Raw genomic sequence first — 142,017 nt, 5'->3', positions numbered from 1 at the left:
GCCCAGTCAAAACCCGGCAATTGCAGCTTCCCCTCAACAAACGGAAGTTCGCCACATGGATTGACGAAGGCAGTGAGCTCGACAAACAGGGATATCCCATATATCCTAACGGGGAAACGATGTTTGTGAAGAATGCCGAGGATCAAATCACTAACTTTAAAAAGGGGATCACGACGATTGCGTGGACTCACACGATGCGGACTGAACACAACAACAAGTGGACTACTAGACGTTATTACTGCCTTGGGATTTTAATTTGCTCTGAGAAAGGCTGCCACCTGGCGGGATCGCCTCCCACCGGCCACAAGGCAATAGAGAAATATCTCGCAAAGTACGTCATCTCAAACTTATCATCATATGACAAATAACTAAATTGATCCCTTTGTTTATTGGGTAGGTTTCCCAATTGCACAGTCTCTGGATGTCCTGGCCTTGTGAATCACTTGGCGTGTTATGCCCGCTGTCGCGTTGACGAGGACACGGTCGAAAAATGGTGTTTGTTGCGACACCAAGGACAACACACCCACCGATGGCCTGACCCCAAAAAGGCTGATCCTCTTGCAAAGGAAAAGCTGGAAGAGGCTGTGTTGAATGATCCGAAACTGGGACCACTTGGTATGAAGGTATGTAATAATATCCTCTTATGTTCACAGAAGAACATGAAGCACATACTCACTCTTGCTGTTTGCTCTCTGAAAGGTTGGACGTGCCCGACTTGGAACCCAACCGATTGCTTCAATAACAGATATCCATTCATCTTTTGGACATACCGACCGCCTTGGCTATTTGCGCCTTGAAATTCTCGCCAAACACGGGTTGATGGACGATAAGAATGACAAGGAAGGGGGTGACAGGTGGTATACACAGATCAAACATTGGTCCAGGTCAGTATTGATGATTTTATTTCGTACTCCCAGTCTTTCATATTTTCATATTATTTCGTATTCCAATCCCTTCATCCTTTTGACGTGGCTAACTTGCCTTCTTTTCCTGTTTTCCTCCAACAGGAAAGGAATGAAAATTGTGTCGGTTGCAATGGACGACGATGACCATTTTACCTTCCAAACGAAGTGGATGGCCAACATGCTAGTACTCAAACAAGAAGACGGGGAGGCCTACTCTGGCGGCCTCCTCTCCGATGTCACATACAAATTCTTCCTTAACGGTTAACTATTAACCACGTCGATGTACAACGAGAAGCTCCAGCGCTGGATACCGATCCTACTGTCGTGGCTCGGAGGACTGTCTACCTTACACTACAAAACCCATTTCGCCACTCTCTTCAAACAAATCCAGAAGACTGACTTGTCAGACAGGGAAAAGAGACGCCTGGTTGAACAGGTTGTTGATTTTTCTGCAGCTCAGAAAAACGGATTCATAGATGCATACATGGAGGTATTCAAGGTACATGATCGTAAAATCGCCTTTTCTAAGTTGCACGGCTGCGAACAGCATTATCAACAGGCGGTCACTCGCATATCGAAAAATCACAAAATAGTGAAGGTTAATATGGTGGTCAGTTCTCAATCTTTGGACTTTGATTAACTGTCACATTGTTTTGATTTAATTCATCTAATCAATATACATGTTACATGTTCCTTTGACACGCAGGGTACTTGGAAGACACTGTGCCGAGAGCTTCTTCTCCCGGATGAACCTGGACGTCCAAATCTTGAACAAAGATTCAAAGATTTGCGAAGATTATTTCCTTTGGCGAAAAAATGGATCGACTGGTGGTATGCGGCGGATGTCCAAGCCATGCTCTTCCAGGCGCGGAAGAGGATTCCTGAAGATGACCCGCCATTACCTGAAGAAGAATCAGATGACGAAGATCAAGCTCAACCACGCCGGCGCGCTGATTTACCGAAGACGACCAATGCCCAAGAATCCTTACACCGGGTCTACTACATGCTCTGGTAGGTATTTATCAAAGCTTTTTCCATTTAATCGTAAGGAGTCTAACATTGAATCATTTCGTCAAATGATGATGTTAGTGATGGCAAGTGTGGGATCATCGCCGGGATGATTCAACTATTTGCATTTGTTTCGAGTCTAGAGCGCGACTACGAGGCCAGATGCAAAGGTATCTCGGTGACTTACGGTTCCAGCAATCAAAATTGGCAAGACATCGTTACGTCTTTAGGCATGGCCAAACCCACCAAACGCCGATACGTTGCAAACGACGGCCGTGCACCGGACACCACCAAAGAACTACTTGACGGTGCTGATCCTAAATCCGGCAAACCCTCCAAGAAGAAAGGTCCAGGACGTCCTCGAGGTTCTTTGAACATCAATCGAAGTGCTTTGACAACCTACAAGTCTTATACGTCAGGCACCACCATCGGCACCCTCAATCGATGCTGGCAGACTGCCACGCTGGAATCCCTCTACGCTCTGTGGGGTCCACTTTGGAGTGACCACACGCACGTCAATGGGACATCTTTGCCCACAATCATCATTCGACATTTCACCGGACGTTGCGATGGCGAGTTGAATGAAGGCAAACACCTCGGGAGTTTATTGAAACGCGGTCAGAACATTATTCACAAGGCCATCCAAGCTCTCAAACCCGAGTCATACACGTCCGACAAGTTTTGTTCTGCTGATGGTTTCATGGACATGATAGTAGACCACCCGCACACAAGGCCTCTTTTTGCTATCAACGTGACTAAGACATTAATATGTCATCGCAACGACAAACACAACCGAGCTACAACCAGATCTTTAGGCGGTTTCTGGCTTTTCCCATCGATGTTCAGGGAGTCTGGTGTTGCTTATGGACAACTGGACATTTTGCTACAAGATTTATTCTCTGAAGGTGTCCTAACCGAACCCGGGCTTGTATGCCGTGGATGTCATCCAATCAAGGAAAAAGGCCACGAGGAAGAGGACCCGACGTTGTATGATCAACGTATGAAGATTGAGGATACATCCTTACCGTTGCATCTATATTTTCTCATGGACAACGTCATGGCCTTAGATTCCAAGGAACGAGGACGTTACATGGGAGACACCAACTGGCCAGCGCGTCTAGAATTAGGTGAAGCCAAATATCAGATGGTCACCCGTGGTTTCTGGGGTGGGAACCATTATTGGTGCCAAGTGGTGAGATCAGTAGAAGGTGTCTTGGGCGTATGGCATTATGACGAGCTCAAGAATGGAGGGTTTTCCCAGCTCATATCCCGCGACGTAGACAGCCTTTCTGGTTGTATTGCTAACACCAGCTGGACGTGTTACACGCGGGTCCCTTTCGAAGCGGAAACTGTCAAGATCAAACATGCCCTTCTGGACATGATGAAGAAGTTTCCAGACCGACACCTCTCAATACCTTTCACAATGCCTACCAGCACGATGCCTTTCGGAGGAGGCCTTCCTTCTCTTGAAGAAACTGACGACGCCGTTTTGACCACAACCTTGCCAGAAGAGGCTTCTTTGCCAGTTCGCATTGACGCTGATGCAGATGAAGATTTCTTAAATGACAACGACGACGTTCTCTACGACAGGCTCAACCGTGAAGAACCTCAGAACGGAAATGACAAGCTTCTCTACGGTAATATCGTACCTCTGGATGATGTGGATGTCATAGGAACCGAAGAGGCCGACATTGAGGTTGATGAGCTATCTCATCAACCTTCTGAGGAAATCAAGACGCCTTTGGACCCTCTCAAATTGAAGATCAAGTTGGCCATACCAAAGTTGAATCCGTCAATTGAAGAGGAGGCCCTTTCACCACCAGTAGCCTCCACAGATGTCCAACCACGTAAGTTGCCTTCCTTCACTACACTCTCTTTGTTCTTTGCAGTACTGTAGGACACTGTGACACCTCTTCAGCGGCTAAACGAAAGGCGACAGCGGATAAGCGCAAGGCTACAGCTGATAAGCGCAAAGCTGCAGCTGCAAAGGGGCGCCAGGCTGCAGCGGAGAACCGCGAGCGGCTTAAGAAGTTGAGGGAGTAGTTTTCTTTGAAACAAACAAACAAACAAATGCCTTAAATGGTTAGCCTGTGGTGCTTATTGTTCTTTCTCAGTTCCATTTATTTCCTGTCTCCCTGTGTGTCGACTATAAACCCAAAACATGGGGTCTTGTGCGTTTATCTTGCATGTTTTTTTTCTCAAGTCTGCGTAACATATTCTGTGCAAAAATCAATTCACGCGTGCCAAAATTGGATTTTTGCACATGGCCTGCTTACACAGGCATTCCCGGTGTAAAGATTAGACGTGCAAAAATGTACTTTGCATGTGTAGACTTGAAATTTACACCGAGATTTTTTACACCGCCGTAACATGTGTAAAGATTTCAATGTAAAATTCAACCTCACGACCGGCCACATGATTTTTACACTGAATATTTTACACCGTCATTTTTAACACCGGAATAAAAATTTCGAAAGAGGTGTAAAAATCTAAGAACCCCCGCCTTTTTTGGAATTTTACACTGACTTGCTTTTACACATGATGATTCGGTGTAAAGGAGGCGGTGTAAAATTCCCCCTCCCCATAAACTATGTGAATACATCCTATTCTCTTCCTTTTCCTTTTCAAGCTTTGATGTAAAAAAAATCGGAAATAGAACTTTGTTTCTTATTTGCAAAGTTGATGTAAGAGATGACATATTTTTGATAGATACGCATAGCAGCATCAAACTGTGGTCCAGATTTGTGATTGGTTCCTTCCATGTAGGCAGTCAAAAGAGACATTGCCTTCATTGCCTCAGCGCTTGTTGGCACAGCCTCGGGTTCAACTCGCAGTTGAGGTTCTTCATCAATTGCTTGGAATTGAGCAAAGATTTCTTTGGGAGTTTTGAGGCCGGCAAATTGAGGAGTTTCACCCTCTGGTATCAAGAGCTCAGCAATTGACATACGATTTGATTGACCAATCATACCAGCATCTTCAAGCTCTTGGATGTCATCTTCAAGGTTCACATTTGGAGGTTGAAGGAGTCCTTGGTCATTTCGGATTGGTGTGAAAATCCTGAATTGTATATGACTCAAAATCAGTATTTATAGGATATGTGAAAACAATGTGTTGAACATGGGCACTAGCTTACGAGTCATGATCATCTTTGAACTTAACAATTCCCAAATGGTGCCAACAGTTCTTGATTGTTTCCTTGGAAACTGAGTGCCATGCATACTTACAGATTTGCATTGCCATGAGGACATTGATCTTGAAGACCTTTGATGGCACAATGTTCTCTGAGTGTAATCGTAGTGATTGATTGAGGTATCGTTTCCGGTAGTGACATTTTAGCGCGTAGATGATTCCCGCATCACAAGGCTGAACATGTGCTGTAAGGTTTGCCTTGAAGAACTCAAGTCAAATATTTTTGAGAAAACCATCTGGAACTTTGTGGCCGCTAAAATTGTCAACCCAGAGTATGATTTTGCGCATGAGGGATCGGTTAAAATCACCGATCCAAGCCAAGAAAACCTTTGAGTTCTTCCAGGCTGTTTCATTATTGTAATACTCAATTCCAAGCTTCTTGGGTGTCTTTCCTTTGGAGACTTGGGGACACGCGGATTTACCAATGAAGCCAAGATGTTGTTTGTCGGATCCCGTTGCATTACAAGTCACAATGACTGTGAGACAATATGCCACACTCTTTACTCCATGACCTCCTTCAGTGGCAAGTCCTTTATCAGGAGGTAATCTGCCATAAGATATTGAAACACAAATATATTAACAGAGGTTTCCAAAAGAAAAACTCAATGAGAAAGAGTAAGCTTACGCATAGAAGAGTCCAGTCTCATCCATGTTGTAAATGTTTTCTGGATCATATTCAGAATTGATCTCCTGAACTCGCTTTGTTTCATCTGCAACAACTTGTGGGTCAGCCAAAGCGGCTTCACCGTGTTTCTTGACCGAGCGAATTCCATAACGATGCTTGAAACTATCCAACCATCCACCTTGAAGCTTGAGCCATTCTGTACTTGGTAATCCTTCCAAGCGTGCAAAATGCTTCCACTTGTTTTGAATCTCGTCACCACTAAAAACTAGGCCACTTTTTTCAGCACTTTCTATCCAAGCAATAACAAGTGAGTCGATTTTGGGGTGAGCTACTGTTTGCACTTGTATCATATCTGGTGCACATGTTGTTAATTCAGCTTGGATAGATACTTCGTCTTTGACCCACTTGCTGACAAGAGGCTGTGTGATCGTCAAGTGTGGAATTTTTGCTGTAAAGTGTTTGGCGGTTTTTGTCTGACTCTCTCCATTGGCGCGGTACCAGGCAAGAATTTCAGCTTTCTCATGAATTGTGGCATCACATTGTTGGCTGGCTTGAGGTTTATGCCTAGCATTTGTGATTGATTTTTGTGAGGATTTCTTGCTTGAAGTAGAGTGTTTGGAATCTTGCATCGCTTTTTTTTGCGTTGTTTTTTCCTCTTGTGCTCTTCATTTTCAATTAGCTCTTGTTGATAAGATTGAATTACTTTTGTCAGATTGTCAAACTGAGATTGAGTGAGTTTCAGAGGCAAGGATTTGGTGAGAAAAATCAACTTGTCAATAATGAGCTGCTTGTCAATGAAGTTGGCACCCTGGTCGATGAAATCTTCTTCTTCAGGTGAAACTTTCTCTCCAGCTTCTTGACGTCTACAAATCTCTTTTACCTTGTCTTGAGACGTTCTACGGAGATGTGCCACACCCTTTTCTAGCAAATCAAGCTCATGTTCCTCATAGACTAAATCAGGCGGAAAATCAGATGGAACCATACTGGAAGCCGCCAGAAAAATGATGTTCCCAATCCGAGTGGCATGAATTGGAGAGGAATCATTAAATTTGATTGGTGAAACTCTTAATGATGGTGAATCCGAGTCTTCTTCTGTTTGGGGCTTGCGTTTTTTGGGCGGCATTGTGTGGTCAATGTTTGTTCAACATTTAATTCAAGTGTATTCACGTGGAATTGATTTTTTTCAAGGGCTTGGGACAAGTTTTACTAGGGAGATACAACCTCTTCAACTACATACATACTAAATTTGGCATAATGCATGGCTTATGACCTACTGGTGGCCAAAAAAAAAGTATGCATTAACTGGTTCAATACCGCAACCGCTCTGCACAAAAGAGCGTGTGCGGAGCGTGTGCGGAGCGGTTTTGGCCTCCGCTACGGTCCCTAGTCTGCAGAGCGCAGACTGCGCAGCGCAACCAGTTCCAGAAATGCCCTGAGCGCAGCACACCGCTACGCACAGGGCCCGGACCCGGGTAGCTCCGCTCATGAGCGGAGCCCTCTACCCAGGCCGAGGGTAGAGGGTTACCACCCAGAGTTACCTGGGTTTCTTCGGAAGCCTTCTTGATCATACCTCACCCCTCACCTTGATACTCCCAATGGATGGTGCCAAAGGCGCTTGGACGCCCTTTTGAACTAATCGGTCGACCTCGTGGACAACTTTTGATCGATGGCTGGCTTGTGGTTTGTATCACAGGGGTGGTTTCAATTTATTTATCAGGTAAGTTTCCCTTCCTTGATTGTTCGCTGAAACCTCATTCATTTTCTTTGAATCATATACTAACAACTCCAATCATCATTTACCATGCCTCCTTCAAAATCGACTTCTCTTGCTTCAACTCCTAGTAGCCTTCAGGTACCAGGTAGATCGTTGATTCGAACTCTTCGACCACCAAGCCCGGCTCGATCCCAGCCGGGTTTTGTGATCCCTCCGAAAGACTCACGTACTTCTATAGCTGTAACACCAACTGCTGAAGATGGAACTAGTTCTCTCTCCCAACGAGCTGCTTCACCACGACCCCCGGATCCGACTAACAAACAAAACGGAGTCGCTCCAAAGGCCCAGACCACTTCAAAAGGAAAGGTAGGTCAAAACTTTTGATCACATTCAATCAATACGAGTTGCAGAGCTGACACTTAATGGTTGATTTGATTATCTAGACTCGTTCGTCAATCAGCAAACGTGCCCAATCACCTTCAGGCAGCCCATTGAAAGGTACCTCCCCTTCAATCAAGAGAAACAAAACGAATGTGAGTATCTATCTCTTTCTTCACACCCACTCTTTCTTTTTTCTGCTTATCTGTCATGTTCTAATTGTGATCATCGTTTCATGTAGGACTTTGAGGTTCCTAAGGATTGTGACTTGTCTCAAGAGTCGGATGTTGAGATCATTGGGTCGAACAACCAGATCGGCTATAATCAGGCAAGATCCCTCAATGTGAAGGATCTTCTCAAGTACTTCTACCCGCCAAATGTATTTGTCCATTTCCTTTTATGTAATTGATTTTTTAAAGTAAAACTGACACTTTCTTTTGTAGGGTCTCTCGTACAAGTGTCGCTGGTGTCTTGGTACATATAGTAGGGGGAAAAATTCCTATTACGGCTTATGGGGTCACCGCGACGGCAAGCCGAATCGACCAGTTTGCACAATGCGTCACAAGGCAATCAAGTCTGGAGTTGTCCTTCCTCCTTCGTATATGGAAACGATCGAAGCTGAGGCCAAGGAAGAGTCAAACACTTTGACGTCTTACTTCAAAGGACCTACCTCCACACCCGACCTGATGAACATGATACTCGTACTGTGGGTTGTACGTCACGCTCTTCCATGGGCACGTTTTGAGGATCAAGCCCTTCGCGCGGCCTTTTATACGGTCAATCGCGGTGCTGTGGTCCGATCAAGAACCTGGGCGGCTCAGCAAGCGGTTCTGCTGCATTCTTCATTGCACGAAAAGGCAATCAACAAGGTCAAGGTAAGTCTGTCTCTTCTAAATACTTCTCTGCTTTCTGTGTGATCGTATACTTACATAAATCATATACTTCTATGAATTTCACATTCATGATCTTAGAACAATCGAGGCAAGTTCTGTTTAGTACATGACGTATGGACGACTAAAGGCAACCGATTTGCCTTCATCGGGGCAACTGCCAATTATATTGACAAGGATTGGAACTACCAAAGCACCCATCTTACTCTTAAGATGGTTGCTTGGAGACATTTCGGGGCCCTTCTAGCCAGACCAATCGGACGGTTTTTGATTCGTCATGGACTGTACAAGAAGATAAGTGTTTCATTTATTTACTTTCATTCAAACTATTTCTTCTCTTTTCCAATTTCAGCTTGACTAATTTTTTCTATTGAATCTGTCTTACATGCTATGTCAGACCACTGACAGTGGCAGTAACAATGGCCCGATGGCCTCCGAAATGCAGTCTATGTTCTCAAAAGCAGAAGATCTGATTTTTTGGCAAGCCTCGGCACATCACGTGCGATGCTATGCCCATAAGCTCAACCTCACGGTTGGGCATGGGCTCAAAGCAATTGGGCAAAAGGTTAGTATTGCGAAGCCGTGCGTCCCACATAATCATCCTCTCCCTATCCCAACACTCAAGGTCAATGACGGCGACAATGAGGTTGAGATTGACGAGGTCGAATCGGATGACGAGGATGAAGCTGGTCTTCCTGACAAGCCAGATGGTGTAGATGAAGTTGAAACTAATCAAGAGCTGGAAATACCTGGGTTAGCTTGTGAGGAGGATGACATTGTGGTGGTTGCCCTTTCAAAAGTAAGTACCTTCAGTATTCTATTTATATATCATGTCAGACTCTGCTCCTAAACTTTACGCTTGGACTGTTTGCAGGTCAACACGGTGAGTGGCCAGATATCCAGCAGTGCAGCCAGGCGCTGCGACTTCAAGTCTCGTGCAAGTCGGATGGGCTACAAAGGGCGCATGCTCAAGCGACCTTGCAAGACGCGCTGGAACAGTCACTACGAGAGCCAAAAGGTGGCTTGCGAGGCTCAGGAGGTAGGTATCATCTCGTATGTCTTCAATCATTATTATCAAGTGTATCTAATTAATAATTTTCATCACAGATCATCAACTCCATGCTTTCTGCTGATTGCAAGGCCCAGTTTTTCAAGGGGGTCACCATCTCCCCAGCTGAATGGCACGCGGTTGAATTAGTCAACAAGCTTTTAAAGGTGAATTCTTTCCTTTCTCTATCTCAGTCTCCTGATTATGATGCTGATAGATACTTATATCTCTTAGATCTTTGTCGATGCAATGGCCCGAGTAGAAGGTAACGGCCCAACTGGGTGTATCGTCCTGGCCGAATATAAACGGGTCATCAAAGAGCTGACAACCCTTCGAAACGATGCAAATGACTTTCCCAGCCTAGTGGTTGCCATTGATGAGATGGCCAAGTGGCTTGGAAAGTATCAGGAAGAGTCACTAAACTGTGACTCTATCATTCTTGCTACCGTCCTTAATCCCCGATTCCGCGGCAAGTTTTTCAGCATCCACTATCCTGAATACGATTCCTCGGCAAATCTTGCTATTGAAACAGCTTTCAATACGGTCTTGCTGGATTATCAAAATCAACCACGATCACCATCACCTGAACTGTCCAAAGACCCTACTGAGGAACCCGACACATTTGATATATTTGCAGTGTCGAACGCCAAAACTGACAGAGTTTTCAACTCTGAACTTGAGGACTATCTGCAAGGGAAGTACCCAATCAAGCGGGACCAAACCCCTCTTGATTGGTGGAGGGTTAGTGTATCTTTTTATTTTCCATGTATACAGTACATAGGCATGTTTTCTAACACCTTATTCTCTATCACAGGAACACGAATCACAATTTCCGATCCTTGCTCAACTTGCTTGTGACTACTTGTCTGTGTCAGCCACATCGTGTGCATGTGAGCGTACGTTTTCCGCCGCGGCCGACTTTTGTACCCCATTACGTGGAGCGATGCACCCTAAGACCATGGAACGTCTGGTGGGTTCCCAAGCCTGGTTGAAGGAAGGGATAGTTCCAGGCGGCGATTTTGAAGAAGCGATGAAAGCATACCAAGCTTTTGTTGATAGCACAGTAAAAAAACATAGCATGGTACAAAAAAGAGATAGCTCAGCAAAAACGAAGTAGTGTTTTTATTTTTTCAAAAGTCAAACTTTGTTCTTTTTTTTTCTATATCAATTGAAACACGTAGGTTTTCTATATTGATTGAAACACGTAGATATACATATATATGTCCATCCAGGCTTTTGAATTTTTTATCAAATTTATCTTTTTCTTCAAATAAGGCAAGGTGCACTGCTCTATAGCAATGTGCGTAGTGGTGAAACCACTACGCACACCCAAGTGAGAAAAAAAACAAAATGTGCAATTTTGTTCGTAGTGAGATAGAGTGCAGCGCTCCGCTCCGCTCCCAAAATGGGTCGAAAACCTGAGCGGAGCGTAGCGATTGCGGTATTGACTGGTTACACGGTGAAGGCATAATTTGGCCCTGACCTTGCTCGTCCAGATGAAAATGTATGCAATTTGGCGGGTTATGCCAATATACGGGTATCCCATAAGAGGGGTTCGACTGTAACAAAGAATCTGTACAAAAACAAAAAAAAAGAACAAGAAAAAGAAGCCAAAAAAACACTTGTTGCAACGGTGTTCCTGAATTTACAAAGCCATAAAACATAAATTTAGAGTGTTTGTCATTTTGTGATCAGGCTTTTTAAGGATTGAGAAACCCTAAAAACGCTGATCACAACTCGGCAACCACGTTGTTTGTGTTTCTCTTCTTGAACCACCCTAATACTAAATATAATACCTATATAAGTATATGTTGATGTTGTAGGTCAGCTTTTCTATCTCACTAAGACTAGAGACTATAAGTCTTCTCACGACGTGTACCACTTTATCAGGTAATTAATCATCTTTGGAAACAGAACCTTCTTAATCTTTTCCTTAGATCAGTTGAGCAAACCACTCATCTTTACTTATTATCTTTATCTGCTATACCTTATAATAGGTCAGCTTTTCTATCTCACTAAGACTAGAGACTATAAGTCTTCTCACACCGTGTACCACTTTATCAGACCATATAATAGCAATAGGCGTGTTTGAATCATCTCAAACATTTTCAGTTTTCTTTCATTCTTTCTTCAATAAAGATCATTCCTAATCTTTTACTAACATCTCAACTATCATCTTAGAATCAAATTGTTCAGTTTAATTTATCCTAATAAATTCTTACGTGTTCTCTTCACGATCCCATTTGAGCTCGCAGGTAGATAAATGATTCTTCCTATCTTTTCTCTGATCTTTATTAATCTTTCTCTATGTTTGTTTATCTTGTGATTTGTTAGGTTAGTGTCTTGATATTGTTGTATATTAGCTGTTCCTCTATAGTCTAACACCGATACCTGTGCCCTCAGGTAAGTTGTCGGAAAAGAATCAAATCAAATTGTTCAGTTTCATTTATCCTAATAAATCCTTATGCGTGCTCTTCACCATCCCATTTGAGCTCGCAGGTTAGTGTCTTGATATTTTCGTAGATGAGCTGTTCCGCTATAGTCTAACACCAATACCTGTGCCCTCAGGTTAATGCCTTGATATCATCGTAGATTAGCTGTTCTGCTATAGTCTAAAACCGATACTTGTGCCCTCAGGTTATCTTTCTTTACTATACGCGTGATTTCAGCATTCTAGTCAGAGTATGATTCTTAGGAATCTCAAGACTTCTTTCCATCTAGAAACTTTAGTACCAAGTGAGTAGAGAACTCAAGGAAAGAATTTGGTGATCATGGTCTTAATCACTTGACCCAAGGTCAAACCTCCTTGACTTCCCTGCAAAGAGGATCAACTGTACATCCAAGCCAGTTGTAGAACATGCATAGTAATAACCTCATTGAATCAATGTTGAAGTATGAGGGCTGTAAATTGCTTCAGAATTATAGTAATTTGAAGCTAGACTAGATTGTTTTTAAATATTCAAGTTGATTGTCAATTGATCAGAAAAAACTACAATAGGCCAAACCAAATCTACTTACGCATATCATCACTAAAAATTCACAACAACAACCATCTTGAAGAAAAGTGGACCAAGGCTAATCCACATTGGTTTTGATTCCAATATTTATTTGGGACCTTTCCTATTTTTGAAATCAGAATTCAACTTGATCTATGAATCAAGTTGACCTCATTGGTTTTCTTCAAGTTTAGTAGAGTGGTCTTGGGCACAGAAAGTTTCAAATAATCAAATCAAAAAAAATATGTGTGTCTCAAGAACAACAATAAACAATGAGTATTCAAGCAGATGCTGATGAAACTAAAACCCAAACCCATCAGATGTCCTTTATAATGTGTCAGATTAACCACATTTTGATTTGGAAAACCCAATCACTATCTAATAATTGTCTTCATCTATGACATGATCTTACACCTTCAAAGATTCAAATTATTTGTTTAGTTCAATTGAATAATCAGATAGCAGACCTACCAGAACTCATCACTTCAAAAAAGAGTTGGCTGCAACCTATCTTCAAAACTCTTAGCATATATTGATCCTGAATAGACATGCCAGTTTGTTTTATATGTTGCAGGTGTATTTTTTTCTGTCTTTTGTTTCTTAATATTCAAGCCCAAAAACATTATATCAAAGAAATATAACTAAACATCTTGCAGTTATTCCAGATGAAGCCTTGGACATAACTTGATTGAGGATATTTGTCATATGTTTCAACAAACACTTTGGTCTTTTGATGATTCATCCTGTTTTGAAGTATGATGAAACAAGAATACCTTGCTTTATGGTTCCACTTCTATAGTCAAACCTGTGCCAATGCATGAATTGGGGAGACAGTTTTTTCTATGCATTTTGATCAACTATTCATTTTGAGGGGTTTTGTGATAATGCATAAATCTATGTGTTATGACCATAATGTATACAATTATGCATTATGTACAATGAACTCACTTGAAAAAATTATAGTCATGGTGCCCAAAGTTATGCATTATGAACAGGTAATGGCCACGCTTGATTGAGTTGAGGAATGATAGAATGGACATAAATTACAACTGCAATGATAGAATGGGTGTAAATTACAACTGCAATGATAGAATGGGTGTAACATACAACTGCTCCAATCATGATTTTGGCTTTCAGATCCCCTGAAGCCCAGGGCCAGCCCATGGCACTATACATCACAGCCACCAACATCTGTATTTGTATTATTCAATTATGCAATAATTGGAATTTTAGTCCATACCAGGCCTTATGTAATTTGGTGTATTATGCATCTGTGTGGGTCTGCATTTGCGTGGGTTTGACTGTATCAAATTTGACTTCAGACTCAATGTCAATTTCAATCAAGTTTATGCCAAATGACATGACTTATGAATATTCAGTCCTTAGCCATAAATCAGAGTAAGCAAACAACTAATTGACTGATCTGTAATCTCAGGTAAATCAAATCTGAATCAAGAGCCATATGCAGATTCTTGACCCACAGACATGCAATTTGACCACAGAGAAAGTTTGAATTTGCACCAGCTATCTTCTTCCCTTCACAATAACTGATATCAATATAGTGGATACTTGAAGGTGTTGTGATTCTGGATACACTATCAGAAGAAGTCCAACAGACAAGGTGTACACAATCCTTCTCAAAAGGCTAATGGCACCTCTCCTTCCCATGTAAATAATCAAACCTACTAAACGGTTGGACCTGTCCAATATTTGATCAAGCCTAGGGGTCTCCCCGGCTCCCCAAATCTGTGAAGTCCCTGGCTCCTGCCCCCAATTAATTTTGAACCATATTTTCCGCAGGGAATTGCAGGAGCAGGATTTGGTAGCCAAGCCAATCCCCCCCACTCCCTTCAATTTGGGTGCACATGAGAAAGTCAGGGGGGACAGGTGGGAGGTAGCACAGAGTTGAGCTGATGCTGAGCAGTTCAATTTTACAGTTTTTATTTCATGTTGGAAATTAGCTTTACAATCTTTGAAAATGAGATGGGCAAGAAACTTTTCTGACAACAAGAACCCCAAAGTCAATTCAATCCTGACATGTCTTGACACTTTCAGGAAATGTATGTACAAACTTTGATCTTTGTTGCTCGTGTGTTGATCTTCCTACAGAAGCTGGTCAAAGACAGAGATGCTGCATAGATGATCTTCAATTGAAAGTCAATCTTAAGGGTATTGCTACATTGTGTGGCACTGGTAGAAGTGAGTCATACAGGATAAAATTCCAGATATACATAGCGGTAGTAAATGACCATGCCAAGATAAACAAACAACAGCTGCAAGATAAACCATAAAATTGTGGTTTATTGATTAGTATAATTGTTGGAAGTACCAACATACACACCAAGTTATGAGTGAAGTATCAACATATGGGGCCAATGATTTACACATGCATCAATATGATGATTGATACATTGTGTGGTAGAAGTGAGTCATACAGGATAAAATTCCAGATATAGCAGTAGTCAATGACCATGCCAAGATAAATAAACAACAGCTGCAGGATAAACCATAAAATTGTGCTTTATTGATTAGTATAATGGTTGGAATTACTAACACACACACCAAGTTATGAGTGAAGTATCAAGATATGGGGCCAACAAATTACACATGCAGCAATATGATGCTATTACAGTGTGGCGGCTGGCCGCCTAATATCTAGTGTTGAATAAAAGAAAATGAAATAAATGAGTAACACAGTATTTCAAATGAATATACAACCACTTTCAAGGCACACTACAAGTATTGAAATCAAGATAATTCTAACAGAAGATCACAGCTTGGAATGAGTTGAAGGGGGTATTTCTGAAGTTGATATCATTTTTACATTTTTATCTGTGATCTAAATGGTCACCAAATTTGAACAAAATTTTAATTTTCCTTTCCTTCAGTCACTTACACTCTAACACTAACTTCAACCAGAAAAGCAATCCTGACACATCTCATTTAACTAGTTGATCAACACATTATCCATAAGTTATAACCATAGGTCCTTAAAAATTTTCAATATTTGTATACCTCCTATTCAGCCACCTTTGCAAGGAAGATCCCTCAATCCTACAAGAATTTGACACCCAATGTACTCATGTTCTTTGATCTAAATAGCTCAATAGCTCAGTGTTATTAGCAAGATGGGTGAAGATTGCAACCAAATCCCTTCAGAGGTTTGGCAAGTGAATAGGCACATCTACTACCTCCCACAAAACCTGATCTGGAATATGACCGGGGACTCTGATCACAACTCTTGTTCCTCAAAGTTCATAAATCAGGAATGGAAGTGACCAAATGCCATAAGCAAAATATGTGTCAAGCAGAGTGGTGTTCCACTAAGATCTTGCCCTTTGACTTAGTCTTCAGTGTATCCATCTTGACTGCCATGTTAACAAGGACATCTTTAATTGACAAAAACCAAACCAGTGGAAGAAATGTAGGTGTCAGATTCTCTGTTGGACATCTCTACAAAAGATAAATGCATTCCTTTCCTCAGGTCAGGTATATATCAAAGGATGTCAAGTAACATGAACCAAAGGTGGCTGAATTGTAAGGGTACTCATAGATAAGTTGACAAGTGGTTTCTCTGGTTTTTCTCAATATCACTGGATCAACTTTTGCAAAGATGTGAGAAGGCCGATAATTATGGTGGCGTATAGAATGAGCGAAATATGAGAAGATTTGGACGGCCCCAGAGCCCTGAGAGCTGCCAATGCACTGCACTGTAAATCAACCTTTTTGCCTTTTGAAATCCTTTGTAGTTGCCACGCGTGCCTAGGTTTGATCCAAGAAAATGGAGATATGAATCATGATCGAGACGTAGAACATTGGCATGAAGATTGGCCCCAAAATGACTCACCATACAGTACTGAAACCAGCCCCCACGAGATTGATGGGTATTATGGTTTGCCAGAGACCAATCCCTCGAATCTTGACTCTTGGACAGATGGGTTCGGGCGTATTTGGATCTAGTATACGAGAAGCTATATGAGGGTTCAGGCAAGCTGGCCGACCAATCCCAATCAAATCAGTATGACCCGCATCAATTGCCGCGGCCATTCCAATGCGTGTCCGAAAACCTCCTGTCAAGAGAATCAAAGGTGTGCTCTTTGGACAAATCTCTTGGACGCGCGCTCGTGCCCGGGCAGCAAAGTTGGCAAAAAAAGCCTCTCGGGGTCGAATCTTCAAACCAAGTCCTTCTCTATGCCCATCATCATTTTTGGGTCTGGCCCCCTCGTCTGATGGCATTTCCCCATCGCTAAAGACTGTGATCCAAGACGAACCAATGTTGTGACCATCGATACAAAACTTGAATCAGATGTACCAGCTACCTAAAAGATACGTACCTACATTTTCGTACGTTCCCCCGGATATCTCGATCAGGTCAACACCTCCATGCTGAACGATCCACTCAACATTTTGCTACCAAGAAAAGGAAGTTGGTCTTAGGTAGGGTTAAATCAGGCCGTAGGTAATCTAGATTATTCTTACAAGAGCATCAGCTTCAGTTAACCCCCCAGTCTATGAGATATAAAGCGACATCATTTTCAGATCAGGTTGAGCACTTAGTATAATATCCTCAAGTCCTCGCTGAAAAGGCGTACCACAAAGTCGGCCGAGTTGAGCTTAACAGAAAGACAAAATGAAGCAGGAAGAGAAGCTCGAATGGCATCGATGATCTCAAAGAGAAGTCTCAGGCGGTTAAAGGAGCTGTTGCCGTATTCATCGCTGCGCTTGTTGGTCTACCATGAAAAAGTATGGGAGATTCAGGTCAAATTTGATGGAGCTTCATCATTCAAAGATGAAGTACACAAACCCTCGGGCTTAAAAATTGAGCTAAGAGATAGCCATGGCTACGTGGAGAGTCCTTCAGAATCTTCTGATATTTGTCTTCGTCAAAATTGTCCAGGTCCGCTCACCTACAATGCAGCTGCACACTGTCACAATGATGTGAGATTTAGTATGATTCGAGATACATTTTGTTGACATCCCCAAACCCTTCCACAAAAAAACAACATTGACAAACCCCAGAAACCCACTGCGATGTGCCAATAAAGCCCCGTCCGCGAACTGTTGCACCACCCTTTTGATATCATTTTTATCCATCATCCGTGAAGTGTTGAACAGTAAAATAGAAAGAGCTCTTGCAAGTAAAGAGTCTCCCATCGATATTCTCATCGAAGTAGGGGAGATCGAGGGCTCCCAAACGTACCGACCACACCCTCGAGACGACTGAAGTCCTGCATGACAAAGTTGGACGAGTGTAGGCGTGCGACATGATTTGGCCCAGGTGGTCCAGCTTTCAGGAACTCTATCCAAATCCGAAGGTAGCATAACTATGTCATGGGGCGAGCCTATGTAATGCTCTGCTACTTGAATGTTTTCTGAGCGTAGGGCATGGTGGATTGATGTCAGCATTTTCAAGATTTGATCAACAAGTATGAATTCGCAAGTGGGACGCACCGGTGATTATCAATCCAAACCCCCCATCAGACCATTCTGAATACAAGTTGAAGTGATTCTCGCTTGGTTTCCTGCTTTTAGCAAGGCATGGCTCCATTGCTGCCTGAATAAATGGTACGATAGAAAGTCAACTGATTGCTCAAAAGAATATACTGATGATGGGCCTCTTACCTTGACTAACCGGTTGGGCAAAACAAGCCCACATGGTAATTCAAGCCTGGCTGACAAACAATCGACCTCATCCATCCCTAGGGCAGGTGGACAGATATGATGAGGATGAAGGGAATTGACATTCAAGCCACACGAGGTGATGGTTTTATGAAATCTGAAACTTTGCTCGGGCATCGGGACCCGGGTATCAAAATGTTTCACTCCGACGGGGATCTGATACTCGCGAGTTCATTTCACCCGACTCCGAGCCTCGTTCTTATTTTGCAAAGAAATGTGACTGTCCACTCCGCTCCACTCTGCGCCCTATCTCGATATTCGACCAGAAGCAAGTTCACCGTCTTACTCATCGCACCGCCATACTTGAGACAACTGACGCGGAACTTCCGGCAAGCTGTGTGGATTTGACGGCCGGTGCTGCAACTTGACCTTGCCCGTCTAGCAAACCAAACCGTGATATCATATATCTCAATTGACCTATTAAAGATTGGCAAGCTTAAATTATGACCCAGATTCTATGGTGGAACTTGCAATTTTCTCGTGTGAAAAATTCTTGTGAGAGACGATACTCAAAATATGGATCGCAAAGACAAGTCACCTGATTCCTTGATTCCTATGCATCCTGGCCTGGCGTTTGTCTCCATTGTGTGTGCAAGTGACAGAGCCTTCCAAAGGAGGGCTTCTTGACTCTTTCACTTGAGGGAAAAAAATGGCTTGATACCGGGAGATCGTTATCACACATCAATGCTCTATGAAATTTCAATCTTCAGGCTGTTGTCAAGTCTTATTATCCCATACAACCATTATGTTTCCACCAATGTAATGAAGTATCTCCAACTCCAATCTCAAGGATCGTTGCTTGTGATGACCTCATTTTTTGACGGTTCATGATACTATGATCTTACTCTGTTGCGAAGTTCAGGTTGGCCCTCATGGTACCCGAGGTATATCACATTCGTGATCGAAGGACTTGTTGGTCGATACCCTCATACTCAAATGAGTGATAGCAGACCCCACTTCGCCCTGCTTTGGTGCTTCACAATATTGTTTTTTACCTCACGCTCGTCGGTAATTGGTTCAATGATTTCTCTCTGTACGGTCTGTCATCATATCCATGGACGAATTGTTGATGAATTTCCAAAATAAATCTGATCACCATCGCAATCGGCCTCGAGCAGGTTCCGCAAATTTAAGACAGGTAGGGCATTTTAGTTGGAGTGCACCACTTCTGATATCATAAAGCAATTTGAGCTGATAAACCCAGTTCACTCACTTTTCAAATAGTAGCGTATTGAACGGTCGATATTCTTCACCCAGTTCCACACAGACAGAAGGAACGGAATGATGCGAGCAACTTATCTCTCTTCGAAATTTTACATGGGCTCTCTATTTCCACCGCATCAGTCAACTCAGCTGGTTCACATACCTAAAAAAGGCCATTTTCTCAAATGGTCTTGTCAAAAAACTTCACACCAAGCTATATCTTTCCTCATCTTTCAAAAGATTACCACTTATTGCTCTCACAACCGGACGACCAACTTACTCATTTACCTCTTAATCAAAGCTAACAAAAGCTTTGCACAGACCCAACGAACCGATCTTCCAGATAATGGTCTACGATTCTTTCCTCCTGATGCTGTGAAGACGGTAGCCGGCACTGAACCACTGAAGCCAAGTATAGTAGATGAAACTGATTCTCAACGCATCGTATCCATAGCCATCGGATTATCAATCCTCTTCTCCTTATTTGTTATCAGTCTTGTGATCTTGATCTGTATGTCAAAGAGGAGAAAGAGGAAAGATAAAGAGATCTTACGGCGCGCTACATGGCAAATCACACCACAGGAGGATTTCTCAGAGAAGCTTCCAGTGGTCACAGTAGATAACGCTAAGGCTGTTGAAGAGGCTCCGGTGTCCAATACCAGTTTTGCAAGACTGAGAGATAGCACTTTCACGGGCCAACAACGATTGATCCGTCAAAAGGATGCACCTATAAGTACATCAGATCCAGATTCTAATGCCGATTTCTATTTTGCAAGCTCAAGACCAGTGACTGAAGAGAGTGACAAACCATTGAGGTCGGAGGCATCAGAACCGATATATGCAAGGAGAGCTCGCTCCTCATGGTTTACACAGCCTCCTCTCTCGAAAATACCGGCTCTTCCTCGTTCCCCTTCAGCACCACCACCTGCGAAATTGCCACCAGATTCATCTCATCTAAATCCAAATCTTCCACCTCTGATTTACGTACCTGAAGCATTACCTCCCTCACACGAAAATCCTGCAGCTGCGAATTTGGACCTAGATCCATCTCATTTGAATCCTGCGCCATCCACACTGCATCCATCTCTAGTTCACGCACCTGGGGCAATGCCTTCCCTAAACTTACATCCTCCAGCGGCAAAACTAGCCCCAGCTTCGTCTCATTTGAATCCAACAGCCCCAACACTTCTTCCACCTTTAGTTCATGTAACTCAATCAATACCTGCCCCGAACTCAAATCCTCCAGCTACGAAATTGGCGCAGAATCCATCTCATTTGGCGGCGCGACCTTCAAGTCTTCATCCCCCTTTACTTGAATTTCCTGAAGCCTTATCACCCTTCAATTTCGATGTTGGATCAAGGAATTCTAGAATACCACCCCATTAAACTTTAATATGATAGCCTCGATGAGAGACGTATCAAAAAAGAAACGGATGGATTGGCCATTTGACAAAGAGATGATGAGGATGATGATTTGTGGACCCATTTCAAGAATGAAAACCACCTATTTTTGAATTGTGAATGTTTCCTTTGTACTTATTTCATACTATTACATCTTTAATCATCAGATTCAGAATCACCTTTGACCTAAAACCAAGAGCGTCTTCATCACACCTAAAAATCATGTAGATGATCTTTGTTCTTTTTCTTAATTCAATATGTCGAAAGTGTTATGATAGTTAATAAGAATTATTTCATGACCATTTTCAGAGTGACCTTTAGTGAGTTAAAGAATCTTGGATCATCTCTTATTCTTCACCAATTCTTGGAACCTCGGTATAAGCAGGTTTGCTTTTTTTGGTTTTAGTCACTCGTCATTTATTGTGGTCGGTTCTCTTCAATCATACTTGCAAGACGGATCTACTAGAAAACTGTTAAGAATTTCTTCATTTGAGATCCAAGCTCGAATAGAAGCTTCGGTGTGGATATGATATACCACAGCTTCAAGAATTGAGTCATTGCAAAGAGATACAGAGCAGAACTCATATCAATGATTCAGATTGGGTAAGAAGTAGAACAATGTAAACTTATGAGACTTGAGATATGACGCGTCACAAGCCTAAGAAAGTGTGCCTTGAGAGATCCCTCGATCTTTTGATTGAGACAAAGCCCAGAAAACTTCACTTGATCACTGAGAGTTGAATAGTTGAATGATTGCGAAGGGATCACACCGTATACGAAGATGACAGTGGATGCTATGAACCTCAGGCTGGGTTACATCATTATATCTTCAAGATATCATTGTACCATCTAATCTATGCAAAGCAAAAAATATATCACTGAAAGAGTCACCTATGGAATTACATCATACAATATTCAGACCAAAAACACCTTCACAGAAATTCTTATCAAAGAACAGAAACTAGAACAGAGAACATTTTTTATTAAAGCAAAAGATCAAATTGATTAGAAGTATAAGAAAAGAGTCCTTCATCATTTAAAGAACCTAATAAGATAAGTATGGAAAAAAAATCAAGACACCACGATAAATGAAAACTGAGTTTCGAGACAAACGATGAAATATGTCTTTTTTTTCTTCTTCTGAAAGTGGTTGGTGATTGTCTACTCTAATAAGTTTACAGTCTTTGATGATAAGATTCGAAAAAGACAAATTCAAGATCTAAACATAGAGAAACCTAATTATTTAGATGTATATAGATCATCATTTTCATCACATATGATTCATGCAAAAGGTCTTTCACACACATCTTTCCTACCTTTTTTAAAACCTACCCAAAAATAAAACAGATACCCATAACAAAAGCAAAAGCAAAGAAATAGAATAAATTTAGCAAGAATAAAACAAGAGATAAAGTAAACGAAAAAGAGTTAGATCAATAAGTTTAAAAAGATGATTTGAATGAAATTATTAAATATATCAAAATTAACCATAGAATTGGATTATATGATTAGATTATATTGATTTAGATGATCAAACCAAGCTGACGATTCTAAAGATGTGTATAATGACCCGCAACTTTCTTACGACAATCTTCACAACCTTTCTTAGGACCTAAGATATAATTAATAGGATTCTTAGGTCTCTGAGGTCTTTCAGCAGGTTGAAGAATCAAATCTGATGGAAACGGTTGAAGTCTAGAAGGACTTTGAGGAGGACTGATAGACATCTGAGAAGGGTCTTGAGAGATCGGTTTAGGTTGAGAGAGCAGTGCAAGGTGTTGTTGATATGCCATTGGATGAGGTCGATGTAATGGTTGGGGTCTTGGATGAGGCATCGTTGTGGCAGTGATGGGTAAAGTAAAGGTCGTGGGGATTGGAGTTTCACTTGGGGTTGAGACTCTTCTGAGGGTGTGAACTGATCGTGGTGACCATCCTATCGGATTTGAATCATTCATATTAAACGTATCAGTCGAATGCGCATCATCTTCACATTCCATCTGTTCAAGCAGTCAATACAAACAAAATTATTTTATTCATCAGCTTCAAGTTTCACAAGTTTGAGTCAAGGATTTTGGTTTTTCATAACCAACCTGAACATCCTGATGAGTTTGATTAAATATTGATGAAGGTTCAAAAGTCAATCGAGGGCTAGTATTTGAAGGTGTGCCAGTCCAAGATCGAGTTTGAATCTCATCTGATACATCCAAAAGTGTAGGAGTAGGAGGTTGAGATACGAAATTCGAATCCGAACGTTGTTTCTGTCCACGCAAACCAAAACCAAAACCAAATGATTAGAATTCTATTCAAACAAACTGAGAAAAAGATACTAACGATGTATCTTTGATCTTCAATAGGACTTGAACTTCTTTGACGTTTTTGATTCTGATGAGTTGTATAAGTTGGTAGATGAGATGAATGAAATGAAGTATGTGAAGTGATTAAGATAGGTTGGTTTTCCATTATCTTTTTTTTGGTTGAACTGAGTCTTGCTATCTGAGTACTTTATATCAATCAATTGACCAACTATGTAAAAGAAATGGTTTGAAGTTGAAGTTGAAGTGGTTCAGTTGTTGCTGGTCAAAGTGGTCGGTATACTCAGTGAAGTTCAGTTTGAAACACAGTCATCATTTATACTCTCAACACTTGTCATAAACCATAATCTCACCAATCTTCAACTTGTAATATATATGTACTTAGTATGGTTTCACTCACCTGAACTTCTCATTTCTTTGTCTAGATCATCAATGGGCTCTTATTTAACAGTCAAAACAATTTCTTACTTCACACTTCAAAGGAACTGAACATCATTTCAAACATCCTAAAAGCCACTGAGCGCAAATCAATCAAAGGTCATATCCACGTGAAACCTCGCGTTGCAATCCTATGCCACTGTCAACATATCATACGCTTCCATGGGAGCCGTGCCAGTTGATTTATATAAAGGTATCAACCTACCCTGAGTCCACGGGTCTGGAATTCGGGCTGGGACAGACCACAGAGCAATCTGATTCTGATTGAGGCAGCAGGAAAATGCAATTTATTTGAAGGTTTGATGTTCTGCTTGGAGGGAAACTTGGCTTTGGGCAAATATACGGTACGAATAGGCAGCTACTTCAGGTCAGAAGAAGGACACAATCAAATGCAAGTTGTATCCATGATCAGAATTTTCCACAAATGGAAGAGACGAGGAAAATGTTTGTATGGGTTTCATAAGGCCTTTTGACAGAACTGTGACATACTCTGCGTGAGCTCTCACCTTTATAGGTCCACGGTGTATTCATGGGTTTCACAGGTTTTTACCAAGACGACAGTAGTGATTTCTGAGTGACAGATCCAGATTGTGTAATTTAGCATGTAGCCTCGAGGGGTCTGTCTGTTTCAGCTGCTCAATTGGCTATTTACCTTCAGCTCGACTCATTCATCCAACTTATCTATCAACAACTGCACTTGAATCTCAAATCATCAACTATCTTCAAGTGTTTATCGAACCTATCATCATCTTGGTCACCGATTCTTATTTTATTATTATATCAAGTCGAAAGCCTACACCTCTAAAATGCTTGGTAGTCCACGCAAACGGACCTTCGATACCGTTAGGGATTCACACCAACGTAATCGAACACAAGATAATCCATGGTTTCGTGATCCAGATCATGATGATGAAAGAAAAGAGCATAAATCTCGTAAAAAAGACTTGAGTCCTCCTCGTTCTAAAGATCGAATTAGAGATAAAGATCGTGATCGTCGTTCGAATAGAAGTTCAGGACTTTCGAATGATATATCAACACGTAGAGAAAGAACTCGAGAAGGTCTTGTAGCAGATTTACCAAGACCTACTCACCTTGATGATGCAGTAGAAGACGGCGAGTAAGTTTTTACCAATCTTTAACATCCAATTTCAAACCGATTCCTAATTCTCTTTTCCAATTGAACTTTTTCGATAACAGAATTGCAGAAGGTCTCGATTATTCAGATAGACCTCCTAGCCCACCACCACCAGCTGTTTCCAAGGCAAGATCTGACCGTGGCTCTGATCGGGATCGTCGGTCAGATGCCGGTAGATCTACGGAAAAAGATAGGTCACGAGAAAAGGAACGAGATAGGGAACGAGAGCGGGAGCGACGACGTGATGATCATTCTCCACGAGATTGGGACCGTAGTCGTGAACGGCGACGTGATCGTCACGATCATGACAGACCACCGTATCATCCTAGGCAGTCCTCAGGCTCAGACCGACGGTCAGAACGAAGACCAGATCGACCTTCTTCACCTCCTCGTCGTCGATTTTTTGATGACGAACCTTATCGGCGGGGTTCGCATGGATCCAGAACTAGTCACGAAGAGCGACATCGACAGGATCGTAGTCGATCTGAAACTCACCACGAACGTAAAGAGAGTGAAACCACGAAATCCATCGATTCCAATTCGATGAAGATCGAATCGATGTTCGAAGAAGATGAACCGATTTTAGAAGAGGTTAAACTCACCGAAGAAGAGATTCTCGAACAAGCACGTCGTAAAAGAGCTGAGATCTTAGCTAAACATCAACTTTCACAAGTCGTTAACTCCTCCCATCTTTCTACTACTATCAATCATACAGATTCAAGTCTTCCACTTACATCCTTCTCTACCGATCCCAGTGCGCTTGGATCAACTTGCTCAACTGCTTCATCTAAACCACCTCACAATCACCTCACATCCGAAACCTCTTCACTCAGAGTTAGCACTCTCAACAGCCCGGCAAACAGACTTCGACTCGGAACTGATACTCCACAACAAGCTCCCCCTGGCTCGGATCATGCTTCTGGTCTGTTATCTTCTCAAATCTCTTGGTCATATATCGCTGGTAGAAATTGACACTTTGTTCTTTCCCCTAGACTCGATACCCGGCTCGCCTGAACCAGTGGTCGAGACCAATACCTTTGATCTCACTCAAGATCCGAACTCGAAGAATGAAGCATTGCTCGAGGACGAAGAAACCAAGATTCAGAAACATCCTCTAGATCAACCTACAGCCACCGGATTAGGTCACCAAAGCATTTCTGCAGCTGATTACAATCCAGATGATGATCGTAGGTTGGACGATGAACGTCAACAAGGACGTCATGACGGTGGTATCAATAACAAAGTGAGCTTGACTTCCAAACCGAAGGATGTCAACAAGGAATTGCCTACTCCGATGGTGGTTGAGTCGAAGGCAGATGATCATGAAAGCGATGAAGAGGAAGACGACGATGATGGAGACGAAGACGATATGTTTGCAATCGAACCTTCAAAGAAGACCAAGAAGAAGAAAAATGGTACCAATGGACACCATCCGACTAATGGCAATGTGCCTTTCTTGCCGGTAAGCATTTGTTGCCCACTCACGATGATGTTGGCTATTGACTTGCGTGTTTGGTTTACACAGGTGATCAACCGGGCAGGGGCAGATGCAGACGGTCTAGTAGTTGACAACTTTGATGACGCAGATGGTTACTATCGAGTGATCTTGGGTGAACTTTTGGACAACGGACGATATCATGTACACGCTAACCTTGGCAAAGGGATGTTTGCATCAGTGGTACGAGCCAAAGATATGCATCATAATCCTACTAAAGATGGTTCCACTGGATTAGGTCGGGATGTAGCAATCAAAGTAGTGAGGAGTCAGGAGAGCATGTGAGTAGCCTTGATTTGATCGTTCCAAAGAGAGTGATGTTGACTGATTGATGAATTTTTATGCATTTGACATATCAGGTACAAAGCTGGTCAGAAAGAAGCCAGTATTCTTAAAAAACTACAGGAGACTGACCCGAATGGCAAGTACCATGTGATTAGACTCGAACGAACCTTTGAACATCGAGGTCATCTTTGTTTAGTATTTGAGGCTATGAGGTAAACTTGAGCATTTTCATCAAAGCGTTCGAACCAAAAAAAAAATGAAACTGACCCAACGGATTTCTTTCTCCTTCAAAGTATGAATCTGAGGGAAGTAGTTAAACGTTTTGGAAAAGACGTTGGTATCAATTTAAGAGCTGTACGAGCATATGCTCATCAAATGTTTCTGGCTTTGTCATTGATGAAGAAATGTAATATTATGCATGCCGATTTGGTAAGTCTTTGAATCGATTTCTTATTTTTACTGAAGGAGTTATTTCTTGATGATTGATCACTTTGTTTGGTTTTCATGAATATATTAATTGGTAATGTAGAAACCGGATAACATTTTGGTTTGTGTTTTTTATGCCTTTTTTTGAATGTTATGTTATGTTTTTGAGGGGGTTATTGAGCATTTGGTTGGGTTTGAATCGTTAGGTTAGCGAAAGCAAATCCGTGTTAAAGGTATGTGATTTGGGATCGGCATCGGACGTTTCTGAGAATGAGATCACCCCATACTTGGTGTCAAGATTCTATCGTGCTCCTGAAATCAGTTAAGTTTCATCCCAATCTAAGAAAGTCTTTCGAATGATGATGACTGATTTGAATGAACTTCTTCATTTAGTTCTTGGTCTTCCATATGATTGTTCGATTGATGTTTGGTCGATTGGATGTACGTTGTATGAATTATATACAGGCAAGATTTTGTTTCCAGGACGAAGCAATAATCATTTGTTATTGTTGATCATGGAATTAAAAGGAAGGTTTAATAGTAAATCGTTAAAGAAAGCTAAGTTTTATGATGTTCATTTTGATGAAGAGAATGGAAACTTTTTAAGTGTTGAAAAGAATAAATTAACAGGTGCAGTGAGTGTTTTGAGTTCTTTTTCCTTTTGTTTTAAAAGCATCAAGGTTTTTACTGATAAGATGGTTTTGGTTTTCAGGATGTGATCAAGAGTATTAACGTACCAAGCAAACCAAGTCAAACTTTACAATCTAGATTAATGCCAAATCATGTGACTAAGAAAATGCAAGATTCAGATGTACGGTTGTTAGGTGCTTTTGTAGATTTATTAGAAAAAATTTTGAACCTTGAACCTAGTAAACGGATTAGCCCTAAAGAAGCTTTGAATCAGTTGAGTAGTCATCTGTTTTTTTTCTGTTTTGTCTAGATTCTGGTGACTGATCTTTGGGGTGGTGTTCTTTAGTCCTTTTATTCGTGGTGTTTGATATCAATGCAAACAAAATTGGTTCTACTCATGGATGAAAAAGTTTTATTTTTTTTGGTTAATTGTTCATTTTCTTAAAGATATTGTAATCTCTAAATTTCAAAAGTTAATTTAAAAAATCAATCTATATAGTTTACCTACCTATATTGTAAAAAGAAAAAATCAAAATACGTTTGATATACCTACAATCAACGTTTGATTTACTTTATTGAAACTGGATGATTTTGTTTCTCTGCCTGACTTACTTACTGATATGTAATAGGTTGTATTTATTTTGCTCTCACCTTAGTCTATTTTTTTTTGTGAATATCAATACATATATGTGATATGTGTTGTGTTAGGAGACTCATCAACCGAAGTGTTCTATGAAGTCTTAGGTTGCTTTGGAGAGTTGTTAAGTTTGGAAATCGGTTGGAAATTTAATTTTACATGTTTCAAAAAATTAAATTAAAAAAAACTTGACCAAAATACAAACTCTATCAAATCGAAACCTGATTTCTATAACACCACAATCGATTGTAGGTTTTGGTTCAGGAATTTATCGAAGAATCAAACAAACGATATGAAGAATTCGAATCGAATTGAAAGACGAGGTGGGTTAGCTGCTGGTGATCCAAACAATCCAGCCATGTAAGTCATCTTCAAATCATCCAAGAAACCATTCGATTTACAAGTTCTATAAAAACTAAGATTTCTTTTGGTATTATAGACCCAAAGGTACAAGTTATGATGCATTTCCACCTCAATCAACTTATGCAGGTCCTACCATCTCAGGATCCGAAACAAAGTAAAGTTCCAATCAAATCGAATCCAAAAGAAATCGTTTCGATCGATCACTAATTCCATTCCATGATGATCATCAGTTTTGTTCTTGTAGTAGTTTTTTCGGGCGTTTTGGTTTTGTCTGCTATTGGGATTGGGTATTGGATTTTAAGACGTAGAAAGATTTTGAAAAGGGAAAGGTATGGATTCAAAGTTGAACATGATGGTCAAGAAGGGATTGGTAGAAAAGGATGGAAAAGAGTTTTGGATGGTGATCATGAACATGAACATGAACAGGTTGGGATGATGTATGGATCTGATGCTTTTGAAATGGATCAAGACTTTAAAGGTTGTAAGTTATAACCAAACCGATTTTATTCAAGACCACAAAAGCTTCTTTACTAAAGAAGAAGATCTTCATAAATTGACTCTTGTTTTCTTACTGATTTTTTTTGTTTTTCGTTTTTGTTTTTTTTGGTTTAGCTAATGTTTCACTACAATTAGATACGAATAGATCACCACCACCTAAAGAAAGATATGTAGATCATCATAACACACCGGTTCGAACGAAATCTAATTTACTTAATCCTTCACCTACTTATCATCATGACTTTAAACATAGATCAACTAGTCCTGGAAAAGAAGAGAAAGAATCATGAGAACAGATTTTCTATGAAATTTGGAATTTGGTTTATGGTCTTTCGGTTTGGATTGTGATTGGTTTGGATTGAGGGTTGGGTTTGGTTTATCGATTGGGGGGTTTAAAGAAATTGATTTTTTCATAGATATTTTTGGTTACTTATTTACATCTCATCGATCATAAAGCAACAACTGTAGAGAAACAAATTAAGAAAGATCAATATATACACTGATTGTTTGATATTTTAAAAAAAAAATCCATGTTCTTTTTCATTTTTCACTTTGAAGTTTTCCTTTTTCATTCTTATAAATAAACAAATGTATAATTCATTAATAAATCTTATCATTTTAGTTGTTTCTCATTTTTTTTCCTTTTTTTCCTTCTCCTTCTTGTTCTTGTTCTCATTTTGTACAATTATGTATGTATCTATCTCAATGATGTATATCTTAAATGGATACAATCTGATAGTTTTTTTCCATGTCTCAAGAATTAGTTATATCTTTTTTGAATTACAATTGAATTCCTTATCAGGATCCAAGTCATGGAATTTTTGCAACTTTAAGTAAAAGATGTTTAAAGCCACATATATAAACTTGTATGTTTTGTTTTTGCAAGTTTTCATTTGGATTTGAACCATTAATAATTCTCATTTACCGCCTGACCCTTCACGCGAGCCCAAGCTGGGGAGACTTATAAGCAGGGTTAACCCCTGGATTAGGGGATAGATGGGTTGTGTGCCCCAAAAAACTTGAAGTGGTTATGTCTTGATTGATGATAAGATATGAGATGTACTACACCTATTGCTACACCGTGTAGCAATACAAATCATATGCTTTGTCAACAGAACATATAGAAAGCTGTATGAAACACAAAGGGGACCAGGTTGTATGATATCATATCATTCATATATAATTCCGATATCTTTGATTTGTTTATATCTTGAGCTCTGTATGGAGTCAAGCGTATATGTGTGCTCATCTGTGAAAGTTCTTCAAGTAATTCATTCTTACCTGCGTATTCACTGCAGAAAGTAGAGATGACTATCCATCCTTTAGTTTCGCGCGATAGAATTCTTTCTGAAACAACATTTTTGGTTTGGATCCATATCCCATTGAGTGAAGATCACGTAATATTTATATATGGTTGATAAGATTTGAAAGAAGTCACTATGATACGTTGCTCATATATATATCAAAGATGATTAAACTTTTATGATTCGATGAAAGGGTTTTTTCGATTTTTTTACTTCTTGATTCACTGATAATAAATGTATTACTATGATCTTGGGTGGAACTGTCTTTAAATCTATACTCACTCCCACTTATCCATCTTTTCTTCCATTCAAAATAGAAGTCATCAAAATAAAAATTCTTTTTTAACTGTTATCATTGATCTCTTGTCTGATTTTGCAATCTATTAGAATGTTTAAATCTATCTCGATCAGATCTTTTCTCTTGAGTTGTGTTTTGGGTGCGAGTTTATCTTCAACATTAGCTTCACCCCCAAAAGACGACAACGTTCTAAATCTCAACGTATCAGCAACTTCAAAGGTAAACATAGTCATAGCTTCTATACAAGCTAGATCATAAATCTAATTCTTGATGTCTTCTAAGAAAACGTTTACTTACACGGTTTCCTATTTTTTATTTTCATAGGATTCTATCATAAACACTACAGAAATACCTACCCTTGATAATCCCAATGGATTGAACTTCAATAAGTCTGATCAAAATGTATCAGAATCAGATAATTCGACATTCAATAAATCTATACCTTGTGTGAAATTACCTGAAACAATGAACTCTACTACTACCTCTATAGTAAGTCATTTATCTTACTCTTATTTTTTTTCAATTGAGATTAAACCTTTTCTTTTACTCAATCAGCCTATTTCGTTATCAATTCCTGGAGTTTTATCTGAAGATGGAAAATGTACTTGTCCTGGTCTTCTTCCTAGTAAGCAACATACAAAAAATACTGTAAATCAATCAAAGTTCCATTTCAATTGATGTTTGATGATTCTATTTGATGTGATCTGGTCTCAGTGGCGGTAGGACCTCATGCGACAAACGGTTCTAAGGGTCAGTATCATTTAACTTCTCATCCAACTTCTGAAAGCTTTGAATAAGAATTATTCATGTGAATATTGTAAATTCTTTAGGAATTGGATCTAGTTCTTCGAGTCCTACAGTGAAGGCTGAGATTCAGAACACTACATCTTTATCTACTGTAAGTAATAGTGTCTCAAGTTTGCTTTTGTCTGAAGTTTATTCAAGTTAACTGACTTGGAGATTTCTTAGAACGAAACAAGTTCTACGAGTTTCCTCAAGTTACCTATAAATCTTTGTTTATTATCTGTTTTTGCTGTAGCAGGAATTCACACTCTTACCAGTTGATTAGATTTACAATTTCACAGATGTGCACACTTTTTTTTGCCTCTTGTATGATTTTTACTTGATCTATAAATTATTTCAGATTGTCACTTTTCCTTTTTTCGTGTCCCTTATACTAGTCTTTTATGATCATTTTCTTCTTCATCTGGAGAGTTTTGCTTCTTATCTTCTGATCCATATTTTTTTATAGTACTAGTACATAAACAGGCAATTTACTTCACATCTATAAAGAAACTTTAGAGGAGAGCTATCAATCACTAAAAAGTCTTTGATGAACTGGTTTAGCTCTCAACTTCTTCATATTACCTTTTGCATAACATACCTTCATCTATTGAAGGTGAACCTAATGTGATTGGTTCTTGATGGAAGATCTTTTCATTATTGAGAATTTAATTGCATTTTATCTTGCAACTAAGATAGGAAAGTCAATTACACATTATATGCTACTTATCTATAAATTCTTAAGTGAATGACACCATCAATCAGGTTTGTTACTCTTACAATATCGGGTAAGTTTCATGATGAATGGTAGCTATCCAAGAATGGTCAAAAGATATGGGTTTGTCTGGCAGTGGAATCATAGACACTTTCATAGAGCTTAACATAGCTCTGATGCTTATTTCAAAGGTGATAGGAGACAGAAACAAACTATTGTGACAAGGATACAAGCCAAAGACACTTGAAGATTGATATAAAACTTGAAAGAATGCTATTTGGAGAAAGAACTCATACACAAAAACGTGAGATACATATACAGTTCTGTTAACCAATAGTGTCTGATTTTCATACACTATTTGATTTGGTTGGCCAGACAAAGTCGTATTCTTGGCTTCAATACCGTCCGTGAAGGTTGAGCAGGGAGTTTTGGAAGTGTAGAAGGTTTTGAAGAGGTTGTCCGAGAACGAGGAGCACGAGCTGGTTGAGCTTTTGTCCTTTCTTGGTGCTCTTCTGATCTACTGTGTCGGTGGCGGTCACAGTACGCTCTCTCTTATGAACCCTACTAGTATCGAGCTCCCTAAAAGTGTCTGAAATTTCTGAGGCGTGACGTGCAATTCCACGATACGACCTCTCCATTTTCCGGGCACACTCAGTCAACGTCATTTTCTGTCTTGGCTGCCTTACCATTGAGGCAGAGGATAGTTTGCTAGTTTCCTTTGGATCCGACAACGTATTCGATGAAGGAATTTGTTTAGGAAGCAAGACTGGGTCAATATGCCGGCCAGGAAGATTGAACTTTGATTCTGTAGTGGGGTTCTTGACTGCCTTGGAGAGCGAAAGAAGTACTTCGATGTAGTAAGACATCGGCATGGGTGTGTCTTGGACTGAAGGCGAATTTGAGTGCGCATCTCGTTGGGGGATGTCGGAGAAGGGTGTCGTGTTTGAGGTCAGTTTGTTGTAATTTAAGGGAGTCTGAATTTGTAAGATTTCAAGAGTGGAAAGCTTAACTGGTACTTTCAAAGGGTTGAAGATGAAATGAAGTTTGGATGAGAGAGTAAGAATGGGTCAATATTTCTGCCGCGATGACCAAACATGACATTTGCCGTAGGTTGCAAGACCGTTTTGGAGAGCGAAAGAAGTATTTCGACATAGTGCAACATTGGCTTGAGTGGCTCTTGAAGTGCAGAGGAACTTATGAACCGAGTTGAGTGACAAGCTTGGCTCAAGTTGAGTGGTCATGTTGGGAGCATGATTTGGATGAAGTTCGTATAGATTATGAAACTTTTTGAATGATGATCAGGCAACATGTTGATAGCGGTTGAGCTGTGTATATAGAGTGGCCGTTGCTGGGACTGACTTCAACCAAGCAGATGGGTCATTGTGGCATACGAGCTTTTCACAAAGGAAATTCAAAGCTGAGTCTCAGTTCTACCACCTCGTATCCTCTTCCTAAGCCACAAGATCACCCATGAACACCAGTGGCCCGTTTTAATGACTCGCGGATCTCGACTGATGACGATTTAGACGCGTCTATGCATGATGCTCGGCTTTTAAACCACACGGATATCAGAGCCCGTGAGGCATTTCTTGGTGTCGGTGCGAGAAAAGCAGAAGGTACATAGGCCTGGTTGAGATGATATCAGTACATATAAGCATCCTAGAGCTGAAGAAAGCTCGAGCCTTTAGTGCAACAGTATGGTAATGGATCACCGACAGTGAGGGTGATCTGAACTCTCATAACAAGGATACAAGCTGAAAAGAGCCATAAGATAAAAACGACACAATCAAACCTCAATATCAAGAAACTGTGAAAATACTATTCAAGGAACCCATACAATCGATAAGAGAACTAATAGAGCTGATGATGAAAAAGAAACAAGCTTGATAGAAAAGATATGCTTTACACTGATGAGAAGCTTAGGACACGATATTGAAAATGCAGACGAACAAGATTAGCAGAAAGGAAAAAGAAATGCTCAAGATTCAAACATTAAGAAAATAATAAGATTTTTAAGAAGACACCGTATATAGCTGAACAACTATGATCTCGAGCCGAAGAAAAATGTAAGTCAAAGCTTTAGGCATTGGTTTTGGAGTTCTGGAGTCGCGTGTTTTGATCATCGGAAACCTGTGATGAATGGATAGAGATGTGAGATGTTTGCTTAAATGATCGCGAACAATGAAAGGTTACGAGCTTCTGACTTACCGATGTAGCAATTTGCATCTTTGGCCGACCACACTGAAACTATGAGGATTTCTTCATTACCAAATCAATTTGCCTTTCCTCACTTGCCCCAAACAAACGCCCATAGACGAGGTTCTCTTTCGAGTCCTGCTGATTCTAAAACGTCATCAAATCAAGGTAAGTTAATTAAATCAAAAGCTTTAATTTGTAAAGTCCTGCTAGTCACTCACGTCCGGTATGAAACCACAATACTTGATCTGGTTAGCCAGACAAAGTCTTAATTTTCGCTTCATCGGTGGGCAGGGAGGATCGGGAATAAGCGAAGAAGCCTTTGTGACTTTATCATTAGATTTTGCCTTTGGCTTCCGAGATCGAGTGGGACGGGTTGATTTGCCTTTTGAGTTCGTTCTTGAGCTCTTCTGATCTGTTGTATCAGGTGCTGTCATCGAACGTTGTCTCTTGTGTACAATGTTCGGGGTTACTTCATGTAGCGCATCCGAAATCACAGCAGCGTGAAGGGCGATCGCACGAGATGACCTCTCCATCTTACTCGCGAGTTCGTTCAAAGAGATTTTAGGTTTCGAGGTCCTCACCACGTGGGAAGGTAGTCTTCTCAAGGGTTTCTGCTGTTGTTGAGCTTCAGATCGATTGCTCTTTGTGCCATGCAGATTGGGAACCATGTAGGATGTGATACTCGTGTTCGAAAGCAAGGTAGGGTCGATATGCTCGCGCAGGGGAGTCCGCGTGACGTTTGGTGCAGGGTGAACGACCCCTCGTGAGAGCGACAGAAGCACTTCAGCGTAATACGATATTGGCTCTGGCTCGTTTGGAACTACAGCAGGACTTGAGCGGCCATATTGTTCTTTGAAGTCGGCGAATAGTGACATGTGCAGAGGTGAAGGCATGATGATTGGATATAGAGTTGAGGTTGAGCTTTGGTGGGTTCAGTTATAGAAGTGATCCAGTGATCCTGATGGGCGAACAATCGGAAAACTGGTATTGTGAAAAGGTAAAGGATGATGGTGGATTGAAAGTAAGATTTATTTTGAAGTGATGGATGTGGGGAGAGAGACAAGGAGGATGTACCAATGAACCAGTCAGCTCTATATAGGGCCATCGTCGCCATAAACTTGCTGTGCCTTGAAATTCTCCTAACATCTTGTTGATTGACCTATCCACTCTGTGACGGCAAGGCACAAGAAATGGCCGGCGTCAGAGTAGATACCATGTTCATCGGCAAAAGACCTCATCCATGATAAGAGAAATGGCAAGCAACTTTTGATGAGTGACCAAACTACTCTTTGGTAAAGCCCTTGATTCTGTGTAAATTATTTTCTTCATGGCGGTTAAATTATTTTGAACTTTGGATTGGTTGACAGTCGACTCTGGATTTAAATATTTTCACTCACTCTGCTGGTGGTATTTTGTAACCTTCTTGTCACATGAGAAGATAAATGATTGACCAAGGGTTTTAGCCATATTTTCATGGACACAGGTAGTATCAAAATTTTCAAGTCTTTCTTTGATACTTAGCTCTTTCAGAGGAGATGTGCGACTTTGTCCAATCTGTGCAGGTTGATGTTTGTGAGACTAGTGCCCCAGGAAACAGAGACCCTCGGTGTACTCATTTCCCTAAAGTCAGGCGACAGGCTAGACCAAAACACAATCCACACCTTCTGAGTTGAAAATCGCCAAGGCTCAGGGAAATCTAGAAAACAAAGTGAAAGCGTGAAAGGTAAAATCGCTATCTCTCGGTCAGTCCATTTTACATGGGTTAGTGTGATCGATGCTAGCATATCCTAAATGAGCAACCAAACTCAAGATTGTTAAACATTTTGTCAACTTTAAGCTGTACGGGACGGGCGCCGCCGCCGGCCGTCTGGTTTTGCATGGATGAGAAAAATTCCGCATCTCACAATTCCAGGCCTGTGTGAGCTGGGTGGGATGGGTGATAAGAATACATAGAGACTCATAGAGCAATGATAGTTGAGTTGTGTGCAGATTTGTTTTGTATTCGGATGCTTGGGGTAGCGCGGTCGTGGGAATGAAAACTTTTGATAAAGATTGTCACTGTGAACATGGGAAGATGATGTTGCTTCGACATGTGACTCATGAGGCATGACAAAGAAGTTTTTGCAAGTGACCAGACATGCCCTCGTTCTCCTGTCAATGGGAGCAACACGCTTCATGACATTATACAAATATCGATTTTTTCCAAACACAAGATAGACAAAATATGCAGGGATGCAGGTATGAGTAGACTCCGACTCACCCGCTCGGGTCCCCCCGGCGGATACTCCCTCATTGTACTCAAACTGTAAGTTACAGTGCGAGTACAATACTCGAAAGGTATCTGAGGTTGTGAGCGGCGTGATCCCGGAACTCAGAATGGCCCGTAGTTCAAGTACGACGCAGAGTGAGTCTACTCACTCAGAGTAGACTCACGTCCCATTACATAATGAGTATACTCAATACTCATTGAGTATGCTCTCTGAAGTTAGACCTTTGAGGACGCGGCACGGAGGATCAGGGAGACAAACCCCGATTGGGGTATGTCGGTATTTCACTTAAAAAGAGCCTTTGACTTCACTTGCACAACTTCAGAGTGGGGATATTGAATTTGTTAAACACCGGATCAGCACACATTCGGATTTGTTAAACAATGTTTAAGCACACAATTGTAAATGATGTAATGATCAGAACGAGCTCGTTATGCGTTTGGTAAAGCAACACTCTCCACTGGAACGTTACAGTTAGTGAGCCAGTGTCTCACTAAGACAAGGTGGCAAATGACATCGGGCTCCAGGCGGCCTCGGGAAGGAACTGCAATGTTCCCCGAGATCGAGAACACGCGCTCCACCGAGGCGCCTGATGCCGCGATGGTGAGGTGTTGAAGCGCAATCTGAGCCAAGACCGGAAGGGCACCCGGTTTCGACATGCGCTGGAAACCATAAGATAGTCAGTTAATGTATAAGCCAAAGTGAAAACAAAGAGGAGGAAACCAATGAACTTACGGTCCAGTATTTGCCAATACTCTCTTTAGGAAGGACCGGTTCTTCTCCGCGTAAGTATCGAGTAACCTCATCTGACTCGGGTTGGTTGAGGTCTGGTGGGTAGATACTGGAGGTTCCCAAGAGAGAGTAAATATCTTGGAGGTGTTTGCTTCCGGTTGGTGTCCTTTCAGCTTCAGGCGGGGGCGAGTCACGTCCGCTTTCAGTCGGGCTAGGCTTCCACAGATCATACTCGTCTCGCAGACACCGTTTAGCAACAACCTCAACATCGACGTGGTTGCGAAAATCCGTGTCACGACGGCTTGGGTCTAGAAGAGTGGCTACCAAAGTCTGGTGGTTGGACACCTCGCGGTTAAGATACTTCACTAACTTATCTTCTGCACGTTTGCAAGCACGACCCCATGCGCCTGGTACCTTTTGGTGAGTCTGCAAAACCTTTTGAACCGCCCATAGGACCGGCAGGACGTGTTGCTTGGTGGCATTGTTCGATTGAAAAATCTGGGTAGCCGTTTCAAACATATCAAGGATGGGCATCATGTGCTGGATGGCCGCCCAATCAGATTCCGTGATGGCGAGGTTGGCACGCTTTGGGTCAGAAGTGTAAAGTTCCAGTGATTTGCGGAGCTGCAGGGTTCGTTTCACCTATTTCAGAGATATCAACGTCAAATTGGATACACAATCACCAATGAGCTAATAAAAAGACTTACCACGTAATAAAAATAATTCCAACGAGTTGGAGGGCAGCTGAGCGGAAGGAGGAGCGGATCATGTACACTGTTCCGGATCTTGATGAACGACTCAAGCTCTTGAGGGCTTTTGCGGATGTGCATGTCCAACGCACGTATTCGGCTCACGACAGTCGAGTTCTTCTTACAATTGGAGACGGCGGTGGTTGGCGATCCTTGACGAAGAGCATTTGCTGGGTTAATGATATTTGCATCGTCGATATTGTCTTGAGTTAGGCCAAGGGCTTCAAGTGAATCATTGGGCTCAGCATCTCGTTTGGTACTAGGGTTGGGTGGAGCGTCATTGTCGGCGTTGGGTAGCTCATCGGGTTCGAAAAAGGTTGGAGGGTCGGCTAGACCAGAGGTTTTAAACGCTTCGAGGTCGGAGTCGGCCAACTCACCCATGCCATCAAGAAAGTCCTTCGCGACTAGATTGATGACATGACACATACACCCGTGGAAACGCGATTCAAATGGCCAGTGGATACCTATGGTAGCGTAGCGATCCGAAAGGAGTTTGACCATAGCGCGGTTTGATGACGCGTTGTCACCAGTCACAGAGAAGTGATTTTGGACTGCGCCAACGTGATCAAGGGCCTTCCAGTAGACTTTAGCGAGGTTTTCACCGATGTGTTTACCTTTGAGAGCCTACAAGTCCAACATTGACCAAAAAGCTTTTGGTCAGCTACAAAACCCATGAAACATACGAGAACAAACACAATCGAGATAGTGAAATGTCAAAAAACATCACCTTGAAGGCCAGTAGGCGTCGGCAAAACTTGCCATCGCCATTGAAAAAAAACCGTTTATCGCCATATACGTGTGTGAGAAGTCTGCACTCGTCCAGCAGTCAGTCGCGGTTGAAATTGATCCAGGCACACGAGAAATCTCGTCGATAAGATTCTGCTCCATGTCGAGAAATAGAGCCTCGGAGTCGGCCTTGACTGCCATTCGACCAGGCCAATAAAACGACGGACAGATAGCACGCAACGCTTTCTGCATGAGATCACCTTCAAAGATAGAAAAGGGAAGATTCTTGCTAATGATGGCGCCAACGAGTAGGTTGCGAAGGTCTTTTTTGCGAGCTGCGGCGGCAATAGGATCCTCTTCCGGTGCTATGCTACCAGGGGCGTGGTTAAACCAGGCCAAGGCCAGACCAACACACCGTCTGCTATGTTTGTGCAGGTTGGAGTTTGGACGCCCGGTGATGGAAAGGACAACCCTGGCGAAAATAAAAATAGTTAACAAAAGTGATCCAAATGGAATGAGATAACATACAAGAGCCTTACCCGCAGTGAAGGCAAGGGTAGCATCGGGTGTCTTCGCCTTTGGTTAGGTCGCTCAAGGGACTCGGTTCCTGTTAGCTCACGCAAAAAGAAGTCATGTGTGTCAACTTAGATGAAGATTTGGGTCATCAGACATACTGCACTTACATCGAAGTACAGGTATACATCCGAGCGATGTCTATTGCATCTCGTCATTGAGTCTTCACCATCAACGGAATTGGCATCAGGTACGATGAATGACCTGGAATTGGCATCAGGTACGATGGGCAATCTGGGTTGAGATAGCCCAGGGGAATCGGGTGGATTAGTAGGGACACGACCGTTCGAAGGGACACGAGCACCGGGAACCCCACGGAGAGACGAAGTCGAGGGTAAGCGAATCAACGAGGAGACCCGAGGGGTCAAGCCCGCAGGGGCCACAGTACCACGCCAAGCGTAGGGTGATACCGATGGGGGAGATTTCTGAATCTGGAGATGGAGAGGCATGATGGTGTCGAGTAACTTGGTAGGCCTGGAATCAAAACACGAAGTAAGAGAAGGACAAACAAGGTCAGCGACTTGAGCCAGAAGGAGAAAGTGGACGGTAATAGGGAAAACAGTAACAATGATAACAAACTGGGAACAAAGGAACGAAGGTAGACAGGAATCGATGGGGCGATAGGTTTCAGGATTCAGGATGTCAAGGAGGGAGAGTGAGGAATGGAAGGAAAGGTGGGCCAAGATATAGGTAAGATTTTTGGCGCACCTTATGTTGAATTTCCAATCGAGAGAACTTGCTAACGTCTCCATCTCTAAATTGACCCATGCCACACCGGGTAGCCATAATTCCAGGCGCCCACCAGAAGATTCTTGACTCATTTGATAGATCAATTGAAGACGTAGTATATAGATAAATTGATAGGATCACGAAGCAGCCACAAGAACAAAAGGGGTTGAACGATCCGGATACAATGGCCCAATGATGGTAGGACTGAGTGTGACGAGAGAATCTGAAAGGTGGACAAGGTCCTATATTAAATATGATCTTGTTTGTGGCGGGATCCTAAGCACTATAATGAGTCAATATCCTAGGGCGTGGTGAACTTGAACGATGATATCCTAGATCGAAAGTGGGATTGTTATTGCGAATCGAGATAATGTGGATGGGTTGTTTGGATGAGTCCTCCCTGAGTGGAGGACTCATCCAAACAACTTGCGGGGCGAGAGGCAAGTTTTGGGTATGGGGCAGGGAGAGAGGGCTTGCTTGAGTATGCGTAATCAATTTACGCATCCAAGTGGGTAACCCGATGTGGAGTAGAACTCATACTGGCCACATCGGGAGTACCTGTACTGCGGTACCGGGCAAATACCCGTGCAGAGTGGGTATGAGTAGAGTACACTCAGACTCATACCTGCATCCCTGAAAATATGATTGACACTGGTGGCCAAAGGCACGACGTCATCTGTGAGTTCCATCGGGACGGATGACGCGGTGTATGAGCCAGAGGACAGGGCCATAGGAAAGCCCCGGACCCGTCAAAGAGAGAAGTGATACAAACTGTGAAAATTTTCAACTTCACAGTTCTGTACACTTCAGACCTCTCATACACCTCAGCTTCGAATACGCAATTTTGGTATCAGACTTAAAAAGAAATATCAACATTTCATTTTCAAAAAAAGAACAATATTCAAGAATTATAATGTCTGAGCAACAGGAAACAACAAGCGTATTCAACAAGGATGTGGACACAATTCTATCTCAACATGAAAAAGACAAAGATGATCAAGGAGTAGGAGGATCGAATAGAGGTAGAGGAAAAGGGAAGTCCAATCGAGGTAGAGGTAGAGGCGGAAGACGAGGAAGAGGAGGCGCCACGACAACTCGCCAAACAAGAAGTGTCGTAAAAGGAAAAATTAGAGAACCGGTAGAAGTATCTGCAGGAGAAGAACAAGAGGAAGAAGGAAGTGAATTGACGGAAAGTAGTGATGATAGAGAAAAAGAGGTTGAAGGAGAAGCGGAGGAGGTAAAGGAGAAGACTTACGAAGAAGATGACGTAGATGAGGATACCATCTCATTAGGTGAGCCCAACAATCAACTTACACACCCCCATCCTATCCACCTTTTGCAATCAATCTTTATCCCCCCAACATTCCTACACGCGTTATAGGAAGAAGGACTGTAACCACACGGGTGGAACAGCTCACAGAGTGAAGCTTGATGAAAGAGAATCTGAGACCACACGGGTGGAACAGATCACAGAAAAGAAGATGCCTAGTGTCGTGTGATATATGTCGTGTTATATGTACCCAAAAATGGTCTAGTGTTGTGTGATGTGTGTTTTACGCCCGAACAAATATCAAAGCCGTGATGATAGCAGAACATATCCTGATTGAAATCCAGAAAGGGAATGATCAAGTAGTCGGTTAAAGCTTGGGAAAGGCGGAAGTGTTTTATAATGTTGTGTTCTGTAAAGCCATAGAAAGCGTGATGTCCAAGGAAGATGAAAGCATCCGATAAAGCCTAGTACTGACAAGTATGTTGTGTGTGTGTCTTGGGTGTGTTAAACTATTTGCAGAAGACGAAGCAGCGTTTGTGAAAGAAAACACTCATATCGAAAGAGAACATGAACGTTATATCGAAGAGTTGACTAGACAGTACAGAAAAGGAAATACGGGACGCCATGAGATCCTAGAGCGGTCGTATTTGAGATGGTGTGAAAGATTCGGATCAGAACCTAGATCAATCAAGATGTTAGCCGTATCGAGTGATGAGGAAGATGAAGAAGAAGCGTGTGCCGGGAAAAGGAAAGCTAAAGATAAATCTTCAGACAAACCTGCTAAAGTCGGGAAGAAAATGGAGACCGGAAGAATTTTAACTCACAAATTAATTGATTTAGCACCTTATTGGGATAGTAAAATGAAGGCCTGTTTTGGTTATGTTCCTCTCACAATCTTTGTACCTGCCTGGCTTTTGGAAGACAAGAATCATATGTCGAACCGCAGGAAGCAGAGCTCATCCTGCTCGGACGTGGTAGCGTACGTTGGGTTAAAGGTGCCGAGTGAATGGCGACAGAGTTTCCTAATGTGGTCAACATCATTCAATTTATACGTGCAATATTGGAGATTGAAGTATGGAAGAGAAGATATTGCTAGTCGGCTAGAAGAGCATTATAAGATAGTGCTATCTATAAAAGCAAAATGTCATGAAGCCTTCGCACCGGCACTTAGATACGATATCACTCACCGAACAAATGTGTTCAGTCATACGCTCGAGAATGGTGAATTGTCGGATGTCGGAGTTAGAAATGAAGAATTGGTTGAGCAAGCTATCGCTGATTCGAAAGCAAATGAGGATCACAAATATTTCGATAATCCGTATATCATAGGAGGAACAATGGAGAATGTAAATCCTGCAACATGTCAGGGTGGCTATAATATCTCTTTACAAGGAAGGTCTAGCTCTTACCTGGTAGAGGTCCTGACAAGAGTATTCCGCTGGGTACGTGGGATACTGTAAACGTTATTACCTAAGTAATACGGACAGAGTATAACAATTGTTAGTTAATTCTGACTATATTAATAATAGTCTATCTTTTCAGGAATCCGGGCCCACTGTTGGTACAGTAGAGGTAGGTCAAGCCTTGGACCCGGTTTTAAATCTCTATAGCAGAAAGCTAAGAGTGCCTGTTACGGTAAGGTAAACAGGGATCTTGGACAACTTCGCGTTGCAAGAACAATGGTAGAGACCAAGTAGTTTTAACTTACTCGTGATCAAGTAAGATAGAGTATTCCGTTGTTATGATCGAAATCAGGAGGGTAGATTAACTGAATGCCGGTATCTAATCCTGGATAGAAACTTGCGAAAATATGGAAGATAGATAGAGAAAATCAAGATAAATCAGGATCCGGATTTCGAGATAACAGGGGAACGAGAAATAGTTACAGTACGTTTATTTCTACGAGCTTTAATTTCTGAAGGGATGCTAGTTGCTAGTTTGATCAAGAAGTGGAATTTATACTAAGAGATTGGGATCTTTGTATATCTGGACTTCTTTAATAAAAGGAACACTAACTGTCGCTTTTGAAATTATAGTGGGTAAAAATTCGATGATCTCCTCTGTTGGCAGTGAAAGGCTCAGGTACTTATACCTATTGGTAGTCTTGGCTCGAAGTATCGTACTAGTCATTCGGGCGGTGTTACCAACACCGAGAGGTTAGTTCTCTCTTGAGTTGTTATCGATAATTTTCTATTATCTGACAGACTATTTGTTCTGAGCTCGTCAGGGGCTTTCCTAACTAGAATTACTACTTCTTAGCTTATGAATGATCGTATAGAGACAGCAGTTATTCCGGCCGGATCTTGTCAGTTGTTTTATCTAATCATCTTGATTCTATCGATTATTACATATTGCCAAGTTTTCTCTTATTACTACGTAACGGTCTTCTATTCGTCTTATGAGGTTATTACCTTTGTTCTCATGCTATTTGGTTTGTCTTTGTTTTCTTCTCTAGCTAGTTATTAACTCGTGATAGGATTGGTTCTTCTCTTTATCTGTCAATTGTTCTGTCTGGAGTTCCTGATGCTTATTTTCTTCATGTGTGGACCTTTGAAACTAGGTCTCTAAGTTGTATATTTCGTATATTACAATATAGAATTTTTGATACTAAATTCTAAAGGTGTTTTCTAAATTTTTATAGTGTTTTTATGTATTTTATTATTATGGTAATAATGGAATGATATATATTTTATTTTGAAGTGCTCTTGGTACTTTCTTGAGTTCTCGAGTGCTGACACAACAGGTTGAATTCAATTCGGTTGGGATGCAGTGTCAAATGCAAACGAGCAGATTACAGCCGTAACGGGCGGTAGAATGTTGTCTCACCTAGCTCCTAGCGGAAGAAGTCAGTCTCACGCTCAAAACGGCCAGTTCTTCAATGAAAGCAACCATACTCACAGACAATCCCACCACAATTACACGGAAATGAGTGGAGGTAATGGTGGTAGCCAAAGAGGCCGAGGCAGAGGAAGTCGTGGTAGAGGAGCGCCTAGAGGATATGGAGGAAGAGGCGGAAACGCAAGACCTAGTCCAAATCAAGGCCCGAGTACGGTGGTGAATGGAGTGATAGTGCCGAAGTTTGGACAAGGGGCATTCGAAGCCTTGAAGGCGGCGAAACAAGCTGCGGCAAGTGGTAGTAGTTTGGTAACACAACAGTGAGTATAACTCGTGTTATGATATTAAGTTTCCTCCATATGTTTGTTAGTAGTTTCAGAAGGATTGTTACATTGGTCAAGAAATATAGAGATGAATGCGTGTCCAAACTTAGAGACCACCATGCAATGTGAGAAAAATGCTGAGATAATGTTCCCCTCCCTGTTTGTCGGTACGTGCCTTAGATCCATCACTGTGAGAAATGGTTGCCAACCAGAACACAGACGTGGCCTGTGTGGTCAGGAGACGGGTGTGCAAAAAGACCAGATTGAGCAGAAACAGCTGTCAGAAATGAGAAGCAAAACGTAAGTTAAAAGAGTGACAGAAGGAAAGGTTGAAGTTCGAAACTGACGCATAAAAATGGGACCACAGAACAAACGAGTCACACGTAGAGGCAGACACGGATCGAGACTTACAAACGCATGAGAGAAACCAAGACAAGAGAAGATGCGCGCCTGCGAGTAAAGAACCGCACCAAAGAATCAACACCAAATGGCCATCAAGAGCTAGGAGTGAAATGAATATAAAAGTATGGAAGGAACTGGCGAAGAAATGTGGCGTAGAAGAAGAGGTTAAAGACGTGATAAGAGGCTTAGTAGAGGGTTTCACTCAAGGAATCCCAGAACATTACCTAGGGAATAAGCGTTGGTGGACACCAGACAATCATAGTTCAGCATCAGCAGTTAAAGATAAAATTATGAGAAACTTACAAAAAGAAAAAACAGCTGGAAGGGTATTTGGCCCATTCACGCACGAGGAAGTTTACGCAAAATGGGGATTCTTCAGGACGAATCCTATGGGAAGCGTTATCAACAACAATGGGTCACTGCGTATGATTAACGACTTATCTTACCCAGTCAAAGATGAAGAAGTACCCTCTGTAAATTCCATGGTAGACAAGCACGACTTCGATACAACGTGGGATGATTTCCATGCGGTTGCTAAGTACTTCAGAGAACATTTTGAAGAAATCATATTAATGGCAATCTACGACTGGGAAAAAGCTTATAGACAAGCTTGTACGAAGGAAGAGGAATGGAGATACCTGATGATAAAGGACTTCTATAATCGCATTTGGATGGACATCACAGTTCCATTTGGCGGGGTGGCAGGTTGCGGGACCTTTGGAAGAGTGGCAGATGCCTGGAAATTGATCATCCAAAAGCTACTGGGGATCGACAGGATCTTCAGGTGGGTCGACGACAACCTGATAGTAAAGAAAGAAGGCAGTCAGTTGGAAATCAAGGACGTGGTCAACGTAAGCACACAAATGGGTGTCAAGACTAACTATGAAAAACTCAGAGGATTCGCGGAAGAACAAAAATATCTTGGATTCATATTTAACAGACGAGATAAGACTGTGAGATTACCAGACGAAAAGCTAACGGAAAGATTGGAGGCAATAAGGAAAATGTTGGATGAGGCAGGGCCTTGGAGCCTGAAAGAAGCAGACTCAATAATCGGGAAGATAGGCCACTTGATATATATCTTACCCCACATGAAGCCGTACATGAGAGGCCTATACGCGTGGTTGAACCCCTGGCAGAAGACAAATGCTAGAAGATACCTGTCGAGGGCGGCAAGAAAGGACTTGGAAAGCTGGAAGGACGCCTTGACAACCTTCGAACCCCGGAGGATCGTGCCGGCGATCGAACCTGAGAGAGTAGGTTGGGTCGGTGATGCAAGCGGTCATGGATTAGGGGTCATAACCGATTTCGGTTGGGTGCATTTTAAGTTGAGAGACGGATGGGAGACAAGAGGTCTTGAAGGAGACAAAACACATCGCGACATCGCTTGGGCCGAAACGGCAGCGATAAGGATCGGAATTCTGGTGCTGGAGGTATCGATAGAGGTACGCGGAAGGAATTTTTGGGTAAAGACAGACAACACAACCACAGAATCTGTAATCAATAAAAGGAGGTCAAAAAGCGAATCAGTGAATGAAGAGTGGAAGAGAATTCAGGACTTACTTCTAAAACTTCAGTGTGACATAACGGAAGAACGTGTAGAATCGGGAAACAACGACGCCGACGATCTATCTAGAGGTTTAGGTGAAAACGACCAAGTTACGAATCGGATCAGAATAGAATTACCAGAAGACTTGAAGTTGTTACTAGAGGAAGAATGATCTCACCGAAAACGGAACATAAAATTAGGTGGTTTCTTCAAGACGCAAGAGGTGAATCAAGATGGAGATTAAACAGTGTACAGACTCACATGCTATCCGGAGGTTGGGCTGAATCGACGTTAATAAATTATAATAGTGGAGTAGCGAAATTAATTAAATTTGCAGAAGAGAAAAGTTACAAAAGGAAACAATTGTTACCTTTGTCAATTAATAAATTATATGAATTTGTGGTTTGGGCTGGAAAGAAACTAGAAGAAGACGGAAAGACAGAAAGGAAAAACGAAAAGTCAGCAGCGGTAGAGGTAGAGACCCTAAAGAAGTATCTCACGGGCATCAAGTGTTGGCATTTGTTTCACAACGAGGAGTACCCCACTCACAGCTCGTTGAAATTGTCAGTTCTGTTAAAATCTTCGAAGATGGCAGAGGCGCTAATCAGGGAGTCGGAAAAGGAATTGAAGAAACCAGTCTTATTAAAGCACCTGGTACAACTTTTGAGGAAACTATCAAACGGGAATAGAAGGGATCAGACGGCGTTAGCGATAGCATTGGTGGCTTTCTGGGGAATGGCAAGGATGGGAGAGTTAGTATCTGACGATAAGAAAAGACGATTGATAAAATTCAAAGACCTACAAGTGTTATCAGGTGGTGACAGATTGACGATAGCCCTATTCAACGCTAAGACCGCGAAGCCTGGACAAGTGCAATACATTAAATTGAAAGCCCAACAATCATACCTAGATGCAAACTCAGCGTTAAAACAAATGATCGCCGACAATCAAACGGGTCCAAATGACCCCCTCTTCTCGTACCTAAAAGAAAACGGGCAGAGAAGTGTAATTTCAAAGGCGAAGCTGATGGGAATATATAAGAGAGTGTGGAAGTCGGAGGAGAAAGAAGATCACTTGACTGGCCACTCGTTTAGAGTGGGAGGCGCAACTTTCAGATGGAATGAGAAAAGACCGCTGGAAGAGATAACGTCAATAGGTAGATGGCAGTCGAAGGCGTACCAGTTAAATCTCAGAAAGTATACCCCGGAAGAGAAGAAACAAATGAGAGAGTTGTGGAACTTACTGAAGTTTCAAGAACAACAAATGCCAGATAAAGTGAGTGAAGATGTCGTTTAGATGGAAAGAATTAGTGTACTGATGAGCGTTAACCGGACAGATTGAAGCCACAAGTGAATAGGTCGATCAAGTGAAGCTTACGAGTGAGTGGGATTAAGGTTTGGAATGTAGAGAGGAGGTAGAAGGGGAGGAGGCACGCTGTATAAAAATAGAGTTTAAGCTTGACAGATGCGATTGGCAGATGAATGAATTAAGGAAGATGCTGGAACACACAAGAGCGTCTGGACTGCTGCCGTAGTCAGGTTTTCGACGGGCTCAGGACGCCAACCGTCCAGAGAATAGGTGGTAGAAAACCTTTCTCGGACAGGCAGTCCCCGGCCTACGGCCCCCCCCCACACCAGGTCTGAACCTGAAAAGGTACAGACCTACATAAAGATTGCTTAGAAAAGAAAGGAATGGAACATGAGATCAGAAGCGAGATTACCTAATTACAATAAGACACAATGAGAGTTTCACAACTTAAATAATAGAAGTAATAAAAGTTGAGAAACTGACCAATAACAATGAGAGCTGAACAAGGCACCGTTCAAAGATGGAATATTAGATACAATGTTTCAAAGCTGGAGGGAGATGAGAGGCAAATAGTTATGAGGAGGCAAACATGATGTATGGTTTCGAGTGGTTCATGGCAAGAGAGAATACCAAAGCTTCAAGAAAGACCTTGTGGGGTATGAGAGGAAACTTGTGCAATTGACAAGGCAGGTATTAATTCTATTTGTAATAGGAGCAATACGCTTCATCTCATTATATGACCATTGATTTTCGTTTCAACCCGAAATAAACATAACATTAATACTAAATATAATACCTATAAGTGTATAGATTCGCGTTTCCATCATATATAAATCTATTGGTGTATACCCTAAATTCTTCATCATATCGTAGAATACCATCATTCTGAGGAAAGAATGGATTGTTTTCATAGCTTTCAAATTCTACCTCTTCTTCGGACTTGATCTCAGCTTCATCTTCGTTGTCAATCAAATGTAGAGAGTTGGGCCAATGGAAATGGAAGCAAATATCAGTAAAGTGTACCACTTGAATCGAGTGAAAAAGGATTCAATGCATGAAGTGGAATAGAAGCATACCTTCTTCTGAACTCCTTCCTTCTCTTGCTGTGAGTTTGCTCAATGCCTCAGCTACAGCTTTGGCTTTGGCTTTGGCTTCAGCTTCAGCCTCGGCTTCTCGCTTTAGTCTGGTCTCTGGCGTGCTGATAACCAAGACCTCTTCGGAACCGGAAGGGATTGGTTGATCATCGACTTGATGGACGTGGACGATCTTGGGCAGAGTGGATGATTTGGGGTGCTATGATGTGAAGAGGCGGTCAAAAAGAAAAAAGAGAAGAGTCTCAGAGAAAAGAAGATTGACAAAGAAAAGCGAACGGAGTTGAAATACTCACCGAGTCTCTCTTCCTTAATGCATCTGGGAGAAGCTTCTTGAGTTTAGCTTTGAGGCCAAGAGGACGTTCGGGAAGAGCTAATGGAAATGGAAGCGAATATCAGTAAAGTGTACCACTTGAATCAAGTGAAAAAGGATTCAATGCATGAAGTGGAATAGAAGCATACCTTCTTCTGAACTCCTTCCTTCTCTTTCTGTGAGTTTGCTCAATGCCTCAGCTACAGCTTTGGCTTTGGCTTCAGCTTCAGCCTCGGCTTCTTGCTTTAGTCTGGTCTCTGGCGTGCTGAGAAGAGCTAGTCTTTCGCCCGTTTCTTGGAAGTGACGCTCTAGACCCGAGGCATAGCTCTTGAGAGAGAAAAGGAACGAGAGTAAGAGAAATGAAAATGGAATGGGAAGATCGATCGAATAAAAGAAAGAGTTGAGTGAAAGGAAAAAAAGAACATACAATGTAATCGTCCTCAACATCTGGCATCACAAAGTTTGACATTCTAATCTTCTGAAGGTTATTGAGGTTTTGAACCGATTTGAAGGTGATGTGATGTGATGTGGTAAGTTGTTAAAAAGTATTCAAGGAGGAATTTCACTTCGTACGGTTTATATCCTGACTCTAACCCGAACAATTACATACTTATGGGTTTATCGGTTTATGCCACTCATACCCAACAGAAATCAAGCAGAAATGGAGTAAAATTAAGCTTATTTTTTCTCATTACAAGCATCACGTTAACGTAGAGAACCGCGCGCGCTTTTTCGTGGCATTATTAATGATTCCAATAATGTAAGACGCGATATGTATACGCGTTCGCGCTGAATTCGTTCAAGGAGTCATTTTTTGCTATAGTTATAATTCCCCATTTTATGCTACCATGACTTCAGACTCTATTGGTTCTTAGATCTTGTGATCGTATAGATCAAAAAGCAATTTTTTCACTTCTTGTCCTGATTACTCGTGCATTTAGAATCATTATGTGTTCATTTATTTGTATCTTTCACATCAACTGAAATTAGAAAAAAAGAACTTGATACGCATGCCGGGTCTTTGATCACCAAGAGTACCATAACAAAGGGTAATATACAAGTTCTAATTCTACATCATTCCAAAGCACAGAGATCTGGTACATGAACTTCATTTCGCCCCTCACCCCTTTCAACATTTGATTACAGGGAATTCATCAAGGAGGAATTCAGCAAGCGATCTCTCCCACGATACAATTAGATGTCACCTGATTTGGACTGTGTCCTTGGTCAAGGTCTAATAAGATTTTGGACCAAAGCTTTAGTGAGCATTCTTCTGTCTGTCCAGCTGTCACATGGATCACTCTGAGGTGAAGGACGGTGCTTTGAACAAACATCGGCTTTGGACACAAGCCTTCAAAATTTTCATCACTCGAATTTGAACTGATAATTGTCAATGATCTGAAGATACTTTCAGAAGAATCATCAAGATTCACGATTCAATCGATTTAGGCTTTTTCTTCTCAGGCCATGTTCATAGATGTGAACTCTTCCAGATGATTTTGTAGAGGTTTACTGATAGGATGATTTTCAGTTTCGCTCGCATCTTGTGCGGATACTCAGATAGCAGAATCATCTCAAAGTCACAGCTAGCTAAGAAACAATCGGAGCTATCCTTCTGTTATCTGAGGCACCTATTGTCATTATAGAGAAAAAGGTCACAGTCTAGTCAAGCGCAATCCTAGGATCCGATCACCTGTGGTTGTTTTCATGCTTAGGTAAACAGCTGATTGGATGTAGTTTCTTCTGAATATAAACAAGAAATTGAGAGTATATAAATTGCTTGTGAGTGCAATCTTCATATAGACAAGTGGTCTGGTTTCGCGTTTCTCAAGATACCTCACAACCCGTTCTCAATCTTTGGGATTCTTTTAGAGAACGATGTCAGGCATCTTGTCGTTTCCAAAGTTAATCTGAACATTTGATAGTCTGCTCTGCATACATAGACGCCCTATTGAGTGGATGAATGCACCAGACCTTTGGTAATCGCAGTAAACAATCTCATAAGGTAATGTATAAACTCATGTTCATCATACAAAGCATCTGTTGTCCGGAAACACATCTTGTCAAAATCATTTCCATCACACAATCGATGTCTCACAATCCTCATAGGCTTGTTCTAATCTCAGCAGACGACTCGAAGGATTGGGTCTCAAGGCGAGCAATGTGTCTGTGAACTTCAGGTTGCAAGTTTGTCCATCACCTATCTTAGTTTACAGTCAGTGAGCTTGGGGACCAAAGGTTTTAAAAACACTGAAGTTCATGTAGACTGTTCTGATTGGATTTCGGCAAAAGACATCATTCAAATGATTTTACAATTTTAAGAAAGGCTCAAGAACGAGACTTTTAGAGACAGTTTGTTCAGCTATCATGTATGGTACAGGGTGATTGTGATCTGGAAAATAATTGCATTACTCCACGCGATCCTAATTCAAACTTGTTGGAGACGCTAGACTTTGAGTCAACGAGATCTAAGCCACATCAAAGTTTGTTTACATTCCATAGCACCATTCATAACATTTGATCTCAAAATCAAGAAGAGATATTTTTCAAACTAGCATCTCTATAAGATGATTGATCAGGTCAGTTACACTTAAAGGACGCTTGTCATCTTCAGCGTGGAGAAGTTGGGTCTTGCGAGACCATAGATGTGATGTGTAGTTTCATCTCAACCAAGTCGACTTTGTTACTTTGCTCGATGATGTAAAAAATGGAATCCATTATATTGAAGATCACTAGAGCCGGCAGACTTTGAGAGTCAGGATCTAAAGCTTCATCACACCTCATTTATATCCCAGAGCATCATTCATAGTATTTGATGTAATGAAGAAGTGTTTTGTCAAGATATCATCTTCATCAGATTCTTGATTCGACAATTTACACTCAATGAACGCTGATCATCTTCGCAATGGAGAATTTGGCCACGTGGGGCTTGATAGGCCATTTGTAGGTATGTAGTGTGATGTGTAACTTCATATCAACCAGATCAAGTTGATTGATTTGGTCGAATACGTGAAGAATTGCAATCCTATTATAACACGAGATATTCATTCCAGCGTATGGTGGTGCGGCTATCATCCCCATTCAATGTGTAGGGCGAAAGTGCGAACGCGTATCTCAGCGTGACGATGTTACTGACCGACTCGGGTCACGATCAGCCGTCCGAATGTATTCCAAAAATCAAAAGTTGTGAGATCGATGGCTTCGATAGCCCATCAGTGTTTGCTAGTGAAACATCAAGTGGTAGATGTAAGCAAGCCCGTTTTGTTTTGTCAAGTGTTGGAAAGCTTGGGATTTGCTTCGATTGAATAGGAGTCATTTCTCGCTCTCTTGGTTTTGTGCGACACAAGACGGTGGTAGATATGGCTGCGTGTCAAGGTTTTGTTGAGAATTGGTTTTCAGATGCGATGAGATATGTTAAGACGATGAGAATGAGAAACGATGATAGCCGTGACAATGGACTTGATAGATGAGAACCTTCAGGACCTCAACCGACACTGGTTGAAATCTATTTCAAGCCTTCCTAGCTAATATTTGAGTGTGTATGCTGAGACGGATAGTTTTTGCCATCTCTAATCCAATATGTACTCACTCCTTGACCTCATCGGTTTCTTGGCTAAAGTCGCTACTGAGAAACTCGTTGTCCGCATTTGCTCGCTACAAGCAACTTCCACATCTGTACACAACCTCAAAGTCATTAACCTGCTTCTCAGTTAGCAAGAAGTCAATCATGGCTTCCTCATAATCAATGCTCCATCTTGCCTTTGCCTTGGATGGATTCTTCATTGTTGTTGGAGGCATGGCAGAGAAGAACCAAAAAGACAAGTTCCAAGGATTTTCAATGCAATTTATTTTCTTGCTATGTATTCACAAGCTTGTGGTTTCAGGTCTATGAGACCAGCCAGGTCAACCTGCAAGATTTGACCAAAACAAAAAAACTGGAAGGTTGACAAATTTGGCTGGCCAAACTCAAGACCTTGGATAAGGTCAACCATAGCATCTGTATCAAAAAACTAGGTCAAAGGTAAACAAAGGCACTCTTGCCCACAAAAACCATGCACAGTCACAAGATTAACAAAACAGGAGCAACAACAAAAATCAGAGTCTATGGGCACAATCAAGCATGGCAAACCATTGAACAACTCCAAATTTTACATCCAAAAACTATGTACACTCACAACAGCATCAATCCATAGATAAAAACAAATATAACAAGACAAATTGGGTCAATCAAGCATGGCATCTCTTGGACCAAACCCATTTGTTGCACACAAATATCATCAACATGGACAAAATCACAAATGAGACAAATTGGATGGAATCAAGCATTTCAGACCTTGGTCCAAACCCATTTGTTGAACACCAAAACTATGTACAGACGCAAGAACAACATTTCATGGAAAACAACAATGAGAAAAATTGGAGGGGTTGAAGCATGTCAAACTTTGGGCCAAACACATCTGTTGATGGCATCTTCACACCAAAGGCACGACATGTGGAGAGTTTCCATTGGCATGGAACAAGGGTGACAGATGGGTAGAGTCTTCACATGTCACGAATGCGTGACAGGGAACACAACCCGCGGGGAGAAGTGGCGCATTCTAGGTTGAAGATTTTCAACCTCTTGACACTTCTCCTCAGCATCCGCGGATTGGCACTCTACGCTCTCTAGCTGTTGAATTTTTTTCTCTCTCTCTCTATTGCACGCTCATAATTTCTCTTTTTGATCAAAAATCATATATCAAAGCTCAACAATTCAATTACACATCGAAAGAAACACAAGTGGATAATAGAAGAAATTATTTTGCTGGAAATGGATAGTAATCAATTACAAGACCAGATAGACAAGAAGTTGAGAATGAATCGAGATGAAGAGAACAAAGCGAGCGGTGCTGGAGAAGGTGGTCCGCCTCCACAAGGAACAAATGAAACCCCCAACAAAGGAACTGGAGATGCGGAAGCCAGAGGTACAAATAATCAATTGGAAGATCCTGCCCAAGAATTGGCGACTCAACCTCCAACAAAGACACAACCAAAGGGCAAGGCAAAGGCAAAGGTGGTAGGCCCAATTCGAATCAAACCACTTACACACCAACAAGAACAGATCAAGCTGGAAGAAGAGAAAGAAGCGGTAGCCCAGTCTAGGTTACTCGAGGAGAAAATCACAAATGAACGAGCGGAGAAGCGGATAGAAGAGTTAGAGAGACTGTTGAGGGATAGAGAAGCAGACGAGTCAGGAGATGAAGAGGTCAGTGAAGTAGGAAATGGAGAAGAAGGAGATGAAGGAGAAAGAATAAAAGGAGTATGGGGAGCTTTGGAAGGAGACGGGAGTGGTACTCAACGGCATCAGCGGAATGATAGAGTGTTGGGAGGAGTAGTACTGGAAGAGCATCCTACACCGTGTCTGTGTAGGCTTTGCTAGTCAACAAGCACACACCAACTTCCTTTGTGCCTCAAAGGGAAGTCGTGCGCGCTTGTCAACGAGCAAGAACTACCCGGACACGGTGCTAGAGCCATTAAAGGTAAGCGATTAGATCCCTCCCCCCTCTATCACCAATTACCCACCATCTTCTCTTCTAAGGAAATGCTTCCACATGTGGAAATGCCTCTTGGAAGGAGATGAACGTAAAGAAAGGGATGGGATTAATAAAATTCTCCAATAGGAATGCCTCGTAAGAGAAGAACTAAAGACAAAGAACTGACTTACTGGTGTTTGTCCTGGTAGTAGAACCAGTCCTATTGACAGCTACAGAGAGAATGGCCAAATGGATGGATGATGAGATCAAGCTAGCGTTCCAGAACCATGATTGGAAGTTGTACAATGAGCTGGTGGAAGCTAGAAGAGAGTGGAAGGCGTTTCTAGGGAAGAAAGATCAAGGTGATGAGACCCCAAATCTAAGAAGAGGGTGGTAGATTCAGGTAAACCCCTATCCCATGTGTTAACCCCCCTCTTGAAGTACTGGGAGTCGGAGATGAGCAATTTGAATTGGTACATTCCTTTGTCAATCTTCAATCCGGTCTGGCTGTGTCAAGATATGAGCATGATGTCAACCAAATCGTCTAGAGCCAAGACAAAAGACACTGATTTGAACTCTTACAACGGATCACCACACCCAAACAAGTGGTGAACAACGGTCGCTCAGTGGCATTGACCAAAGAACCTCTTCATTTACGGTACACAAATATCGTTCTGGAAATTTCCAGAAGGTTTTTTCCAGAACGCCAGAACCCTTCGGGAAGCCTTCTGGCATTCTGGAAAAAACACAAATTCAACATAAACTCTCTGCTGCAGCCTGCTGCAGCTTCCCCACATACCCCGCCTAACAAACATGGATCAAGTGATCGACGACCATACTCCCACCTCCAGCCAACCAAGCAGCCCTCAAGAAAACCAAGTCATCACACCGTTCACCTTCCAAATTCACCCATCTTCTCTTCAGGCCTACCCATCAAATTTCAATTTGAACTCCGGATCACCAAACTTCTATACACAACCTATTCCTGCTACTGTAATTTCACCCTCTGCCTTTGGATCCTCCTTCAATTCGATGGCTTCTCTCTCTCAACCTATCAAACAACCAGTCTCATCAATTCAAAAGAATTCAAGAACTGCCAAGGCCAAAAAAGGTAAGGCCATGTCAACATCCACTCGCAAAGCCACCACCAGCAAAGTCCCGAAGTCCGATTCAAAAAGAAAATCCAAGAAACAAGATGCAGAAGAACCCAACAATAGTGTATCCACTCGAAAAGCACCAGTGTATTGGGAAGAGGAGAAAAATGAGAAGGGGGAAACTGCGATGAGTATTCTGTTGAACTGGATCACAACTTATGGTAATTGGACTCGGTACAAGGATAAGACTCTTGTGAAAAGTCATACGGTGGAGGAGATCATCGATTATTTAGCTCAGCATGGTTTTTATGGCCGAAGTGTCAAGAACGTGGAAGGAAAGGTGAGTCTCAAGACCGTAAAGCTTTTGAATCTCAACTGACACACATGATTTATCTTACAGGTTTCGGAACTCAAAAAAAAATTCATTTCGGGTCAGATGTGGCTAAATAGCACTGGTCAGGGTGTAAAGAATGGAATTGAAGCAGAGAAAGCAAAGAATGGCTGGACTGATGACCATCCAGAGTATTTGAACCATAAGAAGTGTTTGATACAGGGTGAGTGAATCCATCCTCAAGCACCCTTCTGAATCTCCGACTGATCATGTTTTGAATCAGATTATATTATCAAACACCACTGTAAATATTATTATGAGCTTGAGGATACAATGGGGACTCGAGACAAGGGTACTCGCCTTGATGGTGCAAGCAGTGCGGTACCAAACTCTGCTGACAATTCTTTAAAATGTTTGGGACTGTCATCAAGGCTGATCGAGGCCTCACAAGTCACTGAGAGTCCCGACCCAAACACTCGAATCGAAGATGATCACTCACAAGCTTCCAATGATGAGTACTATCGTCAGCTCACCGAGGAACAAAATCTGGAAGACAATTTCAACCAAGAAATTCAACGTGCTCTGAACGACAATTTTCAAAATGATGGTGAGTTTGTCTCTTGTAATTCATACAGTATAAACTAATGTTCATCTGATTTCATCTCTAAGAGAACCAAGTCAACCGAATCAAACACAGAATTTGTATCACGGTAGCTCGATCCAACCATCACAATCACACCGAACTCACAAACCGGGGGCTGAAACTCGAGTCAGTCAATTATTGAGTCAGCCAGACACCGAGTCAAATTCTTCAATCACTCGTCTTGAAGATGTCCTCATCAAGAGTGAACTCGAAAGCAATACAATGAAGGACGTTATGAAGGATTTGGCCAGTGCTTTGATGCCAAAAAAGGATTCAAAAACCTTATTAACTGAAGAACAGCAGTTAGAACAAGCACAGGTCGATGCAAAGCTCAAGATTTGTCAACTTGAAGCGGCTCGATTAGATGTTCAAAAAACGAAGCGGGCTATGGAACTCAAATTGGCAATGGCAAAAGGACAATTCATCAATCAATTTATGAAAGATAACAATGTTGCTTATGAACAAGCAAAAATAATTGCTGATGATTTATACAAGACTGTTGAAAAGACGTAAGGATATTTTCAATGTTCTATGCGATAGACTTCTTGACTGATTCTTTTGATTTATACTTAGGTCTGAAAACTGATCTAATCACTTACTCAAGTTTATAAAAAAACGGTATCGGTTTGCTCAGATTTGAGACAATTTTATTCGGTTTCAAAAGGTTCTTGTTTTTGAAGTTCAAATGTTTGTCAAGATGTACTTGTTGAAAAGTTTCAAATTGCTTTCAGAAGCTATGTAGACAAGATACCCAGTCGGTTTTCCTGGGTCTCTTCTCTACTCTTACCTAAATCGTTGTTTCACAAATACAAGTCTGTTAACAAAACAAGTCTTATAAAGAAAAATTATTTTCCTTCAGTTTCTTCCCTACTCTTACTTATATCGTTGTTTCACCAAATAAAATTAAGAAAAAAGTTATTTTCTATCTTTTACCTTTGTTGATTTGAAATTTATTGCTTGTTTTTGGTCATTGTTTGTGGTTTTGAATAACCAAAACCTTTTTGAAGTAGTATCATCAGTTTCTTATCAAAAAGGTGACCATAAATAAGGTCAAATTGAAAAATTTAAATTTGAGTGGCATTTTTTTTACAACAGAGTCGATTTGTGAAACTAAAACAAATTCAATCAAAGGTTTGAAAGCCAATAAACCAGTGAGAACGACTCAAAGTTGTGAATTTTAGTTCAACAGATAAGAACAATTCAAAGTTTTGAAATGTAGTGAAACAGATAGACAATTAATTAACCCCTTGGAGTCGCTATAAACTCAGCAAAAAGACCATCTCGCCTTGTAGTATCCTGCCTGAAATGATTAACATCAGTTGTTTGTCCAGAAGGTTGGTTTTGAGGAGGCCTTGCATTTCCTACTGAGTGAATCAGGCCTTCTTCAATTGATCCAAACTCGTCATGCCATTCTTCCCCACCAGCCTTTGAGAAATTATGTAGAATTATGCACGCACGGATCCACGCATTCGCCCTTTTCGCACTTGACACCCCACGTAAGATTATCCTGATTTCTTTTAAAGACTGGAATCTGCCTTTAAGCATACCAATACTTTGTTCGATAATGACCCTCCACTTAGATAATTCTTGATTGAATGCTTCTTGATTATCCCTCAAGCGGCGACCAACAGAGCATTTGAAAGGTGTGATTACATGGGGAGATAAGGTATAACCTGAATCTGCCAAGAGAAACTCTTCCTCGTTCATGAAATTGGCAGGATTCGTGAAGAGCTGGGTAGAAGTCAGTTAAACTCCATCTCATCCATTAAGCTTACCACAAACAAACTTACTAAAGAGGAGCGATAAACCCTTTGATCATGAGCCGAGCCACACCAACCAAGTTCATAGAATCGGATTGACTTGTGTACATCACACACTAACATCACATTGAAAGCGTAAAAGTTTTTCCGTGTCCAATAGTCCTCAGGATTCCTCACCGGCGCAAAAGCAAGTGGCATGAGAGTTCCATCCATAAATCCCACCGTATCTTTGAAAACAGTATCCTTCATTTTGGATTTCAGTTCTTGTCGTTCATTTTCTTTGGGCAAGAACACCCAGTCCTTTTCAATTTGAAGGATCACATAAATACATCGATTCGTCCAATTTTGGACACTACCTTCTAAACTAATTAATCGGATCAGTAAATAGAATCAATGTTTACCAAACAAGACAGTTCACTAACCTGAAATGTGAAACATATATGCCAAATGTGAAAGATCACCTCCGTTTCCCGAAGATCCCAGGTTCGCTAGAGCAACCAAAAGCTGCCATGGTACAGGGACTTGCTTGTGATGTGATTGGTTGTGAAATACACCACTCGATTGAATCAAATCGACTAATTTCCAAAATCGTTCCTCGCTCATTCGAGCCTACCAGTGAGAGTACAATATCCCTCATTAGCAGACACCAAGAGAAAACATCAGAAAGCAGACTTACTATACATATAAATGTATCACCGCCTTCCCAAAACCTTTGCGGAAACGCTGCGTTTCTTAAAACTTTGCGTTCGCGCGATCTCCGATCCTGAACATAGCGGGTTGAATTTAAAATTTTTAGAGCCTCTTCAAGCCGATCGAGTCCGTTTTGATTGATTTGACGTAGACGACGACCGAGTAGCACAAGCTTAACAGACTGTGCACTGGCCAAGTGGTATTCCAGCGCGGCCAGCAAAAACAGGTACAGTGGCTTCCTAGCCTCAAATCGATCATCGGCATCATGCTCATCATCTAAAACGGCCTCGGATTGTAAGTTTTGCTGAACGATGATTGCTTGAAGACACCAAAGGATGAAAAGGCTTTCAGAATTCCTCTTTTTCTGGAAAGCTAAAGTTAAAAGGTCTGTTTGTGACTGATTCTTCTTGTGAATTGCCAAGTGAATAGACCGTTTCAGAAGTCGACGTCGGCTTTTTCGAACCATTGCAGGAGGAAAGGCAGAGTTAAATTGAAATGCAAGACCGAGAAGTGCTGAGAGTTGAGAAAAGTGATGTGGGAGGGTGTTTGATGTGCGTGGTATGAGGTGTGTGCTAGCGGATGTGTGGTTGGGTTCAGTACTCAGGTGTTGGGCATTCTGGAGTTTGGGGCATTCAAAGTTCCAGAACGCCAGAACGCCAGAACACACCAAAAAAAAAACCTTCTGGCGTTCTGGAAAAAGTGTTCTGGAAATTTCCAGAACGATATTTGTGTACCACAATTGATCACCTTCTCCACTATGAACAAGAAGATGTTGCGGAAGCAATGACGAAACACTTTGAGAATGTGCTAGAGATCCAGAAGGAAAATGAAGATAGTTGGATGGTGGCATTCAGATATGATTTGGAGATGAGGCAGGTGTATATGACATTTAAAGTTGGACCTGAAGGGAAGATGGCAGACATCGGAGTGAGAGATGTTAGGGTCCTGAAAAGGGCTGAATGTGAAACGACTCAAAGGAACAATGACACGTACTTAGATAACCTGTATGCTTTTGGGGCGGTGAAGGCAATGATTGACCCGATTGACCAAGAGAATTAGGAGGGTAGGAAAGGGATGTGGTGTGATGCGTCAAGAGGCAAAGCAAAAGAGACAAAGTTGGAGAAGATAGAAGTGACCAAGTCAACCCAGTTGGTTAGATCAACCCTTTGGGCCCAAGCTAGGCACAATTCTCACCTACCAGCTCACCTACCAGCTGCACCCTCAATGTTCCCCTCATCAACACTCCCCTCGACATTCCCAGCAAACTTCCACACGACCGCACACTCAGCACCATCTGGATCGATCCCAACTGGACCAGCGGCTGATAGAGGTGGAAGTTTGTATAAGGGTAAGAATTTCATTAAGAACTTAAACAAGAGGAAGGCAGAAGGGTTTGGAGGAGGAGCAAATGGAAATGCAGGAAGTAGTGGGTGGAATAGTGGTAGGTGGACAGGAGCTAAGCAAGGGAGAGACAATGGATACAGGGATAGGAATCCAAGGAAGTGAGTAGATTTGTTTCATGAGGAGCAAGGGAAGGTCTGCGTACCAGAAAAGTCCCAAGAAAAGGTCATGAGAATCAAAGACAAGACAGAGGAAGAGAATGAAATGAAATGGAAACTAATTTGTGCCTGCTTGTTGTTCCCTTATCTCTGTTCCAACCCCCCTGATCCACTTCCTTCTAGCCCCCCAGCCCCAGCACCTAGGAAGGTCGCAAGAGTCATGAGAGCCAACCAAGAACTTCTTGATGAGCCAGACTTGTGTTGGCCGGACAAGGTGATCTGTGAGCTGAATATCCCAGAATGGCAGGCTCTGATGACCCAGTTTGAATTGATGGATGAGTGGGGAGACGTCTTAGAAAGTCTAAAAACGGGCTTCCATCAAGGAATACCCCATCACATGATTGGAGATAGACTGTGGTTTACACCAAGAAATCAAGAATCAGCAAACTTGGTCGGAGAGAAGATAGAGAGGAATATTAAGAAGGAAAAAGCAGAGAAGAAACTCTTTGGCCTGTTCACTCACAAACAAGTCCACAAAAGATATGGTTTATTTCGCTCAAATCCAATGGGCAGTGTAGTGAATAGTCACAGTACCTTTAGCAAACTCCTTCGTTGATAAACACAAATTTGAAACCACATGGGATGATTTCAATGAATTAGCGAACTTCCTGAAGAATAATAAAATTAAATGGGAGTTAGCAATATTTGATTGGGAAAAGGCTTATAGGCAAATTCTGACTCACCCATCCCAATGGAGGTTTCTATTGATCCCGGACTTCGAAGGGATGCTATGGGTAGATACAAGAGTGGGTTTTGGTGGAGTAGCTGGTTGTGGAACGTTTGGAAGAAAATTATGGTAAAAGCAATAAAGATACCAAAGATTTTTTGCTGGGTGGATGATAACCTGATTCTGCGAGAAGAAGGAAGTGGAATTAGGATGGAGTCAGTATTGAATCTTAGCAAGAAGATAGGAGTGAAAACAAACAATACAAAATTTTCAGATTTTGCGGAAGAACAGAGATACTTAGGTTTTATTTGGAATGGGCACGATAAAACCGTACAACTCCCAGAGGAGAAGCTTCAAGAACGAATTGACTCTGTTAAAGAACTCTTGGGTGGAGCGAAGTGGAAGAAAGGGAAGGTGGATAAATTCGTTGGTAGACTTGGCCACAGAACTTACATCCTCCCAGATATGAAATGTTACATGAAGGAGTTGTACGCATGGAAGGAGCCATGGCAAAACCCAAGTGCAGAAAGCGGAATCTCTCAAGCGGTGAGAGACAATCTAGAGGAGCGGCTGGCAGTCCTGACAATGTTTGAACACATGAGGATAATTCCTTTGGCCAAGGCCGTTGATATTGATTGGGTCGGAGACGCGTTGACATCATATGGAGTAGGCGTGAAAATTGGAGGTAACTGGGGTCGTTTTAGGCTCCTAGGTGGTTGGAATGAACTAGACAAACGAGGGGTGAAGCAAAACATCACTTGGATCAAGACAGTAGCGGTTCGGTTAGGGATCCTGATGCTAGCAAAGGGAAATGTTTCAGAGTGTGGACAGATAATACCACAACCAAAGCGGTGATGCACAATTCTAGGTCTAAGGACAGAGCAGTAAATGAAGAATGGAAACATATCCAGAAGTTACTTACCTTTGACCAATTAGCAATCAAACAACAGAGGGTCGGAACAAACAAGAACAAGGCCGACGTTCTATCTAGAGGATTCACAGCCAGCTTTGAATGGCACAACAAGGCAGTGGTAGATATGCCAATCGATCTACCACCGTACTTGAGGCAGGAGTAGGAGGGGACAATAGGAGAGAAGGAGGAGGAGGAGTCAATCAGTTTAAGAAAATCGAGAATCTTATTCAGGATGAGAACGGAGTAGAGAACTTACACATGAGCAGAGTACAACAGCTAATGGTAGTAGGTGGTAGTTGGTCTAAAGAGGTCTAAAGAGACCCTGATCCAATATAACTCGGCAATATCAAAACCACTTAGTTACACTAGAAGTAAGGGTCTGGAAAGGCACCAAATCTTACCTCTGACTGTAGAGAATGTGGAAGGTTTCATAGAGTGGGTGGCACCTAAACCAGAAGGAGTACAGTTGACAAACAAACCTTTCCCGGAGGCAAATCAGAAGGTGGTGAACTTACTTTTGAAGGCAGCCAAGATGATTGACGCAAAGACACCTCCGAAACCCCAGAAGAAAGCAGTCGAGATAAAACACCTGGCAAGCTTATTGAGGGGTATGAAGAGAGGCAATGAGGCAATGGACTTGTGCGTGACAGTGGCATTGGTGGCCTTCTGGGGAATGGCCAGGTTGGGAGAAATAGTACCGCTGAATCTGGAGAAGACAATCAAGTTGAAAGACATAGAGATGTCAAAAGACATGCAAGAGTTAACAATTGGTCTGAGAGGCGCTAAGACAGCAAAACCGGAGGAGATACAATACTTACAATTGAGGAGATTTAAGTCTTTACTAGACCCAGTAGGTGCAGTGGAAAGGTTGCTGGAGAAACACATCAAGAACGGCGCGGATGAAGATACATATCTGTTTTGGTATTATGATAAAGATGGAGTAGCAATAGCAATTGGTAAAAGTTGCTTGATGGGGTATCTAAGGAAGAGTTGGCAAACCGACGGCTTGATGGGGATAGCTGGACACTCGTTTAGAGTGGGCAGGGCCTCCTTTCTATGGAACCAAGGAGTATCTTTAGAGAAGATCATTGAGAAGGGAAGATGGAAGTCACGAGCTTACAAAAGATATCTGAGAAAGTTCAATGAGAGGGAGAATGAAGATGCAAAGTGGTGGCTGTTGAAAATGGGATCAGAATGAAATTGAATCCAATGGGAAAAACAATGCGCACAAACCTTCAGAGAGGTTATTAAACCTTATCAGAGTTTGAATGGGAGGAATGTTCCCGGTGAGAATTTGAGGTAGATCCCTGTACAGTGATGAGATCATATACTTGCAAGATTCTGAATTGGGAAATAGGGATTGCCAATTAGGCTAGGAGGCATGCATCTTGCCCAGAGTGAGTCTAGGCGAGCCCTACGGGGCGTAGGAGGGGGCATGCAGGCCTTGGGGCACAGGAGAGAATGGGTCCGAGCAAGCTTGGGAGCTCTCCAGCACTCCCAAGGTTGGGTAGGCTGGGACCGGACTCTCCGGTGGTCACAGGTCTGTCGGGCTTGTGGGAAGGCCGAACCCGGGGTTTCACAAGTCCAGGCTAATCCTGAGACAACCCCGGTCAAGGCCTCCCCCCATGAGCCCCCCCCACCCTAGCATGTACCTATTTAAATTGTAGGATGTGTTAGCAAGGTCTGTGATTGAAAGGATAATGCTTGCGAATAGAAATACAAGTAAATAAATAGACGTTAGATTTCCACACAAATGAAAGAGAGATGGAACACCAATACTATGTACAGTCACAACACAGTCAAAACATGAATAACAACCAAAGTTGTAGCAAATTGGTGAGATCAACTTATAAGATAAGTAATATGGTACTCTATCTCACTCATGAATACTTACTTCCTCACTATTCATACCATCCTTCTCATCATCTGCTGGTAAAAACAAGCTTGGGAAACCTTTGAACATCCTAGTTTTGCGGAATTTCTTGCATCTTCACAAACCCAAATGATATAATATCCTCCATCAACACGGGGTTGGAACCATGAGTTTCTTTGAAGAAGTACGGATTTGTTTGGCAAAGAAAATGCTTTGTTGAAGTTGATTCAATCTTGTGATTATAAGATTGGTAAATGATTGTTTGACCCAATCAAAGTTGCATGTCTCTCAAAATCCATTGAAACTGGATTATGATCTGTGTTGGAATTGGATGCAATCAAACACTTAAATAAAGGTATCTACATACTAGTGGTATGTTGAGTGAAGAAATCCTGTCTGATGCTTGATGTTTGGACCCAGGCCCCTGAAATTCAAATAGTTAAAGTAAGCAGTAGAACATTCCCTAACACTAAATCTGGAATCCCCCCCCAAAAGCACTGAAACTTGTAAAATAGTTTCAGCCTTTTGGCAAGAGGATACCAGATATAGTTAGAGCTTGAATCTGACTCCTGTTCTAAGGTGTAATCACAAGGATGACTTGGGGATTTCACTTTTGGCTGAACAAGCCCCATCTATTTATACTTTTTCACTTCCCCTATGACTTTCTGTGGTATCCTCTACCTTTTTTCATTGTTCCCCTTTTGCGTGTTTGGATTGTGCTTTTATTTGTGCAGTCTTGATACTGGAGTTTTGAGCTGCTGAGTCAGCACTCTTCAACTCTATTACCATGCTGGCCAATTGGAATTCAACCAGGCCTCGTGATATCCAGGCCACCAAGGAGTCAGACAGCTCAGCATCTACTTGCTGAGCAACTGGAATTGCTCCCCTCTCCCCCAAAAAAACATACCGCGCCTCAAGGCAACCCAAGTGCTCTCTGAGGTGCCCTTGGGTCAGAACAGGGCTTGGCCCTGTCTCAAGGCTGACCTGGATCACACAGGTCCGGGTCGCAGCCTTGCACCACGGGCATCTATTAGGTTCAATCATATGTGAAACTTGATTTTGTGACAGAGTTCACAATAGGTCTCAAATTTGGATTGAAAACTATTAAAATCAAAGGTCCCCTCCTTGCCTTTAATAGGTTTCAATCCAGAGATTGAGACTTATTGTGGACTTGGACACCATAAATTTACCACAGTCAACACTAGATTGTCCTTTAGGACAGGTTTTTATATACTATGAGTGGTGTGGGGGTGGCCTCTGAAGAAATGAAACAGTCCAAAGCAATACACCATTGCCTTACACTTCTCAGGGGCAAGACCATCTAGGAGACTCAGGATTTGCTGCACTGGGCTGGTGATGAGCAGGCCTCAATAAATTATTGGAGCATAGAAGTGCCTTTGAGATTCAAGAGAGATGTAGAAAGAAGTTGCCATGAGAAGGTTGTGGGGTGAGAGTATGGTATGACTAGCAGTGGCACAGAGGAGAAGATTTTCCCTAGGCTCTGCCACAATCTGATTGCCACACCTCTGCAAGGGACCTTTCACTCTACTACACTCATGTGCATATATAAAAACTATTCTATAAACACCCAACTCCTATCTACTCTTCTTACCAAATTCATTTTGACATAGTTTCTACAAAAAAATCAATTCTTTTCTCATTTTCTTGTTTTCCAGAACATTTCTGTTTCATCTTCTGAAGATTCTGATCCCTTTTAGGTGGTGGGTGGATTCAAAAAGGGAGAGAAGAGACAATGTCTGAAAGAATTGGAGTGGCAGAAAGATCTCCTATCACAAGTGTGAGATATCTTGGGAGTAGGTAAAAGCTTGGTGTGTTGGAAAAAGGGAAAAGGATTCAAATGTAAGATTTATTTTCTTGTTTTACCCAGTCTATGCACCAGGAAAAAAGGTTATCCTCAGTAGAAGGATAACTTCCCCAAAACATCCCTGTTTGGTATCACCAATGTGTCTTGGAATACAGTGGTACTGTCATGCCTTTGGGTACCGCTTCACATCCAAGATGAGTCTGTGTATCTATCAATTCTCTAAATCTATATGTATGCTATAATGTCTCTTGGTATTTCAAACAGGATGTAAAAAACTCACCATGTTGCAGTTAATCTAAAAGAAAGGAAAAATTTGAGGATCAAAAGGACAACCAATTTACAAAGCTGTACACACAAAGAGTTTTCACAAAAAAAGTCAAACAAAATGGAGTTAGACAAAAAATATGTTGGGTTTGGGTGAAAGGATAGGCTTCACCAGTGGCAATGCACACTAGTTCAAACAGGCTTGGAGTGAAGGTCTTCTGTTTGTTGGGTTGGTAGTTAGACCAGGTGGAGCTTATTGTCATGTTTTGCTACGTAAAGACCTTGGAAGCTCCATTTGGTGGTACTAGCAATAAAACACAAAAATATGGCAAGGGTTTTCTGGCTATCATGTGGTGGAGAGGGAGGTAAGGAATTCAATGGCTTGGTTTTGGTGGTGGTTGAGGCTACAATGTAAGTCTGATAATTGGTATACTTGTTGGGTTGACAAGCAAGTGGACCTTTCAATCTACAAGGCAATTGCAAATATTGAGTGAGCAAATGATAAAGTAAATGAGGACCAAGAGTGTATGTGTTTTAAATGATGTTCAAGCCCTTTTTGAGCACTTCTTGGCTATACTCAAGTACAATACAGAGCAGTAACTTGTCCAAATTGTAGGTTCAGGCTGATTGCAGCACTTGAGCTTTGAAGAGGCCGATTGGAGTTGGTCTACAGTCAAACCTGCACAAACACATAATTTGGGTGGAAGACTTTTGCTATGCATTTTGATGGGTTATGCATTTCTGTTGTCAAATTTGGCAGTAAAAAGCATCAAGATTCTGGATTTTTCCTATGCATTATCACGGGTTAAACTTATGCACCTGCACAGGGATGCATTTGCGCGGGTTTGACTGTATTTTTTTTGGTGTGTTGAGGTGGAGAAGTAGTGTTCTGCATGTGCCGCACCCCACCTGTGGTCCTATTTGATGGTAGTTTGTCAGATCAGGAATGTCTTGTGCTTCTTGTTGGTCTTCTCTGTCACTATGGTCATCCTGTTGGATATCTTCTGTGTGATCTGTGTGTTTGCATACTTGCTTGTCAGGTCATGGAATCTGATCAAGATTTGCCCTGGGCTTGTTGTCCTTGAGGGCAAAAGTGTTCTAAAGCCTTTGTTGACTCAAATGTGAAACATTCTAGCTGGTGATTTTTTTTCTGCAGTCTAGCCCAGCATGCACATGACACCGCGGGAATTAACTCGTTTGAAACCCGAATGAGTGAAATTTCGGTGTCCGGGTTCAAAATTTCCCCGAATCAAGAAACTCGTTCACAACTCGTTTGAAACCCGAATGAGTGAAATTTTGGTGTCCGGGTTTGAAATTTCCCCGAATCAAGAAACTCGTTCACAACTCGTTTGCAATAGGTTTGCCAATTTCCCTTGGGCTGTACTCTGTACTCTGCTGGCCCCGTGTATGTACAGTCACATGATACAACAACAAACCCTTTCACCATTCCTCACCTTCACCTTCATTTGTCAAGCCTTGATCAACCATGAAAAAAGAAAGGAGTTGGGTGGGGACATGATGAGGGGTGAGATACTTGAACGGTTGGAATTGGAGGTTTTGAAAGTGCTGTGTATGTGTATGTAGTACTGTCGTTCCCAAAATGCTTGCCACATCGACCATTTTTCAATCGAGCTGGCGGTCCGTGCGCGCTGTCAGAAACAGACAAGAGAAGTGATCACGCAAGAGGAAAAGAACCTCCCTGTCACAAGATTCCATAGCCTTGAAAGAGAGAGGGAACCCTCTTTTTGGAAACCCCGACATGAGAATTTTTCCTCTTTTCCTTGCCCTCTTCCTCTTCCCATTCATCATCCACATCATCACATCATCAATTTCAAGAATCTCGTCAAATACGGTCTCGAACCACGTATAGCTTTTGATCTCATGTACTACGCCAGAGATTATTACATACAATGATTTAGAAAAAGAAAATTGCGAACAAGCTTTTCAGGACCGCCATCAAAGCAGCACTTCCCGGTTCCAACAACCTCCATATCTCATTCGATTCAGTCAACTCCAAACCACTGAACAGATTCGATTCCCTGTGCTCAAAACTCCCAAGAACCGTGGTTTTTTTCACTTACACTTAAAATCATTAATAATGGTATCAAATCTCAAGTCCTTGTGATACAATTTTTGATTTTTGATTATCGTTTTAAAGAGTTTTTAACTTCGCAATAAACACTTGAATGGAAATGAATTTGTTTGCTCAATTGTTGGTTATGGGCTCTTTGACTTCACCTTTGATCTTGTGTCGAGTAGAAAGTTTTGCTGAAAATCGTGTTGAAAAATGATCGATCGATCATTTATCTTACAAAAGAACTTGTAATTTATCTTGTAATTCAAAGATTCCATCAATTTTGGATTGTCATTGAAATACAAATGTGGATGGTCTTCTTTTTCAAAATGTTTATCGATCGATTTTGAATTTGCCTTGTTATTCAAAAGTTCAATCGATTTTGGATTGTCATTGAAATTAAAATGTGATTTGTCCTCTTTTTATAAATTTTAATCGATCGTCAAAACGAGAAAGTGATAGATATGTTTCTCCAAGTTTGTCAATCAATTGGCGAGTTCTTAACATCAAACTTGGTCCAATGTTATCAAAGCTTTGAAACATTTGATAATAGACCTAAAGTCAAAGGTTTTCTCATCTTTATGAAGATGATCGGAAGCTTATATATATCAGTTCTCAAGCCAGACGAGAAGAAGGACGTATGTTGATTTTATGATATCAAAAATTCAAAGAGCTTGTTATTCTTTAAGAGATGAAATTTTACAAAGTTTCTTCTTCAAATGAAAATTGTTGGTCGTTTGTTATCACCAAAAAGAAACAAGGTAAGGAAGACATGCGGTTGATTGTTATCAAAAACATGAATCAAGGTTATCCAACGATTTTACAAAAAGAAAGAAGCATTTCCTTGTGCGGAACCCTCATCCCGAGTAGAGAGAACAGTTTTGTAGAAATCTGATCGGTTAAAATTGAAATCAAGACTAATTATCAAACCTCGAGTTGAGTTGATCCCAGTAGTGAGAAGTCGTGTATCCACTGTTTGCTATAGCTATACCTGGTTCGAGACCGTATTTGATGAGATTCTTGAAATTGATGATGTGATGATGTGATGATGTGGATGATGAATGGGAAGAGGAAGAGGGCGAGGAAAAGAGGAAAAATTCTCATGTCGGGGTTTCCAAAAAGAGGGTTCCCTCTCTCTCTTTCAAGGCTATGGAATCTTGTGACAGGGAGGTTCTTTTCCTCTTGCGTGATCACTTCTCTTGTCTGTTTCTGACAGCGCGCACGGACCGCCAGCTCGATTGAAAAATGGTCGATGTGGCAAGCATTTTGGGAACGACAGTAGTGTACTCGAGGGAAATCGGCGAACGTAATGTTAACGAGTTGTGAACGAGTTTCTTGATTCGAGGAAATTTCGAACCCGGACACCGAAATTCCGCTCATTCGGGTTTCAAACGAGTCAATTCCCGCGGTGTGATGTGTGCTTGTCCTGGAATAGGGCTTGATGTGTTGGAGAGGCCTGGTTCCAGCATGCTAGTAGGAGATGGTGTTGAATTGATTGTTGAGGACATGAATCTGTAATGAGATTGGCCATGTCCATACTTGTATGAGATGGTAAGATCTGGCTGGCTTGCCTTTCATACAATTCTGCTGACTTCAAGCTTGATGAGCTGTTCTCTAATGCTGCTACAACTTTTTCCGCCATGCCTCCATAGCCTTCCATTGTGCACATCTCCAGAAACCTTGCATAAATTGACCAACCATTCAAAAACAGATGTGTAGCATGTAGCCTATTCTTTGGTAAGGGGTGTAAGTCCTATGTATGAATTTGTTGCAGGTTGTGGAATAACGAATGTAAAAGAAAATCACAAAATTGCAATCATTCTAGAAAAATTTTAAAGTTGAATGATCCAAAAAAAGAAAAACAATTTACAAAGTCGTACACAAAAAAAAAAGGTTTTTACAAAAAAAAATCACACAAGCAACATGACAATATACAAAAAAAAGAGAAAAACAAAATAGGCAGTCATGATACTTACATATTTCGAAAAGAAAAGAAAACAATGTAAAAGGTAAAAACGAAGTGATGAAAAAAAAGGATTAAGTTAAGAAATCTTTTTATGAAAACAGGTAAAAAAAGATTAAACTCGGTTTGAAAGTTAAAGAGAAACACAAAAAAAACGATCAAATTTCATGAATCAATCTACTTTGACGAGAAACAGGTCTAGAATTTGGAGCCGAATTTGAAAAGAATTGAGGTTGAGCTCTACATCAAAAAAAGGAAAGAAAATCAATTAGGTTCATGCAATAATCATCGAAACAAGACAAAAAAAGACTAACTCCATAGGATAAGGAGAAGGACCTCTTAAAAGTTTCATTAAATCATCCGAAGAAGTAAGTGATCCATCTGGAATAATACTCAATCTGTTTGAAGAATAACTTGAACGTTTATCCATATTTCGAAGTGTAGGTCTTTGAAGTTTACTGAAATCTTGATCTTGATGTAAACTAGTTTGAGTAGATAGAGGTGATGAATTGATAGGTGAATAATTTGATAATGGTCTACTGTGTCGTTTGTGATTTGAAAGTTCCGTGTAACTTGAACTTGTCGGTAGTTTTTGAAAACTGTTTCGGTTTCGAGTTCCTACTCCTGTTAAATTTATAATTGGTTGATTAGGATTTAATGAACTTTGTGGGGTGAGATGAGGTTCCGATCCCAAAGTTTGTGAATTGAGTCCCATTTCATTGAAATTCGAAGTAGATTTAACTCGTTCTGACTGTACATTTTCTTGATCGATTTGTTTTGTTGGATCTGGTTGCTCTCTTTGAGAGATCATATCAAGTTTATCAGTTGATTCGTTCGATGATTTCTTGTTAATTTGCATCAAAGTACTACTTTTACTCATTCTTTTCCAAAACGAATTAGATTTCGAAGCTTGAGGACGAAGTTTGGTATTCAATTCATCCAAATCTTTCGAAATTAGCTCATCTTTAACTCGACTTTGAGATGTTGGACGTTTCGTGTTCTTTGTAACTTTGAATGAATGTGTAGAATCATGAGAAGGAACAGAAGTAGCAGTAGGACTAGTAGGAGAAGAAAGTTCACTAGATGAACTATCGTGATGAGAATGATTTGGGTTTGATAGATGTGATAAATGTGAGGTTGAAGAAGAGTTGATTAAATGAGAACTAGTTTCAAGATGATCAGTGTGATGAGGAATATGAGAAGATTTGGCGGTCACAGGAGTAGAAGGAGCAGTTCTGGAGATATTAGTGATAGTAGGAACAACTTTAGACGTCAGAGAATTAGTGTTGAGTGATAAGCTTGAATGATTGTGAGATGATGATAATGGTGGTAATGGTAAAGTTGATGAATTCAAATGTTCTTCTACAAAATTAGAACTCAGGATAGGTTGATTTGAGATTGGAATTGGAATTGATGATGGCTGTGACTGTGATGTGATTGTATGCTTCTTTGAGAATGGTTTTCTGTTTGAGTTGGATGGATTTCGTTTGATTGGATTTGATCGACTTGAGTTAGTTTTTTTACAATTTGATTTTTGATTATAATGTGAACGAAATCTTTGAATGATTGAATTGAATGCCATTTTGTTATTTGAGTTGTTGTGTTGATGGTGAATTATTGATGTTATTGATAATCCAGTGTAATCTGATGGGTTTGGAGAAGAAAGAAGAACAAAGAGATGAATTTGGAATTAAGAACGTTCTATTTCTATTTCTATAAGAGGTGAATCTGTTTGTTAATCACAAATGATAAGTTTTGTATGAACAAATTGATGGATTTGACTTTAAAGTGGCATGTACCTAATCGAATGAATTTCTTAAAATGGTAAATCAAAGTCAAACACTCAAAATCGAATCTTCAATTCTCTAGATATCTTCTAAGAATGGAAGCCCTCTTAGAATCAGAGTAGATCTTATTGGATTGATTTATCTTCGAATGATATGTAAAATTGAGAAGGATCTTGAGGAAAGAAGAGAAATTACCAAAGTCGTTGAAGGGAAAAAATAAATTCAAAACCAAGTGGTGCGTAGTAAAGCTTTCGGTTTGAACCTCGGTTTTCCGTAGAGACAGTCTTCCTTCATTCAAACCAAGTTACCGTTAAAGATCATGATGAATCCAATCTTGATTGTTTTTCATTTATCGGTTCTTATCGGTTGCGTAAGTGATAGTCTTAGAGATAAATGATTTTTGAACTTCACTTCGGTTCGTATGATCGAGTCAATCAGCTTATACAAATCAAACTAAGCTGGTCTAATCTAGAAACTGAATGGATTGATAATCATTCTCATATCTCTCTTTCATTTGGAAATTGTTCAGATACGATTTGAGCGAAATAGAACTCTTGAAGTGTGTGATCATATAAGTTCCATGGTCTTGGTTCCGGAATACAAAATCAATGGTTTAGAAAGCTTGGCAATGGATTGACACATCATGGCGATTGACGCAAGAACTTTTTGACCTTGTTAAGCTAGCAACATCGTCTTCTTCAATGGATCTAGAAAGAAGGATGAATTGGAAGTTAACTCTAGCTAGTTACTCCTTGTATCTAGTTAGTGCCGACCTGTGCCGACCTGTGCCGATGGCAAGGTGAAATACTCATAGGACCCGCTTACCAAGCACAAGATGGATGACACAGCCGTTCCAACCGCTTTCCCGCCTCCATAGTTTGCAGGAAAGACAAGCTTTCCCATCTAGTGAAGCTTAATCTTGAGCTTAACCTTCTTTTCTTTTTTCGATCCACCCACCATCCCAGTACGCTACGACCGAGTTCTGCGGGTCTTTCAGGCACTTGCCAAACCACGCAGGGTCATAGCAATAGCACGGTGACGGTGCACCCTGCAATGGCCCCAGCACGCCTCATGGCTCATGCACCCCCAACAGTACTCTTGACTTAGGCTAGCCTAATTAGGGTAGCATAAGTCTGAGAGCCCAAAGATACATATATGTAATTTTTTTGTGTAATTCAACTTTGGAAAATTGCATTGGAATGCCATCATCAAGCTCTAGAGTATTTCAGCCTACGTAGGTTGGCTGCTTTTTATTACACCAAAATCACTTGCAGCAACCAGTTTCTAGGATTTTGAGCATGATTAGATCAAGTTGATTTTTGATACATGGCCATGTTGATGATTTTGACTATTGAGGGAACACAAATATTTTCCTGGGAATATCCAGACAACTTTTTCCAGAACACCAGAAACCTTCTGGTGTGGAAAACACACAATGTGAGCCTTTTGAAGTTGCAGAACTCCAGAATGTCAGAACACACCAAAAAACAACTTTCTGGTGTTCTGGAGAAAGTTGTCTGAAAATTTCCAGCAATGTTTGTGTACCCTAGGTATGTACATCAGTCCAAATGAGATGAATGAAATGAGAGACATCAATCTTGTGAAAATCTCCAAATTTGGCTAGAGATTCTGACCCAAGGCTTGTTGAGTCTTTGAAAAAAATGTTGCACTTTTTTTGATCTTTGTTTGCCAGCTGACACCATAAATACATCATGAAATGGAATCAAAAGCCACAATCCTTATAACCAAAAGCTCTTCTTTCCCAAACTAAATCATCATTCTGCCTCAAAACATCAAATTCTTTGCACAATGTAAGTCCATTTGCCCCAAAATGCTTGAATTATCCAAAAGAAATTTGGATGCTGATACCAGTTTTTTTCAGACATGATTTGGCTAATGGATGTCCACCATTCTGATCTGAGATTATCCAAAAGAAATTTGGATGCTGATCCCATCTTTTCACAGAAATGATTTGCCTAATTTTTGAAAATTTTCTTTTCTGTCCACTCTCAAAGCTATCTTTTAGGTATACATGTTTTATCATTACATGTTATGTGATTTTGCAATCACCATCCTTGCTCTTACCTTGCCTCGTGGTGAGGTAAGCGTGGTATGGGAAAGCACCCGAAGGGGGCCTTGAGTTTGGTTTTCTAAAACCAAACTTTTGGTTCCCTTAAACCAAAAGCTTAGTTCGACGAAACCAACAAGTTGGTTTGTGTTCCCAACTTGTTCGTTTTCAACCCACAAGGTCACCTCTGTGCCCTGATTGAAAGGATGGCTTCGTTAGCAATTTTGTAGGGTGGGGGGGAAGGTATCTAAAAATTATAGGCTAAAAGATGTTGATCAAGAATGTACTTCTTGAATCAAATACTTTGAAGAAGCTGTAGAGGAATTTCTTACGAAGTTAGGAAAATTTTGTATATTTCCTCTTTCGACTTCGTAACAATATTCGTGACATGTGTATCCCATGTTACCTAGTGAAATGCAGCTAGTGGACACTTGCACCAATGCGTGCCTTTATTGGTCCCACACAATATAATCTCAAGCATATTTCAGTGTTTAGATGACTCCAAAAATATTGAGTGCGGCTAACACCGGTCGAAGTGAAGGCTTCAGATGCCTTGCTGACCGGTTTGAAGTTCTGAGTCTTAGCAACACCTGAAGCGCTCAGCTACAAAAAGCGGTGGCGGGGCGGCAGCGGAGCGGACCGCCCCGCCACCGCTCAAGACATTCCCGGGTAGCCAGCATACCCGATCCGCTTGCGCTCTCACCGCCAGATTATTCTCAAAGCGGATCGCGAATTTAGCGAGGCGCCATAAAGTTCCGCCTCGCAGGACCTGCATAGAGCGGTATGCAGCGATCTATGTACGCGGCCTGATTGACGCGAATCTTGATTGATATCAGTCACATCAGGCTGCATTTCCACCCCAACGAACATCTCGAATTCATTCTCGAATGCCTCGCAGGTCCACCAAACACCTCCCAAATCTCTGGAATACGCCAAGACCGATGTTTATTCACCCTTGTACCCATCAAACACCCCATATCCATCAGTCAACAAAGGCCTTTGATCTCAACTTTTCTTCGATATGTCAATGCCCTCAAGTTAGATTTGATTTCTCATCTTTGAAGGCCAACAAGACGACATTACCCTCTTTCCTTATCCTTATAGTTTCTTGTGCCGGCCGATCAGACCCTGTTCGAGTCTATATAAGGTGAGCTCTCGTTCTCTTTCTCATTCTTCCCTTTTCCTTAGGCAAATCGTCACCAATATATATTCTTATATCATTGAAAACTGACTTATTTGTCAACTTGTTATCTCTTTTGATATCTTTTTCGATTGATATCTTTTTCGATCATCGATTTTATTATCATTAAAAATAAACATTAGAATCATCACAATGTCTCAATCCGTATCTAGTCTTGCTCCTTCATCGCGTTCTGGTCCTAGTCTTCGTCCACGTAGCCCAACCGGTCCTAAACCTGGTTATGTTATTCAGTCCCCCGACTCGCGACTGTCTGTTCATCGACCTTCAAGTGAAAGCGACTTACCTAATATGGATTCGGATCTTTATGATCCCAATACCAACTCAGGTCTACCGGACTCTGATTCAGTTGTTGAAGTAACTCAAGCCGAAGACTTTCTCAAGGTTCTCTCGAAGAAGAAAAAGAAGAGGTCTCCAGCTCGAGTTTTGAAACACAAGGTCAGCTCCAAGACTCGTGCCAAGGCCAAGCCCAAGGGTCGTCCACGAGGTTCTGGTGCCTCTGAAGGCTTGCCCCAAGCACCAGTCAAGAAGCCTAAAAAGGCCATTGTACCCGTAAGTCCTCTTTCCCAACCCTTGTGTTATCAGTGAGACTAACATTTGTCTTCTCTATTTTCATTTTGTTCTGATGACTGTAGGTCGGGATACCCGACTGTGTTGATGTCAACCAGGACTCAGATGTCGAGGAGATCAAAACCGAGGGGGTCAAGCGCCACAAAGGTCGGCTTGCCATTTTGTTGGAGTACTTTTGTCCTCCAGTTCATGTCAAAAATGAGGTAGGTTTCCACTCGATCTTAGTTTTTCATTTCCATATTTGCTTTCTAACTTCTTTATTTAATCATTTTTCCCTTCATTCATTTTCCTTTTTTTTTCTAGACTGGAGACGATCCCCGAGGATACAGATGTCGTTGGTGTTCGGTTGTGTTCATCCGAGGCTTCCGTACCTTCTACAACCTCTACGCTCACCGGGATGGCAGTAAGGGTAGATGCTGCTGCCCTGATAGATCTCGTGCCATCAGGGCAGGATGTGTTCTTCCTCTCACTTGGGCTCAGGAGCAAGCAGCCTTGGCTTCGAACCAACCAAGCGGTCAAATGACACTCGACTCGTTTCTCTCATCGTCAACCTTCAGTGTTGACTTATGCAACACGGTATTGGTGATGTGGATAATGAAACATGCCCTTCCATTCAACCGTTTCTATGACATTCCCCTACGTGCTGCTTTCAAACTTGCTAATCGACGCGCCGAACTCAGGACTCCTACTTGGGCTGCTGGTGTTGCAAAGGACCTGTACCTTAGCTTGAGCTCAGCGGCGATAGCGTTAGTATCTGTAAGTGCCCAATATATTTTTTGCATCTCATTCTCTCTATTTAATCCAATATAACTTGCTCATTTAATGTTCTTGTTCTGTTTCAGGAAAACTCTGGCAAGTTTTCGTTGGTCCATGATGTGTGGACCACCAAAGGTAACAGGTATGCCTTCATCGGGGTTTCTGCAAACTTCATTGATGACGAATGGAACTATCGGTCAATTCATCTTAGCTTGAAGCTGGTAGCATGGAATAAGTACGGGTATCTACTGGCGCAACCGGTGGCGCGTTTCCTCATAGCTCACGGACTTCACAAAAAAATAAGTCCTACTACTTTCTTTCTGTTTCATCCGCCTTCAACTAACTTTCTTTCTTTCTTTTTGTTCCTTTTGTTTGTTTACATGTTAGGCCAGACCACCGACTCTGGGTCGTCCAACAACACGATGGCACGGGAGATGGAGGTTATGTTTTCTGAAAGTGACGACCCAACCGATTGGGACTCCTCAAAAAATCACGTCCGATGCTACGCGCACAAACTTGGATTGATTGTCAAGAAAGGCCTCAAGGTGATCGGATTAGCTGCTGGTCATGTCAAACCCACCACCCCCCCCAATTTCTCTGTACCAGTTCCTACCGTTGTCTTGAACGATGATCTCACCGATGAAGCAATCAACTACGATTGCTCCGACGATGAGGACGACATCATCAATTCCCGTGGTCATTGTAACTCCCCTAATACCGGTTCCGATGACGAAGAGGATGACCTGTCATACAATGACATCCCACAGGATGGTTGTATTGTAGTCAAGGGTGCGATGAAAGTGAGTTTCTTATTATCCCTTACCTCCTCCTTTGTCTATTGATCTCTTGAACTGACTTTTTCTGTCTTTGTTCCACAGTTAAAGCATTTCAACGCATTGCTCACCCGGAGCAACGCCAGGCGAGGAGAATTCAAAGGCCGAGCTGAGCAGATGGGTTACCATGGCCCTGGACCTATCGCTGGTTGGGGTGTGCGCTGGAACATAGATTTGGCTATGTACTCACACCTTGTAGCTGCACGCGATGTAAGTTTTTTGATTTTTCTTTCTTTGCCAAAGATATGGAGAACTGACCCACGATGATTTCTAGGTGGTGGATTCAATTCTTATAAGTGATCGCAAAACTAGATACTATGAAGGTATCATGATGTCTATGGACGAATGGGATGCTGTTGACTCTTTATGTAAGATATTAGAAGTGAGTATTTCCCTGACCTTTCTTCCAACATATACTTGTCTTTTGTTCCTTTCTTCAATTTCATTTAGCTGATTCATGTTTTTATATTGCAGATTTTTCGTGCCTCGACTAAACGTTTGGAGGGTGACATTGCATCAGGATCAATGCTTCTTGCGGAGTATCTGAGAGTGCATGAAAATCTATCGGACATCAAGAACACCACCGACTTCCCCACTCTCCACTCGATGATTGACTCGATGTTGGATCAGCTCCACCGATACCAGTCCGAAGCCATTGATGCCGATGTGATAGTCTTGGCGACTGTCCTCAACCCCAAGTACCGACTAAAGTTCTTTGACCTGCACTACCCACAACATGCTTCACAAGCTAAGGATCTTATTGAAGAGTATTTCAATAAGACTTTGGAAAGCTGGCCAGCTACCCCTGTCTCTTCCCCTTCACCGATTCCCTCTTCTACCCCCCAGGAGGTATTTGATCAATTCGACGTATTCACATCATCTGCCGTCCTTCGCTCACCTGAATCAATCCGAGCATCTGAACTCGAGATGTACTTACACGGAAATGAGCCAATCAGTCCTGGTCAATCTCAATTGGGGTGGTGGAAAGTAAGTCCACAGTTCATCTTTTCACTCACTGACCTGTAGAATATCCACTGATGTATGTCTGGCTTTGTCTCCATTCTAACAGGTAAACGGTTCGAAATTTCAGGTGCTTGCTTCGTTGGCGCGCGACTACCTCTCGATCTCGGCTACGTCGTGTTGCGTGGAACGAACGTTCTCTTCGGCAGCTGACATCGCAGTTCCAGGACGAGGTTCTTTGAAACCGAAAACGATCTCGCGGTCTGTAGGCACGCGAGAATGGTTGAGAGCGGGTATCACAACAAGTGACAAGTTCTCTGAAGCTCTCAGTTACCTTTCTTCCTTTGAAAAACACTCAAAGAAGAAGAAAAATGTCATAGTCATTGATTAATTTGTTTTCACTTTATTGTCCTTTATTCTCTCGTGAATCAACCTGCTTCTCTTGTTATCATCTGCTAGTCTCACTTATGTTTTCGCCGTATCTTATATTGTCACTCGTTCATCCTGATTCGATTCATTTGATAGTTTATAATGGGGTCAACGTACATCTTGACCCCGGTTATGTTTTTCTATTATTTTTTTCTCTCATCTTATTAATCTTTCAAGTCATTCCTTACGGTTCTTTTTAGTTTCCAATTTTCTCAAACTTGTCGTCTAATATCTTTTCGAGTCACTCTTTACGCGTTTCTTTATATGTCTTACATTTTTTAAAGTCCTCTTATATATTTTGTATATATGTTTTTTTCCTTGTGCATAATTAATAAAAAAAATTGTGAATAAAAGATCGTACCGTGCCGCTGTCTCAGCTGAGAAATCGACAAAGCGGAGCGAAAGCGGCTCAGAGAGCCGCCCCGCCGCCTTGCGTATGTAGCGCTCCTCTTTTGAAAGCGGAGCGCTGGCTGAGCTACATGTAGCGCAAAACCGCCGCGCTACAAAATTTCGGCCAGAAAGCGGGGCGAAGCTGAGCGTTCAGGTGTTGTCACACCTTCATCAAACTCTCAAAATGCAAATTCATCCTACTACTTACAATGGCCTTCACCCTACATCTTAATGGGTGTGTTGAACAGTTGCAGGGTCTTGGCTTCATACTTTGAGCACATCATTTGTAACACACATTGTTGACAAAATCATGAATGTGAAAAGCACCATAAATTGAAGTCAATGAGAAATGAATTGAATTGGCAAATGTTGACATTTCGCAGGTATGAATTGCTGCCTTATGTGGTTTTGCAGAGGATGGCTTCAAGGTGCGGATAGAGTAGAAATGCAGCTAGGTGCATAAAAGACAGTTGCCTACAAAAGTGTATAATAATTAAAAATGAAACAATACCATCTTTGACTTGACATATAAAGAGAGGTAGGGAACAAGATAAATCAGTTTGAATCACCATCAATTCTTTACAAACAGTAGTCACATTTCAATATATATATCCTTGAGTAACAGACTCTTATCAATCTTGTGAATCAAAATTGATGGTATAATGTTTTTGTTATATGTGAATAATCTGTGCTTTGAGATAGCAAATCCTTTTCAAAGTGATATGATGCAAAAACAATGAGTGGAAAGACATGGTCTCATTACCTGTTGCAGTGGGGGGAACATTTCATTGGAAAACTATTAGAGAGGCTCTTAGGACATAAGTAGCCAACAAAATATAAAGTCAAGTCTCATTGATGTGCAATGGTGTGTCTAGATTCACAGAGTCCAAAACAAAAGCTCACATAGAGGTGAGCATGAAAAGCTTCAGGTTTTCTCCAAGTTTTCTACTTTTTTCCTTCCAAAACTGACTGTGTTCAGCTCATGTTGATCATGTAATAACAAAGGCTCAACATGAGCTGAGAGCTGAGCAGATGAGCCAGGCTTCCTCAGACTTTATTGCTCAGCCAAGGAGCCTGAGGGAGGGCTACCAGATCTGCTCAGGTCATCTCAGGCCCTGACTGAACGCTCAGTATGTACAGACAATTTCAAAGGCTTGACTATAATGGGCACAATTCTGAGTATGTGGAGGTGTGCCAGCTGATTCCTGAGTACTCATCTATGCTCAAGAAATGCTCATTTGGAATGCTCAATCAAGATGAAGATGAGCATGCTTGAGCAAACTTGAGCAAACTTAAATTTTGCATGCTGATCACCTGAACACAACAAAAAATTGTGACATGAAAGGATAGATGGAAATGATTATTTTTTGAACAAATATGGAAGGCTTTTCATGCTCACCTCTACGTGAGCTCTGTTTTTGGCCCCTGTGATTAGGAGGGAAGGGAACACCCAATTGTTGAAGGAGGTCCTGTATGCATATCACACCCAGATACCAAATATATGTATTGCTTCCAGATCCTAGTTGAAGGTATTCCAGAAATGGTGTTGATGAGGGTTTCTGAGAACAATTAAATTTATCCCAGTCTACCTCTTATGTTTAATACAAAAGCATTTATTTTGATACATGATATCAATGATTACCCAATTCTTTAAAACCCTTAGCTGGCTTGCAAATTTATTGTGCCATAGTCGGTGATGAAGGTGATAGTAAGGTCTGTGTGAGGACATCTTGGGTAGCGGGCGGGCCCGTCTATTCTCTAGTATACTGTAAAAACCCAATTCTCAAGACGCTTTGTAGGTAAGAGAGACTCATCTTCTTTGGTGAGAAAAACATGAATCATGTGCGACAGAGAAATGTGCACAACTTTTCCCTTTGGACCATGTGCTAATCCTGAGTAGGGAGATGTGTAAAAGGCTCGCAAGGAAGCTCCCATAATTTTTTTACAGTGAGGGATGACTTTGTTATGTTCATTCACTTCTGAAAGAGAGAAAGATGATGAGAGATGATAAGGGATACCGGACACATAATCAAGTGAGGTGAGGTTTTGAGCTTGACTTCTCTGCGTAAGCGTCCTACTGAGAATTGATCATGTGTGGATGGCACTTCTTTACTTCAAGAACTTTTGATTGATTTCTCAATCAATAAAGAGCTTTCAGGATCTCCATCTGTTGATAAGCACGACATTCTTATTTAGCACCTTGCTGCATCGATTGGCAATTTCTTTCAATTTCTTTCACTCTTATACACGACTTCTTCTTGTGAAACATTGATCACTTATTGCTTGTGAAGTTGGTTCCTTCGTGTTTGTTGTGGTAGACGTGCTTGTCACTAGGCACACCATGGATTATCTTCATTCGGTTACAGATTACTCTTTTTGGCTCTTGCTTTGAAGTGCTGGCAAGAGGATTTACCGAAAGAGCTCATTCAACAAAAACACCATCAAGTGATCAACCTGGCTGTTTCCCTGTTTCGATAAATCTTCTTACGGTGATGAAGATTTCGAAATTTCATCCAGATAGTTCTTGTGAACGTAAGTTTAACAACCACCAGACCAGTTCGAATAGGTTTTTAATCATCATCATCATCAGCATCTCACTTTTATTTAGTCTTTCCATCAATCTCACCTTACAGTCTGTTCTGTTCTTCTCTTTCCGAAAACTCACAACAATATTCTCTCGAAGAGGATTTGATTGTGATTTACGATTATTGAATTTACGATTTTGTTTGATTATAATTTCTTTCATCATTCATCCGGTATGTATGATCATGTTCTATGCTGGTCATTCACAAAATCAAAACTTATTACATCAAATTTGTAAACCAATCATCAAATCAATTCATCATTACTTTTTATTTTTATTTTATCTTCTTCATCCATCCATTTCTTCTTCATCATCAGCTTCTTCCGCTCAGTTAAATTATCAACATCATAGTTTAAGTAATTCCAACCAAGAAAGAACATTAGAAATCGAATGGGAAAAAGAAAAAGAAAGGGAATCAGAAATCGATTCATCAAATCATCCACTTCATCCTAATCTTTTATCTAGATTGAATGTATTCTTATCTGTTGCTGATCCTGCTTCTGTCAGTAATCATGCTGGTCAAGTGGTAGGTAACACTCCACAAGCCGGTGGTTTCTTTTCTAATCCAAGTACTACTCCTCTGGCTACTACTCCCATCACTACGCCTATTCCAACTGTACCTAATCGTGTTCCAGTCCCTTCAACTGCCCCAATCATCACACCTATTCATAATCCAATCAATCCAATCAATCCAATCAATCCAATCAATCCAATCAATCCAATCAATCCGAACACTCAGATTCAACCCAATCCAGAACCAATTCCTACTTCAACTTCAACCATCTCACCCTTACACTCACAACCTTTGAATACTCCTGAAACCATCTTACCAACCAGTCTTGGTTCTATCAATCCGATTCCAGTCAATACATTTGTACCTCCTACTTCTCAATTACAATCCACACCATCGATTGAAGCACCCTTTCATCATGGAGCATCAGAATCGAATGAGACCTTACTTCCGACTGGTGCGATCATTGGAATTGTGATAGGATTGATCTTGATCTTTAGTCTTGTACCACTCGTTTGTTTATATTTTCATCGTCGAAAACAAAAAGCCAACAAATTAAAGAATCATGAATCGTTTTTTAATAATCCGATTATCAATTCTACACTGATACCTAATCCATCAAATATACCAATCACTAATCAAGTAGATGAATATCATTTTAGAGGAACTCCTTTTCCGATTGGAATTCAAGAACATGATTATCCTAAGATCAATCATATAGATTCAAATCATTCGACTCATTCTCATTCTCCAAGAAGATTTGATCGGCTTCAACGAAATTCTCATCATACGAGTATTTCTTCATTCAATCGATTTCATCATCATGATCTTAATGTACATAATCAAAACAATGGTAGAATTGATCAAGAGTTACCTATTCCTTTACAAGTTACTGACCATTCATCTCAATCACCAGACGTACATTCAAGAAACCAAGATTATATACCAAACCAATATGACTTACCTATCTCTATAAACATGTCTAATCATCCAATTCAACAACCATCACATCCTAGAGAAGAATATCATATACCTATCCATATGGAATCAATTGATGCGATCCATCAAGACGATATCCAAAGTAGAGCTCAATATCATTTACCTAGTTCGATGGAAGTGAATCATCATAACGAACAAGAACCACTTGCTATTGAAGAGTTCTTATCGCTTTCGATGCAAATCTCAATTGATCCACCTCGAGAAGGAGAAGCAGAAGAAGAAGAACAACTCGGATCTCCGGTCTATCGTCTGGGACATTCGTCATTTGATCCTGATGAGAGTCAGACCATGAGATTTCCATCACATCTTGATCTTCAATTTCCAGAAGAAGTAGTGATCAGAAACGGACCCCAAATGGATGCGTAAGTAAACCAAAACAAACCTACATAACCTTTGAAAGAGACTGATGATTGTTTTTTTTTTGCTTTTTTTGTTTAGTAAATTTTCGGATCGACCAAGTTCAGTACAACGAATCGTTTCACAAATCGCTACTACCGAACAAAGTTTTGAAGAATTAAATTTATTTAAAGAATCAAAGAAACAACTTTCTTCTAAATACCCTTCGACTGTTTTACAATCATCTACAGTTTCTGAAGATGAAATTACTAAAAAAATCAATCAAACACTCAAAGACATTCAAGTACCTAAAGAAATTTCAGTACCTAAAGAAATTCAAGTACCTAAAGAAAGGAATCTAGGAAGAACCAAGGAAGGGAGTGATAAGAACCCATCTACTACGACTACAACAAGTACAGCAACTACGTTACCAAAGAATAGATACTTACCAAGGAAGCTACCAAACCGAACACCAGTTCCGATTAGAACCTTGAGTCAAAAAAACTTAACTCGACATCAACATCAAAATGCAAATCTAGAATTGAATTTGAATAAAGAGATGAATAATAGATTAACTAATTTCACCAATGATTCGTTTGATGTACCTGATCCGTTTGTTAAGATTGGTCAAAAGGTTTGAAAAGTTATACATATATATTGAACTCTTGAGTTTGTATTTTTTTTTTAAATTCCTTTTTTTTGCGTTATGAATTGTTTATCATTTTTTTTTGTTAGATATATATACGTCTTTTCTATATACATATATTTGTTTTTTATATTTTGATATGAGAATTTTTATGTAAAACTATCGAGAATTTTTCTTTGGTCATATGCTTTGGAAAAAATAGAGTGTATGAATTCAGAATACAAAGCGTGAAAGTTGATGATGATGGAGAATGATAAAAGAAGAACAGATTCATTGATACAGATCAATCAAATTGATCCTTTTAATCAAAATGAAGTAAGTAAAGATTTAGGACAGAAAACTGATCTTCTTTGATAAGGGATTGCCTTAGGCTTCAGATGTGAATTATATAGAAGGAATGTTTGATTCAAGAGATCATATGAAAAAAAAACTTGATGATTTTACAATCCCTTTGGTGTGACTGTAAGGCAAAGAGTATTTCCACCTTCCATAAGTTTAAAGCATAGTTATGATCTAACAAAGAGTGTAGGACCTATCTGATCTGTTTGATTATATTTTTAGTATATGACTTGATAATTAAAGATTCGAGATATGAAAAAATTAAGCAAAACAGTATGTGAAGAATGAAAGATTCAGAAATCTAAAAAGATGTAAATGAAAAAAATGAAATAGAAGTCAGAATGAAGGTCTACAATTTGATTGGAGTATGAAACCTTTTGGATCTGGACTAGAAAGAAAATTGTGGAATTGTATTGGCGCGAGGTTTGTCACAGACTTAGAGTTTTCAACAAACGCTACTGATTTAACGTAGGACGGCCCCGGAGGGTCTGACTCGAAATTGCAGAGAGAAATGCCGAAAGCCCAATGGGGTGGCTACAATTACAGTCATTTAAGAAAAGCTTGCCCCAAATTGCCCGCAAAACTCAAGCGAATTGGCGGGGAATTTGGGGCAAGCTCTTCTTAAATGACTGTAAGATAACGAAGTCCCCCAATCAGAGGGTGGGACGGTGGGAGAAAAAATTTCTAAAAAGATTTTTAAGCTACTAAGATGTTTATTGAGAGAAACGAGAGCTAAAAACAGTTGAGAATGAAATTGGATGATACAATTATTAAGAAGTAATAATGTAGAATGAGAGGAAAAGAACAACCGGAAACCACAGATGAATCAATCAAAGAAGAGATAGCAGAATGGTTGCTGTGCTTGAAAACCGTGGTTTAGTAAGTTCTTTCGGAAATCAGGTGACGTGTCTTTCCCGAAAAATCACAGCGTCTTACAAAGCCTTCCCGCCTACCCCGATTCCTGTGAGTTAAAACATTCGTCCCAACTACCATGGATTGATGATTTAATAATATTTTATTCAAATAACTTGTTATGGTTTCGAGAGGGGGTGACTGTGGATGTAGTTCTTTAATTTCTGTTGAGAAAGTATGATCAAAATAATCTGGTTGAGATATTTGTAGTCTTCAGATCTTCACTCATTCTCCTTGTATGCAAAAAATACATTATATTGGGTGTTGAATGTGAACTGATTATGATCTTTCTTATTGATCTAAACAAAAGAGCAGTTGAGCTGATGGTAAGCTGATTCAGGCATTTTCATGTTCCTTGGTGTTCATATATGAAATGTGGTGGGACTTCTTGCCTAAGTCATCTTTCACACACACAACACACATGATTCTTTCATTTTTGGATGATGCTTGATGTTTTGGATTTATTCCAATTGATTTGGTAGGCATAAATTGGGCTTTTTTTGAATTTATTGTTTGTTTCTTTTTTCATGATGGGTCACCATAGTATTCAGTTATATGTGTATGTAACACTCAATTGCCTGTTACTGTACTATGTACTTACCAGCATTGAAAAGGATTTTCAAGCTTGTGCAGATTCATCTTGATTCAACTCAGCTGTGAAAAATCAACAAAGGACAAAGTGGTTCAAGTTGTTCTTTTGTGATTTAGTCAAGTTTAAAGAAGGGACCTTACTGTAAGGCAGGTTTAGTTGAGGAAGAGAGAGTTTATTGTAAGATAAATCCCATGGAATGGAAAGATAATCAGGATTGAAATCTTGCTGCCTCCTGAATTTTCCCACCTCAGTATGTACCCTTGTTTGCTCTATTGAATAACTTTCATGTCAGACTGATCTCTACAGAAATCCAAAGACTGGGTTTCAAAATTGTTTATGATTGATTGCAAAAGATGTGGGGCTTGTAATGGGTTCAAATTGACTTTTTGTGACACTCTAACCAGGAAATTCAAAAGCAATCCACTGTGGATTTGGGGAATATTTTAAATCTGGTCAGAAAAACATATGTACAGTCCTGTCTTAGTGGTTTACATGCAATCACGCAATTGCTTGAGCGGTACAGGGGCAAGAATTAATGTAGGATTTTTTTGGCAAATATTGGATGATATACACTTAAATCTTTCATATCATGAAGACTCATATCTTGACATAATCTGACAGAGAGCAAATCATTGGAATGTATCAAGAGGAAAGATATATGGATGAACACGTCTTCAATTAAAGCAATTTGACTCAGTTGAGTGTAAGGAGCCTGGTGCCAGTTAAACTCACTGGTTACAAAACTCTAGGCGTGGAGAGGTGTACATGAGCAACCAGATCAGGCTTTGAATTTTATGAAGCAAATTTTGTTTCCCTCTACTTTCCGCATTCTTAGTTCAAGTTCTTCACAAGCAGTACCTGTGATCTCTTGTTGTTCCTTCTCTGCTGCTCCGTCTATTCCTGATGAATAAGAAAATCTGACTGTGGCATGAAATAAAATTATATCAACTAATCATCCAGAATGTAATTAATTTGAGACTAAGATGGAATTCTGATCAAATGATGAGAAGAAGCTTCAAGCTGTGATTCACAGGTATGTCGACTTTTATATATCACAGCTGCAATCCTTAATGTGCCAATCTTTTGATGTATGAAGGGAATCACTGGCTGGTAATTACTAATCAGAGACTAGTGACTTCTGACAGTCTGGTTTGGCAGGCAGTGCGAGTGTTTGTATGTAACTTTGTTGTCACATTTGCATTTACAGAATGACTTTGAGGAAGTTTTGTGTGTAAATAATTGTGACTTACATTCTTGGAAATTTGTTCTTCTCCATCTGCCATCATTTACCATTCGAAGAAAATCTGATGATGAAGGGAATCATCAGTCATAGGAATTTTATGGGATGTGTCAGAGCCTCAGAGGAGGCTATAAAGATGTGAAATTCAAGATGCGTGTGGATGAGGATATTACCTGTCCTTTCCTTGGGCAGTCCATCTTCTGTTTCGATTTCAACGTCCTTTGTAAGAATCTCATGAAGTTCAGGACTTAATTTATTACGTAAGCACCTTACAAACCTATTCTTGATATTGTTCACTTCGGGGAAATGGGCTACGCTGATGGCTCAGCTTATAATTTGCCACAAAATGCCGCATAAAATATATCAGAACTCACTATCATCAAAATAATCTGATTAATCATCAGTCATGAGAAGTGTCAGGGGATTATCAGAGAAGGATATGCAAATGTGTGTGAATGAGTAACCAATATTGTCTTTGAGGACAGTTTTATGCACAGTACCTTGCAGCGCCAATGCAGAAGACATGAGGAAAAGGATGGCTATAGCTGAAAGTGAAGTTTTGAGCATAATGATGACACCGAAAAGTGGCCAAGGTTTGATGTGAAGTTGATCGATAACACTTGGAAAGCTAGCTCATGAAAACCACTGGAAACCGAACGTGTGCAATGAAATTTGTAACTCTTTTACATATATCGATAGTTGGCCTGAGGCTGCAGAGAATATCGAAATATCGAGATTTGTTTTACTTATATATATTCTCACACGTCCGTTTGAAGTCGGAAATGTAGAGACGAAAGATGATGAAACACAATAAAACTAGTGAAACTAGTCGTTAGTGAAATCTACCGAAACAAATAGTTTGTGACAATTGCATGAAATGAAAATGTAATCTACCTAGTGAAACTAGTCGTTAGTGAAATCTACCGAAACAAATAGTTTGTGACAATAGAGAAAAGCAAAACAAGTTTTAGGAAGAAAACAGAACTATTTATGTGAAACATGTTTCACCTAAGCACTAACAACAATGACGCAAACAAAGAAGAAAGAAACCAGCCCTGATCTAACAACCTAGATCTTCCACCTGGGCTAAACCGAGAATGGGTGAGATTAGCCTAGTCACCTACGGTGCCTAGCTGCTTCAGCCATAACACCCCCCCCTCAACCTTTAGAGGTTTATGTCCTATGACATGCAGATATTGTGTTTATGAATTTGAAATGTTACATTTCCTAATGATTTAGTGAGAATATTGGCTTTCTGATTTGGTCCATCAATCCAAGTTATCTTTAAGTTTCCATCGAAGATTTGCTCGTTGACGTAGTGAAACTCTCTTGCAACATGATGGGACCGTTTGGTTAAATGTAAGTCTTGAGCCACCTTAATTGCCGCAGTATTATCGCACTTTAAAGTCGTAATGAATGATTTCTTAAAAATGACTTCAAGTAAGCTTTGAATCCATATCGATTCTCTAGAAGCCACCCCCAAAGCCATATACTCGGCATGACAAGTCGATGTAGCCACACAACTCTGCCTCCTTGATGCCCAAGAAATAAGATTACCAAAAAGAAAAACAGAAAAGCCGTGAGTTGACCTAGAAAATTCTCCTCCCCAATTCGCATCACAATAAGTAATTAAATCCACATCCTGTTCCTTCTTTCTAAAATAAATTCCGTCACCTTTTGTACCACTAATATACCAAAGCAAATTCTTCAAAGCCAGCCAATGTTTGTCGCCTGGTTTTGAAGAAAATCTAGCCAAATAATTGACAGAGAAAGAAATATCTGGTCAAGTTCCTATCGCCAGATAAGATAAAGATCCGAGGATCGAAAGATAAGATGATGAATTGATACCAACAGCATCAGCACCCAAGGTATCAAGTTGCAAGTTTGCAATCATGGGAGTCGATGTTTTTGAAGTGGTGAAGCCAGTTGATTCCAAAATACTTGCCGTTAAGACCGGTTGAGATAAGAAAATGCCATCTGGTTTGTAGTCGATTTTAATGCCTACAATCTGTTCCAAACAATCACTCCAAGTAATGTCGAAAGTCTTCAATAAAGATTTGTGGATGAAATTGATAATGTTGATAGAAGATCCACAAATAACACCATCGTCCACATGAATCCAGAGAAGTGCGATGTCGTTTTTATAATGAAGCACATATAAACTTTGATCATTTATACAGTGCTTACATCCCATGCCCGAAAGTATCGATGAAAAGTGCTTCCACCAACACCTAGCCGCCTGTTTGGTTCCATACAGAGCACGCCGAAGGAGAAGCACAAACTTTGCAGATGACATGGGGATACCTTCAGCTGGTTTGACGTAGATAGTCTCGTCAATGGGACTGTGTGGATAAGCTGCCACAACATCGAAGCCCCTAATGTGCCAACCGTGGTATACTGTGATTGTAAAAATGATCATGAGCGAAGTGAATTTCGCAGTTGGAGCAAAAGTTTCTGAAAAGTCAAGTCCTTCTCTTTGAGTAAAGCCTCGAACAACAAATTTGATTTTCGTTTAATGACATTGCCAAGTGAGTCAGTTTTCTCTGCAAACACCCATTTGCTGGACACAGTCTTCTGTCCTGCAGGTAACTCAACCTCCTCCCAGACTCCTAACTTAATAAGCATCTCCAACTCTTTCGCGCACACTGCCTTCCATTCACTTGAGTACTCACTGTTCATAGCTTCCTGATAGCTGCGAGGAAGTTGAGCTGCAAAACCGGCAGCCTTTGCGTGCAAAAGATCGATGTTGTGATCTTGTTGACAAACAGTTTTAGTGAATTGACAATCTTCAAGAGAATAAGTAATTGAAAGTGACTCGAAAAGGTGTCGTAACTCGTCATGATCAATGATAGCATCATCAGAAGTTAAGATGTGGTTTAATGAAGACTTCTCAAGAGTAGCTGGTGCGTCAACCGGAAGAATCTTACTCGTAGCCTTCTCATCCAACCACCTTGCATGCGCGGAGTCGATGAATTCATCTTTCACCGGATTCCAGAATCTCCAACCCTTACTTCCTTCAAGATACCCAACAAAACGACATTTAACAGCACGGTCATCTAATTTCTTACGTTTTTCAACAGGAATATGAACAAATGCCCAACTTCCAAAGATCCTAAGGTGATCAACTTGAGGTGAGAAGCCAAACATAAGCTCAATAGGAGTTTTTGATCCCATATTAGAATTCGGAGTCCTGTTATGAAGGTCTGTTGAAGTAATAATCGCAAACACCCAAAACTTCTTTGGAAGTCCTGAGTCTCGAAGAAGCACACACATTCCACCTTGAATAGTCCTATTTGCACGTTCAATGGATCCATTCTGTTCATGGAAATAAGGTAAGGAACTTTGAATTTTGATACCTTTGTCAGCGAAATAAGCCTTCAAAGAGTTGTTGATAAATTCGCCTCCACCATCCGTGCGCCAATTGATGACTTTCTTACCGGTGCGTTGTTCTGCTTCTGCGATAAAAATCTTTATCTGATTAGTTGCATCACTCTTAGATTTTAACAAATAGGTTCTCATGAAAGTAGAATAAACATCTCGAATCTCCAAAGAGTATTCAGAACCAGAGACAGTCTTGACAGGAAAAGGTCCACATAGGTCAGCTACAACAATCTGAAGAGGTGAGTCATAAGAGATTAAAGAAGGTCCTATGGTTGAAGTTTTCGTGGATTTAGAGATGGCGCAGTCTTCACAAGCTACAGTTTTTGTTAGCTTCTCAGGTAGTCCTACACAAGATTTTTCACAAACAAGCTTCAATAAAGTTTTGTCATTTACATGACCGAGACGGCGATGCCACAGCATAAAGTTGCCTAACACAGCTGAAGTCTCGACTGAATTTGATATGGCCTTCAAAATCCACTTTCTGCCGGACTTAATAGCTGTAAGAACTCTTGATTCATTCTTCCAGAGTTCAATACCTTTTGATGAGTTTCGAAAAGTAATTCCTTCTTCTTCCAATTGAATACCAGAAAGAAGAGAATGGCGCAAATTCTCACAAAAATAAACGTTATTGACTTCCAAAATTTCAAGTGAATTCATTGCATTACAAATTTTAACAGAGCCAACACCAGTGATGAAAGAAGAGGAATTGTTATTTGCCATCCTAACTGGTAATGGAGTAATGTTTTTGATAGAAGTGAAAAAGGAGCGGTCATTAAAAACGTGATGAGTGGCGCCAGTATCAAAAATGATAGTAGAGGGTGATATATCAGTGTCTAATTGCAAAACGATGATATGTCGAGATTCAACACACCCTGAAAAGTCGATGTCGGCGAACTGAGGTTCAACAGTTCTTGCATCTGAAGTAGAAGCAACAGGAGATGATCGTTTTTTATCCTTTGCTTTCAAAATGTGACAATCCGGCTTGAGATGACCGGCCTTCTTACAGTAATAGCACCTTAAGACCTTGGGTTTAGATGATTTGATAACTGAAGTACTGAGTCCATCCGCAACTGATATGTTGCCACGTCAATGAGCTACGTCGGCAGCTCCGATGGCTCTGACCATAGAAGAAGAGTTGACGATGGAACAAGGGTCGTTGATAATCATAGCTTCAAATGTATTGGTGACATCAGGGAAATCTTGAGGAACGCTGTTCAATAAAACCCCAGCAAAGACGTCGTCCGGTATAAACATCCCAGATCTCTCCAACTTTCGTCGTAAAGTCGAAGCTGAGTGAACATGAGCATCTACTGTCGTTGAAGAAGGATCGTATTTGATTGAAATGAATTGATCCAATAGGGACATTCGACCAGCAAATGTTTGACCGGAAAACTGACTTTTAAGCCAGGCGTAACGAGCTGATGGAACACTTGAATGCTCCTTGAGACGCATACTGATGTGCTTATCAACGGTCCAGTGAAATAAGCCGTTGATTCCTCGAGCTATGTCTTCTCTCCAGCCAGATACTAAAGGAATAGCAGCCGGATGTAAGTAGTCGATGCATCCGGTCATGGTCTCCAGATATTCCTGAATATCAGCATCCCATACGTCGAAGTTCGAACCGTCCGCGGTGAGTGAAACAAGACTTGCCAGTTTAACTTGGCAATTCTTTGTCCTGACGATCCAAGAATCAGTGTTTTCACTTCCAGTGATAGTAAACACATTGGTAATTGTCTGATGAACCATTTGAGGAGCGTTGGTAATGGACTGCTGGTTTAAAATCTGCTGCAAGTTCTGGGAATTATTGACTCCAGGAGCAGTTTGAGATTGATTCGTTCCAGCAACTTGGGTCTCCATTTCGGGATTCATCGATTCTGGATCAAGGGGTTCGATAGTCGTGGCGTAAGGGTTTGAAACGATAAGTTGATTGTCAGAGGAAGAAGTTTGATTGTCTAAAACGGTATTGTGTGAATTTGCGGATTCGAATGAAATATCTGAGTCGTCTGGTATGGTAAAGCTCATAACCTGTAGAGACAAAAGATGATGAAACACAATAAAACTAGTGAAACTAATCTTAGTGAAATCTACCAAAACAAATAGTTTGTGACAATTGCATGAAATGAAAATGTAATCTACCTAGTGAAACTAGTTGTTAGTGAAATCTACCGAAACAAATAGTTTGTGACAATAGAGAAAAGCAAAATAAGTTTTAGGAAGAAAACAGAACTATTTATGTGAAACGTGTTTCACCTAAGCACTAACAACAATGACGCAAACAAAGAAGAAAGAAACCAGCCCTGATCTAACAACCTAGATCTTCCACCTGGGCTAAACCGAGAATGGGTGAGATTAGCCTAGTCACCTACGGTGCCTAGCTGCTTCAGCCATAACAGGAAATACGCAGATATCAATAATATTTTCTTGGGAGTACAGATGACTGAGGTTTGTTTGATCAGGTCGCAAATTTATTGCCCAAGATGGTAATCTGCGTGCCGCATTCATCTGTTTGTGACATAATATTCTTCAGGACTTCATGGAACCCGATGTTTTTGATGACAGCCATTGAGGATGATTTTCAAGTGGTGTGGCATGTTATAGGTTTGCAATCTCTTCCCTCTTTGCAAGTTTCTTAAAAAAAGTTTTATCAGATTTTTGGGATCGGTCTAGAGATGATCAAATTGACACTGATAACATCCATGTAAGATTTCAAACCCTTTGCATCTTCTGATTCAAGCGGGGCGAACCAAAACTCACCAGTCCCTCACCCTCCCTCGTGAGAACGCGAGAGAGAGGACTCAGGAATGCGCCTACAGAGGTATCTGATGTAAATTCCGACGTTTTGTTGGCGGGTTTTGAGGGCACTAAACGACACATTCACAGCACCTACAGTAGTGCAAAATGTGCGTGACATTAAAGGCTTTCGTTTAAGCTAGCTTTCAACCTCATAGCACCAATACTTCCTGAGATAATGGGATGTAACGGTCAAAAAGAGCCTTAAAATCGAACGTCGGAATCAGGCCTTGGAGGCACGAAAAAAAATTGCGCCAATCGATTTTGCGCGAAAGTGAGGGGAGTTGAGGGGCTGGGAGTAGGCTCATTTGATAGCCCTAGTCCATGCGCATCTTTTGAAGTGCTCTGGACCTTGAGACAAGGAGTGGTGTGTTGTGTAGAGCCCAAAAACTGAAAAACAGGTTTCATCAGATACCTCTGTAGGCGCATTCCTGGGTCCTCGAGAGAGAGACTTCAGATTATAACCCTCAAAAAACCCTGGACGGCTTTGAAGCTTTCGTCGACATGCTCAAAACCGCTCCATTGACAACCCAACTTCTTCCAACAATCTGTACCACCGATGCTAACCTCCACTCCCCCTTGTGGAATCCGAGCCACAGTAAACTAAACGACAAAGACGCCGAAAAGTTGATTGACATGCTCACAGACTGGGGCCTTAGTCTGCGGTCTCCAAAAGGTATTCCAACCTTTGGAGTGAGATCAATGAACACCGAAGGAACCTCAATTGACCAAGTATGGGTCAACGAGGACTTCGACGACGCAACCATCACATGTTTCATAGACGAACAAGATATCACTAACCATCAATCAGACCACCAAGCACTCATCACCATCTTCTCCACAAGATTAGGCGATGAGACCATTTCCATTTCCCAATCCCGCGAAAGACGGAATTGGAATAAGGTAAATGCTGCTGACCTCAAAGGTGATCTAACATCCTCCCTTCCACAACTTTGCCCACTAGTAACACGAAACGAAATCGAAAACTTTGACGAATCACTACGAACCTCCATAATCAAAGCCTTAAACGAAAACTCACCCAAAAAAGCAGTGTACGGCAAGCACAAAGCTTGGTGGAGACCGGAGATCTTAGATCCGCTCCGCAAGGAGGCCTCACGACTTCGACGTTTATCAAAAAAGAACCGCACCGAAGAATCTCACAACGCCTACAAGAAAGCCCGTAACGCCTTCAACCATGCCATTGATAAGGCTAAGGAGAATTCTTGGAGACGATTCCTCTCCGGGGTTGATCACACCAACCTCTTCCAAGCCAAACGCATAGCATCAGGACGCAAAGCTTCTTCGTTAGTAAGTACCATCATCACAGAGGACGGAAAGACATGCTCTACCAACGAGGAAAAAGCGGAAGCGCTTTTCGCGGCCACATGTGTAGCTACTGCGCCGTGCCGACTGGACAACACGAACCACCTGGACTTCCCACTGGCTGACCAGGACCGACCTACAGAGGCAACAACTCCCCCATTTCTGTCAATAATCACACACGAGAACCTAGCATCAATAATCAACGACATACCACCCAAGAAAGCGCCTGGAGGAGATGGAATCCAAAACTGGGTTTGGAAGCTCATCTGGGACAAGGTGAAGTCACATGTTAAATTTCTTTTTCAATGCATTACCATTACTGGCATTGTTCCTCGAGCATGGAAAAGAGCAGTTACGGTGATGATCCCAAAGCCAGGAAAACCGGATTACACCCAGGCATCAGCCTATCGACCAATAGCGCTTCTTGTGACGCTAAGCAAGATTTACGAAAAACTACTCACCACTCATCTATCTGGCTACGCCGAGAAACTCAAGATGCTCCACGAAGGACACTACGGAGGACGCCCCGACAGGTCTAGTCAGGAGGCCCTGGTCCACTTGATCTCGTGGATCAAGATGGAATGGTCAAAGGGTAAGGTTGTAGGCGCTCTGTTCGCAGACGTAAAATCAGAATTTCCCTCAGTACATCATCCACGACTACTCGACACACTCGAAAAGAAAGGGATCAGCACGCAGACACTCAATGTCATCTACGATTTCCTAACCGCACGCTCGACAGTTCTCACATTCAATGGGTTTGAATCAAAACCCTTCACACTTAGCCATGGGCTACCGCAAGGCTCACCTCTCTCGCCACTTCTATACCTTCTCTACAACTCTTCGCTCCTGGAGATAACTGACAAGATTTCCACAGCGTCGGCTTTAGGCTTCATCGACGACGTGGTGCTGTTATTGTCAGCAAGAGACACACACCAACTCGGCTCTCAGATGAGAACCCTCTCATATCGACAGCAGCAATGGGCACGTGACCATGGCGCCATTTTCGACACGAAGAAGACCTTCTGGGTCCTCTTCAGCCTCCAACAACACGAAATAACCCCCACAATCGATTTCGCCGATAGGAAAAAAATCGAACCTTCATCCTCAGCCAAGTGGCTTGGGGTAAAGATAGACAACAAACTGACCTTCAAACAACAACGCCTTGACGTGATAGCCAAGGGGCGACAACGGGCAGGCTTCCTCGCTGGTCTGTCAAAGACAGGATGGGGCATTCCGCCCAAACTTCTCAAGATACTCATGACAACGACAATCCACGCGGCAACAGATTATGGCGCAATGGCCTGGCTTCCTATGGAGCCACCTGTGTTTCTTGTAGAGCAGCTTACGGTCATTGACAACATCTGTGCTCGAGCCGCTCTGGGCGCCCTCAACACCACTCCGACAGTCTTTCTACGACATGATCTCCACCTCACACCTCCCAAAGCTTGCCTTCAGAGCAAAGCACTGAATTTCATGGCGCGCTCATTAGCTAAGTCCACCTCACACCCCTACTTTCACCTTGTCCAACAAGCACAACACTCGACCCCGAAGAGTCACAAAGATCCTTTCCACTCATTCTTCCAACACCCACTCCATAGCAGATTTGAGGAGTTCGTTGTCCAACTCCCCGTTGATCCAGCTTCGACTCTGATCAAGCCACCAAACTATTCGACAGTTATCCAAGAAAACGAAGACACAGCAAAAATGAACATGCTTCAACTCAAGCCGTCCACACAGCACCTACTGATATTCTCGGACGGCTCGAGAATCCCAACAAAAACCACGGCTGCGGCCGCATGGTGCGCTAACACCAAATCTTTCAAATCTGAACATCTAGGTCCAGCAAGATCCCATGGCATCTACCAAGCGGAATACCGTGGAGTCCAATTAGGTCTTACGATGGCTCTTGAACAGGCAACACAGAATACGCGAAGAACTACCATAGTCCTCGACAACCAAGGCGTAGTGAAAGACCTGCAATCAAACTCCTCCTCAGTCTCATCCCTCGATAATCGACACAAAACCTTCAAAATTCTCAAATGTTTGCATCAAGGATTCCCGCAAATGCGCATCACAATACGCTGGTGCCCAGGACACAAAGGGATACCAGGAAACGAAGAAGCGGACAAGATCGCTAACTCATTAGCTAAAAAATCACTCCCAGATAACTTTACTAACACTCCCAACACAGCAGCTTTCATCTCGGCTATCAACGAATGGAGAACTGAACAAGCTGCTTTTTTCGACGACAAAGAAACAAAGCAATTAGGACATAAGCCCAACCCTAAGAAACACCTCGATGGACTCTCAAAGCTTCTGAAGCACGAGGTCGCCACCATAACGCAAATCAGATCAGGCCACGTACCACTTCGATCATACTTAAACCGCTTTGTACAAGCTACTGACACTTTATGTGACTGCCAAGCAGGCATAGAAAATGTTGAACATTTTCTTTTCATTTGTCAATCTCACGAACAATACCGGAACATACTCGAACACGCACTACATGAACATAAAGCTAAATTGGACAAGCACATCCTATCAAACCCCAACTGCTTTCAACTGATCGCCAACTATTGCAACTCCACATGGAGGTTTGCTAACCGATGGACCTGGGCGAAAGCCATGGACCAACCACTACCGTCGAACAGACACCAACCATCAGAGTAATTTGTTCCTTTTTAAACTCCTTATTCTGCCCCATACTTCATCGCCCTATGTTACCACGACAATACCATAAAACATGTATAATAGATGAAACAGCCAACAGCAACCCTTTCCCCTGACACAGCCAGAGGGGTTTTACAGGTGCTGGACATATTAAAGAGTGTTTGATAGCCTAACGGCTACAAAAACACTTAAAACAATGAAATAAAAAAAAAAAAAAAAAAAAAAAAAAGGTTGGCGGCGGACGAGCTGGCGACGGGCTTAAGGTACATAAGCAGCCCGCCGCGTGGCCCTCGCTGGGGCCGCACGCCGATTTCAACAGCGATCCTGAATATTGATCTTGTCGCAACCCTCTCTCGAGTTTGTCGAAAACAACATCGCGCCAGCCACCAAGTCGCCGCGTCGCTATCACGCTGATAGCTACACAAAGCATTTCTTACCTCGTGCGTCCAACGTCCTTTCCCCTAATCTTGAAACAACCATACACTGAGTCATGTTTCGCCATCGATTCAGAAGACCATCTCGACAATAAAGTCTAGATAGTGTCGAGCGATCGCCCTCCTTTCCTGACCTGTGGATTGACCAAAAGAATGAAAAATGAATACCACCCACCTGCTTCCCGAGGCACCTACGCCGAGGCGCAAAATTACAACATCACCATCGATCGTAATGAACTTGACCGCATGAAGTCGCAGTCCAGCTTGGACGATTATCTCCTCTACGCTGAGATACCACCCGATCGCATCGACGAGCTCAAGGTTGTGCTATCAAAACAACGTCTCAACAGTTTTTTTTATTTCATCTTCCCATCAATATTGAATGCCACTCAACTCGTCACAATGAACATCTCATGGGGCTTCGCGATTGACTTGATGGTCCATGCGCGGCGATATTACCAACACCTATTAGATGAAAAGTTACAGATAGATTATGCGGATCTTCCCGACAGCAGTGATCTGCAAAATGGGTCTACAAAACGAGTGAAGGACGAAGACCTCTCACCATTACCCCAAGGTGGCTATGCCGAGGCACAAAATTACAACATCGCCCTCGATAACGATGAATTTGACCGGCTCAAGGCGCACTGGAGCTTAGAGAACTATCTCCTTTTTGCCGGGATACCCGAGGATCATATACAGACGCTAAAGGCCATATTATTAGAAAACAATCTTCACAATTTTCACTATTTCCTATTCCCGGATATATTCAATGTCAAGGATCTCGTCAAATTGGGGATCTCATGGGGGTTTGCTATGAAGTTGATGTTCGCCCCGCGCCGATATTACAAACACCTCCTAGACGAGGAGTCACAGATATAATATGAAGATATTTCCAACGTTAGTAATATTGAAAATGGGTTCACAACCACATTGTAGTTGGCTTATGGTGGTAGATACACACATATTACAAACCCACGTAAAATGTTTTGCTCAGAGCTGCTTCCACTTGATTCATTTTGAACGATTTGATGATCAGAGTAAAGACCTTTTATGAACGCCTTCCCAAATGCTTTCATTGCAATGATTTTACAATGTGGGGGCAAACTTTGCTGGTAGCTTGTCCTTGAGTCAATCACAATCTCTTTTTTATTTGCATCTCGGATCACATATCATAGTTGTTTTAACGCGATATGTTACAATCCAAGAAGAGACCAAAATGAACCAATTCACTGTCGGAATACATATTTACCGAACCATCCTGGAGACAAAATCATATCTTCCAAAAAATCAAATTTCAATCTTTGTCAGATTGTGACAAATGAAGACAGACAATTATTGATGCCATATCTTGGGGCCACAAACCTCATCTGCTTGAGTGTGACAATCTTGAATTGAAGGTGCCATCACATTGTATGAATACAATGGCTGATGCTCTTCCTCCGTTCTTGTGACCTTAACAACAACAACCAGGAGGTTTTTTTGTTCATCATAAAACCTGAACAAGATCTTGGAGGAATATTTTCACTTTGGATCCTCATCATTATCTTTGACCACATGACAAGTTATCTTGATTTTGCATATTGAGGATATGTTGCAATCTGTGTTCAAAGAGCATCCGCTGGGTGCTCCTTTACATACATATATCAAGAATGAAGATATCTGACAAGAATAAGAATTATCAGACCTGGAATGGAATAAAACAGGTTTGGGAGCTTGAGGTGATCTGTGCTAAACTCGCAATGCGAGGGGTTAGCCAGAATTGGGGGGTAGAGCCCTAATTATAAGGCATACTAAAATGACATATAGTGGAAATAGTTATGTACATAAGCAATTGTTTCAAAGGCTTTAAAAAAGGTCCGCTATGGGGCGGCTTGAAAGTCATGACAAGATATGAGGGTGAGGTGGGTGGGCCAAAATTAGTATCCAATGATGTATATAAAAAATCTCAGATTGTGAGAATACCTTTCAGAGATATTTTAAAATCTTTGAGGAAGGATAATATGAAGTGGAAAGTCAGAGTTCAATAACTTACTATTTATAGAATCAATATGAGGGAAGTAAGTGTCCTGGTGAAAGTAAAGGTAGATTAAAAGAGATGCTTCCCAAAAATGGTAAACAGCACAGCAATGTGCTGTAACAACACGCGACTCAATGGCTGGCACATTGTTTGTGCTGGTGACATCACAGTAGCTCCTTACTGTATTCTTGTTTCCAGAAGCCGGCTCCCAGTGGGCATTAAAACATCTGAAGTCCAGTGTACTTGATCATATGCCTTCAGACCTTTGATTTTGCTTCAATCTGAAGCTGTATTCACAAGGCTCATTTGATCTGGGTAAGGACTGTGAATTGTCAGCCACATTCTTGTTAAAGAGGACAATCCACCCTCTACCCTTCCTATTCTCAGTCTATCACAGTTAGCCAGTGTGGCACACTCCTTCCCCTTCCTTTACATTTCCTGTCAACCCTGGCTCAGTTTTTGTTCTGGCAGGTTTACTGCACCTTCAACAAAGCAATCAACACACAATATGATGAAGAAATCCCTGATTAATATCCAAGCAAGTTTCAAGAGCAATTGACCTACTTGATATATCTTGCTCTTTATTTCTATCTCTAGCCTGTTGCTCATCATGCTGATGAGAGGATATTGTCTTTAGCACATCCATACCGTATATATCCATCAAAATCCAAGAACCAATGGCTGAAATAATTTCTGGGATGATATTTATGATGTGTTGAGCTGTTGATGACACAAAACAAAGAGATTCAAACACTGTTTGGCAAAGCATAAGTCTCTTGTTAGCCATGTTCAAACCTAACCTGGTTGACACAAAAACCTGGTTACCCAGTTGCTTTTCTGGTGGTAACTTTGTGTATCCATTGACAGTTCTTGACAGCTTCCAGCCAAAAAGTCCACCGGGTCAGGTTTGAATGCACCTATTATATATTTCTCAAGATAACGTGAATAATTGATCAAATCCTCTTACTCTTCCAGCAACTACAAGACCATCATGAAGCATAACTCCAAGTAATTTGAGCAGTCAATCTGCTTCTTGATGTGCCTGAAAAACAACACCTTGCACCCCCTGATCAGCCAAAAGTCATGGATGCTTGTCAATGTTGTAACTACACAAAATGAGGAGAAAAATCAGATTTCAACAAAGTTTGAGCTTATCTTTTCGCTCTTCCTTGTTCATATTCTCTTATCAACTTTGTACAAACAATGCAGATCAGTTATTAATAATATAACAATTTCATTATGATTAATTGCATTTGAGCTAAGCAAAAAAAATTGAGCTTGATCTTAGTGTCCATCTGTTGAGAGCATCCTGAGGCTATGTAAAACAGGTAGTGCTGTGATAGTATGAAATATAGTATATGCTGTAATTGTAGGATATCCTACACTGTGCTAACATGAGCCAGCTTGTGTATAGTCAATGCAAGTGATCCTACACTGGTCAAGTCATCTTGTTGTGGTATTGCATAGCTCACATACTGACAGTGTAAGGTATTTCACATTATTAGAGTATAGGATATGTCATGTTCTGACCACATTTAGTAACTTGCCTCATTATAATGTAGCATGACTCATGTGTTTGTGTTTGATGCTTTCAACAGATAGAGTTGGGTTATGAAATAGTGATCTCTTGATCAGTATTGTGTATTTTGGTTTCTAATTTGCCATGAAAGTCTATGGAGTCTTCCTTTTTTCCTGTTCACATAACAGTGATTTGCTATTATGATTTGATATTTGATTGTCTATGTTGCTATGCTTACACCTCTATTCTTTGTGTGTGTGTTAACTCTCAGCTATGTTTTCTCTTTTCCTATATAAACTACCTATGAGTCTCACTGGGTCTTGATTGTCATCTATTCAAAACCTTTCTTCTATATACATACAAGCTTCAATCTTACTTACAACATATTTCACTGCCAACAAAGATACCTTGGATCGTAAAATCCAAGGTATCTTCAGGTATACATTCCCTTGGACTGTGTGTCCAAGGAATTAATCCAAGGCTTTCTTTGCACTCAAAGATTGCCTTGGATCATTTACTCGGACATTGTGTCCGAGGATACCTTGGATTTTCCAATACAAGGCATCTTTGTTGGCGGTGTTTCTGTGTGACCATGATTGACTCACATCATGTACCAAGAGTATGAGCTAGTCCATGCTGTTGTAGTGTAGCATAACTGATGTATTGATCAGGTCATTTGGCTCACATAACGTCCACCTTGTGGTGATCTATTTATGGGATCAATCACAAAAATTAATCATTATTGAGTTTACCAAGTTGTTAGAAAACTTCAGTGTAGCAGGAAAATCAAAATGGGGGTTTTTAGATCAATTGAAGCTCTTATAGGCTTATGTGTGGTTATTGGGTTAAGATTATGTCATCATATTTCATATTCTTAAGATCATTATAGTTTACTTACAATCATATTACAAAAAGACAGAAAGCAAAAAGATGAGAAAAATTTGAAAATATAGGTATACAGGCTGGGAAACAGTTTTGAGGGTAGTAATATTAGGTTTATGGGGTTTGTGAGGTTGGAATATGAAAGAACAACATTATATTATACTGCACCAATTTTAATCTTGAAGGTTGATAAGGAGAAACAGAAGTTATTAGGAGAAAGGTACTTTTTTGAGGATGGTAAACAAGGGTTATACATCTAAATTACATATGTAAAGGTGGTAGTAGCAAGATTTAAGATTTCCAAGAGGATTTTCCCGGATTTTTAAGTTTATAGAAGATGATTTCATATTACATGAGCAAGAAAGAAGGAGTAGCAGCTGTGAAAAGTAGTGAAAATGGGTGAATTTTGTTGAAAATGAAGGTTTTCAGCTAATTACATATGTTAAATGACGTCAGATTGTGATGGTAGATAGCTCATTCAAAGCAGAAGAGTGGATTACAAAATTTACAAACTTTAAACCACTAGTAGCAGAGGTGTACAAAAAATATAAGGGAAATAAGAAATTGGTGTGAACTTTGAATTTACAGTCACAAGCATACATGTAACACCAAAAACCTTAATTTCACAGCTCAATAACTTGTTCATCACTCATCAGAAATACCTGATATGGCACCATTTATTGATCAGTATCACAAGCTCTACAAGATGCACTTTAGTAATCCAAAATTGGACCCCATCTGAAAAAAATTGTAATCTCAAAAATTGATTTACAGCTAGTTTACAAGGAAAAATCACCTGTATTCATCATAAGAAGTGCTGTACACATATAAATATGTCATTGATCACTTTTGGCTGTGTAAATTACATCATACATTAGTAACATGATCATTACATTGCATCATCATATGGTTTTTAGGGTTCTTTAGGCGGATTTGGCTGGTTTTTGAGGCTGTTGACTGTTGTAGGAGTTGTTACATGTGGATATAAGTACTCTCTGATGATTTTGGGATTGTTGTTCCCTTTTCTGCATCTTATACCTTTGTTGTAGTGTTATAAATCATCATTTATTTACTACATTTGTGCCAAGATCACTTAAATCCGCCCCTTCAAAGCAAGGAGAAATTTATTTGTGTGTGTTAAAGACTATAAGTCTCTTTGGGAATAATACTTCCAATAGTATTGCTAGTAATAAACATTGTTTGTGGACTTTTTGTGCTTAAAATCAGGAATAATACTCATAGAAGTATTGAGAACATTTCTCTGGTGCCTTTTATCTATTTCTCTGTTATCACAAAGTGGTCAGCAAGTGCCCTTGTGCTGGTTTCTTTGAAGAAGGCAGTTGTTGACATTCAATTGACACAAGAATACATGTTCTTGCTCCTAGATTATGCTTATAGCAGATTTCACCCAAATCTTTGCACATATATATATACAACATATTATTCTTCATGAGTCTTCTTTTCCCCATCAATGAAAAGAAGACTGTGAGTGAACTAATTTCTTTATTCTTCATTCTTGATCTTGTGACCTTCTAATCTGACCTATGTTATTTTCTTATAGTCTTAGTTGTTATCCTTATCAGACCCAAGATAAGACTCTGAACTTGTTTGTTCTTTTCAACTTAGACCGTATTCCAAGACTTTCTCAGCAGTCTTTAGGCAACTTCTACTATTCTCATGTAGTAGATTATCCCTTCTTAGGTGTTGTAAAGCTCTTGTTGAGCTTTAAATACTACAACATGAACTCTTTTCACACTGCAAATACATGGGCCACTATCCCATCACAATGTGGCAAGATATGTGAAGGCCATGTCAGCCGCCACATTGCAGTATGGCAGAGTTATTCCGACATGGCCACTACATGCCCCCATAAGTAAACTTATCAAAGTATCCCCAGCCCAAGTAGTCAAGGGAGGGACTTACAGCTAATGTTGTGGTTCTCAACTCACAACAGCAAGTTTTTTGGCCATTTTTTATTCTTGCCCATTATGAGGATTCCACACCTCATAAAATCTTGTTTCCAGCCACACACTTCCTTAACTTTTAAGACAACAAATTCTAGACCACTTTCATTATCTCTTCCATGATCATTAAATCATTCTCATTTTGCTGTTTTGCTTCCTTGTCCCTTTAAATGATCATGACATCATACCCATTGTCTCTGGTGTGTTTCCTTCTTCAAATTCATTATCTTGTACCTTGGTCTTACAACCTATGAATACATATAAGAATAAATGTGTTCCTTATGTTTATGTTTCTTTTTCTCATTCATTCTTATCTGTCGTTTCTTGTACCACTAGGTACTGTGTCTTTTCATCACTCTTGTGTTCTCCATTTACATCATTGAGAGCCACTCTTGTGATTCCAAAAGTCTGTCTTATTTTCATGTGTGGGACAAATTGTGTAATTCATTCTTATCTGTTGTTTCTTGTACCACTCTCTCCCCATGCTGGTTTCAGATGTTCATTGTGGATAGATTTGCTACTATTGCAATTCTTGAACACTGTGTTTTTGGAGGCATCTGCACGCCTTATGAGCCCTGCATTCAATTAGGTGTTCCAGTTACAACTTCTTACAACTCTTCTGAGTGAGCTCAATGATTACAATGGATTCTAAAAAACACACAAAGGCATCTACATGGCTCAAATGAAGATCCTTGCCAATCAAGATTTGATGAGGTGTTGAACCCTCATAAAGAGTGATAAAGCAAAAAAGGCTGAAAATTGTGCTGTTGTGAGTTAAAAAGGGGAACTTTAGCTGTAAGCCCCTCCCTTGCCTACTTGTGTGTGGGGGGGGACTTTGATAAGTTTACCTTATAAGGAGGTGTTTAGGATATGTATTGTTCACATTAAAATTGCCCTGTGGTGTAGACAGCTATGTACTCCATTGTAATTTTCAGGATCACTTTTATCAGAGACCTAGGAACCCAACATCTTTCACCATCTGTTTCAAATAATCAAGTTTGTGCAGTTGAAAGACAAAGTTCAAAAAGTAGACATGGGACCTCAGGACAAGGTGGACAGGGGCAGAGCATTACCAAGACCACTACAAAGAGAGACTAGATCCAGATTTTTGGTAATCATCTTGAACCAGGAGTCATCTCCCTCTTGACTTTCATTCAATGATTTCCACCTAGACAAAAAGAAAGAGGTATCTCTCTCCCTATGCACAAGAAGAGCTAAGGAGTGTTCCAAAGTCATAAGGCCCCTGTGAAACAATGAAGAGAACAACCCCCATGCCAAGTTTTTTAGCTAATCGTTCATGTATTAGTGAGGCTACATAATCCAATCAGCTGCACAAACAGGCGATGACATCATGGTTTTTAATGAAACAATATCAATTGAATCTTGGGTTGATCTTCATTAGAAACCTCCAATGTGATCTCTTTACCACAGAATTTAATCTTTTCATCATCCACTTCAGCTGATGGAACTGGAATTGCGGTAGGAGAGAAAATGTTATCAACAGGTATGCTAAAAGTCTAAAGAGAAACTGCTATTGAGAAAATAAAGGATGCTATAAGTCACACAGCTAGAAGTAGAATGAATGCTATCTTATGTAGCTGCCACCCTTGAAAGTTCTTTTGCTTCATTTTGAGCTTTACATGGCGGAACAATGGGTTTCCGCAATCTTTATTCATGAAAAAAATAATTTGATGCTTCCCAAAAAAATTCACTTACAAGGATTAAATTGTCTCCTTTCCCAGCGACCCCAGTTTACTATTTCTAAAAAATCTGTTGAGTAAATCAATCATCAATTGTGCTCTGGACAGCATGTGAACTGGTAATGAAAATTGCAAGATTGAAAATGTTTATAATAGGTTATGAACTCACCTTCCTTGTCGATCGACGAACCGTCTTCTGGCAAATAGATTACAGGTTCGTCTACAAGAAGAGCAGCAACTTCACTCGATTTCTTGGCCCGTATGTGCCGCAGGAAACTATTCACAACCGTTGTTGCTGTTCTGAATTGGTTCAGCATAATCTTCCCCATAACAAAACCCTTGGCCGGATATTAGAACTCACCCTCTTCCACCGATGCCAATGTACACATAAATAATAGTGAAAGTATCACTGCATTCATAAGGATTTTGTTCCGCATTTTGATCAGATCAGACTGAGGATGATGCTTGTGGTGATCTTGATCGATAACACTTGGAAAATAAGCTGATGGAGTACAATAATTGATGATCGCAACAAGGTCAGTCGATGTTTTATACCTGCTCTAAAAATCTATCAACAATTCTTGTAGTTTGATTATCTACCACCCTGGTCAATAAGGACAAAATGATCTTTCATGTCTTGCTCTTATTTCCAAATCTGGATCGAGTTGTAAATCATGTAGAGAGCATAAAATTGTTCCAAGCTTTGGCCAAAGATAAAGATGATTGATAAGGCTATGTACACTTTTCAAACATGGCTCATCTATAATGCCTGGACGACTGCGATTATCCCAACGATAGGAAAAAAGATACAACTTTGTGACTCAATACAAGATCCCATCTCTTTGTGAAATTGTTATCTGAAGAGAGGTCATATGCTTGCAATTCATTGACAATGGAGATGATCGCATACATAAATCTCAAACCCTATTTACCTATCACTAATCTTATAGATAACTGACTCAGTCCAGAACAAATCGGAAATCCTGTAAAAATGATCCAAACCACCTGGATGGAAAAAAAGTCACTTATCTTCAGTTAAGAGTATTCAGTGACTCTTTCTCTCTCATATCTACATGCATGTAGCATTTTTTGATTTCAAATCCATTCAAAAAATCAATGCTTGCAAATATAAAAGAAAGCAAATGAAACATCTCATGTCAGTCAGAGAATTTGTAGGATACTCAAACTTCCCCCTTATCTTAGAATTTATCACTAGATTAAATATTTGTATAGCCGTCAATTTTTTTTGAAATTGGCTGTCATAATCTACGCCTTCAAATTTGAAAACATGATCAATTATATTGGAGTATAATTTGTCCATTTAGCTACTTGAGTTTTTTCTATCAACAATGATAGTAAAGGATCTGCTTGACATCAAAGAGTGAACTCTTATCAGGTAGATTCCACTGATTTTTCTATAGATGCTTGATAGTTGACCTTTGTGACCATTTGATATTTTCGCTTTGATGCAATAATCACAAGTCCTCAAGGTTTTGGGTTGGCCTGTTGACTTATTCCCATCAGCTGAGCCAGATTTATTGAGATTTGATTTTGCAAAGAAGCAGTGATTGGGACTAGCCTTTACCAGCTATATATGGAACTCACTCTTTCCCCAATTTTTAATCATTTTCAAGGGAAAGGGCTATTTATCAAATAGTCAACAATTTTGACATGCAATACCCATGACATGGCCACACTGAGTGGTTCACTCTTGGAAAAAACTCAACTTGATGGTGAGTTTTTGTACAACAGTTTTGAAATTGCCTCTTTTCTGAGTAAATGATTGGGGCAAAAGAGTGTGTAAATCATCATGTATGGTTTACTGGTGAGGTTTGGAACTCGTAGCTTGCCCAGGAGACAGTCAAGAATTTAGTGTAAGAAATACTGAAACCTGAAAGAAATTAAATTCAATCAAGCTTGATGTGAGATAATCATAACACTGCAATGTAATGCATATGAGGGGAAACATTTATGAAGTCAGGAAAATGGTCTTCGATCAAATAAAGAATATGATGAAATCATCAGACAAGGGAAACAATGATGTATCCTGATTGGATTGTACATGAAGGCTATAGTGAAATCTGTGTGAACTTTTCCAAATCAATCTTTTTCTCTCTTTCCACTTCCATGTTCCATCTATGTGTTACTTTCATTGCTTTTCAAAGACTCCATCATTTCAGTGGCCAAACTATTGTTCTACCCTGACTTATGTGGTTACCAGGACGATTCTCTTGAAGCGCCAGGCTTGGGTGCCCAATCTGAATCTTCAGGTATGTCATTAAAACATATTTTGAAAAGTTTCATTTGCTCTTTCTCAAAAAGAAGGTCAAAGTGATTGCAAGAAATCCCAAACTGATCCTTATCATCGTCATCTTTAAATACTTGAACTGTTGTGAGAGACAGAATGTCATCAACAAATCAACAAATATGGTATGAATCAAAACCATAACTTCGGGAGAATGTGCAAAGAAAATCAACAGAGATATGAAAGCTGCATTGACATCAATCACAGCTGAAGCCCTTCTCAGATATGAGTATGAGATAGATTCATGGCTTTGCAGTCTCAACCAGATACGAGTGAAGTTTGGGGATCTGATTTGGCAACACAACATTTTTCTACAGCTTTGATCATTTGCACAAAGAAGATAATTCCAAGGGAAATTCTCAAAGACTTGTGACTCACAACCAGGAAATTTTTTGCCTGCCCAATCCCCATTGGCTACCTTTTCAAGAAATTCTAGTGGTCGAGTCAATTTGTCAGTCATGAAGAGTTTGAGGGAATGCTCATAGGAAGCTTCAAGGATGTAATATGAACACTGTTTGTAATTGAGTAGTTACCTTTGTGATCTATAATTTTCTCAGGTTCTGCCAATGCCACAGGCAACGATTGACCTGTAACCTTCTTTATGGCTTCATTTATTGGAACTTCGGTAGTACCTTTGTGTGTTGAAACTTCCACTATAAAATTTATACCTTGTGGCAATGTTATTTGAGTTCCATGTGGGATGAGATCACCAACCTTTGTGTCTTTTGCGCTGATGAGTTCTGAAATTTTTTGGCCGATAGCTACTGCCTCATCAAAAGGGTCTAACATACCATTGGGTCAGTACAATTTTCATCGCAAAACTTCCAAGCGCACAACAAAACTCACTCGCCGATGAAAAGGTGAAAATGAATGAAAAGATGACCATAGTTGAAAAAAAGTTTTTGAACATTCTGATTTAAGTGCAATGAGGATGATCTGTTGTACTTGGCGTGATTTAGATGGACAACACTTGGGACACAAGCTGATGATGAACAATGTAGGTGTGAACAATGTAGGTGTGAACAAACAAGGGGCCTCTTATATATATATTGATATCCTTATCAGTGAATTTATTCTTCACCCCAAAATCATGGTCAAAATGTCTGACTCTCATCGGCCATTCGGATCATGTCGGAAATCAGATATTGTGCACAGCTTTATTCGAAAAAAAAAACTTTGAAGCTGCGGATGATTTATGTTGATTCAATTTTGACGATGTTTTGAAGTTGATTCGCCAAAAAAAACTCTCTGCGGGGCTCATTGATATTTTTGTAACGGCTTCATTGCTCAAACTGCATAGCCTTGGAGATCTATTGATGTAAGTGTAAACATCCTTTTTGATATGAAGATGTTTTGAAGTTGATTTGCAAAAAATAGCTTCTCTGCGAGGCTCATTCATATCTTTTCAGCGGTTTGATTGATCAAACTGCATGGCCCTCGAGGTCTGTTGATGTAACTCACAGTCAGAAGTTCATCATATCAGATATTATACACAGCTTTTTTAATAAAATTGGATGATGTTGGTTTGAAATTGATTAAAAAAACCCTCTCTGCGCGGGGACCATTCATATCTTTGCGACAGCTTCCACGATAAAAATATGCAACTTGAAGTCTTGTTAAATGCCACTCGCCATCAGATGTTCATTCATCAATGAGTTATTTGCGGTATTTTGACTGGCTGCCCTTGCACCACCGATCGGGAATGATGTGCAACTTGTGTGGCGTGTGTTGATTTGAGCAGATCCCTGAAAATTGAATTGATTGAGAACAGTGATCGAGAACAAAGATAAATTCATAACCTCAAACCTGTTTATATCTTTATTCATGAATTATGCTACCCAAAGGCACGACGGTAAATACCATCAGTTTCCACAAGACGCACAGCAATATCCGGATAGGGGAAGTCGCGTGATATCTCTATACTGAGGGATCCTGTAAGTTGGACGCATTTTATCAGGGTGCTCAAGAGCATTCCCAGCCGTGCCCTAAACCTGCGCCGTCCAGATTGTTCGCACAGAGAGTCAAAGAAGTGTTGGTGGTACAAAAAATTGGACAATCCACAGCCGCACTTCCCTACAGTACAGCTTGTAAGCATATTCTGACATCAATTTCATGTCTATGAATCTGATGACGATGATCAGACTGAAGTCCATATTGCCACCCATGATATGTAGATAGATACATTGGCTATGAAAATCCAACTATTTTCTTGAGGCCATGGAATGGTCAGCAGAAGTTGAGCCGGTAGATGATCAACATGCATCATTCAGGAAAAGATTTCAAAGTCTCTATCACTCACCAGATAGTTGGTCAAGAAAGTTTCAAAATCAGCTTGACATGTTGATCCCTACTGTAGCATCAAAGTGAGGCAGTCACTGAGTGAACAGCTGGTAATAAGCTATACTGGCTCAAGAATGTTGGACATAAGAGCCTTTTAGTACAATGGCCACATTTTGCCCTTCCAGGCTTGTGACGTGCACTATGTTTTGCTACCACACTCTCATCTACACCCATAATGATACAAGAAGCAAGTGAGCCTAGAATTTGAAAGATAAAATCAATCAAACGTAAGCATAAATAGCTTGAAAAGATCAGAAAGTTGATTAAGATATACTACCACAAGCCATGATATGAAGGTGTTCTGCTTGGATCCATTCAGATTGGTTTGGATGGGCTGTGCTGGGCTGTGTGAGTGATCTTTAACCTCAACACAAGACAATCCCACACTTCATTTTTTTCTTCTCAATGTTCAACAAATGGTAATAATTCACAAAGCTTTCATTCAAAAAAAAATCCATCTGATGTTTCAAAAAGCAAGCAAAAGTTAAACCCAAGCAAACATATTGATATTGATCAAGCATTAAAAGAACAACTAAACCAACTACCTAAATGTTCCATGTATGTAGACTCAATTATATATAATGTATCAACAAATCATTCTCCTAAAGAAAAACAAAGGTAATCTAAACTAAACTTTTCAATTTTCATTTTTTATCATCTTCAAGTAATCAAACTTCAATCCAATTCCAAAAAATTCATTCTTAAACTTTTTCACAAATCCAAATCCAAATCCAAATCCAAAAGTTTTTACAAGTATTTTCTTTTTTTGTTTGTTTGAAAAAACGTAAAAATTCATTTTTAATTTTCAAAACCAATCATTCAAAACTTCATTCATCATTTACTTTTTTTTGTTTCCATATTGTAAATCAATAAATCAAACGTCAATAAATCAAACATCAAAAAATCAAAACAAAAAACCGTTTTTCCAAATCCAAACTCCAAAATCCAATTGTTTATGTTTCCTTACTCAACCATCCTCACTACACCTTCTTCATGTCCATTCCCATCAATCCGATCGCCACCCCCATGCCTATTCCCATCAATCCCATTCCCATTATTGCCATCAATCCCAACCTCTCTAAGTTTCCAAACCCCAGACCCCTTAAAAGCAATCTCATTCAACTTCTTCTCAATCAACACTTTCGACAACTTAATCGAATAATCCAGGACGAAACTCAATCTAATCTCTTCGACCAACAAAGGTTTCGATTTCCTATTCCCATTGACAATCGATTTCAATCTCATTAAATGTTCATTCGGAAAGACTTTCATAGGTTTAGGATTCATTTCTTTGGTAATAGTTGTGGTTGTGGTTGTAGATGATAATGGTGTTGGGATTTGGTTTGGGTTCGCATTCACACTCGTTCCTAGTGGTGATTTAATTGGTTTGCTTGAGAGATTTGAATTCATTGGTTTCGAATTCATGTTTGGTTTTTTGATAGTTTGGGATTTGGTGAGATGAGTAAACGGGTTTAATCCGATTCTAGCGTCTACAAAAAATCCAAAAAATACAAATCATACCCCCACCCCAAAAAAGTGATCAATCAATCAAGAGTTTCCGAAAGAGATTCATTCAAAACTTGATAAAATGATTAACTTACCATTAATAAATTGGATTCTAAAAGGTTCAAACATAGGTACATCCACTTCACCTAACCTTTTCTCCCACATAGGACCTTTAACCACAGGCACCAAAGGACCCACAATCTTTCTTCTCTTCACCGCCCCATTAGTCGCCGTAGCCGTGGCCGTACTCTTACTCTTACTCTTTCCAATCTCTTCAATTCCTTCCATCACTTGGTTTTCCAACTCGGTATAATCCAATTCAACTTCATCATCTCCAACTAACCATCCATCTTCATCTGATTCATCTAATCCTCCATTCTCTAAATCTGATTCTTCTCCATTCTTACCAAGATCAGACCCTTCTAAATCTTCTCCTTCTAAATCATCTTCTACCCAATCTGCTTCACTATCATAATCATAATCTAACAAACAACTATCTCTTCCAAACGGTTTACGTGGTTTTACTAATCTTGAAGTTTTAGACCAAGTACCTATTCACAACCAACCAAAATTCGAGTCAATCAATTCAATTCAATTTCGAGTTCGATGATTTTGAAATCCAATAGAATTTCATCAAAAAATCTTTAACATACCAATATAACCTGGTCTAACATCTTCATGAAACACTAAATGTTTCAAAGGCACCATCGATCTATTCTTCAACATCCTTCTATACTTTCTTGTACCTTCAATACTACCTGACATCTCATTCTCGGCTAATCCATTCACAATCTCTCGAATCGGAATCAGTTTATTAGCTTTGATTTGACTTGGAATCGGTTTATGTTCGGATGAGATGGATGAAATGAAATCTTCTAAACAACCTATAATCAACCGCAACGAAAAAAAGTACATGCGTGTTCTTAGTTTGGCTTTTTGGTTCTTTTAGTTTCCTTTGACGTATAGGTTTACTGGTTCTAGAAAATTCAGATCTGATGGGTCTGAGTGGGTTGGTGTGTGACTTACGTTGTAAGGTTAAATGAGGGATTGGTATGATCTCATGATTCTCTTGAACTCTTTGAAACCGATTCGGTGGTGCAAGATCCACATTAGCCTTTGCATTAAAAGGTTTAAAAACCCGTTGAAAATCACTCAATTTGCCCTTACTACTACCACTACTACTATTACCAATAATAGGTAGAGAAGATTGAACCGATCGGTTTCTTGAATCTGTAGCTGATAAACTCGTCGAGGCTTGTTTCTTATCAACTAATTTCAATGTACTTGTACTAGCACTCGATTGAAGGTCTGGGTTTGATTGGGTTGGGTTGGCTTTCGATATCCATCCAGACATCAAGTTTCCCATCTTCTTCTTTGCTTGTTCTTCAGCAACTTTAGCTTCTTCTTTTTCTCGTTTCTTTTGATCTCTTACGATTCTTGCCATCTCTTTCTCACTCGTGACTTTATCCATTTCGGCTTTTTCTGGGATTCCTTTCACATTTAGATGTTCGGGTGGTAGGCTTGGGTTGGGTTTGGTCGTCGGTTTAGGTTTTCGTTTTTGATGATACGATTGAAGTTTTTTTAAAATCGATTCTTGTTCGGTTTGATTCAAGTTACATAAATAATTGAGGATTTGAGGTTTGATCTAAAGATTCATGATTTGTAATAAGTATCATCAAAAAAACTTTGAAACGTCTATTGATGATTCAGACGAACCAATTGTCTTTCTTCCCATCGTTTTTCATACTTTTCTCTTAATTCAAACGGTATAACTTTTTGACGATCATTCGATTCCCATCTCCAAATCTCAAATCGATTCTAAAAAACAATTCGAAATTCCCAATACATCAGTCCAATAAGACCTACTCAAACTTGATCAAGATTGAAGAAGAAGAAAAGTTCAATTACTTGTAAAACTTCATCAGATAACCAGTTTAGTTCAGATGAGTTTTCGAGTCCATAATTCGTCCATTTAGCTACTTGAGGAATGGATGATTCTAATAAAGACAATGGTAAAGGATCTACGGTTTTCCCCCAAAAGTCTAATCAATCAACTTGTCCAAAAGATTCAAAGGAATGGATCGTTCGAAAAACTCACCGAATTTCTTACTAGTTTCATCATCTTCATCAAGTATAGATTGTGGTAAAAGTTTAGAATGTAAATACTTAGACAACTGAACCAACGGTTTGTCTCTATTCTCAAAGTTTGGGTTAAAACACATCAGTCTTTTGGGTAGTTTAGGTAACCAAATGAAGCAAAGGTCTTACGATTCGTGTACTAGAGATGAAATCAAATCCAATTGATGTGTAGTAAATTCCTTTAAGACTGAATCGCGTGACTGTAATTCTTCTGTAAAGGAAATCAAATCTGACACGTGATTTTCAAAAGATATCAACCGATTAGAATTCAAAGAAATTGCATATATCTATTGAAGAGAAAAGTCAAGTATACCTTTTTTGATAGAGAGACTAACATCTGATAATTCTAATGGTTTTTGATTGATTGAAAAAGTAGATTTTGATTTATCAAATTTGATTAAAGATGCTGATGATGATGATTTGTTGGTTGATTGAGTTTTGAGCTTCTTTGGGGTTGGTTGAGTTGATGGATGGGATTGAGGTTGGATTGGTTTTGGTGATGAGGATGATGATGATGAAGCAGTTGAGGAAGATGAAGTTGGTTGAGAAGTGATTGGTTTTGTGTTTTGATGTTCAGTTGACATTCTTTTGATTTCTTTTTGTTTTGCTGAGCTGATGAGATTGATATTTGTGATGGTGATGGTCAGTAGTCTTCGTGTTCTGGTTCTGATTTGATTTGATTTGATTTTCAATTTCACTTCTGCACAGTCACTGCGCATTCACCTTCAACTTTCACTTCTCGATCAAAACCATTCAACAACGGACACCTGGCCACAACAATCAGGCTAAAAATTGAATTGAACACCAATGCTAATTTGATCTCTATCAAGAAGATTGAAGACCTAGCTTTAGCTTGCGTGTGAGGAAAAATAAGAAAGATATCTGATTCTTCATCAATTGCTCGAATTCCTTTCAATCTTCAAATCTCTTCTCCCTCAAGTTTTGAAGTTTGGTCAATAGTCTTATTGGAAGGTAGGTTTTTAGCAAGAATATACCATCATCACACATGAAAAACCCATGGTTCTGAAGTAATATTCAAGTAAATCATTCAAGGGAATTAATTGGACAGATACCGATGAAGTCGAGGGGTGAGTTTTGGGTTGCAGATGGCAAAAACTGACCGGCTCAGCATAAACACTCAAATATTAGCAAGGAAGGTTTGAAACAGATTTATCATTTCAGGGAGTGTCGGTTGAAGGTTTTGAAGGTCTATGATCTGTCAAGTCCATTTCCTCGGCTATCATCGTTTCTCATTCTCATCTTCATAACATCTCATCGCCTTTGAAACCCAATTCTCAACAAAAGCCTAACACGCAGCCATATCTTGAGTCGCACAAAGCCAAGAGGCCAAGAAATGAATCGTATTCAATCGAAGCGAATCACAAGCTTTCCAACATTGGACAAAACAAAATGGGCTTGCTTACATCTACCACTTGATGTTTCACTAGCAAACACTGATGCGCAATTGAAGCCATCGATCTCATATCATGCTTGATAACGCAACTTTTCATTTTCGGGAAGCATTCGGGCAGCTGGTCGTGACCCGAGTCGGTCGGTAATATCTTCATGCTGAAATGCGCGTTCGCACTTTCGCCCTACACTCATCGGTCCGGGATGACAGCCGCACCACCCATGCACTGGAATGGATGTCGCGTTCTATAATAGGAGCCAGCGAGGACTTCCATTGGTCATATATTCAACCAAATCAATCAACTTGATCTGATTGATATGAAGCTACACATCACACTGCATCTGGCCTGACGAGCCCTACGTGACCATACCCTCTATTGCGAAGATGATCAGCTTTTGTTGAATGTAAATTGTTGGATCATAAATCTAATGTAAATGAAAAGAATCCCATTTTTCATGTCTTTGAGCAAAGTAACCGAGTTGACTTGGTTGAGATGAAACTACACATCACACTACCTATGACCTCGCAAGACCCCCTTCTCCAACTTCTCCACGCTGAAGATGATGAGCGTTCTTTGAGTGTAACTTGCGCAATCGATTAACTTATAGAGATGCTAGTTTGAAAAATATCTCTTCTTGATTTCGAGATCAAATGTTATGAATGATGCTATGGAATGTAAACAAACTTTGATGCGGATCTCATTCACTCAAGTCTAGCGTCTCTATCAAGTTTGAAGATCGCGTGGAGTACTGCCCTGAGCTTTCGGATCGCAATCACTCTGCAACATACATGATAGCTGAACAGACTGTCTCTAAGAGTTTTGTCCTTGAGTCTTGCTTAGAATCGGAAAATGATCTGAACGATGTCTTTGTAGAAATCTAATCATAACAGTCTACATCAACTGCACCGTTTATAAAACCTTTGGTCTCAGAGCTCACTGACGGTAAACTAAGATACGCGATGAACAGACTTGCAACATGAAGGTCACAGGCACATCGCGCGTCTTGAAACCCAATTATTCGAATCGTCTCATGAGAATAGCCCAAGCCTTTGACGATTGTGACACGTTGATCGTGTGATGGACATCATTTTGAGAAGATGTGTCTTCCGGACAACATATGCTTTGAAATTAAATGATGAACATAAGTTTATATATTGCCTCATGAGCTTGTTTCCTGCGATTACCAAAAGTCTGGTTCATTCATCCACTCGATAGCGAAGCATCTATGTAGAGCAGAATATGAAATGTTCAGATTGACTTTGAAAACGACGAGATGACTGATATCGTTCTCTGGAAGGATTCTAAAGATTGAGAACGGGCTGTGAGGTATCTTCATAAATACAAAACCAGACCACTTGTCTATATGAAGATTCCACTCACAAGCAATTTATATACTCTCAATTTCTTGTTTACATTCAAAAGAAGATATGTGCGATCAGCTGTTTGCCTAAGCTTGAAAACAACCAAACGTGACCGGCTCCTGGGATCGCGCTTGACTAGACTGTGACCTTTTTCTCTATATCACAGTAGGTGCCTCAGATAACAGCAGGATAGATCCGATTGTTTCTTCGCTAGCTTTGACTTTGATATGTTTCTGATTTTGTGGTATCCGCACAAGATGGGAGCGGAACCGATAATCTTCCTATCAGTAAACCTTTACGAAATCATATCGAAGAGTTCACATCTATGACCATGGCCTATGACGAAAAACTCCAAATCGATTGAATCGTGAGTCTTGATGATGATTCTGAAAATATCTTCAGATCATCAACGATTATTGGTCCAAATTCAAGCGATGAAGACTTTGAAGGCTTTTGTCAAAAGCCGATGTTTGTTCAAAGTATCCTTCATTCACCTCAGAGTGATCCATGTGAGAGCTGGACAGACAGAAGAAAACTCACAAGTGAAAGCAACTTTTTGAGCTCGGTTGCAACTAAAGCTTTGGTCCGAAATATCGTCAAACCTTGATCAAGGAGGCAGTGTAAATTAGGTGGAGATCCAATTGTATCGTTGGAGATATCGCTTGCTAAAGCCCTACTTGATAAACTCCTTATAATCAAATTTTGAAAGGGTTGGGGGCGAAATGAAGTTCATGTACCAGATCTCCGTAGTTTGGAATGATGTAGAATTAGAACTTGTATATTACCCTTTGTCATGATACTCTTGTTGATCAGAGACCCGACATGCATATAAAGTTCTTTTTTTGATTTCAGTTTGTGTGAAATATACAAATAAATGAACATATAACAATTCTAAATGCACGAGTGATCAGGACAATAAGTAAAGGAAACTACTTGTTGATCTATATGATCGCAAGATATAAGAAGCAAAATAGTCTGGAGTGATGGTAGCAAAACATGGGGAAATCTCATTATAGCGGAAAATGACTCCTGGATCAAATTCAGCGCGAACGCGTATACGTATCGCGTCTTACATTATTGGAATCATTAATAATGTCAGGAAAAAGCGCGCGCGGTTCTCTATGTTAACGTGATGCTTGTAATGAGAAAAAATAAGCTTAATTTTACTCCATTTCTGCTTGATTTCTGGTGGGTATGAATGGCATAAACCGATAAACCCATAAGTATGTAATTATTCGGGTTAGAGTCAGTATATAAACCGTACGAAGTGAAATTCCTCCTTGAATACTTTTTAACAACTTACCACATCACATCACATCACCTTCAAATTGGTTCAAGATCTCAATAACCTCCAGAAGATTAGAATGTCAAACTTTGTGATGCCAGATGTTGAGGACGATTACATTGTATGTTCTTTTTTTTCCTTTCACTCAACTCTTCCTTTTATTCGATCGATCCTCCCATTCCTTTTTCATTTCTCTTACTCTTGTTCCTTTTCTCTCTCAAGAGCTATGCCTCGGGTCTAGAGCGTCACTTCCAAGAAACGGGCGAAAGACTAGCTCTTCTCAGCACGCCAGAGACCAGACTAAAGCAAGAAGCCGAGGCTGAAGCTGAAGCCAAAGCCAAAGCTGTAGCTGAGGCATTGAGCAAACTCACAGAAAGAGAAGGAAGGAGTTCAGAAGAAGGTATGCTTCTATTCCACTTCATGCATTGGATCCTTTTTCACTTGATTCAAGTGGTACACTTTACTGATATTCGCTTCCATTTCCACTAGCTCTTCCCAAACTTCCTCTTAGCCTCAAAGCTAAACTCAAGAAGCTTCGCGCAGATGCATTAAGGAAGGGAGACTCGGTGAGTATTTCAACTCCATTGGCTTTTCTTTGTCAATCTTCTTTTCTCTGAGACTCTTTTCTCTTTTTTCTTTTTGACCGCCTCTTCACATCATAGCACCCCAAATCATCCACTGTGCCCAAGATCGTCCACGTCCATCAAGATAATCAACCAATCCCTTCCGGTTCCGAAGAGGTCTCGGTTATCAGCACGCCAGAGACTAGACTAAAGCGAGAAGCCGAGGCTGAAGCTGAAGCCAAAGCCAAAGCTGTAGCTGAGGCATTGAGCAAACTCACAGAAAGAGAAGGTATGCTTCTATTCCACTTCATGCATTGAATCCTTTGTCACTCGATTCAAGTGGTACACTTTACTGATATTCGCTTCCATTTCCACTAGCTCTTCCCGAACTTCCTCTTAGCCTCAAAGCTAAACTCAAGAAGCTTCTCCCAGATGCATTAAGGAAGAGAGACTCGGTGAGTATTTCAACTCCGTTCGCTTTTCTTTGTCAATCTTCTTGTCTCTGAGACTCTTCTCTTTTTTCTTTTTGACCGCCTCTTCACATCATAGCACCCCAAATCATCCACTCTGCCCAAGATCGTCCACGTCCATCAAGTCGATGATCAACCAATCCCCTCCGGTTCCGAAGAGGTCTTGGTTATCAGCACGCCAGAGACCAGACTAAAGCGAGAAGCTGAAGCCAAAGCCAAAGCTGTAGCTGAGGCATTGAGCAAACTCACAGAAAGAGAAGGAAGGAGTTCAGAAGAAGGTATGCTTCTATTCCACTTCATGCATTGAATCCTTTTTCACTCGATTCAAGTGGTACACTTTACTGATATTCGCTTCCATTTCCGTTGGTCCAACTCTTGACATTTGATTGACAACAAAGATGAAGCTGAGATCAAGTCCGAAGAAGAGGTAGAATTTGAAAGCTATGAAAACAATCCATTATTTCCTAAGAATGATGGTATTCTACGATATGATGAAGAATTTAGGGTATACACCAATAGATTCAAATATGATGGAAACGCGAATCTATACACTTATAGGTATTATATTTAGTATTAATGCTATGTTTATTTTGGGGTTGAAACGAAAATCAATGGTTATATAATGAGATGAAGCGTATTGCTCCTATTACAAATAGAATTAATACCTGTCTTGTCAATTGCACAAGACTCCTCTCATACCCCACAAGGTCTTTCTTGAAGCTTTGGTATTCTCTCTTGCCATGAACCACTCGCAACCATACATCATGTTTGCCTCCTCATAACTATTTGCCTCTCATCTCCCTCGAACTTTGAATAATCATATTTAAGATTCATATTTTGTCTATTTTGTGTTTGAAAAGAAAATCAATATTTGTATAATGTCATGAAGCGTATTTATTCACAAATTGATTTGAATAAGAATATTGAAAAAACTTCGGAAAAGATAAGAAACGCCTATGTATTACTTTGTTGTGTCGATTCGAGCGAGTCGCTCAAGTAAGTAGATATGTGACTGTGGTATCGAATACAGGGTTGAGAGAAATCTAAACTTCATAGATTGTTTTTATTCAATGACTATATAAATGAAAAGAAACAATTCTTCAACTTTATGTCTGATTTGTTCCAAGCTCTGACCTTGCTCTGAACAACCAGCTAGGGATTTGGTATTTATTCAAAAGTGTTTGTTAAGAATATGACATGGTTCTTTTACGATGACTATTTATGACTTAATCAGGAAATAAATACGAGCCACTCCTGTGGTTCATGAGAGCTGATGAAACCTGCAAAGATGATGTACACATGAAGTTGAGCTCTGGGCATCTTGACAGCTTACTGGAGGTCCGCAAAGCTTTTGGTAGATGAGGCCAAATTTCTTCATGACTTGATAAATCCTCAAACAATTCACTCAGTGACAGTGTCTTCACTCCTGAACAAGAAGGCACACTAAGGCCTTCTTGTTTGCAAAACGTATGATATCTCTTCAAGTATCTCATTGATACTCTGTTTCCTAGATTTCAGATCGAATTGCTAGACTCTGGAAATGATTGTGTATGTCTCATCTTTGATAGGTCCAATAGGCCCTTGGCTCGCCTTAGCCGGATAGAAGGATAATCCCGAACTAAACACAACAACGTCGCCCAGCCAAAGGGATAGTGAAAAATGCAGAAACTCGACACTTCTCATCTTTCTCTCTGATATAATGTAGGTTTTATGTTACCATACTCTGATGAGTTTATCCGAGGCGTTTCAAGGCTCTTTTACAATAAAGCCAGTGAAGGAAGTATCTGATCAATAATTCTCTGAACATCAAATATATCCTTCACAGTTCGTTTCACCCTAGGTTCCATCACTTTTAGACTCGTCTGCGATGTGTGTATGAAGTTAAACTGATACATGGAAATACAATACATCCATCGTAACTCAGTCTCCAAATCTGTTCTCTCCTGCTGTCTCAAGTTTCTCGCAGTAAGGCTGAGCGAATCCAATCTTCACCCGCCTCATGGATCACAAACTTACAATTCCCTCATTGATTTAGTCTCGCAAAATCTAATTCTACTTTCTCTTTGATTTTAAAGTTTTCACTTGAGATCTACATCCCCATCCATTCGTTTTAAACAAACTCTCTTTGTCCTTCTTGCCTGCTTGTCTCAAATCTCATTCTTTCAATCCCGTTCTTATCTTTCCGAGTTTCTCAACGACCCAAGACCCGACACAAATCCTGTTCAATGGCAGATCTAGGTTCATCAATGGCCTTTGCCATCGGTCTAGTCTCAGTTGCCGGTTCAATCTCAGTCTACGCCACCAAGAAAATCAAACAAGCAAGAAAAGGAAATCAAACCTCAAGACCGGCAAAGAAACCATTACTTTTACCGTCTCTCGTTTCATCTCCATCAAGTCAAAAGAGCTCAGATGAAGATTCAGTAGCTCTATCTGAGATCAGAGCTGCTTATCTGGCTAGAGCTGGAATGGAAAAAAGTCTTTGGGAAAAACCTAGACCTTTAGCTCAACTCGACAGATTACCTTGTTTCAATGAAGGCAATGAGGTTCACAATCGAGAAAGTCAAGATTCAGAAGTGGAATCAGAAGATTTTGTCAAAGATGAAGGGGAGGGAAAGAATGAAATCATTTGTATGGACAGGTTAGGACCAAATGATAATTCAACACGTCAATCTCATCGAGAATCAGGATCTAGTCTTAATTCTTTCGCAAACTCAGAAGTTGGGAATAGAGATTCATTCATGAGCTGTAATGAATTTGATTTCGAGTAAATAAGATTTTCTTCAAAATTCTTTTGGTTAGGAAAAGTTTACTTACTCTCTTGTTCTTTTAGGCAACTGGGCGTTGTGATTGGATCTGGGTCTAGGCTTGGAAGGTTTCCCGCAGAACGCGTAGAGTTCGGTACTGCCATCTAGAAGTTCATATCAATTGAAAGATTTCTACAGATGAGGAGAAGACACAGAGATAATGATGAGACAATATTTCCATTTCTTTATTCCTTTGCCTAACTTTTTCAACATCATAAATGCAAATTACCAAAAAAAAATCGAAAAACCTAGTCGTTAAACTTATCACAATCATTATTTCACAGTCATTTTTACCGTGACATTTCTTGTATAAGCTCTCATTTTTTCTTTCAACCATGTTACAAACTTTCTTGAGTTCATATTATCTTTTTCTACCTTCAAGAAACTAATCATCATCCCTTATATATACATACATGCATATATATTTATATATAAACTTATTGATCTTTGATAACCTAAATCTTTTCATCATTTTTTTGTAAAGCAAGAAAGATCATCACTTGATTCGCTTCTCTGTGATAGGTCTCATTGAATGACTTCTTATCGGGTTTTGAGATAAGTGGCAGTAATCAAAGTTGGAAAAATTTGCTGGAGAGCAAAAGAGAGGGAAAGACTGTCGGAATACCAGATTTTGAATTGTCCAATCTGGCTGAGTTGGATTCACACACCAAGGCTTTCACATGAGTCAAGTTTGTATCCCATGTGTCGTCGTTTCCAAGACCGGACTTTTTATATGCTATCTAAGACAATCAATCTCCAAGAGTTATAGATCTTGCCACTCAGAGACAGTTTTTCTAACATTTCTGTCTGCTTGAAATAACAACAAGTTTCATTTTCGATTTACTCATGTCAGCTCATCTCGAGCTTCCAAATTCTACGGAATAGTCAACTCTTTCCAATGGTGAAGCTGTTATCCCTCAAACCATGCCATCGCTCTAGAGGGATGTGTTTTGCCTACTCAAATATGACACGCCGCAAAAAGCAGTCATATTGAAGTCATCAATCAATGTACTTCAACCATCCAAATGTCAACAAAATATGAAGTCTACTAGATATATATGCATTTTTCATGTACATTCAATGAATGAGATTGTTTTGAGTACTATCTAGCTAGATGCAAATAAAACGTACAAAATACAATGACTTGCCAAATGAGAGAAAAGAATACCTATGTACAAAGGTTTTTTTAACTGATCATCTTTAAGATCTTTTTATTTACTCGTATCTTGTTGCCTTTAGTCTTTTCACTTGGGTATACCTCCTTTCTTCAAAAATCTCTGAATTATCTCGTCGGTTGGAGGCATCCAACAAACGCAAGTTTTTCCTTCAATCACATGACTAAGACCGGTACCTTCGAGTCGACTGTTCATCCCTTTCGCATACGTTTGGCTGCAACACTACTTCCGCTGTACTTGCCAGGAGATTTACTTCCGCTAGCCTTGGGACTAGGTCTAGCACTAGGTTTAGCACTACTGGCAGACTTGCCCCAAGGTTTGGCGACAGGTTTGATCACAGGCTTGTTGATATACTTGGCCTTCTTACATTCTTTTTCGAAATAGGTTATCAATTGATCGAATTGGGTATCTTCCATACATCCAAAAGGTCCCCCTTCGCTCGCCTTAGTCAGTTTGAGTTCCGTTGTACGTGGTGATGCGATGCCAAGAGCGATACGTGCTAATAAACGTGCATCATCTCGATATGGGCATGCCTTTTTTGATAATTGATAATCAACCAATTTGAATGTAATAACAGTATTGGAGAAGGTGTCAGAAGGGATCGAAGAAAAGGATGAGTCAAAAAAGTCAGCTTTTTTGTTTGAAATCTCATTGAATGATATAATTTTTGATATTCTTACATCTAAAATGAGCTTCGCTTTCACGGCATCAACTTTGGTTTCGACTTTACAATCAAATTTGATCGGTTCCAAGGTCGCGCAATACTTGAAAAGTGATTATTAATGCATATCAAAACATCATCAGATTGTTGTATCCTTATTCCACTGAAAAAAACTTTACCCAAAAAGATGATAAGGTCGTAACTCACAATGCATGCCCCGCATGAGCTGAGAGGAATAGACTCATGGTCTCCAAAGTATGCAGCCAAGCTTTGCGCTATACCTAAACCCCGTACAATAAGGTTCATCAGAAATCAACAATCCTTATCTCTTCAAATCCTCACCGTATGCCCAATGATAGAATAATCTTTGGCATCGGATAATTGGACTCGGACATACAATCGTCTTTAGTTAACAAATCCACGACTTCGTACAAGCGACCGACATCAGCTTCTTCACGCTTGAACATCTCGTCATATAGTTGAGTAGCTATGATGTCAACCATTTCGATCCCTGGCATATTTCCGTCCTCTGTCAAAAGCCGATACCTGTGCCGAACTTGTGAACCTTTTGTTTGGAAATCAAACATCCTAGATTTTACAGCCATCGGTAAAAAGTCTCCAGAGGCTGCGTTATCATCTTTTTAAGTAGAAGGTTGAAATAGTAAAAGTTGACGCACGCCTGCCAACGATTCAACTGCGCTGTCAGATCTGCACGTCTTATACCGGTAAGACTCGCAGTCTCAGCAATATCAATCTGTCAAATCAGGTCAAGTAACGTGGTGATAGGTAAGTCATGTTATCATCAATGTTGGAATCGGAAAGAGAATTCGTACCGAAGAATTAGACGGTCCGTTTGACATATGATTACAAAGCGTTCGAGCAAGATCTCCTTTTTCAGCTTTCATCTTAGCTATAATTCTATCATCTCTAGGCCAAGTGAAGACACTATAGAATGGTGTAGTAGCCCTCATGAGGTTAAAATTAAGCTCAAGTTGAGCAAACAGTAGACCGAGAGTATTGATCTGAAAACACGAAATGTATCAGTCATCAATGGTGTGTGTTTATTGATAGCGATTCAAAGATAAGCTGACCTTAATATCATGCCTGGTGAATACATCAGATACATCTTACGGTAAGCTCAATAATCATATCTTCAAGTTTCATAGATCAAGACGGATGACTCACGCCTTAGCTTGTGCGTAGTGATTAAACACCAGGCACTCGTCCTCATCTAAGTCGGTAGTAAACACGTCCGCCACCCAGCTTTTCATGGACCTAAGACTTGGAGTATTACCACGTGCGAAAGCTTCTAAAGGAGGTATATCATATTTCGATAAAAAAACACAACATTCAGATGGTAATCCATCTCTACCAGCTCTACCAATCTCTTGAGAATAGTTCTCAAGGGTTTTAGGTAACTTGTAATGAATGACTTGTCTGATTGTAGCTTTGTCAATACCCATCCCGAAAGCTATAGTAGAACAAACGATTCCCTATCGAATCAGAAGATAGAATAATTAGCTTGGATAGAATGATGTTGGTGAACTTCGAGGTTTCGTCGAAATTAATTCAAGAAAACTTACTCGTTCACTTTGAATGAATTTTTCTTGAGTTCTCAACCTATCTTCTGAGCTCATACCAGCATGATAAACTCCAGCTTCGTCTAATCCTCTCCTACGCAAAAGTTGTACCAAATCCTCTGCATCACCTTGGGTAGTCACATAAACGATTGCTGCACCTGTACGCCGTTGCAGCATGGGTATCAAGACTGAAAGTTTTTCTTCTGGAGTTGTGGCAACCTCGACTTTTAAGGTAAGATTCTTTCGATAAGTTGATGTCTTGAATAAACCAGTGTCGTAATCTATTGAGAATCCAGCACAGATCTAGATACAATCAAGATAATCAGAATGTGTAGCAAATGAACAGTCTCATGATGATCAGATAACTGACTTCTTTTGCTACTTGGGGTGTCGCAGTCGCAGTTAACGCCAAGACACGTTGTGCAGAGACTTCTTGTGCAAACCGCGCGACCTTGAGATAATCTGGTCGAAACGATGGACCCCATTCAGAAATACAATGTCTAAAGAAACTTCATCAGTAAGGATTGATAAAACAAATATTGGGAGTTTATGCTTGCTTACGCCTCATCCACTGCTACCATACTGATGCATTCCAAACCGTTCATCATGTCCAAGAAGAGTTCATTATTCAGTCTTTCGGGAGCCACGTATAGTAATTTGATCTTTCCACTTCTAACTTCTGCTTTCACGCAAGCAGCTTGCTGCATATCTTGCATTGAATCCAAAGAAGCCGCTGGTACTCCTCTTTGAACCAATCCATCCACTTGGTCCTAACAGGCAAAGGAGGTTTTAGGCTATGAATTTTCGATGTCTCTTTGTCCAACGCATAACAGGTACGTACTTTCATGAGCGCAAGCAATGGCGATATGACAACAGTAAGTCCAGGAAGTAGCAAAGCAGGGAGCTTGGATTCATTGAAAAAAGAGGGATTAAAGAAATAAAACAAGAGGCTTCAATTAGAATTCTATCGATGTGTTTCTGACGTTTTGGGTCATTGTTTATACATATTTATTAAGAGAGGTACGAAGTGCTGAACTTGATAAAGCAAACTTTTTCCACCACCAGTTGGCATTAAAACAGTCGCACCAAGTCCTTCACAAAGTAATCTACGAATTACTGCTTCTTGAACGCCTCGAAATTCATCAAAACCCCATACTTCAGTCAGACATCGTTTTGCTTCGGACATGATCTATATGGTATTTGATAGACATATCATCAGCTTGAATTCGATTGGTATTGGGGAACCCGAAATGATTTCTTGCGACGATTGAGAATGAGTAGTGAGTGGAATCGCATCACCTCCTTCGTACTCTCCTCATCGAAGACTGGCTCTTCAGGTTCAGGTGAGGAACAAAGGTCGAGAACTGTCTGCGATGATTTTGCATTAGGCATCGCGATTGAAGGGTCTATCTGATGTTGGAAGATATGTTTAATGGTACAAGTTAGTCGATTTGTCAACTTTGGTGATTTCAAAAGACAAAGCCAAAATTTCAAAATTCCATCAAACTTCAAACAGAGAAACTTTTTTGTTACAATGTGATGTTACACGGTGCACGTGACAATAACCCGCTAAAGTTTACATATGCGTTATGTATGTAAATTGTGTCCGCAACCAGTCGCAACGTCCATTAAACGTCAACAAGCAGTCGTACTTTGACCCACATCTCCATATCTTTATCAAGCAGACATCGATGGGGTTCTAGATGTGTCATTCAGATGATCAGGGCTTTTGCTTGGTGAGAAGGTCTAGTAAAAGGAAACATACGAAAAGTTCTTCCAAACAAAAAAACACAAAATATCTGATGTAAGACACTGGTGAGCGTTATCTGAAGACATTTTATGACTTTGACCGCAAGTGCAGGGCACGATGAGTAATTCAAAGAAATTCTTGAGAATTGAGCGAGCTCTCTGAGTAGCCAAACGGTGTACCCAATACAATCAAAGATTATCAGAAATGATTTTACCAAGAAAATCATTCATCAAAGTCATTGAGAAGAAAAGATTGTGAAGAATTTGTGGTATGATTTCCATATGATACAACTACTAGACAAAACAACTTTTTCTAAGAAAAAAAGTCTTAAATCATAATCACTTGCTGATCATATAATAAAACCCAATAAAATAAAACTAAAGTAAAATAAATCTTTCAAAAAACCAAACCAAACAGAAAGTATGATTTTTTTTTCTGTACTTTGATTTTACAAAAAAAAACATACATCTACACAAAAAAAGAAAAGATTGTGAGTTTTTTTTTCGTACTCTGTGATCTTTTATCTTACTTCTTGAAAACGAAAAAAATGAAACAAATTAAACTCAATGAAAGGAAGAAGTAACATGAAAGAATGGATGACACTAAGTCAGTAAATGTCTGTTGAATGATATTGTTTCATGTTAAGAAATGAAGAGTCAACTTTAACGAAGCGGAGGGAGTTCTTGAATCGAAACTAATCTATTCCTACGTGAACTTGGTTCTCTTTGATGATGTTGTGAATGTTGTGGATAAGGAACACGTGAAGCAGAATCAGATGGAGAAATAGAAGAATGTGCTTCGAAATCTTCCCAACTTTCTTGTGACCAAGTTGATCCCATTCTGAAATAAATAGATAAAACATCAGTGCTAATCGAAAAGAGTAGAAGAAATTCACTGACGAAGATCTACAACCCGCTTCTTCACCAACTGTTCCAAGCCATCCATCAACCTTAACTTTTTTCTTAGGTTCGATCATATGATGAGAGAAATTATGATCATAATTTCCAATCCTTTTATCATTATGACTACTATGACTACCACCACTACTACTACAAACCGAAAGTTTTCTAAATCCCATCCTAGATTCATTTCTTTCCGATTGATAAGGATCATAAAATTTAGATAAACTAGATTCAGGTCGTTTATGATTTAATGTACTATCATCTTCATTCCATTGTTTTTCTCTCCACCATTTTGTAAAATCTTCTTCTGCTCTATGTTGTTCTGGTGTTTGAGGATAATGTCGAATTTCACTAAACTGTTGAAACCTGTTTTGATTGAAAGATGATGAAGATAGAAACTTTAAATCTTTTCCAATCGAATCTCTTTCATTTTGAATGATTTCTAATTCGTTTTCTTCTTTGGGTCCTCTTTGATTTGGTTTAGGTGGTGTCCATTCTTTTCGATTTGCTTTTGATCTTTTACGTCTAAAAGCTAATAAAATTCTACTACCTATCCAAATTAAAACTGCACATCCTGCCAAAGCTGCGAAGACAATTGCACATAGTACGCTTGGTCTCGGCACACCTGATGGGAGACTAGCATTTGTTTCTACTTCTGGTCCATATTCATTCAAGTCGATAGTATTTGGTGATGTAGAACTAGAATTTCCTTGGCTTATTGGTTTTGACGTATTGCTACTCGCGTTTGAATATGATACATGTGTGAGAGGAGCAGAGGTGATATTTGAGGTGATATTGTGGGAAGTAAATGGGGTATGTCCTGATTCTTTATGTGAAGATGAATTAGTTAGAGTCCCTGGTTTCATGGGTGGTGATGACTTTTCCTGATGATGAGATATTGATTGGTTATTAGATGCGGTTGCCTTAGGAACTTCTGAGTCGGTTTTCTCAGTCTGATTATTCGTGGCTCGAATTCGTAAAGGTAAAGACTCAGCATCTTTGTTTACTTTGTCTTTCGGCGCTGAAGGATGATGCAAAGCAAATGTCAATGAAGGCTTCTTAGGAATGAACTCATTAAAAGTTCCAAAACAAGGTCATACCTGGAACCATTGAGAAGTGTGCACACTATATTTGAAAGTACCTGTGGTTAAATCAGCGTTGCGTGAAACTTGTCGAGTAACAGCCAAAGCTGGAACTCAAACGATGATGGAAAAATTCTCTGAAAGGAAAGAAAGCGAAAAATATAGACGAGAAAAGTAAGGAAAAGAAATGGTGGTGATATGTGTGTGGTATGCTGAGCTATTTGAATTCTTGATTTGTACAATTCTTGATACGAAAGGAGAAAATTTTGAGAGATACACTTTAGACAAAAAAATAGAATTTGACAATCAAATCCAGAAAGGAAGTCAATCTTCGTTGAAGGAAAAAAAATGTTATCTTCATTCACAGAATAAGATCAACCTTCAAGCAGAGAAGACTTTCACAAAATGAACAGGGAAAAATGGAAAGGAAAAAAAAACATTTGCATTGTATTTCACCCTGAAGTTAAGATGGACTGAGTCATGAAGAAGGATATAGATCACTTAATCGTCAGTGATCAGTGAATCTGGTGATTTGAGCCCAGCGAGTTGAAGAGTGAAAGCTGAAGATTGAGGATTCAACTTAATGAAGACGCCGAGTTGATCTGAAGGGAAAACGAGGGTTGCATTTCGAGTGATGTGATGCTGAGTCGTGATTCACTTGCCAACGAGTGAAAACCTCGCGTAGGATTCAGTTCAACAAGGGTCTAAGTTATGGGCTTCCCTCGCCATTGGTTGTGCTACTTGAGATGGTCAAATCACGATTGCCGAGTCAAGTGTTGAATCTCGATAGAAGACAGGGTTCATTCAATTCGACCATCATCCGAGACCCTGAAGATCTACGCCACTACGAACAAAAGGCGTACATCGCGCTGAACGATCTAAAGAACAACAAGTTGAGTTTGAGAAACCTTGAAATAGTAGAACCTCGAGTTCGAGCAGAGGCCGTGAAGTGAATGCTTTGACGAGTGATGCAGATGAACCTTTCGCGAGGCGTCAAGAGTGAAGCTTCAGATAAAAAGCTTCTCACTTGCTTCCAAACGCTTCATCACTGACAAAATTACTTCTGATGCAAGGCCTCTTCAAAGCTATACACCTCGTATCAATGAGGGATCCCTGAGTCGGTGCCCTGAAAGTACAAAACTATGTTAGGCGTTCTCTTTGGTTGAGATTAAAAAGATAGGCAAGGATAAAGTAGTCCCAAATCTATAGAAAGACGGAATGTCAACCTAGATTTGGGAAACAAGAGTTTAGCCCGCAGAATAAGTCATTCGAGGTGTTCGGTCATCTGCTACAAGACCTCACCATTGATTGACATGCAACCCGTACCTTGAAACCCGAAGTCTAGCTTTTTTTTGTGTTAAATAAGTCTATGAATCAAAACAAAACTTCTTCCTTTTTTAAAGTGTGTAGCTGGATATATATCTATCTTATCCCACTTCCTTTCTTTTCTTTCATAGATAAAAAATATCAAGCTATATCTCCTTTTGATTTTTAGTTGGGGATTGATGATCACGAAAGAGAAGAGAAAAAAAGCGGGTCTCAGAGAACAAAGAAAAAAAAACAGAACAAAACAACAGAACAAGCTAGAGCTAGAGGATGGGCTATATAGACAAAGTTTTAGTCAAGCTATTGAGTATTTTTGGATGGGGTAACAGGTGTGATAAGCAAAAGGCAAAAAGGTAAGGTCTAAGTGAGAGGTAGTGAATTTTGAAGCTCCAATTAAAAGCCTCGAAAAATTCCTCGTCCCCTGTGAAAAAGATCAGGAATCAAAACAGTTGTGAGATTTTTGATCGAATCTTTCAATCAGATTGTCATGGATGGTCTGACCTTCCTCGCGGCCTGTAGTATGGGTTGAATCCTCGACCTCTTCCACGACCACGACCCCTTCCTCTTACAAAGCCAGGTAGATTAGTCCGTTTGGGAGTTACCTTAATGTTTTGGTTTATAAAGAAATCAATGAGTCACTGCGTTACATATACAGAAAGGCGCCAAGGATGATAGGTATCACTAACTTTGATTTGACGTCCTCGGAATAGTGAGTCATTCAACTGGCAAGCTTGGTGGACGAGCATTGGATCCGAAAATTCGATGTATGCATATCTGTAGCATTCATCGAACGTAAATCAAAAAAAGAAGTTCATAGTCTAATAAAGGGAGCAAAGCGCGTCGAGAAAACTGACCCTTTAGGTTGACCAGTAAACTTGTCGCACAAGATCGTGATCCGATTGATAGTACCACAAGACGAAAAATGGGCTTGAATCTCTTCTGCTGTACTTCCATAATCAACCTGACAGATGTAGAAGAGCAAGGTGATTCATTAGCTTCTTGCCATCCGGGTAGTCTCTTTGAGAGGTGGATCGAGGTTCCATACGTTTCCAACATAGACACTCCGACTATCTACAGCTTCTCTGTCTTCTTCAGTGGGATTGTTTCCTTCTTGACCACCACCTTGTTCATTCATTTCTTTCTCCACCTGAGCTTGCATTTCGCGTAATTTTTCAGCTTCCATCTCCATCTCGCGTACCCGCTGTTTCATTGATTCGAGTTCCTAACACAACAGAAACAAAACATGAGTAAGGTTCTTGAGAATCGTATTATCGTTTGAAATAGAATTGAGCTTTCTCACTTGATTGTCCTCATCTTCCATGCCTCCGTCATTTCGGATACGAGAATCATCTGTGTGATCACCGTTCATTTTGAAGTTTTTCCTTGATCGATTGAGTTAAATATGAGATGAGGTTGATAGGATTAAGAGGATGTAAAAGAATTGGACGTTTGAGTTTCAGGAATTGAGGTTTCGATTGTTTGAAGTTCTTTAAAGCAAAAAAATAAGATTGAAAATTCGGATTAGGAAACCACCATTCACTCTAAAACCCATAACTGCATCCGGTGTGAACCCATCGCTACCCGCCGCAGTATGTACAGTTTTGAACTTCGTCATCTCTCCAGTCCCGCCCTCTCCTTTCAAGCAGGTCGATCATCAGTCAAATATGTATGGAGAAGTTAGCTGAACAATCCAGTCCAAAAAAGGCACCACGAAAAGAAAGGAAAAGATGAGCGATTTTCATCCATGCACAAGGAATTCAGACTTGACGATACTCACTGAAATTCCGTATAGTCGATGCGTTATTGTTCATGTTACACTAGTAGTCAAAAGGACACTCCGCATATCGTAATGAAATCAAATAAAGATCCACGGTAACAGAGGCCGATAATACTTTGAATCCATACACCTATTTGTAAAGGAATGATTGCTCCCAAATATGGACAGGCACAAGTAAGCGAAATCAGAAGATAACAAGGTCACTATTCAGAGAGTAGCTCACCATTTCTATGCAAACCATGAAATAAGAAGTGATCATGGGCCACTCAGCTCGAGAAGTAGTCCGCCAGCTCAGCTCAGGGATCTTTATAGGAAAAAGGCCGCAAAGTCTATACTTCGAGGAAAGCAGGTGGTCATATTGGACACATCTGCTTGCTATTTATGTTTCAACTTCATGGGTATACTCCTACATTAGGGCCTGCCTGAGTGCGTAGAGATTTGGATAGCTTGCATAACTGGAAGAGAAAAAATCGAGGTATTGCGAAATTTGATTGTTCTGCAATGCGCGCAAAATATCCGGATGTTTGACCTGAAAGCAACTACGTATCCAACCACGCAGGCTAGACGCGGAATTTAAGGGGTGGTGAATGTCATTTGAAGCAAATGGGAGATGACTGGGATCAAGCTTTTTGTAAAGTCTTTCCTTTTGATTGCTTGGGTTCAAATCTTTGATCTACTTGGTCCTTTTCATTTTCTTCACCATCGTGCTTTGACAGTAGATTGAGAACAATTCTCAATGGTTTGTAGGTTTGGATGTGTTATTGGGGCGGGAGACTGAAGTTTTGTGGAATCATCATCCACCCAATTGTAGAATCTTCATTGAATTTGTATGCTTGGCCAATGTTTGTGGTAGGGAAACCAGAGTAGACATTCTTAAAAAATATCTGCTAGTCAGTATATGATGATGGAGGTTACAACTTTCTGTCCACTCAGATTACAAATTTTTCTTGACTTGAATACATTCCCATACTAAGAACAATGCAATGATGTTGTTAAGGTCTGATATGTGGTTCTGCTTATGACAGGGGTTGAGGTATCTTGCTAGTGCTATCTAGTCTTGTATGCAAATTGTCGGATGAGGAGAAATAAGAGTGAAAGAACAACCACGGGGTGTACAATGATGGATCTGTGACATCGTCTACAAGTCTTTCACAGGCCGTTACACATAACCTGAGATCATAACAGTATACCCCTTTTTATGCCCAAACTCCCTCTTGCAAGTTCTGTGTTCCTTCCATGGGCAGCATTAAAAAACCCATTGGGAAAAAGCTTGCCCTCTCACTTATGCCTTGTCCTGTTGTGATTTTCAGCTGCATTTGGGAATTTGATGTTGAATTCTTCCAATAACTCAGTGCAATTCTGTAAATTGTCTTCAGATTCCCATGAATTATGTTGCAATCCGAATATTTGCCAACTGACTAAATACTACTTCTTCTTATATCTTTTTTGGCAATCCAGAATTTTGGATACTTCCCATTCTTCTTGTCCTTCAAGAATTTTTGGTTTGGGTTCTTCTTGGTGTCTTTGTTCAATGCTGTCTGTCACGTGTTTCCTGAGTAATGACACATGGAAAACTGGGTGTACACCCCTCATAGATGCTGGTAAGGTTAGCTTATAGGCTGAACGTGACACTTTCTTGATTCTGTTGAAAGGACCTATCCATTTGAAGTCCAACTTTGGGCTTGGCCTGGTCATTGATAAGTTCTTTGTGTTCAGCCACACTTGGTTGCCTATTTGCCATTTGGGTGATTTCCTTACTCCATGATCAAACTGTCTCTTCATCTCCTGCTGTGCCAGATGCAAACATTCCGTCAGTTCATTCTGTACATCGTCTAATGTCGTAAGCCTCTCCTCCACGCTTGGAATACTTTGTTCTTCCGACGGTACTCCACCAAAATTGGGATTGAATCCATAGTTTGCCTTGGATGGGGATACTCCCGTTGACGCGTGATCCTTGTTGTTGTAGGAGAATTTGGCAATTAGTAGTAACACCTCCCAGTTGTCCTGGCGGTAGTTCACAAAATGTTGTAGGAACTGCTCAATTGCCTTGTTGACAATCTCACAGGAACTTTGATTCTTCCTTGGTTATACAGTACTCCCTTGTGTACGGTGTACCCAGTAACCGTGTCTTGTATCTTGGACAATATTGGGTTATCAGTTGCTTGAATAATTTCTTGAAGACGTGGGTCGTGGGTGGTAGCTGTTTGTATTAAGTTTATAATCTCCTGATTGTTGAGTATGGGCTCTACTGTTGTGTCTTCTGATACCTCAAGTACATCTACTTCAAACCAATGCTCAGCATTCTCCAGTTTGACTTCTTCGTTTTCAAAGAATGAATCTAATGTGGCTGATTCCGCTGTGAAAGTATCAGGTCCTATGTTTTCTGGTCTCAATAACTGTCCAAATGTTATCTTCTCCATTTGACTTGGCTCTAAATCCGGTCTCCTTGATAGTGCATCTGGCTTCCCGGCGTGTCATTGCGGTCAAAATTTAATTTGAAAGTTGAAACATCCTAAAGTTTCAGCCCATCTAGCCTGGCGTCGAGTTATTTGCTTTGTGGTCATGAAGGTTTCTAAATTTCTATGGTCAGTGTATACTATTACATCTAATCTATTAGGATTGCCTTCCAAATAATGACACCATTCTTTGAACAAGCCTACAATCGTGAATACCTCCTTGTCAAAGATCTCATAGTTGTGTTTTGCTTGTACTAAAGAGCATGACAAGTATGCAACTGGATGTACAGCCGGTCCTAGAAAGCTTGGACCGGGATTTTGGTTTTTGTCGTTTCACTTTTTTGCTTTTGTTTTTGTAAATGAGCAAAAGGTTTTATTAAACACTTTTATAGGCTGCTTTTTTGAGTATCAACTCTCTTCTATCAGTACACGGTGATTCTGGAAGAAAAATCAATTTTTCATAAGAGTACATATGGATTGAATTTTGAAGCTCCACATTTTGCCAAATGTGGAGCTTCAATACAGCGTCACCATAGCAGTCACAGCTGTGACATGGCAGGCACACCACCTGTCAACAATTGGTGACATACACTGAGCTACCAAATGGATGGAATCCATATTGGTAATTCACATCCAACCAGATTTCATTGTTCTAAACTTCTTCCTTCATCTTTCCAATGGTTTATGTCAAGTACTTGGCCAACATTAAGGTTATTGCAATACGCCTCAAGCTTCAAGGCAATGATCTCCAATCAATCAATGAACGGCTTGATATCAAAATCTTGTGTCAGTCTTTGAGTCAATGGACACAACTTTATCTCACCACAAACTCAGTACTTGCCAATCCTCAATTCTATGAAACTCGAGGTGCACCAACCATTGTCTCAGCGGGGCAACGAGCATTCATCAAAGAGATGCTCAAAGACGACCCAACTTTATATCTTGATGAAATATCTGAACTTCTTCAAGCTCGGACTGAAACCCCGATCTCAATATCTACTCTTGCAATCAAAATTTGAGACCGTCTGGTCCTTACTCGTAAAGTAGCGCGGACAGTACATCCCAACCAATCACCGATGCGGCGTGGTGAATATATTTATGAGGTGGGTGGCATTAAACCAGAATGTCTGGTATTTATTGGTAAGTATTCTTCTTTCATCATTCAAGTTCTTATCTTTCCAGCTTATCACATCCTTGTTTATGGTACAGTCACCTCTGTGAAAACCGATACCCAAAAAATTGGGTCCAAAGCTATCGGTTTTCACCGAGTATCTGTTTTCTCAGAGCAAAATTCACTAAAAATGAAGATTTATTTGCTCAAAAAAGTATCGGTTTTGCATGATTATTGGTTTTGTCATGTATCGGTTCTCGCAGAGGCGACTGTAGACAAGAGTGCCATAGCAAAACGAAGGCTCTGTCGTAAGTATGCTTGGGCTACTCAGGGTCAACGGACTGAGCGGCTTCAACGACCTACAAATTCTAATCGGTTTACTGTACTTCCAGACATCTTGCTGGACGGTTTACTTGCACTACAAGTCAAGGAGGGCTCTTTCAAGAGATTGAACTTTGAAACCTACCTTCAAGAATATCTGGTAAGAAATTATAAAAAAAAATCTCGTCCTTTGATATTGTTTGTTGACTTGTTTCTTTTTTATTGCATACATTAGCTACCAATGATGAATCCGTGGCCCGAGGTGAACAGCTGTTTAGTACTTGACAATGCTCCCGTCCACCACGGCGGGAAAATTGAGAATCTCTGTGAACAGTTTGGTGTCCGATTGTTATACCTTGCACCTTATAGTCCCAATTTTAATCCAATTGAAAAGGTTTTCTCAGTGATCAAAAGTTGTTTACGTCGGACTCGAGCCTTGATAGGTGATTTCACATCTGAAGAAGAAGAAGAGATTATTTACCTGACAACTGAAGATGTTATCACACCAAAGTTGGTTCGGAGCTTATATGAGGGCTCAGTTTATTTGTAACAAGCCTAGTATGTTCTATCTCTCTTCATTTTTCTCATAACTCAATCAAATATCAAAAAATAACAACAAATCAAATCACAGTTACATACGATCTAGTACCTCGATCTGATTCACCTTCACCGTGTTCATCTAATCATCCATCAAGATCTCAATTATCCAATCCTCCATCTTTGAATTCACCAAGCTTAACTTCAAATCAACCAATTCCTACTATTCTTCCTTCCCATCATCAACAACTACAACTACAACAAAATCAACTGTCAGAACAACCTATTGAAGATTCTAGTTTTTCAAGTCCTGATTTATTATTAGATCAATCTACAACCAAAAACTCATCAACCGAAGAAACTCAAACAAGTCCAAAAAATCACTTCAATCAATCTACAAATTCACTCACAAACAACCCTCAATTCAATCATCCTTGTCAATCATCAAGACATCACAATTCTTATTTAGAGACCTATGGATCTTCATCTTGTCCTGGTTGTCGGCCTATCAGTGGAGGTGGAAGTGGTCCTGGTCTTATTTGAGAACAGTCCTACTGTGTTTTCTGTTTGTTTGTTTTTGTATCCCTCTTCTAGATTGTAAATGTATAAGTTGTATTTTTCTTCCAAATAAAATCTGAAATGAGATCTCAAGATTGCGGTAATTTCAGTTTTAAATCAATTTTCAATCTCAATTCTGAAGGTTTAGGAAACAAATAATTATTTGGATTGAGTACAAATCACACTGCCACTTAACTCTACTAGTAAATTAAAGTACTTTACTGGGAAAATAAAGATGTGTACTTTACTCTACTCAAACATGAATGCTCACAAGGTCTTTCTAAATTAATAGTTCATAATTACCTACACTACATGCAGGGTGGTGACGCCGCGGGTGCGGGGTCGCGCTGACCCCAGATCGACCCCCCGCTTTTGCAAGACCCCCCCCTTGGGTTTTGTGTGGCGTCACCTCGACCCCGCATCCGCAGGGTCAGCACTTTGCATATAGTGCTAGTGGTTAGATGGTCATCTCGTCTGCCCCCTACTCGCAGTGGTTGTTGGCTCAAACCCCGTTGTGGGCAAAGATAACTGGAGATGGCTTCCTAATGAAGGACATTACATCACCGTAGTCTTTGCTAGTGGGGTGCTTTGCTGTGCCTCATAGCTTTTTAGTTATGATTGGATGTCGGCCAAGCTGAAGCTTCAAACATGTGCCTTTAGGAAAGCATCATAAATCACATAGGCAAAAAAGTAGTCTGACTTAGGTAGTTTTTATCAAAAATTATGGAGCATACACTGATCTGAGAAGTGTTTTTCATTGCAAAACTTTTGGCATTTCCTTCCAAATATCAATCAAACTTCATTTCAACCCTTCAGCTCAATTTTGCTAGCCAAGCAGCTCATTGTAGGAAAAAATACCAAACAGTTTTTCATCGATGTTTTGCCTTTGATTTTAAATCACAAGCGTTTTTTTATTTCAAAGGACATTTTTTGGGGGAGTCACTATTAGAGCACAACATGTAAGTGATGCATACAGGATGACATGAGAAAAGATCACAAGGTCCAGCAACCTTCACTGAGTTTCCTGAGAGCAGGATTTGAAAAAGATGTTTATGACTTGTTAACTACAATCAAACCTGGATGGGTTGAAAGAAACTGTTTTTAATGGATTCTCTCACTCAGACCCCAAAACGCTTAGCACCTGAGATTAGTTTTCTTGCAGTTGCAGGTAAGAATCCTTCTTTAATTAAAGCATCCAAGCCAAATCCTTCCTCTTCATTTTCTTGGAGATCGGTCCAGTGATCAAAAGCCAGAATCTCAAGCTTGTTTTGGGTTTCTTTGTCGTCAGGTTTGATGCGTGCAAAGGAAAGGAAATTTTCAAATTTTCCGCAATACACACTCATAAAAAGACGCTTGTCTGTGTCCAAAATCAAACTGGTGTGTGATGTTGTCGCAGTTGGAGTAGGAGCTGCAGATACAGGTGCAGCTACCGGAACAGGATCTGGCTGAGATGCTTTTTCCTTGGCCATCCGAACCTCGTCAAGTGGTGATATTCCATTCAGGTAACAACAAAAGTTTACTGTTTTAGGTGGATTCTTCAAATCAACTTCAAATCGACCAGCTCGGCGGTCTTCAATCTGGATAAAATATTGTTGTTAGTACAAGTTATAGACAAGTGAAATGCAGAATTGGAAACTAACTATGATATCAGCCCATATCCTTGCTTTTTCACTTGTCACTCGAAAGTAATTGTTGGTATTCACACTGTGAATATAATGTATTTTTCCGAGGTGAAAAATGATTACATTTATTTCACAAAATGATTAAAAATGCATTAATTCTGCATTAATTCTGCATTTTTCTGCATTAATTCTGCATTATTAATCATTTTGTGCATTTATGTCAATCATTTTTCACCTTGGAAAAATACATTATTTTCGCAGTGTCAATGGATCATAGTATATTGAGTTGTTGCCTTTTTGGTGTTGAGTTAGGATCTTTTCTGCAAGTGAAGAGTGCTCGTTTTCCGAACCAGGGGGTGGGAGTTTGATTTCACTAGACCGATTTGCTGATTTGTTTATCTTTTTTATCTTGTAGATTCTCATAGAAGCTTCTTGAGCTTCAATCTCAGCTCGGGCTTGTCGTAAAAGTGAAGGATCTTGCATCTTCAAAAGAAGATTAACAAAATGGGTTGGGCCGAGATCTTGAATGATTTGAATGAAAGTATTCCATTCATCTTCATCGTCGATGTTGTAAAAAGGACCAGCTTGTTTGTCAGTTTGTTCAGTTACAATCCACGAGAGCTCTTTAGGAGGGTCAGGATCAGTTAGGTAGATTGAGAGATCTGTGATGTATCGGTCAACCTCCTTCATCCCAAGAGTTTTAAACTCATGCGGATTGGTCTTGAAAGGGTTGATGAGAAAAGAATGGAGATATTGGACACTCTTAAGTGTACTGGTGACTTTCTTATAGATCAGTTTGGTAGGTTGAGTTCGACCGCGCTTTGATGTTGAAGGAGCTCGTTTTTCTTTTTGTTCTTTCTCCTGCCAGATCTCATATCCAACCCAAACACGCACTTCCTTCTCTTCTGAATCTTCATCTTCATTTGTTTTCAAATCTAAATCTTCTTCAATAGTATCATGTTCAGCCATTGATTTGTAAGATTCTTTCACCCTGAGATTTTGACAGGGTTCACGATCCTCCAGCGGAGGGGGTGAATCAAAGAATGGACTCATGGGCCGTTTGGGGTTCATTGGACTATTTGTCTACAAGTGAAACAAGTCAGTTTGAGCCGGACCACTAAATTAACATGATGGTGACAAACTTTGGCTGCTAGGTTGTCCGATGCACTTATTTCAGATACTTCACGTTTTTGATGCTTACCCGATCCACTCTGTTCAGTTGCTTTACGTTTTGATTTCTTTTCTTTTTTTGATTTCTTTTCTTTTTTTGATTTCTTTTCTTTTTTTGATTTCTTTTCTTTTTTTGATTTCTTTTCTTCTTTTGACTTCTTTTCTTTTTTTGATTTCTTTTCTTCTTTTTCTGAATTCTCTTCTTCAATTTTTGGTAAAGTAGGCTGTTCAACCGGTCCTCGATGTGCTGGAATCGCTCGAATTCTACGTTGAGGTGCTTGAGATTTGTGTGACGGTTTCACTGACTGTGATCCTTGAGAAGGTACCCCAAAATCTCGATGTATCAAGGTTGATCCGCTGCTTAAATCCATGTCAGAATCGTCAAAACACAAAGGTCAAGAAGATCAAAACAAGTTACAGCACTCACCTCGCGGAACCACCAATGGCTGGTTTGGCTTCAAGAGCGGGTTTTGCATACTCAGCACTGCCATTAGTGAAACTTCAAACAAAACAATCATCAGTGAGTCTTTACGTATTGCCATTAGATTATGAAACATGAAACACTGACCTGTTGAAAGAGCCTCTGGGGATGTCAGGCCACATGGAATGAACATCTACAAAAGCTGATTGTGATGAATATGGCTTTTTAGTAGATTCAATAACAACATCGGAGCCGTATTCAGCTTCAACTTCGGATTCAAAGTGGGTAGAAGGGCTGTTTTCAGTGAATTCATGAGAAGATAAGGATGCATGTACTTGTTTACACTTTTCGGACATTCTGGCGAGGTAAACGTGAGGATAAGGTGGGAACAGCAGTGTATAGGAATACGTAGCCCTTTTCATAATGACCCTGAACCCACGTCATTGAAGCTTTCACGTAGGCAACAGGACAGGTTCACAATCATGAACAGACTGATTGTGTACTGTTCAGTTCACGATCATGAACTGAGACCAGTCCCAGTTGTTGTGCCTGAAAATTACACAACCTTACACAATTTATATATTATTTTTCACAGCATTGCCACTGGTGGCCAAAGGCACGACGTCATCTGTGAGGTCCATCGGGACAGACAAAACGGTGTATGAGCCAAAACACAGGGCCGGGAAATACTCGGGCCCACCAAAGAGAGAGATAATACAAATCGTGAAAATTTTTCAATTTCACAATTCTGTATACCTCTCAACGCTCATACACCTCAGCTAGAATTTATGATTCTTAAAGTTCTAAGACTTCCAAAAAGAAGTAACAAAGTTTTCATTTTCAAAAAGAAGAAGACATGGACGGCCAAGATCAAGGATCAACACAAGCATTCAACAAAGATGTGAATAATATTTTAGTTCAACATGAAAAGGAAAAAGGAAAATTTGAAGAAGGAAGTCA

The 142,017-nt window shown here is 40.4% G+C and overlaps 25 protein-coding genes across 25 annotated transcripts in view; 13 read left to right on the top strand and 12 right to left on the bottom strand.

The window, feature by feature from the left end:
- Positions 1-819: 819 nt before the first annotated feature.
- On the top strand, positions 820-3,956 carry MELLADRAFT_95336 (uncharacterized protein; the record flags this gene model as incomplete). The annotated part of the gene is made up of 6 exons (XM_007406876.1): positions 820-884; positions 1,008-1,140; positions 1,198-1,515; positions 1,612-1,916; positions 1,995-3,760; positions 3,832-3,956. The coding sequence occupies 6 exons, from the start codon at positions 820-822 to the stop codon at positions 3,954-3,956; spliced, it is 2,712 nt and encodes a 903-aa protein (XP_007406938.1).
- A 3,365-nt stretch (positions 3,957-7,321) lies between these two features.
- Positions 7,322-8,411, top strand: MELLADRAFT_55292 (uncharacterized protein; the record flags this gene model as incomplete). Its single annotated transcript, XM_007406877.1, has 5 exons — positions 7,322-7,444; positions 7,570-7,807; positions 7,885-7,974; positions 8,061-8,198; positions 8,263-8,411. 2 exons carry the CDS (start codon positions 7,701-7,703, stop codon positions 7,934-7,936), a joined length of 159 nt encoding a protein of 52 aa, XP_007406939.1.
- Positions 8,412-16,198: 7,787 nt separating this feature from the next.
- MELLADRAFT_71178 (uncharacterized protein) lies at positions 16,199-18,480 on the bottom strand (the record flags this gene model as incomplete). Its single annotated transcript, XM_007406819.1, has 10 exons — positions 16,199-16,515; positions 16,601-17,006; positions 17,092-17,163; positions 17,233-17,262; positions 17,346-17,483; positions 17,558-17,594; positions 17,661-17,678; positions 17,768-18,125; positions 18,205-18,307; positions 18,376-18,480. The coding sequence occupies 9 exons, from the start codon at positions 18,448-18,450 to the stop codon at positions 16,926-16,928; spliced, it is 912 nt and encodes a 303-aa protein (XP_007406881.1).
- Positions 18,481-19,749: 1,269 nt separating this feature from the next.
- MELLADRAFT_60955 (uncharacterized protein) lies at positions 19,750-21,021 on the top strand (the record flags this gene model as incomplete). The annotated part of the gene is made up of 1 exon (XM_007406878.1): positions 19,750-21,021. One exon carries the CDS (start codon positions 19,750-19,752, stop codon positions 21,019-21,021), a length of 1,272 nt encoding a protein of 423 aa, XP_007406940.1.
- Positions 21,022-21,910: 889 nt separating this feature from the next.
- On the bottom strand, positions 21,911-23,496 carry MELLADRAFT_115692 (uncharacterized protein; the record flags this gene model as incomplete). Its single annotated transcript, XM_007406818.1, has 3 exons — positions 21,911-23,033; positions 23,127-23,294; positions 23,368-23,496. The coding sequence occupies 3 exons, from the start codon at positions 23,494-23,496 to the stop codon at positions 22,587-22,589; spliced, it is 744 nt and encodes a 247-aa protein (XP_007406880.1).
- Positions 23,497-26,410: 2,914 nt separating this feature from the next.
- MELLADRAFT_34202 (uncharacterized protein) lies at positions 26,411-28,067 on the top strand (the record flags this gene model as incomplete). The annotated part of the gene is made up of 7 exons (XM_007406879.1): positions 26,411-26,697; positions 26,776-26,913; positions 26,995-27,130; positions 27,231-27,248; positions 27,334-27,448; positions 27,521-27,762; positions 27,840-28,067. 7 exons carry the CDS (start codon positions 26,411-26,413, stop codon positions 28,065-28,067), a joined length of 1,164 nt encoding a protein of 387 aa, XP_007406941.1.
- A 520-nt stretch (positions 28,068-28,587) lies between these two features.
- MELLADRAFT_77073 (uncharacterized protein) lies at positions 28,588-30,062 on the top strand (the record flags this gene model as incomplete). Its single annotated transcript, XM_007406880.1, has 4 exons — positions 28,588-28,754; positions 28,834-28,911; positions 28,988-29,238; positions 29,370-30,062. The coding sequence occupies 4 exons, from the start codon at positions 28,687-28,689 to the stop codon at positions 29,543-29,545; spliced, it is 573 nt and encodes a 190-aa protein (XP_007406942.1).
- Positions 30,063-30,947: 885 nt separating this feature from the next.
- MELLADRAFT_103941 (uncharacterized protein) lies at positions 30,948-31,926 on the top strand (the record flags this gene model as incomplete). Its single annotated transcript, XM_007406881.1, has 6 exons — positions 30,948-31,076; positions 31,182-31,346; positions 31,413-31,482; positions 31,572-31,607; positions 31,688-31,755; positions 31,897-31,926. 6 exons carry the CDS (start codon positions 30,948-30,950, stop codon positions 31,924-31,926), a joined length of 498 nt encoding a protein of 165 aa, XP_007406943.1.
- Positions 31,927-32,750: 824 nt separating this feature from the next.
- MELLADRAFT_103940 (uncharacterized protein) lies at positions 32,751-33,596 on the bottom strand (the record flags this gene model as incomplete). The annotated part of the gene is made up of 2 exons (XM_007406817.1): positions 32,751-33,370; positions 33,455-33,596. 2 exons carry the CDS (start codon positions 33,594-33,596, stop codon positions 32,751-32,753), a joined length of 762 nt encoding a protein of 253 aa, XP_007406879.1.
- Positions 33,597-34,434: 838 nt separating this feature from the next.
- On the bottom strand, positions 34,435-35,447 carry MELLADRAFT_60951 (uncharacterized protein; the record flags this gene model as incomplete). The annotated part of the gene is made up of 4 exons (XM_007406816.1): positions 34,435-34,485; positions 34,564-34,602; positions 34,624-34,698; positions 34,773-35,447. 4 exons carry the CDS (start codon positions 35,445-35,447, stop codon positions 34,435-34,437), a joined length of 840 nt encoding a protein of 279 aa, XP_007406878.1.
- Positions 35,448-41,243: 5,796 nt separating this feature from the next.
- On the top strand, positions 41,244-45,062 carry MELLADRAFT_103938 (uncharacterized protein; the record flags this gene model as incomplete). Its single annotated transcript, XM_007406882.1, has 6 exons — positions 41,244-41,622; positions 42,120-42,803; positions 43,637-43,756; positions 44,371-44,755; positions 44,809-44,883; positions 44,939-45,062. The coding sequence occupies 6 exons, from the start codon at positions 41,244-41,246 to the stop codon at positions 45,060-45,062; spliced, it is 1,767 nt and encodes a 588-aa protein (XP_007406944.1).
- A 3,738-nt stretch (positions 45,063-48,800) lies between these two features.
- On the bottom strand, positions 48,801-49,890 carry MELLADRAFT_95330 (uncharacterized protein; the record flags this gene model as incomplete). The annotated part of the gene is made up of 5 exons (XM_007406815.1): positions 48,801-49,042; positions 49,094-49,310; positions 49,405-49,481; positions 49,571-49,748; positions 49,849-49,890. The coding sequence occupies 5 exons, from the start codon at positions 49,888-49,890 to the stop codon at positions 48,801-48,803; spliced, it is 756 nt and encodes a 251-aa protein (XP_007406877.1).
- Positions 49,891-54,231: 4,341 nt separating this feature from the next.
- Positions 54,232-55,041, top strand: MELLADRAFT_103937 (uncharacterized protein; the record flags this gene model as incomplete). Its single annotated transcript, XM_007406883.1, has 2 exons — positions 54,232-54,666; positions 55,000-55,041. 2 exons carry the CDS (start codon positions 54,232-54,234, stop codon positions 55,039-55,041), a joined length of 477 nt encoding a protein of 158 aa, XP_007406945.1.
- A 5,485-nt stretch (positions 55,042-60,526) lies between these two features.
- MELLADRAFT_103936 (uncharacterized protein) lies at positions 60,527-60,958 on the top strand (the record flags this gene model as incomplete). The annotated part of the gene is made up of 1 exon (XM_007406884.1): positions 60,527-60,958. One exon carries the CDS (start codon positions 60,527-60,529, stop codon positions 60,956-60,958), a length of 432 nt encoding a protein of 143 aa, XP_007406946.1.
- A 9,408-nt stretch (positions 60,959-70,366) lies between these two features.
- On the bottom strand, positions 70,367-72,541 carry MELLADRAFT_71174 (uncharacterized protein; the record flags this gene model as incomplete). Its single annotated transcript, XM_007406814.1, has 2 exons — positions 70,367-70,830; positions 70,905-72,541. The coding sequence occupies 2 exons, from the start codon at positions 72,170-72,172 to the stop codon at positions 70,749-70,751; spliced, it is 1,350 nt and encodes a 449-aa protein (XP_007406876.1).
- A 9,034-nt stretch (positions 72,542-81,575) lies between these two features.
- On the top strand, positions 81,576-84,505 carry MELLADRAFT_103934 (uncharacterized protein; the record flags this gene model as incomplete). The annotated part of the gene is made up of 6 exons (XM_007406885.1): positions 81,576-81,614; positions 81,900-82,113; positions 82,483-82,791; positions 83,029-84,037; positions 84,114-84,424; positions 84,453-84,505. The coding sequence occupies 6 exons, from the start codon at positions 81,576-81,578 to the stop codon at positions 84,503-84,505; spliced, it is 1,935 nt and encodes a 644-aa protein (XP_007406947.1).
- Positions 84,506-98,491: 13,986 nt separating this feature from the next.
- On the top strand, positions 98,492-99,220 carry MELLADRAFT_103933 (uncharacterized protein; the record flags this gene model as incomplete). The annotated part of the gene is made up of 1 exon (XM_007406886.1): positions 98,492-99,220. One exon carries the CDS (start codon positions 98,492-98,494, stop codon positions 99,218-99,220), a length of 729 nt encoding a protein of 242 aa, XP_007406948.1.
- Positions 99,221-106,081: 6,861 nt separating this feature from the next.
- Positions 106,082-106,860, bottom strand: MELLADRAFT_103932 (uncharacterized protein; the record flags this gene model as incomplete). The annotated part of the gene is made up of 4 exons (XM_007406813.1): positions 106,082-106,191; positions 106,440-106,493; positions 106,593-106,718; positions 106,785-106,860. 4 exons carry the CDS (start codon positions 106,858-106,860, stop codon positions 106,082-106,084), a joined length of 366 nt encoding a protein of 121 aa, XP_007406875.1.
- A 1,777-nt stretch (positions 106,861-108,637) lies between these two features.
- MELLADRAFT_103931 (uncharacterized protein) lies at positions 108,638-109,517 on the bottom strand (the record flags this gene model as incomplete). The annotated part of the gene is made up of 3 exons (XM_007406812.1): positions 108,638-108,810; positions 109,107-109,160; positions 109,262-109,517. The coding sequence occupies 3 exons, from the start codon at positions 109,515-109,517 to the stop codon at positions 108,638-108,640; spliced, it is 483 nt and encodes a 160-aa protein (XP_007406874.1).
- A 2,212-nt stretch (positions 109,518-111,729) lies between these two features.
- MELLADRAFT_77071 (uncharacterized protein) lies at positions 111,730-115,352 on the bottom strand (the record flags this gene model as incomplete). Its single annotated transcript, XM_007406811.1, has 9 exons — positions 111,730-112,558; positions 112,670-113,125; positions 113,228-113,458; positions 113,601-114,219; positions 114,291-114,392; positions 114,483-114,595; positions 114,673-114,767; positions 114,843-114,942; positions 115,027-115,352. The coding sequence occupies 9 exons, from the start codon at positions 115,295-115,297 to the stop codon at positions 112,032-112,034; spliced, it is 2,514 nt and encodes an 837-aa protein (XP_007406873.1).
- Positions 115,353-122,029: 6,677 nt separating this feature from the next.
- Positions 122,030-122,716, top strand: MELLADRAFT_103929 (uncharacterized protein; the record flags this gene model as incomplete). The annotated part of the gene is made up of 2 exons (XM_007406887.1): positions 122,030-122,568; positions 122,635-122,716. The coding sequence occupies 2 exons, from the start codon at positions 122,030-122,032 to the stop codon at positions 122,714-122,716; spliced, it is 621 nt and encodes a 206-aa protein (XP_007406949.1).
- A 1,258-nt stretch (positions 122,717-123,974) lies between these two features.
- Positions 123,975-126,871, bottom strand: MELLADRAFT_95325 (uncharacterized protein; the record flags this gene model as incomplete). The annotated part of the gene is made up of 12 exons (XM_007406810.1): positions 123,975-124,316; positions 124,464-124,547; positions 124,652-124,712; positions 124,787-125,032; positions 125,122-125,198; positions 125,278-125,466; positions 125,536-125,548; positions 125,630-125,937; positions 126,028-126,327; positions 126,395-126,524; positions 126,586-126,794; positions 126,866-126,871. The coding sequence occupies 12 exons, from the start codon at positions 126,869-126,871 to the stop codon at positions 123,975-123,977; spliced, it is 1,965 nt and encodes a 654-aa protein (XP_007406872.1).
- Positions 126,872-128,436: 1,565 nt separating this feature from the next.
- Positions 128,437-129,786, bottom strand: MELLADRAFT_60941 (uncharacterized protein; the record flags this gene model as incomplete). The annotated part of the gene is made up of 3 exons (XM_007406809.1): positions 128,437-128,614; positions 128,674-129,697; positions 129,777-129,786. 3 exons carry the CDS (start codon positions 129,784-129,786, stop codon positions 128,437-128,439), a joined length of 1,212 nt encoding a protein of 403 aa, XP_007406871.1.
- A 1,822-nt stretch (positions 129,787-131,608) lies between these two features.
- On the bottom strand, positions 131,609-132,306 carry MELLADRAFT_29239 (uncharacterized protein; the record flags this gene model as incomplete). Its single annotated transcript, XM_007406808.1, has 4 exons — positions 131,609-131,686; positions 131,771-131,858; positions 131,939-132,045; positions 132,130-132,306. Coding segments are annotated over 4 exons (450 nt in total), but the record flags the coding sequence as incomplete, so codon positions are not given.
- A 9,607-nt stretch (positions 132,307-141,913) lies between these two features.
- The window catches only part of MELLADRAFT_103925 (uncharacterized protein), a gene marked incomplete at both ends in the record, with an annotated part of 2,101 nt that continues 1,997 nt past the window's right edge, over positions 141,914-142,017 (top strand). The window contains one exon of the mRNA XM_007406888.1: positions 141,914-142,017. This exon is cut by the window's right edge and continues 272 nt beyond it. Within this exon, the coding sequence (XP_007406950.1) occupies positions 141,914-142,017 (104 nt within the window).

The sequence above is a fragment of the Melampsora larici-populina genome (assembly GCF_000204055.1).
Source record: "Melampsora larici-populina 98AG31 unplaced genomic scaffold MELLAscaffold_7, whole genome shotgun sequence".
In the NCBI taxonomy this organism is placed as follows: domain Eukaryota; kingdom Fungi; phylum Basidiomycota; class Pucciniomycetes; order Pucciniales; family Melampsoraceae; genus Melampsora; species Melampsora laricis-populina.
This window is presented reverse-complemented; position numbering and strand designations above follow the sequence as displayed.